At 46.0% G+C, this 142,920-nt stretch overlaps 4 protein-coding genes and 1 long non-coding RNA gene across 6 annotated transcripts; 2 read left to right on the plus strand and 3 right to left on the minus strand.

The window, feature by feature from the left end:
• Positions 1-9,812: 9,812 nt before the first annotated feature.
• IL17B (interleukin 17B) lies at positions 9,813-13,944 on the plus strand (the record flags this gene model as incomplete). Its single annotated transcript, XM_082835588.1, has 3 exons — positions 9,813-9,882; positions 12,171-12,460; positions 13,713-13,944. Exons 1-3 carry the CDS (start codon positions 9,862-9,864, stop codon positions 13,942-13,944), a joined length of 543 nt encoding a protein of 180 aa, XP_082691714.1. The 5' UTR covers positions 9,813-9,861.
• A 4,435-nt stretch (positions 13,945-18,379) lies between these two features.
• PCYOX1L (prenylcysteine oxidase 1 like) lies at positions 18,380-26,117 on the minus strand. Its single transcript, XM_082835893.1, is given in 7 exon segments — positions 18,380-19,267; positions 19,735-19,875; positions 22,075-22,286; positions 23,993-24,167; positions 25,863-25,866; positions 25,868-25,912; positions 26,017-26,117. Coding segments are annotated over 6 exon segments (1,236 nt in total). The 5' UTR covers positions 26,017-26,117; the 3' UTR covers positions 18,380-18,608.
• A 6,208-nt stretch (positions 26,118-32,325) lies between these two features.
• On the minus strand, positions 32,326-42,514 carry GRPEL2 (GrpE like 2, mitochondrial). Of its 2 annotated transcripts, XR_014326095.1 has the most exons (5): positions 42,405-42,490; positions 39,969-40,122; positions 38,937-39,018; positions 35,137-35,570; positions 32,326-34,590 (listed from the first exon to the last, which is right to left on the minus strand). XR_014326095.1 is itself a non-coding variant. In XM_082836259.1 (4 exons), the coding sequence occupies exons 1-4, from the start codon at positions 42,479-42,481 to the stop codon at positions 35,206-35,208; spliced, it is 678 nt and encodes a 225-aa protein (XP_082692385.1). In that variant the 5' UTR covers positions 42,482-42,514; the 3' UTR covers positions 32,326-35,205. The 2 variants fall into 2 exon arrangements, 1 of the variants encoding a protein (XP_082692385.1); XM_082836259.1 differs by having other exon boundaries at positions 32,326-35,570; positions 42,405-42,514.
• A 4,095-nt stretch (positions 42,515-46,609) lies between these two features.
• On the minus strand, positions 46,610-117,509 carry AFAP1L1 (actin filament associated protein 1 like 1; the record flags this gene model as incomplete). Its single annotated transcript, XM_082835894.1, is given in 20 exon segments — positions 46,610-46,820; positions 48,815-48,943; positions 50,964-51,142; positions 53,538-53,702; positions 70,570-70,681; positions 72,244-72,316; positions 72,990-73,135; positions 74,774-74,985; positions 76,102-76,254; positions 76,500-76,605; positions 79,686-79,820; positions 81,721-81,900; positions 83,809-84,020; positions 84,696-84,884; positions 88,700-88,808; positions 89,462-89,559; positions 90,361-90,444; positions 91,476-91,604; positions 117,217-117,296; positions 117,298-117,509. Coding segments are annotated over 20 exon segments (2,727 nt in total). The 3' UTR covers positions 46,610-46,796.
• On the plus strand, positions 99,797-109,078 carry LOC309959555. Its single transcript, XR_014326087.1, has 3 exons — positions 99,797-99,912; positions 100,043-100,179; positions 108,932-109,078. It is a non-coding gene; the product is annotated as an uncharacterized lncRNA (long non-coding RNA).
• Positions 117,510-142,920: the final 25,411 nt, after the last annotated feature.

Consider the following 142,920-nt stretch of genomic DNA (forward strand, 5'->3'; position numbering starts at 1 on the left):
TTGCTGTGTGACATTGTAGCAGTCCCTTTCCCTCTCTGGACTTGTGTTTCCCCATCTGTAAAAGAGAAGACATGATGAGACTTGCTTGTTCTAAATGTCTCTTCTAACTCTGACATTCTACAGTTTGATTTCTGTGTCTCTCTACCATAGGGTTGTATCTCAAGCCAGGATTCTTCTCCAGATTTGACCTTCCTTCCCTGGACTCCTCAGAAGGACTTGGTAATGTATCTTGAACTGGATAAATTGCTTGGTGTTGGCAAGACACATGGATGTATCCTTTTGTGCCTCAGCTCTGAACGCTTAGGGCCTCTCTCATGAGATAAAATGCATAAAAATAATGTGAAAATGACTTGCAGAAAAAAAAAGAACTCTTCGAAGGAATTCAAACTGGTCAACATGAGGAACAGTGGAAAGGAGCACTGTTCTGTCTGGAGATGGTAGGCATTATTAAGTTAACATAATACTATGTTAACATTATACATAATAACTGACATTTATTGAATTCTTTCTATGAACCAGACTCTGGGCTAAGGGTTTACATTCATCCTTTTGGTTAACCTCACAGAAAATCTGTGAGGTAGGTACTTTGTCATGATCTTCACTTTATAGATTAAAAAACTGACAGTCTTTTTAGATGAAAGAATTTGCCTGAAGGAAATGAGTGGTTGGAGCTAAGACTCCAGAACCCATGATTGACTGCTGTAAATCCACTGCCTACATACCTCTGATTCCATTATGGTGCTTGTGGAAGAAAGTATCGTGATAAAGCTTCTGTCATTCTGTGTCGCTAAGTGATTCTGATGAGCATAGCAGCCTACACAGGACTTGTAATATAGGTGAGAAAGACGCCTTTGCGGGCCTAAGCCTCCAAGAGGATTGTTTGTTAATGCAGCACAACTTGGCCCATCCTGACTGATACTACTTGTCATAGGCAAAGGGAGAAGCTTTGTTCTTTATATTCTCAAAAGGAAATTTGTCATCAGCAGATGGAAGGAGCAGGGAGGTAGACATTTAAAACAAGTAGAGACTAATAAGAACCTTGGGAGCATCTGATAGGGCTATCACTGAGACGCCAGCAAAATGATCTGTAGGGTCCCACTGAGCCTGTGATTCTAAGAATTGGTCTAAAAAACAAGATTTGTAAGTGATTCTGGAATGACAGAGTCAGAGCTGGCTCTGTGGTTGAGATAATGAGGTAGAATGCAAAGGAATCCCAATATGGAAGACAAAAAATTATGGACATAGCTATGTGATTGCTTGATTGAAGAGCCAAACAGTTCCAGTTTTTTCCAAGAGCACACTGCTGGTGGAGAGGGAGATTGGGGTCACCCCGACCCTTGAACTTTCTCCAGAGCTGACTCAGAAAACATATCCCTTGCGCACTGAGCCCTCTCGCCCTGAGCCCTCTCGCCAGACACATTTCCCTCTGATGTAAGTTTGTCCGTAGAGCACAGCCAGGCCATATCAGAAATGATTTGGTTGGCCTTTGGCTCTGTGTCCACTGCCTAATGACAGGGTGCCCACTTCTAACCACGGCCTACTTCCAATGCTCATTCCCTAACTGGGAAAAAGGTTAGGGTGGGGTTGGGGTCAAGAGTGGTCTCAGAGGCCCAGCCTTTCATCTCGAGCTCTGCCCCCTTTTCCTCACTATATGAATATGGGCAGGTTATTTCCCTTCCCTGGGCCTCAATTTTGTCTTCTGTGAAAATCTGATATTCACATGGGATTGATGCCGGGAGTAAATAAAGTCACGGATATAAATGTGCTTTGTAAACTGTAGAGTGCTATGAGTGTAAGAGGGATATCACTGTTAACACTAGGCAACTACTTGCAGCATCTGCCTGGGTCCTAGGGCTGGACCACCTCTGTCTCCCAGGGCCAGAAACCTTGACACTGTCTTCTAACAGTAGAACGATGATCGAGGCTTCTTTGTTGGGAACCAGACTTTGGAAATGGTCAGATTCCATGCTAGCCACTTCTTCCTCCTTCTCCACAAATATACAATATTTATGAGAACCGACCTTCCAATGGAAATTTGGCAAGATTTCACATTCTGGAGACATTGTACCTTCCTCCACATGCCCCGAGGGCTGAGGTCATGGGCTTCCCAGGAAATGAGGGAGTTCCCACGGATACAGGGGGTACAGGGGACTGAGAGGAGAGGGGCCCAGCAAGAGCCCTAAATCACAGGCTGGTCCTAAAATGTTGGTACTGTTACCTCCACCATCCTCTGTAAGAACGTGAGCTCAGAAACTGTTTTGTTTTTTTTAATTAAAAAAACACTTTTTAAAAAAAATTAACCTTTTTGGCTGCATTGGGTCTTCGTTGCTGCACGTGGACTTTCTCTAGTTGCGGTGAGCGTGGGCTACTCTTGGTTGCGGTGTGCGTGCTTCTCATTGCGGTGGCTCCTCCTGTTGCGGATCACGGGCCCTAAGCGCACGGGCTTCAGTAGTTGCGGCGCGTGGGCTCAGTAGTTGCAGCATGCAGGCTCTAGGGCGTACAGGCTTCAGTAGTTGTGGCTCGTGGGCTCTAGAGCGCAGGCTCAGTAGTTGTGGCGCACGGGCTTAGTTGCTCTGTGACATGTGGGATCTTAGTTCCCCGACCAGGGATTGAACCCATATCCCCTGCATTGGTAGGTGGCTTTGTAACCACTGGACCACCAGGGAAGTCCCTATATTTGATAAATGAAGGGAATAAACCCTTCTCGAGACCTCCCAAGGCTCTTCATTGCCCCTACCTTGAAGGCCACAGCTCCTACAAACTTACAGAGCCTCTCAGACAAGATATTTAAACCACCACCTGGGGCAGCTTCTCAATATTGTCTCCCAACAGGTTCAGGCCACAGAGACAAGCTTCTGCAGGGAGGCCTGGGTTGAGGTTCACTGCAGCTCTAAGAGCCTGTAAGTTTTTAAAGAGGCTGTTTTCCAGTGGGGGTGGCAGGGTGGGGATGGAGGCCTTGGCTGTGGCCATAAGGGCTCCTTGCTGACATGTGAGGTGATGCATCTTGGAGTCGCTGCCTGTCTCCCAAGTGGTGGGTAGTGAGTAGCCTCAGGGTTTCTCTGTTCTCTCCGCAGGTCCTGCTCTGGTCGCAGCGGGGGCCCAGGCTCCTGAGCCAGGCGCTGAGAAGCACGTGTGAATAAGGCATGTCCGCTGCCTGCAAGAAGCTTCCACCTGGTGACTCTTCAAAAAAAAAAAAACAGTAAAACAAAACATGCACGTGCAAGACCGTAGCCACAAATTCGCAGTCACGCAGATATACACCAAAACCAGCACAATAAAAACAGCGCTATCTGAGCCAATAGCTGAAGCCAATATGTAAGTCAGCCTTTGGTAAGTACCATCCGTTATTAGCTGTGTTGGGGGAGCAGGCCTTTGAACCCAAGCTGCAGGGGAAGTGTCCCGCCTCCCAGGACTCCTCTCCCATAAACAGCCAGGAGATACCACCCCCTTTTCCCCTCATCCTCCACAGCACAAGCTCTTCTTCCTCCGGGGTCTGGGCTCTGGGGGTCTGAAGAGAACATTTCTCATGTTGTACCCTTTTCCTGCTTCCGCTGGAGGACGGGGCTTCCCACCCAAAATAGATGCAGACCCACCCAGCAAGAGGAGGGGCTGACAGCTTGTGGGGGAAGATCAGAACTCTGGATCTTGTAAGTTCAGACGTCCTGTAAACTCTGACCAGAGTATAAACATCCCCCGGGACTGAGGGGAGGATGTGTTGGTGGGCAGGGGGCCCGGCGCCTCCATCTGCCCTGGGGACAGGCTGTTTATTCCACATCCCTCACGGGCCCCCTTGGGCTCCTTCCTGTCTAGGTCTGGGCAAGTAGAGGCAGGCAGGACAGCCCCACATGGGGCCTGAGGCCTTGGACGTAAGATTCGACCTCTCAGGGCTGGAAGGGAACTTTCGAAGCTCGCCAAGCTCAACTCTCTCTTCTTTTTGCATCTCCCTCACAGCTGGTCTTCTGGCCTCTGCTAAAACACCTTGGCTAATGGGGAGCTCAGGGCAGTCCATTCTATTACTGGCACTCTGGCAGCTGGAAAGTGTTCGAAAAAACTTGTTCTAGAATTGTTCAGTGTGAGCTGATTGAGCACAGCTAAGAATAATGTGTACAACGAGATAATAGCAGGGCCATTCCCTGAGCCCACACTGTGCCAGGTGCTTTATGTGCATTATCCCATTAAATTCTCCTTCCTCTCGAGGAGGACACATAGGCTCAGAAAGGTTAGGCCACCTGCCCAAGGTGACCCAGCAGTTTTGTGGAGGGGCTGGGGTTCAGTCGCTTTAGTTCAGAGTGTGTGCTTTAAATATTAGCCTATACTGGTTTTTCACAATCCAAAAGCAAAAATAGCACACGTAACACAAAAACACCGTACAACAAACACAGTCACACACAAACCAACCACATTACAATAAAAGCAGCCCAAACTGGCCAAATCTTAAGTACCCTTTGTTTGTTTTTGGTTTTTTTTTTTTTGCGGTGTGTGGGCCTCTCACTGCTGTGGCCTCTCCCGTTGCGGAGCACAGGCTCCGGACGCGCAGGCCCAGCGGCCACGGCTCAACGGGCCCAGCCGCTCCGCGGCACTTGGGATCTTCCCAGATCGGGGCCCGAACCCACGTCCCCTGCATCAGCAGGTGGACTCCCAACCACTGCGCCACCAGGGAAGCCCTTAAGTACCCTTTGTATGCCAGGCAAATCATAATTTTTATGATAAGGCCACTTTAACAACCCTAGGAGGAAACTGAGGCTCATTGAAGTTAGGAAGAATGGATGTGGCCACATTAGAAGGGGCAGAGCATGTGTCCAAGCATCATTTCTGAAGTCTGCAGTCTCCCTCTACACCATATTGCATGATAGGAGGGCACTGTAGCATAACGAAAGAGAAAGCTTTTATCATTATTATTATTATGTTCAACATCGAGAGCTTTAAAAAGCGGAATGTGCATCCTCAGAGATGAATGATCTCCCTACACTGGACGTGTCTCGCAAAGATGCTTTAGAAGAGGTTCCTACACAAGATATTCCCCAGCGTCAATCCGCGACCCAGAGACACAAACTTGGTGTTTTCGAGGCTGGACGCTGGGTGGCAGGGAGGCCTCGGACACCCAGCCCCAGAGCACAAGCCCACCCATTGCAGTCCTCCTCAACTCGCATTTCCTTGACTGCTCCCCTGGGGGAGGAGGTGTTGGCGCCTGGCCTGGGCAGAGGGTCATGTGGATGCGGCGGACCCTCTGCACATCCCAGTGGCCGCCCATTCACCCAGGCCTTGCCCTTTTTGAGAACTGGGAGCTCTCTGGCTGGGTCTGTTCCCACCAACAGCGTTCCCATCCAGGGAGCTTAAAATAGTGCCTCTTGGCTGGGGCTCTGGAGTGAGCAGTGAGGGAGGCATTTGTGCAAATATGGGCCTGGGAGAAGGACTCCTACCCCAAGGGGGTGGGGGTGGGGTGGGGTGGGCAGTGCGGCAGGAGAGCCAAGACCTCCGGTGGAGGATGCGCCCTCCTGGCCACAGCCCCCCTCCATCTTGCAGTAGAGGCGCCTGCTAGTCTCCTCCTGCCTCCCCGACCTTACTGGGTCCACTTGGGCAAATCTCTATACCGAATCCTGCAGGCCTTCCTGGCCCAGCCGAGGCTCCAGGGTGGGCCCACTGGGAACCGGGACCTCTACGTTCTTCTGCTGGTTCTATCCTTGTCCCCACCTCCTACCTAGGAACACTCTAGAAGCATCCTTTTGAAGGCCCAACTCAAAAGTTATTTTTAATACTCACAGTAACAATTGCAGCTGCCACTAATTGAGGGCTTACTTTTGTCAAGCGCTCTGCTAAGTGCTTTAACATGCATTGTCTTTGGTCCCAACGACCATCCACTGAGAGCCAAGTTACCATTATCTCCACTGTGCAGAAGAAAGTAAGGCTCAGAGAAGTCAAGTAACTTTCCCAAGGTCACACAGCTCTGAATTGGCAGAGGCAGGATTAAAACTCAGGTCTGTCAACCTCTGGAGTCTGAACTCTTACCTCCTGAGCTGCACCTCCTCCTCCAGGTCCCCGCTGCTCTGGGTTCCCATGCTCCATCCCAGCATTATCACCCTGTATCACATACATACGGCTGTTTTGATTCAATGCATCAAGTATTTAGTGAATGCCTACTGTGTGCCAGGAACATTGGTGGGTGCCATGCCCACACCCTGGGAGCTCTCAGATCCTCTTGGAGGACTCTAGTTTGGGCTTGGGCTCAGTGACCTCCCTGACATGCAGGATCTGGTTTGAAGATGTTAGGGTGAGGTTGAGGCAAGCACAGATCCTCCTTGATGATCAGCTGCCTCCTTCCTGGACATTCCTGCCTCCTTCCTGGCTGGGATGCTCCTCTCCTTCCCGCACAGCAGGGAACAGCACGTGCAGGAATCAGACAAACTTGCTTTGAATGCTCTGTGACTTTGGGCTCTCCGAGCCTCAGTTTCCCCATCCATGGATTCGGGATAAAATTAGGACCTCACCACAAGGTGGTTGGAAGAATTTAATAAAACAAGGCACATGAAGGACTTAGCACAGTGCCTGGTGGTCAGTAAGTAGAATTATACAGCAGCTATTATTGCTAATTGTTTCTTTCTGAAAATTATTGTGTCCAGGTGCCAGATGCTTAGGGCCTAGCACGTGGTGGGTGCTCCAAGTGAAGGGAATCACTGACATAGCTGCAGAAGCCCCCAACCCTCCCCACCTCTGCCCCCTCACTCTTGGCTGGTCGTGCTGTTCCTGATCTGATGTGGAAGGTGTCCCGGACACTGGTCCTCATCAACAGTAGGGTTACTTGGGCAGCCGGGGGCAGGCAAAGGACTTTTACTTACCTGGTTCCCTCGTTTTCAGCCCAGGGTCCATTCTAGGGAAAAGGGGTGGCTGGCACGGAAGTTCTGCCAGGGTTTGCCTGCTCCTTGGAGGTGTCTGGCTTTCTGGTGGCGCCACCTGGTGGTGAGTACAGAACTGCTCCTAGCTGGGCGGCAGCTAACTGACCTGGTGGCTCTGAGTACGACCATTCCCTGACACTCACCCTCCAGCCCATCCACCCCTTTCCTCATTCCCCTGTGTTGACCACCTTCTGTGAGAAAAGACCTAAGGACCCCAACTCTGCTGTGGAGCAGAGACCCCTGAAGCCCAAGTTCCTATGCCTCCCTCAGGCCTGGCTCTGACCTGAGGGGTAGGGTCTCTACTGGTTGGCCAGGGTTCACCCTCAGGATATCCTTCAGGGCTGATGACCTCTCAGTGGTTTCTATAAACCAGGGCTGGAAGAATGGGCCTCCTTCCTGGCCTGAGATGGCCCAGGAATGGGAAACCCAGTGATGGTCCCTGGGTCCATCCTTGACTCCCCACTGTACCTGCTTGGGTACACACAGATCCCCTTCCACATTGAGGGGGCTCTGGGACTCCCAGAGGGACTGGCCTGGCTCCTAGGTTCCCTCTTAAGCAGCCAAGAGGCCTAGCCCAGCCCAGAGCTGTATGTATAAAGTTTGGAGAAAACTAGTAAGAATCAGAAGACTGAATTATGCTCAGACCAGCCTTACCCCGCCTTGCACCCACATGCTGTGTGAGCTTGGGTAAGACCCGTCCCTCCCTGGGCCTTGGTCTCCTTGTGGTAGAATGGCGGTGGGGCAGGGAATGAGCTAGGGGATGGGTGAGGACCCCTATAGCTCCCAGACTGGGGCCTTGTTAAGGTGCAAATTCCTGGGCTCGCCCCATCAGAACTCTGGGCCCGGGACCCTGGAATCTACGTGAAGTTGGAAGCTGAGGCGGCCAAGTCCTGTCTTCGGGAGACGGAAGCCAGCAGTGTGTGTCGCCAGCAGGTAAGGAGAGTGTGATGCTTTCAGGGGTCCTGAGAAGCAGAGGAACCCCCTAGCAGCCCAATCCCCATCTTTTAATTTCTCCACCTTTCTGTGGATGCAGGGATGTGTCCCCCCCAGCTGCGTGTCTGTTGGACCCCACCGGCAGCAGCAGCAGAGGGACAGCAAGGAGGCTGCACAGGTTACAGCCAGGTTGCCCCCATCCTTCGCCCCCTCGTGCTGGCTGTTTCACTTGTTCAAAGGACAGTGGTGGTGGGGCTGGGACAGCCTGGGGTGGGACTGGGGGCCTTGTTACTTGAGGAAGTATTTTCAGAGTCCCCCGCCCTCTGGAGTTTCCAGTGGTAGAATAGAGCCCTGTCTAGCATTTGACCAAATATGGTGGTATCTCTCAAGAGCTCGAGCCTCAGCCAGCTTCTCAGTTATGCTGTGGAAACCTGCCCCGGACAGATTAATCTTGTGACATTCAGGAGCGCCTTGCACCCTGCGTTCTTCCCTCGGTGATTCCTGTAAATGGCCAAGAGTGGCCCTGAGTAGGACGGTGCAGTCCTGGATGCCTGTTCACCGTGTCCCTCCCCTGTCCTCTTCACACCCCCTTCCACCCCCTCCTCCATCCCCCGGATGCCGGCAGGGTGGGGGGGGACTTGCTCGCTCACATTCAGCTGGGCTGCTCACTCAAGGGGAGAGATCCAGACCAGCAGGGCTGGTCTGTTCAGCCCGTGGTTCCAGGATGTGTAGACCCTGGGGTCATCTGAGCTCATGAAATTGTGGCCAGAGCCTGTGAAGCCCAGAAGTCTCTCAGCCATGAGGGTGGGCCCGAGGGGGTAGAAAGGAGAGTTGGCTGAGCAATGAGAACCGTGCTTTGCTCTGATGCTAACGTTCCCAGTAACAATTATACAATTATTTTATAATGATAACATTCATAATAAACAGCTGTGTTTATTGAGCACATACTATGTGGCACTGTGCCAGTTGTTTAACATGGGTTCTTTCCCTTACTCCTTGTGGCAGCCCCGAGAGGTGGCTACTATGACATCCCCATCCTAGAGATGGGGGCACTGAGACTCAGAAAGATTTCAGGGAGAAATGGGCCAGGCCACTGGCGATTCCCGAGTACGACTCCCATTTTACAGGGAAGGAAACTGAGGCTGAGAGAGAATGGAAGTCACAAGCAGCCACACAGGGGCAGGCCCTTGGAGTGGAGACCTTCTCTACACGAGGGGGAGCGTTGCATCCGGAAGGCCAGGACAACCGACCGTGAAGTCCTCACGAACCCGTGACTTGGCCTGCGTGAGAGCACACAGATTCAGAAACATGTTCCTAGCAGGCCAGAATTGTGCAGAAAATATGCCAAGAATAACAGAGTGGGGTGGTGGATAAGCCCCACATGGGGACCAGATACGAACCCCAGCTCTGTCATCTCTCACTCATTGTATAATCCGAGACAAGTCCTTTCTTCACCCTGGCCCCAGTTTCCCCTCCTGTGAACTACCAGTGTACTGGGGCCACGGAGCTCACCTGAGGCTGGCTGAGGCCAGAGTGCCTGAGGCTGTTTCCCTGGGAGATGGGGCCTGTGTCCCACTCCTGGCTAGCTCTCTCTGAGAACATTTGATCTCCTGACCAACGGACAGCCTGTCCCTCCTCCACCCTTGCCCCCTTGCCATCCCCCAAACTAACGAAGCCGATTGTCTCAGGCGGCCCTGTGGGTGCTGGCTGGGCGGCCGGCCGCAGGCCACAGGCGGAGGTACCACCCGCCAGAGCCCCATCAGACACACAGGGCATTGTCCCTCAGTCAACAGCCCCTGGGCACCTCGTCCCAGCTCCTGGCCTGCCCCCACGCCCCTCACCGCCTGCCACTGCGCCAGGCCCAGCCAGCTGGGGGCCCAAGGCTCCCAGGCGATGATGAGCCCACCCACCCACTCCCCCGGCAACCCCCTGACGAGCTATAATTGCTTCGCGCCGTCCTGTTGCTGCCATTCTCCTGGCGGAGGCATCTGGGGTTCCAGGCGGGTGGCAGCTGCAGGCCGATCGCCTGGCTCGCAGGATGGACTGGCCACACAACCTGGTACGTGACGATTCACCACTCCACCCCCATCCCTTTTTAGGGCCTGAATGTTTCGTTACTTCTTCTCTATTGATTAATAGCAGCCTCTGTTTGGCTTGGAATCTGCAGAGGTGAGTTCTCCCTCTGTCCTCTCCCCCAGGACACGAAGGAAACAGAGACGGGTCTCAGAGGCTGCAGCCATGGCCAGTAGCTCGGCTCCTGAGCTGCGCTCAGCCCCATGACACTGAAGCCCTTTCAGGCCAAAGGCATCTGGGGAGATCTTGGCCATCTCCGTTATCGGGGTTTTTCCAAAGAGCCTCTGGGTCCTGAGATCCAGGCTGTGTGACCCTGGGCAAGTCCTTCTGTTTCTCTATTTCCCACCTATAAAGGGAGAGCCAGAGTTTAAGAACGCCATGTGAGAAGCTCCGATGAGAAAGCCTATTGTTAGGGAGACATTTTTCTGCAGCAGAATCTAGGACCAAAATGGAAGAATTCAGCCACTTGAATCTGTCATGGATTTTGTGCCAAGAAATGGTTCTGCCGAGAGGGGCTCTGCCGGAACTTGTTTCTAAGGGTCAAGACTGGCTGGGTAGATTGGCACGGGCTGTGTGGGTGGTAGGGTGAGGGATACAGGGCAGGTGGGAGCCTGGCTAGATTCAACGAGGAGATGAAATTCCCCCTAGAGGGTCCTCCCTTCTGCCAGCCCTGGCCCTCACCCAAGTCCTGGCCCTTCTCTCCCGGCTTCCTGAGGAGTCTGTGTTCTGCTGGGCTCCCAGGTCCTCTGCCATGTGAGTGAGAGGCTTTCCTGATGCTCCCAGATGTGGACGGTCGGGTGAGGGTGGACAAGGGGTCAGGCAGGCAGAGGGTCCGGGTGTGGACGAGGGGAGCAAAGCTGTCATGGAGGCCAACAGGGATCCTTGGCCATGACCTGCCCACCTCCCCAGCTGCATCTCCCAGCCTCTTCTTTCAGCCTCCTTTCAGCAAAGCTCTTAACCAACTGAAACTTCATTTCACACTTTCCTTCCCCCACCCCATACAATTTTTAGGCTCCCTCTGCCCATATCTGCCTCTGTCTTATCCTTCAAACCTCACCAGACACGCCCCCTCCCCAGAAAGTCTTTGCAAGACCACCCCACTGCCACAAGGCTAAGCGGGTGGCCCTGCTCTTCTCTAACCACACGCTGTGTGGTCCCATCCACACACTGCTGCTAGCGAGCCTTAGGTGCACGTTTTCTTGTTCGCCGTCTGTTTTCCTTGCCAGACTGTAAGCGACAGATGGGCAGGGATGGTGACAGGCATTCATTCACTCAGCAAATGTTTACTAAATACCTAAGTGCCCAGTACCGTGCAGACACAGGGGACGAGGCAGTGTGTGGGAACGGATACGATGCTGGCCCTCATGGAGCCTGTGCTTGGTGTGGGCCCAACATATGAAAGAATCACATGTATGCACCGTAAGGCTACAGTCACGCAAGAGGCATCAGGTGTTGAGAGCCCAAGAAGGTCCACAGAGGCCTCCCTAAGGAAGTGGCACTGGAGCCAAGACCTGAAGGGTGAGAGGCAGGACTCTGCAGGGAACAGCCTGGGCAAGGTCCTTGTGCAGAAAGGAGCATGGGGAGAGGAAGGTTTGCGAGAAGGCCCGAGGCTGAAGCACGGGTGTGAGGGGCAGCCAGGAGTGATTTGAGGGAGGAGAACTCAGCAGAGGTCTGGCCTGGGCAGGTGATGTTAATAGGTTTGCATTTCAAACACCCATCCTTGGCCAGGGTGTGGAGAATTGATTGGAAGGAGACAGGGGAGGATGTGGGGTACCAGGTAGGAGGCTGGTTGAGCTGTCCAAGAAGGGGAGGCTGGTGGTACAGATAGTGAAGTGGATGGCTGGGGAGATTTTTTTTTTTTGCGGTACGCGGGCCTCTCACTGTTGTGGCCTCTCCCGTTGCGGAGCACAGGCTCCAGACGCGCAGGCTCAGTGGCCATGGCTCACGGGCCCAGCCGCTCCGCGGCATGTGGGATCTTCCCGGACTGGGGCACGAACCCACGTCCCCTGCATTGGCAGGCGGACTCTCATCCACTGCGCCACCAGGGAAGCCCTGAGGAGATTCTTAAGAGGTGCATCAGGACTTAGCGATGAGCGTGGTGCATACATGCATCTTTACACATGTGGTGGGCTGGTGGGACTAGGCCAGGGCGTGACAGGTGAGGGTGGCCCCGCTAGAGGCCTTGCCTCTTCCTTTCCCCTTCCTTGGGCCCCAAATCTTAGCCCAGAGGGAGACCTGGCTCTCCCACCTTTGACCTGTGGCCTTCCTCCTCAGCTATTCCTTCTCACCATCTCCATCTTCCTGGGGCTGGGCCAGCCCAGGAACCCCAAAGGCAAGAGAAAGGGGCAAGGGCGGCCTGGGACCCTGGCCCCTGGGCCTCACCAGGTGCCGCTGGACCTCGTGTCCCAGGCAAAGCCATATGCCCGCATGGAGGAATATGAGAGGAACCTGGGGGAGATGGTGGCCCAGCTGAGGAACAGCTCTGAGCCGGCCAGGAGGAAGTGTGAGGTCAACCTGCAGCTGTGGCTGTCCAACAAGAGGAGCCTGTCGCCCTGGGGCTACAGGTAGGCCAGGCTGGGCAGCAGTGGGTAAGCTGTGTGTTGGGGGCTGGAGGGGATGCCTCGCCCACTCTCCCTGTCATTGTAGGAGCTAAGACCTTGGATTTGGAGGCCTGGGTTTGCATCCTGGCTCTGCCTTTTACTGGCTGTGTGGCTTTGGGCAAGTTGCTTAGCCTCTCTGAGCCTCAGATTCCTCAACTATAAGTGGAGGTGATAATAATATCTACTTCATAGGCTTGTTATTAAATGAGATATCCATGCAGGGCACTGCCGTTGTGTTCTCCAAGTCTCCAGTGAAGGGCCTGCAAGGCCTTCCCCAAATGTCACGTCCTCCAGCTCCGAGTGTCTTGTACACACCTCTAGTTACAGCACTTCCAGGCAGCACTGAGTTGGCTGCGTGCACATCTGTCTCTCACGCTAGACTGGGACCATCCCAGTGCCTGCATCAGAATCATCTAAGGATTCTCATGCCCCATTCAATCAAAATCTCCAGGGATGAGGCCCAGCAAGTGGCATTATCTACATCTCCACATGGTTAGGATACACAGCTGGGCTTGGGAATCAAGACCTGCTGCCCCTAGGGGACAGGAGTGCTGTCTTAACTTGGTTGTAGCTCCACTTCCCAGCACACCCCCTGGGCACACAGAAGGGGCCATGTGTATATGTGGAGAATAAATAATGAAGCAAAGGACTGACCCTGAAGGGTCCTCACTCACGAACCCAGGCCAAAGATGTTTAGCCACACACCTTATGTCCTGAGACTCTAGAAGAGCATGTTCAATAGAGCTTTCTGTGACAGTGTAAAGTCCAATATGGTAGCCACTAGCCTCATGGAACTACTAAGCACTTGGAATGTGGCTAGTGTGACTGGGGAGCTAATATTGATTATTTTAAGCTCAAACAGCCACATGTCGCTAGTGGCTCCCATACCTGGAATGTGGCAACTGGAAGGGTCCATAAAGCTCTTCCGAAGCTGGGCTTCTACTTTACTGTGCCCATGACTTTCTTGGGGATCTTAAGAGTATGCAGGTTCTGATTCAGGAGGTCTGGGGTAGGGAGAGATTCTGCATTTCTAACAAGCTCCCAGGTGATGCTGATGCTGCAGGTCTGCAAGCCCACTGCCTTTCCTCCAGCACGGCACGGTCTTGCTGTGCAATCAAAACCTGGGTTAGGAATGGCAGGGGCATCGGGGGTGGGCACTAATTTGTCTTTACCACAACCATCCTTCTGCCCTGTGCTCTCTCTTGCCTTCCCGCAGCATCAACCATGACCCTAGCCGCATTCCTGCAGACCTGCCGGAGGCGCGGTGCCTATGTCTGGGCTGCGTGAACCCCTTCACCATGCAGGAGGACCGCAGCATGGTGAGCGTGCCCGTGTTCAGCCAGGTGCCTGTGCGTCGTCGCCTCTGCCCGCTGCCGCCACGCACCGGGCCCTGCCGCCAGCGCGCAGTCATGGAGACCATCGCCGTGGGCTGCACCTGCATCTTCTGAGACAGCCCTCCCTGCACCCCTGTGCCGAGCAAGGCAATGAAAAGTAAAGGCTGTCTTTTGGAAAGCAAGACTTTGGGTTTGCTCCTTGTGGCTCTGAAGCCAAAACCGGGTGGGAGGTAGATTTCGATCAATGTGAAGGAGGATTTTTCTATCACCCAGTGTTCTCCAGCGCTGAGATGGGTTATTACAAAAATATTGCATTTCATGTCTACCATTTAGGATAGTTACTTTCTTTAATTTGGGTTTATAAGCCTATATTTCAGCCACGTTATTGGAGCTTGGTTGGTATAAACCTATCTAGGAATGAACAAGAGTTGATTCTCCCCAGTTAAGTCAAGGGCCATTGCAAAGAGGCCCTTTAGAAGCAGTGAGCTCCCTGTCTCTGGAACGGTCCAGCTAAGGCTGAGCCTCTCAAGAGTATTGTGGAGCGGATTCCTCCTTTGGGTAGGGTCGATGATGTACATAGTCTCTTTCAACTCAGATTCTCTGCATGTCAGAGTTAGATCCAGAGAAGAGCCTCCAGGTTGCCAAAGAGCAGGGGTTTTTAACCTGGGCCAGTGAGCACCTAAATTTTCACGTGGGTATGTCTTTCTGGGTTGGAGACTCCTGGCTTTGAACAAACACTCAAGAGTTGAGAACATTAATGAAGATCATTCTTTCATCCAGCCTTATCCACAAGGGGATCTGGTTAGACGGTTTGCTCTATCAGTGGTTCTCAAACTATAGCTAGCACTGGAATCCCCCGAAGGGCTTGTTTAAATACAGATTTCTGGGCCCCACACACAGCGGTTCTGAGTCAGTAGGTTGGAGGCGGGGGGCTGAGACTTCGCCTTTCTAACGCAGTGGTTCCCAGGTGATGCTGACGCTGCTGGTATGGGGACCACGCTTTGAGAACTACTGGCTTATACCAAGACCCTTTGCTGATCAAAAAGGCAGCGTGGACTGACTTGCCCTAAAGCCCCTGCTGGCTCCTGACCCCTGGATGCTAATTCCAACCCCCTCTCCCGTTAGCCCCTTGCAATTCAATCCTCCCCTGCCCTCCTAGCTCCTGCAGCAAATCCTAAGTCAGCTGTTCTAGGGGCTAAAAATACCTTCCCTCTCCGAAGACAGCTGAGGGGCTCCGGCTATTTTCTGGGGGTAAGGGCCAACAGCCAGCACAGGAATACTTTGCTCGCCTGCTCTAACTTCAGTGCCTGAAGCAGCTTTAGTTCTGAATGTTTTCAGGGTCTAATTTGTGAAAGGGCAGTGGTTTGGTATGTGCCTGTCTGGGCTGGCAAGTAACTTACCTTTTTTGGTATTGTTCTAGAGTGGATACTGGTTAAAATTACCCCAGGAAGCTTCGGCCTGGTTCCAGACACATGGAAAGTAGACTTCATGTGCCAGCGCGTGCGGATGCCTTCAGCAGCCGCTTCTCCTCCCTGGGGGGTTGCTCTTCTCTGAAGCCCCTGCAGCCTGCTCTCCAGGCCTTAAGACTTCAGCTGAACACAAGGGACCATGGCCTCCAAGGCCTTTTTGTGGGGTAAGGGCCTGGGAGCCCCCCGGGTGCCCAGGGCATAGGGATCGGGTGGGGAAGCTCCTCATCTGGGTGGTTCTGGCTGTCCTCCTCCTACCAGAGCATCAGACACACACAGATGCTCAACAAATGCCGGTTAGTTTTATGCGGATCTTGCCTTTTCCTCTTTCTGGGCTTCGGTTTTCTCATCTGTGAAACGAGCAGGTGGGATTTAGGGATCTCCAGTGTCTTTTCTGGTTTTATTATTCTGTGACTTAGGAGCTTGGCCTAGTGAGCTTGGGCTGGCAGCTGGCCCTTCCCAGTTCCGTGGTTTAAAGGCAGCAGCAGGGAGTTCAGGACCTTTGGACAGGCAGGTCTACACTACCCCAGAACCTCATTTGCTCTAAGTGGATTTCATGTTTTCCACTGTCTGGTGAGAACCTCCCACTCCGTGAGAACAGAGGCCTCGTTTAACTCCTTCAGTGTTGCACGTGCAACACCTAGCAAGTGCCCGGTGCAAAATAGGGGTGCAGGGCTTGGTGAATGAATGAATGCATACATGCACAGAAGCCTCTAGAGGGAGCCCACGCTCTGCCCTTAGCTTTCCCTGTGGCTGCTTCAAAGGTGGGTCAGGAGCAAGGCATTCCTCTCTCCCTCACTATTCCTCACCCACCTCAAACTCTACCCTCCACAGCCCTCCTCCCCACAAAGTGCTGAAATTTTGCTTGGCTCACCTGCTCTAGGTGTGGAGTCTAGGGGTGAAGCGTTAAAAGTCTACTGTGTTGCACCCGGGACTACTGAGGTGGTGTGGTCTCTTTCCTGTTTTGTTTGGCAGATCATAGAGCTCTCTCTGTCTTTGCAAGTGCTCTGTCTTCTCCCAGAGAGCTGTGGGCCCTTGGGGGCTTCTTTCCTGGCCTGAGAAGGCTAGGGTGGCCCTGGTGCCAAGGCTTCCTGCTGGTTCCCATGCTCCCTTCTGATGCCTTCAGGAATCTCTGGCCTTTCCTTGTAGGCAGAGAGGCGGTGGGATCCAGCTCTCAGGTTTGGGCTTGCGGAAGCAGGCAGCGTAGGCATTTTGGCCTGCTTTTGGTCTGAGCTGTTCAGGCCTGCCTACCCAGATAAAGGAAGTTTCTGAAGGACCAGCCAGCTCCACTGCAGCCAGGCTGAGGATCAAGTGTATCTGCCCTGGTTTGCCTCTTCTGTGCACACATCCTTAGGGATGCGAGGGACGGGTGTTATTAGGGACAAGTCTGGTACTGGCCTTGGTCCTCTGGCCCAATACCAGCGATCATCGGTTACAGCATGACAGCCCATAGCATCTTTATTTCAAACACAGGCCATGACATACTGTAAGAAGTCATTACATACTGATTTCATTGGACCTGAGAGGAAGGGGAGGGCACAGCCCCCTCCTGAATCTGGTTGTCAGTGTACCGCTCTCCAACACCCTTTCTACCCCTCTGATCTTAGAGTTTGGAGACCACCTCTGCCCCAGGGGTGAGACTTGACTGTTCTAAGCCAGTCGGTTTCATCTTATCGCCTGTGTCCCAGGTACTGGTGCAGTAGCTGAATCCTAAGCCAATCAGCATGTGGCATTCACTTGGCCACAGGAATTGGTTCAGTAGGGGCCCAATTTGGCCCAGAGCCCAGACTTTGCTTCAGGGGCCATGGGAGAAGACCCTTTGATGGCCATCTCTGACCATGAGAGAAGTGAAGGCCACGCTGGCATTCCACAGTGCTCGATGCCTGCCCTGTGCCTGGAGTTTTATGATAACCAATAAGACCCTTTTATCGCTTAAGCTAGTTTGAATTTGGTTTTCTACTACTGCAACCAAAAGCATTCTTACTGATGTGTCAGCCTCATATTTCCTGTGACCAATGAGTGCACACTACTTGCACTTCAAAGGTACCATCTCTTTTACTACCATCACTTCCGCATAGTAAAAACAACTTCAGGGGCAGTTTGGGCCTCTGCCTCCTTGAAGGGTATTTTGCCCCATATGGAATTCAATTAATTTTTGAGACATTCAAGATTTAATCTCCGTTCTATGAACTCATCCAGAGACTCTGGGCAAATTCTTTCCTCACTTTGGACTTTTTATCTCCATCTCTACCAAAAGAGAGAAGTTAGCTGGATGCCCGCTGGGGCTGTTCCTGCTGGGAATTCACAATGTCAATGTCATTTGGCAGTGTCCTGTCATCCTGGGGATCTGGGCCCTCCCCCGAGCCAGATTTAGCAGGTCTGGATGCGACTTGGGCATCCAACCTCCGAAGAACTCCATCTCAGCACCTTCTTTTCTCCCCTTCCTCTTCTGGGGTGAGTGCTTGGGGGTGAGGCACGACTGCCCTCCACCAGCTGGGAACTTGTTTTCTTATAAGACAGATCCACGTTATTACTCCTCAACTCTTGCTTAAGGGACAGAATGGTCACTTCTTCCAGGTGCCAAGGAAAAGCTTTCCTTTTCCTTTGGCCTGCTATGTTTCCCTTTTCCCACTGGTTACCAGGAAGCTTGGAGCTATACTGCCAGCTCTGCTGGGGTAACCGTTTCTTCCTTGTATCCTACCACAGTCATCTCCTCCAATATGCAGTGTTTTCTAGAGGCTTGGATGGTGTCTATTAAGTTCTTAACTAGGTACCTTGCATCTAGCAAGCCTACAGTTAAGTAGGAGCTTTAATCCTGTCTCATGTTTTCTCATCTTCCCTCTATTTGTAACCATCTGGTTACATATGTTTCATTGTAGGTGTTGCCTCAGATACATGTTGGGAGTAGGCAGGGGAAAACAATAAGGAAATTGGATTCAGAGTTCTCTGCCTTATATTCCCTCCCATAGTTATCACTGTCTCCTAGTTAGAAAACCAAGTCAGAAGCAGCTTAAGATGGATTTTTATTTCTTCTTAGAAAAAATAAATAAATGAATACATTGGCTTGAATGTCCTTCCCCCGCTCTTACTCTCCCCCTTCAAAAGAAGCAACACTGTGAAAATCCTTAAGATGGAGAGGCAGAGAGTTGGTCACCAGGACCCACAATGGAGAGAAAAGACGCTCCACACACGAGGGGTCAGAGAAGGGCTCTGTGGGTGAGTGTGGCTTGTAAAACCTTGGCCGCTGCGTGGTGGTGGTGGGGGGATCCGTCTTGAGCGGGGGCTGGACGTTTCCAGCTCTCCCCGGAGCCCTCACAGTTCCGTCTTTACCTTGTGCATCAAATCCTTCTGGTCAATCTTGTCTAGGTCCTGGTACCAGCGGTTGAAAGCCAGCAGGGCCACGTTCTTGGCAGCCACTGCTGTCACCTCCACGGAGCTGGCCGCCCACTCCAGGGCGTTGAGGAGGAAGAGCTGGTCGTGCAGCACGAACCGCGGGAGGGGGCTGCGGGGGCCGTGGACGGGGTGGGCCTGCCACTCGGCCGTCTGCACTGAGTAGTAGGAGCGAAAGAGGGTCTTCAGCTGAGAGCGAAGGAGGGGCTGGGGGGACCGGACTCGCCACACGGCGGCCTCCTGAGGCTGCTTCCGCCGGAAGCTGGCCGAGACGTTGACTGGACACATGTTGTCCAGGGCGCAGAAGAAGCTGGGGAAGTCTGTGGTGAGGATGCTGGCAAAGGGGAAAAGCTTAGGGTCGGGGAAGCCGAAGTAGGAAGAGTTGAGGTAGCCATGGACCAAGGAGATGACGGTGGGCTGGAAGGAGCCCTGGACGACATCGATGGGCGGGTCGAAGCCTTCAAAGGTGATGGTACTGCTGTTGTCCAGGTGCAGGGGGGTGGCGATGACCACTATGTCGTAGTAGTCAGAGCCTGTTCCCACCTCATTCTCATACTTGACATGGTACAAGGGTTTCCCCTCTAGGAGAGGGAAGAGAGCACAAAAGCCCGCTTCTTTCTCAGCTTCTCCCCACTTACCTGCCATCTGGGGCCCTGCACTGAGGAGACAAGACCCTCAATGGGTGCAGCTGGGCTTTCCAGCTGCTGGGTCCCAGTCTTTCCGTGCTGGTGTGGCTGCAGGGTGAGCCCTGGACTGGAGTCAGGAAACCCGAGCTCTTTCTCTGGCTCTGCCTCTGACTAGCTGGGGGAACGTGGGCCAGGCTGTGGCTCAAAGTCCTCAGTGGTCAAATGAATGGGACTAGATTAATGCAAGTCTCTGCTTTCTGGCCCTGACATTTGAATCGGGGCAACAGTGCCCTCTGGTGTCACTCGGCAGTGCTGGGAACCACTCCCCAGCAGGTCATAAACCAGGGCTTTAGGGACAGAGGAGGTGGAAGTGTTCACTGTTTAGGAATGGAGTGGACATGGCCCCTGCTCTGTCTTCTCACCTGTTTGCTGCAGGGTCACAGTGGTGACCGTGGCGTGGATCACGTTGGCCTTGGTGAGCTTCAGCAGACCGGAACAAACCAGCTTGTTGCCTCCCTCCACAGACCACAGGCTGCCTTGGGCCCCGGCTAGCGACATGGCTCCTGGGCAAAGGGGGAGGGAGGGCGGCCAGTGGGTTCTCAGAACCACTGCGCGGTGGGCTGGAGAGTCCAGCACCGTCCTACCGGGGCCTCTCTCCCAGGCCAAGACTCCTCCCAACCCTGGGCGCGGAGAGACGACACGCACAAATAACTGCAACAAAATTCACAATGTTGCGAAGTAAAAACATTAGGCTCAGTGCAAGAGCCACTATAAAAGACCACAGATTGTATGATTCTGCTTACACAGACTGCCCAGATTGAGCAAATCCATAGCAACACAGAGCAGATTCGTGGTTGCCTAGGGCTGGAAGGCTGGGGGATGTTGGGGAACTGATGGCTATAGGTGTGGGGTTTCTTTTGGGCACTGAAAATGTTCTACAATTGATTGTGGTAATGGAGGCACAACTCTGTGAATATACTGAAATCCACTGAATCCTACACTTTAAATGGGTGAACTATGTGGTATGTGAATTATATCTTGAAGGATACATACAGGATACCGGCAGAGTGAGCAGGGTAGTCTCGCTGAGGTGAAACTAGGCAGGACCTGAAGGGTGGGAAGGAGCTAGCAGTGCCAAGAGTCAGAGGAATAGTATCCTGGGCATATGGGAGGTGCTTGTTCATTATAAACCTTTTCATTCATTTATTCAGCAAAAATGGGCTGAGTGCCTATGATGGTCGGCACTATTGTAAGGATACGTCAGTAAACGAAGGAGACAGGTTCCCATTGGAAAGCCTGCCTTCAAGTGGGAGGAGATCAAATAAGTCGATCAAGCAGTCTGCTAGAAGATGATACCTGCAGGGCAGGAGGGGTAGGGGCAGCTTCAATGAAAAGGCAACATCTTTACAAAGACATGGGAGAGCGAGAGTCTACCATGATTGTGTCTCAGGGAAGAATGCTCCACGCAGAGGGCTGGCCACACAAAAACCTCAAGGTGTGAGTGCGCCTGGGACGTTGGAGACACGGCAGGGAGGCCAGAGTGGCTGGTCTGGGGTGAGGGAGTGGTGAGGTGGTCAGGCCTAGACCATGTAGGGCCCTGCAGGCCACTAGAAGGACTTTGGGTTTTCCTTGAAGGTATGTGGGAGCCATTACAGTTTTACATGCAGGCCTGTCAGGATCTGTCTTTTGTTTTAAAAGGATCATCTGGCTGATGCATTGAGCTTGAGGGGCCAGGGGGTGGGGGACATGGTAGGAGAGCTGCAGTAATCCTGCTGAGGGATGTTGGTGGCTTAGACCAAGGACGAGGCAGTAGTAGGAAGCTGTCAGATTCTGGGTATACGTGGAAGGTAGAGCAGATGGGATTTCCTGACATATGACATAAAGGATATGAGAGAAAGAAATGATTCAAGGTTTTGGCTGGAGCAATGGAAAGGAGTAATTACCAGCCAAGCTGGGCAGACGCTGGGAGGGGCAGGGGCTCGAGGGGAAAGATCAGAAGCTCAGGTTTGGACGTGCTGAGTCTGAGACGCCCATTAGCCCTTCCAGTGCAGACACAAGGGTGGCAGCTGACACATGAGCCTGCATTTTTGGAGAGAGGTCTGGGCTGGAGGTCGTATTTGGGAGTCAGGTGGGTGGAATTTAAAGTCTTGAAACTGGCTGAGCTCACCAAGGGAGGCTAAGTAGTTGAGAGCAGAAGAGGACAAAGGACCGAGCCTGGGCCTTCCATGTTAGGAGGGGGAGAGGAGGACATAGCCAAGCAGGCCACTGAGTGCCCGTGTAGCTCCTCAGCCTTGATTGCCCCTCTCTGCCCCTCCACCACCCCAGCCAAATCCTACAGCATCTTTCAAGGCCCAGAATGGTCATCATGCCTTGGGGAAGACATGCCCTGACGACTCTCGGGCAGATCTGTGGCCTGTGCTGGAAGATGGTGGGTGGTACATGTGCCCACCTGCCCCAGTAATAAGCTGGGAAGATGCAGTGCTCTAACAGATAAATACCCAGGGGCCCAGAGGCCTCAACGGGACAGCTCCTGAAACCGATCCAAACAGGAGTGGTAAAAACACACAGGACCTGAGAGCTGAGCCTCCCTTTCACCATCTGTGAAGTGGGATGAATACCATCTCCTGACAGCTTGGAGGATAGATGCCAGAATCAGAGGGGGCAGTGTTGGCTAGGCAACTGTACTGAGCCGGGTAAATGTGAGGTTATTACAGGGAGGGCCAGGGAAGGGCAGGTGGGCAGGCCGAGGGCAGGAGGCTCACCAGCAAAGGCGGGCATCGCTGCTGACTGGCCGTAGCTGGCCCGCAGGACAGCGGAGACGACATCATCGATAAAGCGCTGTGTGACGCCCACCTGGAGCAGGGACTCGGCCACAGAGCGCTGGGTCATGTTGACAAAGGCGGATTCCCCCAGCGAGTAGAGCAGTTCCTCCACACCCGAGAAGGCGTAACCGTGAGCCTGGTACTTATAGATCCTGGGAGACAAGTGGAGCCAGAGCCCTTGTGCAGAAAGGCCTTTCAGCTGACTACCTGCTGCTGGGTCACTGCACCTGGGGGGCCCCAGCAGGGACCCGCGCCTCCTCTCCATGCAGTGGGTGAGAGAGGAGGCTGGTAATGGCCTATTCGCTGGTTGTGGTCGGCCTGTCTCACTTAGAGGGACAGCCCAGAGGGAAGGGCAAATACTCTGGAATCCCACCAGACCTGGCTTCACATCGTGGCTCTGCTGAATGACAAACATGTCATCTCTCAAGCCACTCCCTGCCTGAGGTCACAGCCCTCTTCTCACTCAGCTGGGACTGCCAAGCAGTGGGCTATGCCCGCCCCCACTGACACATCCCCTCTCCAGCAACTTCGGCTCTGCCCGAAGTGGCTTCTAGGACCACATCGGACCCGATGGCAACTGCCTTATGTCAAAGCTGTCCGGCTCGGTCCAGCAGGCCTCCCACTCACCCCCTCGATAATGGCTTGTTCTCCCACAACTCCCCCCATCTCAGGGGCTGGCATTTGCCTGGAACAATCTGCTGATGGACTTTCGGACGGCTGGCCTTTGAAAAAGTTGCCTCTGCTTGGGCTGCTCTGTAAACCTGTTGAGTTTGGTTATGGACGTGACAGCCAGATGTCCACAAAGCAGTTAGAAACTGATTAGTTAGTGGGTCTGGAACTTAAGGGGAAACTGGGGGCCGACAGGTAGACGTTGTCTCCCATGAAAAGGAGAACTTGGCCCTGGGGGTTTAGATGAAATTGAAAAGGGAGAAAAATATAAGAAAGAGGAAAGAGGAGTGAAGACATGGCTTTGGGGACACCCAGAGAATATAAGGAAGAAGGGCCGTGAAAAGCATAGTTATAGGAGTGGGAAGGGCGGAGAAGCACCAGCAACCAGGAAGGAGGCCTAGAGACCACGACTGAGGGTCTGATGCTGCAGCCTCTGCACCTGGGCCAGGAAACAGGGAGAACCTTCAGGAAGGACTGTGGGGGAGAGCTGCGTACCCGCCTGGTGAGTGAGTGGATTATGAGAGGTGGACAGGGTGACAACAGCCCACTTGTCCTCGTTATTTGGAGTTGATGGAGAGGGGTCCAGGACCCAAGGAGGAGACAGGTGGTAAAGAAAGCTGTTTGTTCATGGTGGGACTGGGGGACAGAAGAGTTTGTAAATGGTGGCCCACAGGCTGCCTGTGGCTGACAGATATGTTTCATTTGCCTTATAAGATGAATTGGTTGTGCACACTGAAAAACTGGGAGATTTCACATATAACTGGATTTCCAGCTTCTTCTGAAACACTGGAAGATGGCATTCCCCCATGGCCACCAGTGGCTTGAGCAGAGAGCGGCCGCCCCTTCAGAGGGGGGCCTGGCTCTTCAGGGCCCCTCACCCCCTAGCCTTCCCTTCCACCCAACTGCTTCACTTATTCATACCCCAGGTGGGCCCTTGAAGGTCGCTGAGTTTGCAACCCATGCTTTTAGCTGAGGGAAAGAGGATGCCAGTGTGACAACGCGAGAGACCAACTACCGCTGCACTAAGCAAGCACCTTGCCGACGCCGCGCGTGCTCGGAGCCTGGGCGGAATTCTCACACCCGGCAAGTACCTTTTCCTTTTGGACAGTGTACAGTCACGTTGGTTCCTGCGGCACCTCTATTCCTCTCTCCTTCTAGAATGCCCTCCCCACGCCCCACCCAGCCCTACCTCATGAACTTCTCCATGACCTCCTCCACCCACATCTGCAGTCTCAGGAAGCTGATGCCGTAGTGCCACCAGAGGCGGAAGAGGTTCAGCAGGTACCAGTCAGTCTCCTCCAGCACAAAGTCCTCCCCATTGAAGATGGCACTCCTCCCTCCCACTTCGCGCCGGTGCCGCAGCCCTGAGGAGACAAGGAGGAGGCCCTCAGGTCCCCTTCGGAGGAGCCCCCGCCCCGGGGGAACCTAGCGATTCCTGAGGCTTAGATTCAGGGGCCATCCTGAAGGATGCACATGGATCGGCTCCATTAAAGGCAACATGAACACTACGGTTTGTGCATCTGTGCTGCTTGTCTAAGAACAGTACACAGTACACTGGGGAGATATCTGGCCTGGCTAGTCAACAAAGAAATGAAAATTAAACTAATGTACCATTTTTTATTTTTTTCCAACAGGGATCCACTCAGCCACGAGTGAGGGAAATTCAGACGTCATCCTGGACCGTCCAGGGGCTGACAGCCAACAGGGCCTGCTCTGAGATGGCAGCCCTGGGCACCAAGGCCACATGGAAGGAATCACAGCTCCTGGCAACTGCCTGCACTCTACAACTTACAGAGCACTGTGTCCTCGTATCTCACTTCATCTTCTCACAGCCTCGGGAGAGGCAGAACAGGTGTTAGCAACCCCAGGTAAAGATGTGGAAAGTGAGGCTGAGCGATTATAGGACCTGCCCTAAGTCACGGGTTTTTCTTTCTTTCCCTCCTATTCCTGTCCCAAAGCCACGAAGTTCCCCTACCCAGAGGCAACCAGTAAGTATATTCCTGCAGCATCCTTCTAGAGATATTTTGTGCAAACACTTATAAATGTGTACATATCTCTGAGTTATCCCTCCCCTCACCCCCACATACTATATACACTGGTCTGCACCTTATTGACATATGTATCTTGGAGACTGTTCTATACGTGGGCCTACAGGACTTCCTCACTCTGGCTGCTGAACAGTCGGCTGTGTACTTAAACAATACTTTGTTTAATCTCAGATCCCAGTGGGTGGGCGGGTGGGATATTTTCAACTTTTTGCTATTACAATGCTGTAATGAACAACCTTGTGTGCCTACCACTTTGAACATCTGCGGGTACACCTACAGGATCACTTCTGAGAAATGGAATTTCTGCATCCAACCGTATATGTATTTGGGTTTTTTTTTTAACTTAATTAATTAATTTAGTTTTGGCTGAGCTGGGTCTTTGTTGCTGTGCGTGGGCCTTCTCTAGTTGCAGCGTGTGGGCTTTTCTCTAGTTGCAGCGAGTGGAGGCTACTCTTCGTTGCGGGGTGCGGGCTTCTCATTGTGGTGGCTTCTCTTGTGGCGGAGCACGGGCTCTAGGCACGCAGGCTCCACTAGTTGTGGCTCGTGGGCTCTAGAGCACAGGCTCAGTAGTTGTGGCACACGGGCTTAGTTGCTCCGCGGCATGTGGGATCTTCCCGGACCAGGGATCGAACCCGTGTCCCCTGCATTGGCAGGTGGATTCTTAACCACTGCGCCACCAGGGAAGCCCCGTATTTGTGGTTTTGATAGATGCTGCTGCAGTTGAATCTCAGTTCTCTCACTTATTAGCTGCAGAGACTTAGCCGAGGTGTATATGCTTCCTGAGCCTGTTTCCTTGGGAGGAGATACAATACCCATCTTGCAGGCTGGTAGGGAGGATTGGAGGTAATGCCTATGTATCACCTAGAAGGATGCCAGGTACTTGGCAAGCATACACCATGTGGAAGCCATTATGATTATGATTATTGAGAAGCAGCAATTTGAAAGGGAAAGAAACTGGCCTGGGGGAGAGGTCAAACCTGAATTCTAATCCCGGCTCTGCAACTAACTCACTGTGTAACCTCAGGCAAGTTCCTTCCCCTCTCTGGTCTCAGCTGCTCCATCTGTAAAACGAGGAGATTGGGCTATATGACCTTCCGGCCTTGACCATCAGGGTAATCTGGGAAGGGCCCAAGGGCTGCCGCCAGCCCCAGGACGGCGCACTCACCCAGCTGCTTGACGAAGCCCTGCATGTGGAGGCTCAGGGAGTGGAAGGAGGCGGCGCCGCTCTCGTAGTGCTGCTTGTTGACCGAGATGGTGGCCAGGCGGCCGCCCACGGTCCCCTTCTCAAACACGTCGATCTGCACCCGGGGGCCGAAGTGCTGTTGGAGGAAATGGGCCACGGCAGAGCCCCCAATTCCGGCTCCAACCACGGCTGTCAGCAGGCCCGGGAGGCAGGCGTGGGGAGAGACAGAGCATGGGCGTGAGACTGCGGGTCACGCCTTCTCAGCCTCCTGGGCCGGTGGTTCCCAGGTATTTGCATCTCATAGGCTTTTAACATCTCAAAAAGGAAATCTGCAGCCTCCTGCCTTCCTGTTAGTTGCAAACTTAGTTCATATACCATCAATAGTCTCATCCAAGTCACTGAGAAAAGCGTTTCATTGGACAGGGCTCTGAGGTGCTGCTAGGAACCACTGACCAAACAGATAGTAATCATTCCATAGCACTGAGAGGACAGTAAAGCAGCTATGAAACTACTGAAAAGGATGGCCATGCTGCCCACAATTTTTGCCCACCACATATCTAAGACACAGCTTTCGTCTCATCTGACAGTCTTGTAACCTACTCAAAAAAGAATGAGATAAAGCTGGTGTGATTTGTCCTTACTAGACCCATGTTGGTCCCTAAGACCACAGGCTGCTGTCAAGAAGGCAAAAATACACGGTTCTTTATGATCTGGGCTCCATTTACTTATTCCATTCCCTGCCTCACCCTTGCAACACTCCACCTTCTTGTCTGTCTTGACTTCTTTTGCTGTGGAGCATGGGACTTTGCTCTCTCATGTCTGTGCCTTTGCCCTCACTGCTTCCTTTGTCAGAAATGCTCTGTCACCCTTTGCCTCACTGACCTCTGTGGCCCTTATATATAGTTTTTAGCTGGCTTGCCTGACCCACCTCAGACAAGTGTCCCTCCTGCATAGTCCCACAGCACTCTCCTTACCCTGGCCTAGTCCATGGCACACTATACTCAAATGATCTGTTAAGGTCTGAGGGCAGGTCCCTATGTCCCCAGATCCTGGCAGGCAGTAGAGCTCACTATTTGTTGCATCTTGAAAGAACAAACTACTTCCTTCTTCTCAGTGTTTACAAAGCCACTTCCAAGAATGCCCTTAACGTTTTAAACCAATGTGCTCCCTACCACTTCCATATTCAACCAAGCCCCAAATTACCCTTTTTTTCCCCCCCCAGAGAAACTGCTATCACAAGGCCTGGAAGCTGCCCAAGGACTACAGGGAAACAGAAGACCTCACCTCATTGAGAGTCAGCTCATTCAACACCCACAAACTGACACCCACTCTCTGGTCTGTGGTAAGATGTGCTGGACATAGGATGAATCAAACAGGGAGAGCTCCTGTCCCCCTGAGCATAGGCGGGGAGAGGGTAGACAGACACATGCACTATTAGCAATGACAACGTGTGACCAAGTGCAACAGCAGGATTCCAGAGAATCCTGAGGAAGCAGTGAATTCTGCCTGAGGGTGTGGGCCCCAGGCTTCACAGGGAAGCAACGACCCTGGAGCACAATAGGCTTTGCCAGTGAGCAGAAACACATTCTCTGCAGAGAGAACAGCATGGTCACATGTGGAACTATGGGGGAGTTTAAAGGGTCCAGTGTGGGCTTCCCTGGTGGCGCCGTGGTTAAGAATCCGCCTGCCAATGCAGGGGACACGGGTTCGAGCCCTGGTCCAGGAAGATCCCACATGCCGCGGAGCAACTAAGCCCATGCGCCACAACTACTGAGCCTGTGCTCTAGAGCCCATGTGCCACAACTACTGAAGCCCACGAGCCACAACTGCTGAAGCCCGCACGCCTAGAGCCTGTGCTCCACAACAAGAGAAGCCACAGAAATGAGAAGCCCGCGCATGGCAACGAAGAGTAGCCCCCGCTCGCTGCAACTAGAGAAAGCCCGTGCACAGCAATGAAGACCCAACACAGCCCAAAATAAATAAATAAATAAATAAATAAAATTAAAAGAAAAAGGGTCCAGTGCCACACCGAGGTGTTCAGATTTGATCATGCAGCAGCCTGAGGGTTAAGCCATCTTAACAGGAAGCTCCTTGTTCCCATTGTGGGTAGAGTCCAAACCACCACGGACAGACAGAGGCTCTTGTCAGACGGCTGAGGACAATCAGGAAAGCTACAGGACAGCATGGCATTGCCACGTAGCCTGCCTTGATGATGCCTGGGGTGAGGTGGGTAGGGCTGGCTGGAATGAGGAAGGCAGCAAGTTCTGCGTTGCCAGAAATGGTAGAGCTGTGAGGAGGCCCTGCCCCTTCTTCACTGTTCAGTGAGAAATGTCCTGCTCTGCTGCCCTTTCCCAAGAGATGGGGGAGGCCCTGCATCTCAAGACATTGCCTGCCTAATTCTTCCAGCTCCAAATCCACCTCCTCCATTAGGCCTTCTCTGGCCACTCCAGCTCTCAGGATTCTCTTTCCTCTGAAAACCCTAAATGTTCAGTCCCAAACTGATTTCTGGCACGCTTCAGCCTGTCTTAACCCTTTATGGCCTGAGCTGCGGTTTGGTAATCCAAACCTTAGCACTGCACTGGCCCTATTAAGTCCGTGGTGCTCCCATGGGGCATCCCTCCCTGCCACCTAGAGCGCACAGAGGGCAGCCTAGTGGATTAGGGACTCCTTCTCCTTCACACCAGAAGCTCAGCATCTCTTCCTATGGGAATTTTATATACGAGGGACTTGAAAAACTTTGATTCATGTAGAGTTAAAATGACAAATGTTAAGAGGTAAAAAGTGTAAACAAATATGGAATTCTAGTCAATTATATACATGATGAAGTATTTAGCAAAATGTCATGATGTCTGCAATTTATTTTGAAATGCATTAAAATGTAAGATGGATTAATGCACATGTGATAGGTATGTGATAAAGCAAATATAGTAGCAGTTCCTTAACGGCAGAATCTAGGTGCTGGGTATACAGGTGATCACTGTACAATTCTTTCAACTTTGGTCTATGTTTGAAAATTTCAAAAGAAAGCAAATAAGTAAGAAGACTGCTGTTGAAAATTCCCCACTTCGTCATTCAGCAAATCTATCCCCAGAGGACTTACCATGGGTTCTGTCTCCCCTAGAACTGCCTCCTACCCTCCATGAGGTTTTGGCTTAGATGTTACTTCTAGGAAGACCTCCCAGAGCCCACAAAGACTGGGGTGAAGCGCCCCTCCTCTGAATTCACAGTGCTTTCTCAGCCTTAGCACTAACTTCCTTGTATTGTGCAGTCTCTTCTCCTCCACACAGAACTGTGGAGCACTGTGCCTGCTACATAGACGACCCTCAATAAACCTGTGTGAATGACGTCAACCAGAGAGGCCAGAATCTCTGTCCTGGGGGCACCTGGCAAAGAGCCAGATCCACGGCAGATGCTCAGTGACCCTGGACCTTCCGGTAAGATCGGTGACCAGTCCTGCCCCAAGCCTCTTTTCCGCCCCAGGTAGCCCTGGACACAAGCCCACGCCATCAGCACCTTGCCTACTGCGGTCCCCTTCCTCGCCCAGTCGCAGTGCCTCGGCTCTTCTCCACCCAGCTCCTCTCCCGAGGACCCCTCCCTCGCCCGGCTGCCTTCCCCTTCCCCCATCCAGAGACTCCCGGCTCACAACCTTTTTCCCTCGCAGCCCTCCCCAGATCAGCACCCCACCCGGTCCTTCCCGCACCGATTTTGCTGGGCCGGGCATCGCCTGTAGCGGCAGCGGCAAGGAGGGCGGCCAGCGAGGCGAAGAGCCGGGCAGCGCGGGCCATGGCGGGCAGCGACTGGGGCAGCACGCCGGTACTCGGGCAGTCGCGGGTTGGCGCTGGGCTCTCCGCCCCAGCCCGGCGCCTCACTGGCTGTTCCGCCTTCCAGCCTCGCTGGTCGCAGCCTCTCATTGGACAATCAGCCTTCCCTCTCCGGCAGGAGGCCCTCATTAGCCGCATCTCTCTGGGGGCAGGCTCTGTCATTGGCAGCTTCTCCGTCCCGCCTCCTGGATTCGGTTTCCTGATTGGCTGGCTCGTCCTGCTCTGGCGCAGGTGTGCGCGTTTCGAGTGCTCGGCTTCAGGACCAGGGCCCAGCTCCGGGGGGATTGACGGCTGGGAAAGAATTGAAGCTTTGACGATCTCGGTTCCAATCCAACCTCTGAGCGTTAGTGGCTCTGTAGCGTGCCTTGTCTGTGTCTCGTTCTGTTTCCCTGCTCTGCCTTTCTAGGTGGTTGTGGCAATCACGTGAGATAGGGGATGTGAAATCACTTGGCAGTGTCTGCAAGTGCTGGAAATTGCTGACCAGTCATGCAGTCGGGATGGCTAGACGCTACTTGTTTCAGCGTATGCTGAAACAAGGCCAGATGCTTTCAAGACTGCTGTTAGTTACTACGTGTATTTGCAGTTCTGACATACAGTTTATGTCTCTGCCTTCTACTTAAAAACAAAAGGTAAGAGTTTCATCCACTCTCCTTTCATAGGGGAGGAAAGGTAGGAAGGAAGGGATAAGCTCCCATTTTCACCCTCTCAGAAAACAAGAGCAGCTCACTGTGGCTAGTTTACCACACTATGAAGGACAGATTTCCTCTAGCAGAAAATAAAATTGGGGATGAGTTTCAGGATAAAATAAGGAAAATTCATGTTTATTCAGTCAGATTATGGCTGAGAAGAAATGGAAGGGACTCGGAGAATAGTAAAAGGGCATAGATCTGAGTTTCCAACCAGCTCTGTGAGTCTTAACAGGGCCAATCTAGATTACTAGTAAAGCAGCAGATGAATAAACATGCATTTCTCATATTAAAAAGAAAACCTTTTTGGCAATATTTGTGTTAGAATGGAAAACCTTTTAAGTTCATTTCCAGCCTCAAGATATTCCCTTAAATTATCTTTTTAAAACAAGCATTCACCATCACTTTGTGCCATGTTCTCTTATGTGCTAACAATATAATTCTTGCAGTATTTTAATTGGGTAAAATCATATTAACTTTAAAACTCAACTTGACTCTCCTTTGCTTTTAATTTTAGGGTCTTCGGTAACTCTAGATTCTAGAGCTGTATTTTCTTCTGTTAGGAAGTTCTTCCAATCCTACAACACATCGATGATGTGTATCAAAGTTGTAGGACAAGTTCAAAAAGGCTGTTTAAGAGGAAAAGCAAGGAGGCATAATTCTGGTGGCCGAGGTGCAAAACTAGTAGTTTGACTGGGAGTGAGGTTGGGTGACTCAATCAGTTATTTATTGCTGCATAACAAACCACCCCAAAACTTAGTGGTTAAAAGTAACAATCATTTATTTTGCCCATAAATCTGCACTTTGGGCAGGGATCAGTGAGATCAGCTCATCTGTGTTCCATGTTATGTCAGGTGGGGCTGTTCCACTGGGGACTGGAGAGTCCACTTTCAAAGTGGCTCACTGAGGTGGCTGGCAGGATGCTGCTGGCTGTCAGTTGAAAGCTCAGCCATGGCCCTCAGTTCCACTCCACAGGCTACTTGAGCTCACTCTTTGGTTTGATGGCTGTATCAAGAGTGAGCATCCAGAGACAGGAAGGTTTGGGTCAGAAACCAGCAGTGTCACTTCCCTATATTCTATTGGTCCAGATTCAAGGAGATTTTGGAGTCGTGTTTTAAAACCTCCAGTGAATTTGAGAATGTGGACAAAGTCTGAGTGGACAGGAATAAGAATATACTTACAAGCTAGCACTGTGAGTATGAGGAACAATGCATTATGGAGCCAGGGTATGCAGACAAGACTGGATGAATGATGAAAATGCAAGGCCAAAACTACAGGAAAGGCTGGTTTCAAAGAGGGGCACTTAGCCAGGAGGCTGGGTATGTGGAAGCCAGTGGAGAAGCAGAGGTAAAGGAAAAGCCAGGCAAAGGTTGGGAAGGGCTTATGGAAGCAGTAAGCCACATGCCAGTAATCTGGTTGAGAGGATGGTCAGAAGTCCTGCAGTTCAAGTGAAAATGATTAAAGCAGGTAAGACAATTAGAACCAAGAAGCGAGCACAAGAAAAGGCAGTGCCAGAGAGGAAGGCAGAAACAGGAGTCCAGATCTAAGAAACACATAGAAATCAGAAGGAAGCAAGTCAAGGAGGCAGAACAGACAAGACTTCAACACCAAGGCAAGGTGTGGAATGCACACACTGCATCCACTTGGCTGGGCTGCTGGTACCTCCACTGAGTGTCAATAAGGTGGGTCAGCAATTAGTGAAGTGACCACGTCAATACACAATATGAATCTGGCAGACAAAGACACTAAACACGTGAAACACAGTTATTTCAATTAAGGTTTTATTAAAGTTGTTTCTGAAGATTATATTTCATCCTTAGCCTTCCTTATTTGATTTTGCTTTAGTGTTTAAGAACCCTTCTTCACTTATTAAATCCTTTGCCATGAAAGAGCACCACAAGCTTATATGAGTATCAAACTGAATAATTCCTTTATGGCAGTGAGGAAAATCCACAAAAGATTCGTAAAATCCGAGTACTAAAGCATCAAGATCCCTCTTCAAATGAGTCAAAGCTTCCTTACACCTATCATTGGCAAGCCAATGATGTCTTTTTACTTTACCATCAAGATGAAAACAATTAAGGGCACTGAAACAATTTTATTTCTCCAGTCTAAAAATGTAGATTTCCTTGTTATGGCTAAAACAGACAAACACAAAAAACAGAAGCTAAAAGGAAAATAAGTTCACTGTGGTTGATTAGCTTACCATTTTTTTTTATAGTCAAGCACCACTTAACCAGTCTTTCCCTTCCCCTAGACTTTAGGCAACTATAAAAACATACGAAAAACAATGTGTATAATAAAAGGCAATAAAAATAAATATTTGAGGGCCTACTGTAATAGGCAATTTGCACATTTCGCTTAATCCTCACAATATTTTGAGAATTATAACCATTTTACAAACGTGGAAGCAGGCTCAGAAGAGTGAAGTGACTAGGCTGGGAATTATGTTCAAGTTGATGCCTACTAAGCCTACTATGCTCTATTATGCTGCACTGGCTCGTGAAAGCCCTTCAGCATTTTGAGATTCTCACTGTTATAGCTCCATCTTCTAAATTTATACTTTTAAGTCTGCAAAACTACTGAATAGTAGAAGAATCTAAAATTATTCTCAGTCTACTTGCTAAAACAGGAGGTTGCAAGGAATAAAAACTCTTCAAGTAATCAGAACATTCCACACCTAAAATTATGGTTATTCTAATTCACTGGTAATGATAGCTAGTGATCCAAGAACACAAAGGAAATCATAATTGGCTCATTTTCTTGTCGTCACTATTTGTTAATCTCAAAGGAATGAAGGCAAAAAAAGACAAATTCCTATTGTGAAATCTGACTGCTCATTATATTTACAGTATGTACTTAGTGGAATGACAAAAGAGGTTCTGGTTTTAAAATCTCACCAACAGTCTTTTGCTTGCATCTTAGAAGCATGTATTTGTTTAAGTGTCTAAATCTGGTGGAGGTGGTAGGACCCATTGGGGGATGCTTTGTTGATACATGCTTGTGTAGTATGCTAGAACTATCTATGATGTCTAAGAGGATAACTTTCACCACCCCACAGAATGGGGTCATAGAGTTCTAGTAGGAATGGATTTATTTTATGGGTAAGTAACTTAAACCTGAACCTGGGCAATCTGGACACCTAACAACATTTAATTCTCTGCTGGGGACATATTTGCATGTTTGTTATAGAACTGTTGAATCTTAAATGACTGAAGTTAATATCTAGTTGTTTCTTACTTAAGTTCTCACTAAAATTTAGTTTACTAGTTTTAGAGATTTTTTTTTTCTTTGAGTCTAGTCCTAAAAGGACTATGTTTTCATACTTCAGAAGAAGCTGAAGGGGTGAGATTAGATCACCATGAAGGCTGCTTCTAACACTAAAATAACCATATGACCTCCTTTCTAATGTCCAATTGATATATATATAGATATATATATATCTATATATATATCATTCTTTCACTAACTCATTTATTGAATAAATTTTTTACAGAACACTATCTATAAGCAAGAGTGAAATAAAAAATATACACATAGGCTCATTAACTCTAGGAGGTCAATACATAAAAGGGGAGCTAGATGTTTACACATGTGACATAAGACAGACACAAAAACTAGGAAATAATGCTTGTCAATGTAAGAGAGGTAGTGAATTGTAAGTACCCCACCCCCCCAAAAAAACACCCCAAACCTAGCATAACTAATGAGGAATCATGGGAACCTAACATTTTTTTGTCCTGACCACCTCCCCACGTAATCTAATAAAGGATCATAAGGTAAATCTGACAAAGTGGCAGAGGATTTAAGGGCTGGTGGAAAGAGAAGTTGTGGGTAAATTACCTATATAGACCAATTTAGGTCTTTAGCTGTTGGTGCTGCCTCAATTTCCCTGAAATGATTATATACCTAGGGAGGAGGCTGAAAATAAATTGAAGATAACTCAACAAAGAAAGCACAAGGTTTCTTGGCCATACTTGCTTGAAAGGGACCTGGTATCTTGATTTCTTGCCAGTCTCTGCCTTCCAAGTCTTGCCTGGGCCATTAGCCTTGTAAATGGGATTTGAAAAGGGACAATGAGTGTGAATATGAAGTCTATCTGGCAGGAACTACAAGGACAAAAGATGGCTAAAAGAAAAATAAAATGAAAACGGAAGTCCTGAAAATCTACGTGCATAAAAATCAACCGAAATGATTTAAATTCATACAACTATAAAGCTTTATCATTTAAGTACCCAAATGTTAAACCAATCCCTACCATCTCCTTTTCCCACAAATACAAGATTCTATATAATTCCTTTTATAGGGACCATTAGTAAGGAACATTTAGTTGAAAATACATAAACATATACTCATTTCCACCTTTAAAAAAAATTTTGGATTGAAAGTCATCAGAGTACCAATTTAAAAATAATTTTCTTAAACGTATTTTGATAAGGCCACAGGAACACTTGTCACATTGTTCAAATGCCCAATGGCAAGACTTCTGATGAGACCAAACAGGTCACATTAAATCAAAAGAGTATCTTAGAAATAAAGCCAATATGACTAAATCCAAAACAGATCACATGAAGTACCTCATGTACAATACAAACCTAGTTTAATAAATAAAGGAATCACAGGTGACTGCACTCCGGGAGAACATTCAGTTCCTCTGGGCCCATTCATAGTCTTCTCTGAGACTCCACTGCCACTTCCACCTGGGCAAGTCTAATGGTGCGGCCATGAAGCTTGTAGCCATCCTGCCTTACTAATGCCACAGTGCCAGGCTGCACCCCAACACCAGCCGGCACATGACAGATGAGTTCATGCTCATGAGGGTCATATTTGTCACCAATGGGTGTCATCTTCTCCAGGCCATGTTTGGCAAACACGCTTTTCAGCTTTGTTTCTAAAAGTGACAAGCCTCGGAAGATCTTCTCCAGAGTGAGCTTCTGGTCTCCAGGCTCTGTTTCTTCAGAAATACACTCTGTAGTCTTCTCCAAAATGTCTGCCACCTCCACCAAATCCTTACAGAAACTCTGAATTCCTACAGAGAAACCAAATACTCTTACTGTTTGTGAGGAAACCCCTCTGCTCTTGAGGGTGCAGTTTGGGGAAGGCTCAGAGAGCTGGCTGGTATACTGGGTACCCCAGGAAACGCAAAGATTGCCACAAAGGATTCAGGGATCATCACCAATGATTACCCCTGAAACCCTACTGACGAGCCAGCATTTCTCTTGGAAGGCATATGACTAGGAAGTATTCTGGGAAACGGGGAAGATGGTTAGAACCCAAGAACTAGGTGAGACTATATACAAAAGGTTCAGAAACCTGTCCTTTAAAAACTTGACTTATATGCTTCTTGTATCTTTGTTGCTATTCACCTTTAGTACTAAGTTATGAATATTTTGAAAATTCCCGACTGTCTCATTTGTGGAAAGGCATACATTCTCAACAGGAACAAGACACTAGTATTTCATTGATGAGGGAATAATAAAAGAATAGTAGACAAGACTGTGCTAAGGAGGAGTCAAAGAGTGGTTTATTCTTGAGGATTAGCTAAATAGGAACAGGAAAAAAATATACTCCACAGATGAGGTAAGTCTCTTAATGCCTACTATGAAGTTATATACACTTGCTGAAGACAGGCCACCAAGCTTGTCTAATCTTTTTAGAGTCACATAAACTTTATAAAAGTGAACTCAGTTGCTGAGAAATCTCATTACTCCCAATGCTGCATTCTTCATTCTTCTTACAGAAATGATAAGGAACATCATCATCACAGATACCTATGGTAACACAAAGGCCCTGGTAGGAGCTGGTGAGGGGCGAAGGACTTTGTTGATCTAGCTTTGGTCCAGTGACAGGTTTAAGGCCCTGTGTCAAAGCAGGCAGCCAATAAAAGAGATGATGACAGAGGAGCGATTTCCCAGGTATGTACTGCCTGGATGGGAAGGAATGACTGACAGAGAGGCAAAAATTCTACCTTTAACTTCTGGGTAATAGAAATCCATTATAGCTTCTTGAGCAAAACAAGTGGAAGAGGAGTCAAATTGTCTAGTAACATACACAATTTATGTGGGGTGCTGGGGGCATCACAGATGGGTGAGAAGAAAAGATATCATAAGAAATGGAAGAGAGCCGACTGAAGTAATCTTGGTATAATATGGCCTGGAGTAGGAGAGGAGGCAATGGAGAGGAAAGAGTGAAAGCAGCAGGCCTTTTCAGAGAACTAGACTTGGTGAGTTCCACAAGATACCTCTCCCATCACTATGAGGGATGGGAGCCATATATATTAATGGCTGTTAATGACATCAGCTGAAAAGGTAGAAGAGATTAGCTAAAGCCTTGAAAAGTATACTGATAAAATTTGGAATTCCATCCAAGAGGAAAGACTGTCTGATAAAGATCAATCAGGGACATCAAAGGCTTTCCCTGGCTATACAAAGGAAGACAAATACTCAAATTGAATTTGAAAGCTGTAAGCTGCTGGACTGATTTGTACACTGCCATGGTACAAAAAGTTCTGGCTTCTAGTCAGTAAAGCTGTATGAATTTGGGTAAACAGAAGCCTAGGTTCTCTTGTCTGTACAGTGAGGGGTTCAGTCTCTGATCCTATTCCTATTACTGTGTTACTTCAATAGATGGTTGGTGCCCGCAACATTTCTTAGAGGGAAAAAAGGGATCTCTGTGACCTGTTTAAGAGAAAATGGGTTGCTGAGACAAGACTGTCCCTGGAGGGAGGATAGTCGTCACGCTATACTGTATGTTAATTTAATGACAATGAAAGCTTTCTTCTTTTTTTCTACTTCCATGCTCACTGAGCAATCTTCATGTTTTGCTTGACACATTTTTCTCTATAAATTAACAAATTAGATGACCAAATTCTTTTGAGTTTATATAATATGTATTTGTTCCTGAGAACCTTATTAATTCTTGAGGAAACTGACATAAGCCAGTTCCTAAAGCATCGAAGCTTGACTTGTGGTAAGCCAACTCACCCTGCTCCCCGCAAGCAGGCAGGAAGTCTTCCCCTTATCACGATTGTTCTATTTGCTACAAAAATTCCCTGTGGCTAGAGGTCAGCAGACTTTTTCTCTAAAGGGCCATATAGTACGTATTTTACGTTTTGTGGGACAAGAGGCAAAATCAAGCATCTTATGTAGGTGATTATTTAACAAAAGAGAAAATAAATTTCCACAAATTTTTTCTGATGAAATTCAGAACTGTATTTATGGACTAACAGGTGGCAGGCTTGGCCACTGAGCCCTGATAGCTGGAAATATGAGACTAAAACTTGGATGAAATATCAGGAACACAATTGGGGGGTCAGTATTTAGCTATTCAGGAATACAATTTGGGGGTTAGAATTTACTCAAAGTCTTGAAACATGATATCTACAGCACTGAACGAAAAGCAGAAGGCTAAGCCAAAGGACTAGGGTTGGACAGGACAGGGATGAAGTGAATCCCCTGTACAAATAGCGGATAAAATCCAGAGAACAGGAAGGAGTGTGATATAGGGGAAAGAATAATAGATTAGGGATCAGGAATCAATGGATTCATATCTACACCTGTTGTCAAATAACTTTTTCTAGCTTGCCTATAAGAGGAGACTGGACTAGATAGAATCCAAGGGCCCCTCAAGCTCTCCATTCTATGTGTAGTCAAAGTATAATGCTCCATATTAAATTGTGAGTACAGCAAGTAATCACAGATTTGCCCTTTACTCTTGAATCCGTTATTCAATTAACATTTTCGTGAACAGATTTGGAACAAGAAGTGGTGCATTTAGGAAAAAATTTCTGAACGACTTTGAAATGGACCAAAAAGATTATTCAATGCCATCAGTGAAAAAATAGATTCAATCTAGCACAGCTTTCAGGGTTATCTGATTCCATGTGGTCTGAACCTTCGAGTTATAACACAACAAGCTGTAGAACACTGACAGTAATGCAAATGATTTTTGTCTATAGTTGTGAAAACTGTCTGGTGGAGATACAGTTGATTATTGCACTATGGTTATGGACCAATTTTGCTTATGTGAAGCAAATCTCAGCATTTATGATTGCCTATGTGTCTGCTCTTTGGATTCTCTTCTGAACATCTTAATGATTCACTTGTTCATTAATGAGTTAAACCGAATTGCCTGTATAGGCACTAGAATGTTAACTGTACATGCTTGAAAAATAAAATAACAAATGTCAGGTGAAAATAAAGGCAAATATTACTTTAGCAAATGGTTCACTTGACAACATTCCCAATAAGCAGAGCAGAAAGCCTAGGGGGATAGAGGAAGGGCAGGGTATAGATTGGTTAAGGACTCAGATGTGCCTTTGCTAAGTTCAGTGTGCACAACTGCCAGTAAGTGCCCTTAAACTAAAAGGTATTTTTATTATTAATAAACCTCTCACCAAATATCTTGGCATCTTCTACACATCTCTGGGTTCGCCTTCTTATATTTTCACCATCAGCTATAGCTCTCTGGTATCTCACCTGAGCATCAAAAGCAAAGTCAAAACGATAAGAAAACAAATGCCTGCTGGTGGAAAAGAAACTTTTTGCTTACTTTACAAATTTCACCCTTGGTATAGATTTTTATTAAAACAACAACAACAACAACAACACGAGTTGTGTAGGAATCTTAGATCAGCTACTCCAAATTCCCAGTCATAGCAGGAATCTCTCTTTATAGCGGCCCTTATAGGCTGTCATTTAGGCTGCCAGTTTGAACACAGAACAACTGTTTTCAAGCTCATTATCTTGAGAAAAAGCTTTCTTTTTCACCTTCAGGCAACACTGCCACCCTTCAACTTTCTTTTGTTGAACTGAACTCTAGGATAGCCAGTAAGTTTTAAAAATATGTCATCAATTTAAGCCAATTATTTAGCCTCTTTAGTCTTTTCTTCTTTCATTTTCATAATCCCTGGTTCCTTTCATTCCTCTCACAAGACACACTTTCCAAACCCCTTACCATTTTTGGGTGGTCCTGCTTTGGAATTACTCTAATTATTTCTCTTTCTCAAAGTCTGTCAGTCTAGTACTGGCACAGTAAGCCAGAGGTAGTCTGATTGGCAGAATACAATGATAAATGACCTCACTCATTCAACAAATATTAATTGAGTGTGTACTACATGCCAGGCACTGTACCTCCTTTGAAGCTACCAAAATATCAGGTATCTAAGTACTGTGACACCAGGGAACTGAAAAGAGATGAGTATCCGTAGTCAGTAATGTTTTTGAACTAGTACAGATTATTTTGCCTAGTATATCTAGCAAGAGGGGTAAAGAGCTAATTAGAAGAAACAGTTTAAAAACTGACTTAAAAAACTTTACGTGGATATTTAAATCAGAGAAAAGATGTGAATATAGATAATATAAACAGATAATAGAAAATATGATATATGTTACAGAATATATGAACAGATAATATAAAATCTACCCACTGTTAAATCCTGGACTTCCTTCTCCAGTTTAACAGCTTTTAGCTTTAAGGCTCGTTCTGCCAGAGAGGGCCCAAGTTCATCAGGAGGGTCCTCAGAATTGCAGTCTTCACCAGCGGTTCTCTGGGTGGCAGTGCTGAAAGGATGCAGCCATCCCCTAAAGTGGGAGGGAGGTGGTGCATTATGAAGAAATGCCGTCACAAACAGCTGAAGTTATAACCAGGTTCAGAGGCTGGAATGTTTCCCAGATTGACTCTCTCTAGACAAAGTGCTTTCAGTCTCATTAACAATACAAACACTTATAATGTGCTTGCTAAATGCCAGACACAGTTGACAGGGTTTTACTTAAATCATCTTTTCATCTTACAACATGTGAGATAAATACTATCATCATCCCTATTTTATAGATGAGAAAACCGAAGCTCAGAGAGGCTTATGACTTGCTCAAGATTACATAGTATTGTTGAATCAGGATACTGAGCATCAGGCAGTAGAAATAGCTGGAAGTGGGAACACAAAAGTCAGCAAGAGAAAATATAATACCTAGAACCAGCAGGGCAATATCAGAAGCGAGAATTCAAAACAAAAAGCCGTACAGTTCAGGTTCAATCCCTCATTTTATAGGTGGGGAAAATCAAGCCCAGTAAAGGTACCTTATCGAATTGGAGTGAGGCCTGGAATTCTAAAGCCATCTTGATCACAAGCTCTAAGTAAAAGCAAGGCTTTTATGGAAGAGAACCTACACTAAGAGAAAATGAGTTGGGAGCTCACCTATATGTAAAATCAAGTCAATCAAAAACTTATAAAACATTTACTATATGTTGTGGACTGTGAACTATATACAGGTGAATAAAACAGATCATATAGACATATAGTTCAGTTCACATAAAAAGTTTAGAGTGGGGCTAGTTTGCAGATCTTGGATTGTAGCAGTTCTGAGACCCCTGTTCAAGGAAGTTTCCATTACACCTCCTGGATCATCATAACTTAATATGAAGTAAAACCATCAAGAAATCTGTGAGCGCAAAAGGTCTTTAAAACAAATAGTTTATTTATTTAAACTGGTATATATTGAAAAGTGGCCACTGAGGTGAAATCTAAGCAAAGGCTTAAAGGGGGTAAAGGAGTTTACTTCAAGAAAGGGAAGAGGGAACCATCAGTATAAGGGTGTGGGCAAGATTACTTTTATCTTCCAGGCCAGTCCTGAATTCGGTTATTATGACATCAGTGACATCTGACATCAGTGTCAGATTACACAAGATTACACATTTTTATTTCAAAAATTGGTCACCACAGATCTGGGACACATCACACAGGGTGAAACAGATCCTTCCTCCTAAATTGCTAACAAACTACACTTATCCAATTGAAAGGAGGTCAAGATATCCTCAGGGCCAGTTGAAAGGGCACACGGCCAGGGCCCAAGTCGTGAGAAAGAGGGAGTTGCGGTGCACCCATTCAATTGCTACTGTTTCAGAACTGGAGTCGGGGAAATTTTATTAGAAGGGAACATTTTCCTTCTGATCACTTCCCTACACCACAAACTGTCAAAAAGACTAGGAAAGAAAAAGAAAAAGCTTGAAACCCGGAATTCAACCTCTCACCCCAGTGCTGGGTCAGGTGTGTTAAAAAGGTGACAGATAGTTATGCAAAATTTCTGGATTTCACCGTAATTTAATTTACTTTTCAGAGATCCAACCTGACCCATCCCCCTACTCAGCAATTTTTATTCTTTCCGATAAATAAACTGTCAACGGGGAATAGTCTCTAAGAATAAGTAACATTGGTCACTAATTTTAAAGGGCCGATTCTACAGCCCTGACTGGTTTCCGGTCTGGGTTCCACCACTTCATGAGTATTTAAGTTTGGAGACGTTACTCAACTTTTCTAAACCTCAGTTTCCTCAGTTAAACGGAAGAATAAAAAGAACTACCCATAGTTCTGCAATTGGCATGATAAATGATCAGTAAAAGTCGCAACTGATGGATAAAAGTAGCAACCGGAACTTCAAACTCCCGAAGGCAGGTGGAAGGGCCGTTTGTAAAGACCAAGTCCAACGGCCTCCTTTTACCGATAGGTAAAGTGAAGCTCAGATACGATCACACAGGGTGTTGGGAGAGAATCCCAAATTATCCGCAGACACCGAAGCTGTCGAGAAGGGGATGGGAAGGGTACATCCCCAATTCAATCGACGCTCGGGCTGAATAACAGTTCTCACCTCCGAGGGCGTGACCTCGGATCTTTCCACCTTCCTCGGCCCGGCAAGAAGGCAAGGCTGTAGACCTCAGTTTCCCTCTCTGTAAGATGGGGCCGTGAGCGCCCAGTCGTAGCGGCCGAGAGGCTTGGTAGGTCCTCTCGCCCTCCAGCCTAAAATCGCCCCTCCGGATCGCTTCTCCTGCATCGTCCTCACGTCCCGGATCCCCGGCCTGCCTCGCTTACCTGCCATCTGACGCGCCACTCGAGGCCAGGAGGGGCTGCATCCGCCGCCGGACCGCCCACAAGAACCTCACGGCCATGTTCCCCACCTCGGCTGACTAAGGCTGCGCACGCGCACTTGCCCCAAGTGACGCGATACGCTCGCTTCAAAAACCACGCTTCCCGGCAGCCTTCGCGGGAAGGCTTTCTCTCTCAGGGCCCCGGATGGGAACGCTGTTAGTCGGGTTGTCCCTGCGCCGTTTCCTACCCGGTCTTCAGACGAAACGCAACCCTTCCGGCCCCCTGCGTATTCGGCGAGTAGGTTGGTTTCCTGTCACAAGGGAGTGGGCTCCGTGCTACGCGCGGAATTCGCGGCGACCAAAGGGAATAACAGCTGTACCCTCAAGGAGCTAACATGAAGTTATGCACAACAAACAATTGCTAACGCCCTATAAAGTCAAAATATGACCGGTGTTTAAAGGTGAGGGGCTTGGTGCTGCGGAAGCGTAGAGTACGATATGGCCGAGTGTGGGGCGTTTTCCCAAAGGAAATAGCTTTTGAACTGAAAGCGGAATAATGAGTAGATGAAAAGAAGAGGCAGCTGGTTCAGGTAGAGGGAAACAGCATCTGCAAAGTCAAGAGGGGTATTGCGAGTAAGGCACTGAAGTACTTGAGGAAGCGGGGGAGCAGCACAAGACGGTGGTTAGGCAGGGCCAGAGCACTTGAGGAATTAAAAAAGTCGAAGCCTGACTCTCATCTCCCATCACTCTTCCCTGCTTTTTTTTTCTCCAGTTCCCCCTTTCCCCCCGACTTACTGTGTTTTAAAATGTGTATTTTCTCATTTCCCCTCACTAATGTGTCAGTTGCATTAGGGCAGAGATTTTTTTTTTGTCTGTTCATGCTTAATGAACAGAGTGGAACAGTGCCCTAATGTAGGTCAAGTTTTTTTTTTTTTTGTCTAATGAACTTGAGTTTTACTCTGACTGCAAGGGGAACATGTTACGATGCCTTTACGTGTTTAATGGGTCACTGACTGCTGTGAGAAGATTGGGTCCCAGAGGTGGGGAGACAAGCTGTTGGGACTGGTGCGTGCACAGAAGGGTTGTATTCTGTCCTGGGGTCTTCTCACAGGAGAGACCTTTGTAACCACTTTATCTAAAGTCGCTACTGTTTTAGTTATCTTCAGCACTTTTGCTGGATTTTGTTCGTTTTCTCAACTAGGGTATGAGCTTCATGAGAGTTTCTGTGTTGTTCACAGCAGTGATTTCTGACATCGAGTACAGTAGGTACACATGGTAGATGTTCCAACATTTGTTGAATGAATTAATGAAGTTGGATGGTGCCAGTGGAGATAGGAAGAAGTGGATGAATTTTAGAGAGATTTAGTATGGAAAACTGACAGGTTGTGAGAACGGACTGGTGATTGGGGTTGAGGGCACTTGGAGCTGCCAGACTAGTCACTGGATGGTCCCTAATGTCAAAAAAAATTTTTTTAAGGGATGGGAAGTGTGCCTTCAACATTCTGAATCTTCACCACAGGATGGCTTACTTGTACGGTAGCTATTTGGGTCATATTTTTTCTCTGCCTGTCCGTGAGTTCCATAAGGACAAAGCTAGCGTCTTCTGCATCCTTATATTCTATCCAGGGCCTAGCTCAAATGTGTTGTAACCAGCAACCTTCTGTTTCCTTTTGGCCCCAGGAAAAGAACAGCATGGTTTAAGGAGGGATTATGATCCTCTTTTACATATGAGAAAACTAAGGCCCAGAGAGGTTGGTGAACCTGTTCAAAGACCCCCACTGAGGATCCAGTGATACTAGAAATCTGATAGTCCAAACACTTTGCAGTGTTGGGGAGGATGGAACTTCAAGTCCACTTTAGAACCATGACCCTACACTTTGAAAAAACAACCAAACCAGAACTGGCATCCATGTTTTAGCCATTTTGTTAACACTTCTCTTAGCTAAGTTACACCAAATGTGCTGCATCCACTTATTCATCTATTAGGTGACTGTGTGCTTCTGAATACTGCAGTGCAAGAGGAGGGGGAGACATGAGTGAAATAGAGCCTTGGAACTAAGAGGAGGGGAGTTTTAGGGTCAGACTTCATGTATTCAGGTGCCGGCTCTCCCACTTCCTAATTGTGGGCTTTAGCAAGTTACCTAACCTCTCTGGGCTTCCATTTCCTGAACTATGAAAACTGGGTTAATAGAACCTATCTCACAGGGTTTTAGTAAAGATTAAAGGGATAATACCTAGAAAAGTAATTAGTTAGCACCAGGATTGGCTGCATAAAAGGCAGAAGGAAAGTGTGGAGCCCCTTGTTCGAAATTACTGAGAGAGTAACAGCAGAGCAATAAACCAAGCACAGGGCCCTGCTAGGTGTGGGGCTGGCTGCACAGGTTGTATGCCTGTGTAGCCAGTCATGGCTAACAGCGTCTGATGTGTGGTGAGTGCTCAATAAATGTTAATTATTAATTTCCTAGGGTGCCCCCTCTCAAAGAGCCGAGATGTATTGATGGCAAAAGGCACTTAACCTCAAAATAACTGCATAAGAAAGAATGTGACACACACTGCGGACACAGTTGGATTGTTGGGTGCCATTCCAGGACCCACATTTTTAAAAAAGAACATTGACAATTCAGATTATGTGAACTCCTTTGTTACTGAAGACGCTCAGGTGGCATCTGGATGAAAGCTGTTAGTTATAGACTGGTTGCCTTTTAGCTTTTGGTGGTCGTAATAACCACATGAAAGTCATTTCTTCTTCAGTGGAAAGGACACGGGATTTTGAGTCAGGCGTTTCTTATCTAGCTAATAAGAAGAACCACTATGGCTGAACATTTCCTATTTCTTGGATGCTGTACAAGATGTTTCCTGTGTATCAACTCATTGAATTCCCCCAGTAGTCTTGGGAGGAAAGTATAGTTTTTAACCTGGTTTTCCCCCAGTATTCTCGGGAGAAGAGTACAATTGTTAACATGGTTTTCACAGGTAAGGAAAGCAATCAGAGAGGTCAAAGTCACAGCTGGTACGTGGCAGAGGCAGGGCTCAAGCAGCCTTGTCTGGATCCAGGCTCATTAGTCCTAAGTCTTACGTTCTGCCACTGGCAGCCAGGTGCTTTTGGTCAGGTTATTTTACTTGCTTTGGTCTCTAGCTACCTCAGAGGGTGATAAAGTTTGGGTGAGGCTCAAGTATGTAAAGTCTTAGCTAAGAAAAGTGTGTGTAGCCTCTAGCAAAGTGTCCAGAGGTTATTCTGGGATTTCTCTTCTTTCCTCTTGAGCTAACCTCTAAGCTTATACAGTTAAATGGTTTTATCTTTATTGGAGGGAAAGGTGGTAAAGACCTATAAAGTGCCTACAGTGTTGAGAAAGTAGTGAGTGGCGCAGTTAGGAGACTGCCTGGGACTTGAGGTCCTTGCTCCCCTATAAAACTCTCAAGTGTCTGTAAAAAGTTTAGCACCCCTGTGGCAGAAATGAGCCACCATCCTCTTGATTCTCCATGATAGTTTTACTTGATAGCAGGTATGAAAGGGCAGACTGGTGGGCCTCCAAGTGCAAGGTAAGGTTAAAGACAAGGAGTGTCACCTGGATTTCTAGCCATAGCTCCCAGAGCCTGAGTGCCATATAAATTAGGTAGGGGACTTGATTGATAGCAAATGACCCCATCCTACAATGCCTGCAATATCCTGTGGACATTAGAAATCCATGCTCTTGTCACTGAGTAGCACTGTGGGCTTAAACTATGTCAGCTGCTGAACCCCTCTTTGCCAGATCTCTGATTTGTAAACACTCAAATCAGGGATTCTAGTTTCTGCATCATGAGGGTTCTATAATCATGAGGAATGATTGTAGAATTTACATGATCTCTGTAGTTTTTGTTCACTTTATGCAAGTTAGGGATAACTGTATCGGTTTTTCAGCCTATTTATCTTGCCCAGAGGTTGTCAGTAATGCCCAGTATGAATCCATGTGTCACAAGCAGGATCAGATGATCAAGTCCTGTCCCTTTATACTGTACCACCGATGCCTCAGCACTGCCTTCCTTTTTCCTGAGGACTGGGAATGGGATGCTGAGAATGGGATGGAATGGCTTATTCACATGTGCTTTCATTTCTTCTTTAGAAGGGAAGGCAAAGACATTTAACAAAACCTTTACGACTGTGCAGATTTCTGTCTCCCTCCACCCCTATTTCCACCCTCTGTAAAGTTATAAGGATGCCCTCCATTTCCCTCTTCTCTCCTCCTTCTTCCCTCCCCATGTCCCCTATAATCATGCAGACAGTAAAGGCTGGTCTTTTGGGTGCCCCAGAGAGTGTGGGCTACTTCCAGTCTTCTGATGTCTCTTTGTGAAAAAAGCATTTCTGCCTTGGATGGACAAGGTGTTATCTCCTTTGGATGAAATCCTCATCCTCTTTCTAGGTCTTCTTCATTTCCCATTCCTGAAGTACAGAAAGACAGGAAGTATCAGTTTGTTAAATATTCTAGTGTAACCTGCAGGATAAAAACATACCAGTGCACCTAATTATATAAAGATCTCCATGGCCAGATCACAGAGTCATGGGTCCTAGTCCCACTCCCTTTCTTTGGCCTTGGGTAAGTCATTTCTCCATGCTGGGTCTCATCTCTAAGGGGGTTCAAACACTACAGTTTGTCTTTCTCAGACAAGAAAACTGGGGCCCAGAAGAAGTTGGGGAGTGGGGACTGCATCAGTGCTTTTCCATAGCACCTTGGTTGGGGTAGGAGACTGATGGGAGACAGGCCAAAGCAGCTTGGTAAGGAAGGGTGAGGGCAGGCAACCCACAGGGCTCTGTTCGTTCTCCCGGGGCTGTCTAGGAGTTCACCTGAGATGAATACTGAAGTCAGGGCCAGCAGTGAATGGCTTTTTACCTATTAAAAAATCCGTGGCATTTCCAGCCAGCCCTGGAGGGGATGGGGTGAACCAGGGCAGAAGATGGTGGTTAGAAAATTCTTGGTGGGAGGATTCTCCATTCCCAACCTGCCCCTCTCACGTCTTCACCACCTTGACTGCAGTTGCTCAGGGCAGTGACCTAGGGGTCATCCTTGATTTCTTTCTTTTCCTCATCCTCCACATCCTCATCAGCAAATCCTTCTGCTCTACCTCCAAAGCCAGCTAGTTACTATCACCTCCACTAAACCTTTCTAATCTCTCATCAAGGTTACTTCTTCTAACTGATCTTTCTTACCCCCTCATCCATTCTCAACATAGTAGTCAGAATGATCTTTTAAAAATGTAATTCATATCTAAAAATTCCTTGGTCAGAATTTGCCAGTGACTTTCCATTATGTTAGAACAAAATCCAAAGTTCTTCCAATGGCCTACAAGGATCAAGGAGAAGCAAACTATGGCTCATGGGCCAAATCTGGCTCACTACATGTTTCTGTATGACCCACCAGCTATGACTTTTCAGATTTTAAATGTGTTTTTTTTTTTAAAAAAGAATAGTTTTTTATGACACCTGAAATTTATATGAAATTCAAATCTCAGTGTCCATGAACAAAGTTTTATTGGGACACAGCCATGTTAGTCATTCATTTACTATTGTCTGTGGCTACTTTCTTGCTATGATGGCAGAGGTGACTTGTGAAAGAGACCATGTGTCCACAAAGCTGCAAATATTTACTGTCTGGCCCTTTCCAGAAAAAGTTTGCTGATGTCTGATCTAGATGATCTGGCCTTTGGCTGGTTACTTCTCTAATCTCATGTCCTAATGCTCAGGTATTTGTTTTTCAGGTCTACACTTTCTTATCTGTAATTCTGAAATCCAGAGAGCTCTGAAACCAAAACATTTTTTAAGTGTTTTGGCACAAACTCATTTAGTGGCAAAACCTGACCTGAACTGATATGAGGCTGTTTGTAACCTATTTATTCAATGTGATGTGAATATTCATGTGTCTTGCTATAGAATTATCAACGTGTTTGCTTACAGAGTACCTCCTGAGAACTTGGGGTTTTTCATCATATATAGTATATGCACCATATTACCTTTCTAAAATTCAAGAAGTTCTGAAACACAAGTTTCAGAGATAGTACTGTGGACCAGTATCATGGAGTGAGCTGTGGACTTGGAAGAGATGGCTTTGCATCCCAGCTCTCTCATTGATGCCCTGCATAACCTTGGGCAAGTCCCTTCACTTAGTTTCCTCACTTACAAAATGGGGCCTTTCACGTCTCAAAACATATTGTAGGCTCAGAAACCAAAGCTTGTTAGAACTATGTGTTAAGAAAGAATAAGTAGGTTCTGAAGGAGATTTGAAGGTCTTGCCCTCTGAGCAAAGTTCATGAGTTTTACTGCATGGATATATTGGCAGTTCTCTGCCTTTCTCACTAGCTGACTTTTTAGTTCTTGGTGGGGTTCCATAGAAAGGAAGCTTCCAGATCTCTGAATTTTGATTAGCTGATCTATGGCTGTACCTTGGCTTTTTGTAGCACTCTTCCTTGGTTGGAGGTTACGATGGATGGGCTCCTCTTCCGCAGTTCAGAAACACAATTGACAGGGAGAGGTTGCTCTGGGGCATTGTTCTGGGGTTTATTTACAGTTTCCTGTTGATGACAAGAAATAGTTACATAGGTGAGGTCTAGTGCTCACTACTTACACTCAGCCTGCCAAGAAGGCACTGTGCAAACATGTCAGCATCAAACAGGGTGAGGGGTAAAAGATACTTGAGGGCCTTGGAATAAAGATAATGACTAAAATTACTAAAATTAAAATTACTGAACCCTCACTATGGACCAGGTTAGCTCATCTAGCCTTTTCAATCCTATAAAGCAGGTACTATTATTATGTTGTCCCATTTTACAGATAAGGAAAATGAGAAGGTCAAGTCACTGCTCAAGGCCATAAGGCTGGTGAGTGAGACAGTTGGGATTCAAATCCCACAGTCCTGTCTCAACCTCTCTCCTGTATTCCTTCACATTTTCTACACTGCCTTTACTCATATTTTCTAGGTGATTGCTTAGTACCTTGCTGGATGTAGTTCCTTGAGTGTGACATACTAATGGCTGAGCCTCTAGGGAATTTAGAGAAGACTCTCTGTCTCCAAAGGCCATCACAAGGATCAAAAGTGGAGAGAAAAGCCCTGTGGAATGTGAACATCAGGGCATGCTGGTAGGAGGAAGCAGCTGGGATGAGGGAACCACTTCTACTCCTCCACCAGCTCTCTGTGACTCTGGGAAGTTGTTTTGTCCCTAGCCCCTAAGCCATTCTTCTGTAAATGAGGTTGGAAATGCCCCTGGGAGTAGAAGTGTAGGAGTGGAAGAAACTGCTCTGGCTTTAGAGTCATGAGGTGTGGCCTGACCTAGGACAGCAATAGGAATACTGTTCCCAATGACAACTCACACTTATCAGACCAGTTATTTTCATCTCTCTGAGCCTCCATTTCCTTGTGTAAAAGCAGGTATAACGTTTATTCATTTGACAAACATTTATTGTACTTCTACTATTTTTCAGATTCTGAAGGACTAGAGCTATAATGATAAACAAAACAGACATAGTCCAGTTCTTAACAAAAATACAATCTAGTGGGGGAGACAGAATGTAAGGACATGAATATACTATATATACATGTATACATATACATATATTCACACACAAATTGTGGTTAAGTGCTGTGAGGCAGAATAACAGATGGGACTGTTAGGTTAGACCAGTGGTTCCCAAATGGGGGCAATTTTGTCCTCCCAGGGGACATTTGGCAATTTCTGGAGACATTTTTGGTCGTCATAACTGGGCATGGAGCTACTGGCATCAAGTGGGTAGAGGCTAGGGATGCTACTAAATATCTTACAATGCACATGACAGTCCTGCAAATAATTATTGGCAGTAATGCTGAGGTTGAGACACTGATACAGACTGAGGTCCGTGAAGTTCTCCCTGAGGACATCCCATTCAAGGTGATGGTTGCTGGGAGCATTAGAGATAATGGATTCAAAGCCCTGAGTACAGGGACTGGTACACTGGGGATCCTAGGAGAGGGCATGTGCCTGGTGGCTAAAGCAAGGCTCTGGAGTCAGACTTCCTGGGTTTGGGATCCTGTCTCCCACTTAACTGAGTGACCTTGAGCACATAATGCAACATCTGAACCTTAGTTTCCTTGTCTGTCATATGGGGTGAATACACATACTACTACCTCATAGGACTGCTGCGAAGATTGTGTGACATCATACAGGTTAAGATGCTGTACTGGCCTATGGTACAATCGGCCAGTACAGCATCTTAACCTGTACTTGAATAAGAATAACAAACTTGGGGCTTCCCTGGTGGCGCAGTGGTTGAGAGTCCGCCTGGCGATGCAGGTCTGGGAGGATCCCACATGCCGCGGAGCGGCTGGGCCCGTGAGCCATGGCTGCTGAGCCTGTGCGTCCGGAGCCTGTGCTCCGCAATGGGAAAGACCACAACAGTGAGAGGCCTGTGCCACTTATGGCATGTTTCCTCTCTTAGGGCCTCAGCTTTCTCATTTGTAAATAAGCATAACTCCTACCCCCAAAGAATGATCATGAAGATCTGTAGCTTATGAGGGTATTGAGGAGCAGCTGCCCCTGGTGCAAAAGGGACTAGACTCACCCCGCTCTTGTTCTTGCTGTTCACGCAGAGTCCCAGGGCTGGGCCGCCTGCCAGGGACTGCTGCAAGCGCTCCTTCACAGCCACCAGCCGCAGCTCCAGGTCGATACGGCCCTCTTCCTTCGCCCGACACTGAGCTTCCAGGGTGGCCAAGGCCTCTTCCAGACCTTTTAACTTTGCCCCTGTGTCCAAAGACATCTATGAGAAATAGCTGAGCCTGGTTTGGCCAGAAGCATCAGGGAGTTTGGCAGGGCCTCAGGCCCTAGTCTGCCTTCCCAGAGGGCCTTTCCAGGCCTCACTCCTTGTTAAGGGATGGACTTTGGACCTGGGATTCCAGCTCCATGCAGGGGTGTGTGGTTTTTATCTGCCCGATACCCATTTCCCCATTCTCCTCTCATTCCCTGTAGTTTGGCTGGGGCTGACTTCACTCCTAGTTCAGGGGATTGGCACATAACTTAGACCTGGCCCATAATTATATCTCATTTTTTGGTCACAGTGGTTGGTTGAGGGATCAAAGCTGGTTCAATCAAAGTGAATCCCGAGGTGTTTATGGGGGCTATTGGGAAGAGAAGCCTCTCTGCTGGAGTGGCTGCACGGATTCGATGATGGCTAGAGCTGTGTAGCCTTTATACCACCATGAGGGGCAGAGAATGAAACCAATGTAGGGGAAGGCAGAAGCAAGAATTAGAGAAATATGTTTCCTGGTGACATCATTTAAGTCCCTGGACCTTGGTATATCTGATCACTTAAGTTTCCAATTACATTTTTCTTTTCATTTCTAAGCCAGTTTCACTTTGGTTTCTCTTACTTGTAACCAAGAATCATAAGACAGGCTTTACATTGATCACAAGTTCCTGCTAGGATTTTGCTGCTTATTCAGTTTAAGCCAACAAACCTATATTAGGACCTTCTTTGTGCCAAGAGCTGTTTTGGATCTTACCATGTTTAAATACTAGTTCCATTGTTTGTCCTGAGGAGGCTGCACTGGAGGGTTTTCTAGTAATTGTTGTTCTTTTCATTCATTTGTTCATTCGTTCATTCATTCATTCAGTAAATAGTTATTGAGTGCTTGCAAGGTACTGGGCACAGTTCTGTGCCCTTGGGATATATCAGTGAACAAAACAGGAAAAGATCTTTGCCCTTATTGAACTTACAATTGTGTGTGTGTGTGTGTGTGAGAGAGAGACAGAGAGAGAGGGAGGGAGAGAAAACAATATAATAAATATAATAAATAATCTAAGATGTCAAAAACTGATATGCTATAGAAAAAAACTGAGCAGGACAAGTTTGGACAGTCAAGTTGACCTGCTCCAAACCCTATTCTGACTCTTAGAAAGTTCTTTATATTGAAACCAAACTGCCTTTTTTTTTTTAATAATTAAAAAAGATTGTATTTTATCTATTTTTGGCTGCGTTGGGTCTTCATAGCTGTGCACAGACTTTCTCTAGTTGTGACGAGCGGGGGCTACTCTTTATTGTGGTGCGCAGTCTTCTCATTGCAATGACTTCTCTTGTTGTGGAGCATGGGCTCTAGGTGCACAGGCTTCAGTAGTTGTGGCACGCGGGCTCAGTAGTTATGGCGCGCAGGCTCAGTAATCGTGGCACACGGGCTTAGTTGCTCCACGGCATGCGGGATCTTCCCAGACCAGGGCTCGAACCCGTGTCCCCTGCATTGGCAGGTGGATTCTTAATCACTGAGCCACCGGGGAAGCCCAGAAACCAAACTGCCTTTATGTGCCTTCTTCCCATTGATTCTGGTTCCTAGCCACACAGAACAAGTCTTTAAGCCAGAACTTCTCAACCTGAGGCTCGTGGACTCCTAGGCAATCTATGACTCTGGGGGCACAGGAGCTCCTGATATTATTTGCAACATTGTGATCTGTGGGGGTTTTCTCTGTTAGGAAAGGGTCCATAGGTTCCATCAGATTCTCATGGGGCTATGCGACCTTGGATGTATTCTTTATAAGGACAGGACCTCTGTTCCCTCCAGCATGTTCAGAAACCTCAGTCTGAAAGTGTGCTGAACTGCAGCTATAGCGAGAATTCAACAGAAACACAGCAGAAAGTGGGGTGCAGAGGAGCCCAGGGCATGCAGAGCCTGCAGAGGCCACGGTCCTGGATTTCAGAAGAAGATCCTGGTAAAGTGTCACCATCCATTATTCCCAGTATGTGAACCAATGTATCACACATTTGGGTGCTCACTGCATATCTGTGAATGAATGAGTTAATGTGAGGTTCAGAATATCTCGTCCATGATTCTAAGGCACACTCTGTTTTTCACATTTTAGCATGTCTAAAATCAGATCTCATTTTACCACTTTAAGTGTACACATTTGTACGCTTTTTCATCTTCTCACTCTAAAAGCAGTTATTAAATCAGTGGCACTTCCATTAGTCAGGAGAGATGATGAGGAGGAGGAGGAGGGGGAGGAGGAGGGAAGAGGAGGGGGAGGGGAGGGAGGAGGAGAAAGGGGAGGAGAAGCCCACCTGTTCCTGGTAAGAAACCAGGTGGCAGATGCCAGGGGAGGTGTCAAGGATGAGACCCCCTTGTGCTCAGGACCACACCCACATAGATACCTGGGCTGTTCCGAATGGCTTCCTTTAGTTCCCTCTTTTCCTGCCGCAGTGTCATCAGCTCTGTCCGGATTGTCTCTTTCTCTTTCTCCAGCTTTTCTTTTTCTACCAGGTACCTCCTGGCATCCTCCTCAGCTCGGTTCTTACCGTACTTATATTGATGGGCACCTGCAGAGATGAGGCAGGAAAAGGCCCTCAATTCTGAGCTCTGGTGAGAGTACTTGGGTGGTGTTAGCTTCTCTCTCAGCCTCAGTCTGTCTGTCTATAAAATGGGAATATTTAGGTCTATACCCCCTGGATATATTTAATGTGAAGGAGAGGAAACAAGGAGCCAAAGGGAGGCAGTAGTGCAAAGGGATGAGGAGTAAGGGCTTTAGGACCGGACAAATCAAGGTCTGTGTTTTCTTTTGCCCTTTACTGGTTGTGTGACATCAGGCAAAGTGAATGTGGTGTTTTTGTGCCTTCCCCCTAGGCTTTACTTTCCTCACTTGTAAATGTGGGTATCAATCAAATTTACCTCTTGGCATTGTGATAAGGTTTAAAAGAGGTAACTCATGAAAAGTACTTAGTATAGTACCTGGCAAATAGATAATAATATAAAACAAATTTTGTGATGCATACACACTTCGGTTTTAGAATTTTTTTAAAATAAATTTATTTTATTTTTGGCTGCATTGGGTCTTCGTTGCTGTGCGTGGGCTTTATTTGTGGTGAACAGGGGCTACTCTTTGTTGCAGTGCTCTGGCTTCTCATCGCGGTGGCTTCTCTTGTTGCAGAGCATGGGCTCTAGGTGTGTGGGCTTCAGTAGTTGTGGCTCGTGGGCTCTAGACCGCAGGCTCAGTAGTTGTGGCGCATGGGCTTAGTTGCTCCACGGCATGTGGGATCTTCCTGGACCAGGGCTCGAACCATGTCCCCTGCATTGGCAGGCGGATTCTTAACCACTGCGCCACCAGGGAAGTCCCACACTTTGGTTTTAAAAGGGCATTTTTATAGTTAACTCTTGGTACATATAAGATAAAGAAACAGCTACGTGTAACTCATCTACAGAGAATTGAGAACTGCAGCTAAAGTCAGGCATTGCCCATTTTATTACTGAGAAATGGGTGGGGGGAGAGAGGGACCTCATAGTCTACTGTAGGCTCTACACTATGGTGGACAATAGCTACAAATTATTATGGCAAAAATTTATTGACCATTTACTATATACTATGCTATTTATATGCATTTGTATTTAATCCTCACAAAACTCACTATTATTAGCTCTACTTTATTGTTGGGAAACTGAGGCACAAAGAGGTTAGGTCTCACTGCTAATTATGGAAGAGCCCAGGTTTGAACTCATGTCTGTCTAACTCCAGGGTCCATGCTATGCAATACTACCTTAGCTTGGGCAAGGTCATAGTCCAACCTCTCAGTGAAAGTTTTATTTATATTTTTATGCTACAGACAGCCACACATAGTCCTTTGTAGGTGGGGTGTGGAGCGATTCCCATGGTTTGCTGATAATTGGGGGTCTTGTCTCTCCAGCTCTGTAGGGATTGCAGTGGTCACCCATGACCTATGCAAAAATCAGTTCCTCCTACAACTACCCTGCAATTCAAGCCTCATTATAAATAAAGCATGGAGGACACAGAAGGGGATGCATGGCTCCCCATATTTCCCAGTTACACAATGGCATCCCAAGGGAGTTGGCTCTCAGACTTTTGGATTTTATAGACTGGTAAAATAAATAGGGATACCAACAAAGGGTTGTCACCATTATGTTGTATCAGGTAAGGACCTTAAAACTACCAATATTGTTATTCCCACTATTTTCTATTTATTTTCTGTGTTAAAATAATATTTTAACATCCTGAGTTGGACACAAATGTACAATAAAGTAGTTGTTTATACTGAATACCATTAACTTTATGAAAAACTTTATGCACTGTGCTTATTTTTCTCATTTCATTGCAGATGAGTAAAAACTTCCTTAGGGACAAAACCAGCAAGTAGACTCAGCTTTGGGAGCCATCACCCTGGTCCACCTTGATGTGTCAGCACCACAGAAAGCAGCTTACTTCATACCCAACCCTGTAATGCTTGAGTCACTCAAATGGTGGTAAAGAGGCAAACTAGATTGTTTCTAATCGGTAAGTTTTAAGGAGCTACAATTCTGTGGGTCTTATAATATTAGTGATAAAACAGAACTGCCCAAGCACCTTCCAGAAAAATCTGGGCCTCCATAATGAAGGAAAAAAGGAATATTTAGTGTCCAAGTTAGTAATGTAACTAATACATAAATGTTGTAGTATGTATCAGTACTTCATTCCTTTTTATTGGTGAATAATAGTCCAGGTGATGTTAGGGGCAAACCTTCCATTGTGTCTGATGAGAAGTCAGCTATTAATGTTATTGGGATCCTTTGTAAGTGATCAGTTGATTTTGTCTTCTGCTTTCAAGATTTTCTTCTTGTCTTTGGCTTTAGCATTTTGAGCATGATGTGTCTTTCTTGGATCTCTTTGCCTTTATCCTACTGGAACTTCACTGAGCTCCCTGGATATATAAATTGATGATTTCAATAAATTTGGCAACTTTTCAGCCATTATTTCTTTTAATACTTTTTATGCTCCTTTCTCTTTCTTTTCTCCTTCTAATGCTCCCTTTATGCATATGTTAGTGCACTTAATGGTGCCTCATATTTCTTTGAGGCTCTGTTCATTTTTCTTTGTTCTCTTTTCTCTCTGTTATTTGGAATGCATAATCTCTGTCGATCTATCTTCAGGTTTACTGATTCTTTGGCCAGTTCAAATGTACCCTTGAGCCATTTGATAGGACATTGTCATCTTCCTTTCCTTTCCTTTTTTTTTAACTAAAGTTCATTAGATTTACTTAGATTTTACCTAATGTCCTTTTTCTGTTGCAGAGCTACTACATTACATTTAGTCATTGTATTTCCTTAGGCTCCTCTTGGCGGTGACATTTCTCAGATTTTTTTTTCTCTCAGTTTTATTGAAATCATAATTGACATATAGCACTATGTAAGTTTACTGCATAATGATTTGACCTACATACATCATAAAATGATTACCACAGTAAGTTTAGTGAACATCCATTATCTTGTATAGATGCAAAATTAAAGAAATAGAAAAAAAATTTTTTCCTTGTGATGAGAACTCGTAGAATTTACTCTTTTCACTTTCATATATTATGTACAACAGTGTTAATTATATTTGTCATGTTGTGTATTGCATCCCTGGTATTTATCTTGTAACTGGAAGATTGTACCCTTTGACTACCTTCATCCAGTTTCCCTCTCTGTAACCCCTGCCTCTGGTAACCACAAATCTGATCTCTCTTCCTATAAGTTTGTTTTTGAACTGTATTTGACCTACCATATTATATGTTAGTTCCTGGTATACCTCATAGTGATTTGATATTTCTGTACATTTAAAAATGATTGCCATGGGCTTCCCTGGTGGCGCAGTGGTTGAGAGTCCGTCTGCCGATGCAGGGGACATGGGTTCGTGCCCCGGTCTGGGAAGATCCCACATGCCGCAGAGCGGCTGGGCCCATGAGTCATGGCCGCTGAGCCTGCATGTCCGGAGCCTGTGCTCCGCAACGGGAGAGGCCACGACAGTGAGAGGCCCGCGTACTGCAAAAAAAAAAAAAAAAAAAAAAAAAAAAAAAGATCACCATGATAAGTATAGTTACTATCTGTCACCATACAAAGATATTATATAATTATTGACTGTATTTCCTGCACTAATTTCATACCCATGAGTCATTTATTTTATAGCAGGAAGTTTGTGCCTCTTAATCTCTCTCATCTTTCTCCTCCCCCCATTTTCCTCCCCTTTGACAACCACCTGTTTGTTCTCTGTATCTCTGACTCTGTTTCTGTTATGTTTGTTTGTTTTGTTTTTTATATTCCACATACAAGTGAAATCATATGTATTTGTCTTTCTCTCTCTTATTTCACTTAGCATAATACCCTCTAAGGCCATCCATGTTGTTGCAGATGGCAGATTTCATTCTTTTTAATGGCTGAGTAATATTCCACAGTATATGTATATGTCATATCTTTTTATCCATTCATTTTTGTTTGTTTATTTTTAAATTTTATTGGGGTATATTTGATTTACAATGTTGTATTAGTTTCAGGTGTATGGCAAAGTCATTCAGTTATACATATACATATATTAATTCTTTTTCAGATTCTTTTCTCATATAGATTATCACAGAATATTGAGTAGAGTTCCCTGTGCTGTACAGTAGGTCCTTGTTGGTTATCTGTCTTATATATAGTAGTGTGTCTATGTTAATCCCAAGCTCCTGATTCCCCCCCACCTCGCCCACCACATTTTCCCTTTGGTAACCATAAGTTTGCTTTTTGTTATCTGTAAGTCTGTTTCTGTTTTGTAGATAAGTTCATTTGTATCATTTTTAAAAAATTAGATTCCACATATGAGTGATATCATATGATATTTGTCTTTCTCTGTCTGACTTAATTCACCCAGTATGACAATCTCTAGATCCATCCATGTTGCTGCAAATGGCATTATTTCATTCTTTTTTATGGCCAAGTAATATTCCATTGTGTATATGTACTGCATCTTTTGTATCCATTCCTCTGTCAATGGACATTTAGGTTGCTTCCATGTCTTGGCTGTTGTAAATAGTGCTGCACTGAACATTGGGGTGCATGTATCTTTTTTTTTTTTTTTTTTTGCGGTACATGGGCCTCTCACTGCTGTGGCTTCTCCGGTTGCGGAGCACAGGCTCCAGACACGCAGGCTCAGCAGCCATGGCTCATGGGCCCAGCCGCTCCACGGCATGTGGGATCTTCCCGGACTGGGGCATGAACCCGCGTGCCCTGCATCGGCAGGCGGACTCTCAACCACTGTGCCACCAGGGAAGCCCCATGTATCTTTTTGAATTATGGTTTTCTCCAGATATATACCCAGAAGTGGGATTGCTGGATTACATGGTAGTTCTATATGTCATTTTTTAAGGAAACTCCATACTGTTCTTCATAGTGGCTGTACCAATTTACATTCCCCGCAACAGTGTATGAGGGTTCCCTTTTCTCCACACCCTCTCCAATATTTATTGTTTGTAGACATTTTGATGATGGCCATTCTGACCGGTGTGAGGTGATACCTCATTGTAGTTTTGATTTGCATTTCTCTAATAATTAGCAATGTTGAGCATAATTTCATGTGCCTCTTGGCCACCTGTATATCTTCTTTGGAGAAATGTCTCTTTAGGTCATTTTGCCCATTTTTTTAAAAACATTTTTATTGGAGTATAATTGATTTACATTGTTGTGTTAGTTGATGCTCTATAACAAAGTGAATCAGCTGTACATATACATATATCCCCATATCTCCTCCCTCTTGCGTCTCCCTCTCACCCTCCCTATCCCACCCTCCCTATCCCACCCCTCTAGGTGGTCACAAAGCACCGAGCTGATCTCCCTGTGCCATGTGGCTGCTTCCCACTAGCTATCTATTTTACATTTGGTAGTGTATATATGTCAATGCCACTCTCTCACTTCATCTCAGCTTACCCTTCTCCCTCCCCATGTCCTCAAGTCCATTCTCTATGTCTGCATCTTTATTCCTGTCCTGCCCCTAGGTTCTTCAGAGCCATTTTTTTTTTTTTTAGATTCCATATATATATGTGTTAGCATATGGTATTTTTCTCTTTCTGACTTACTTCACTCTGTATGACAGACTCTGGGTCCATCCACCTCACTATAAATAACTCACTTTTGTTTCTTTTTATGGCTGAGTAATATTCCATTGTGTATATGTGCCACATCTTCTTTATCCATTCATCTGTTGATGGACACTTAGGTTGCTTCAGTGTCCTGGCTATTGTAAATAGTGCTGCAATGAACATTGTGGTACATGACTCTTTGTGGGAGTCATGGGGGATTGCTGGGTCATATGGTAGTTCTATTTTTAGTTTTTTAAGGACCCTCCATACTGTTCTGCATAGTGGCTGTATCAGTTTACATTCCCACCAACAGTGCAAGAGGGTGCCCTTTTCTCCACACCCTCTCCAGCATTTATTGTTTGTAGGTTTTTTGATGATGGCCATTTTTTGATGATGGCCATTCTGGCCACACCAGGTGACTGGTGTGAGGTGATAACTCATTGTAGTTTTGATTTGCATTTCTCTAATGATTAGTGATGTTGAGCATCCTTTCATGTGTTTGTTGGCAATCTGTATATCTTCTTTGGAGAAATGTCTATTTAGGCCTTCTGCCCAGTTTTGGATAGGGATGTTTGTTTTTTTGATATTGAGCCACATGAGCTGTTTGTAAATTTTGGAGACTAATCCCTTGTCGGTCACATTGTTTGCAAATATTTTCTCCCACTCTGTGGGTTGTCTTTTTGTTTCGTTTATGGTTTCCTTTGCTGTGCAAAAGCTTTTAAGTTTATTTAAGTCCTATTTGTATATTTTTGTTTTTATTTTCATTACTCTAGGAGGTGGATCCAAAAAGATATTGCTGCGATTTATGTCATAGAGTGTTCTGCCTATGTTTTCCTCTAAGAGTTTTATAGTATCTAGTCTTACATTTAGGTCTTTAATCCAATTTGAGTTTAATTTTGTGTGTGTTGTTAAAGAATGTTCTAATTTCATTTTTTTACATGTAGCTGTGCAGTTTTCCCAGCACCATTTATTGAAGAGACCGTCTTTCCTCCATTTTATAGTCTTGCTTCCTTTGTCATAGATTAGTTGGCCATAGATGCGTGGGATTATTTCTGGGCTTTCTACCCTGTTCCATTAATCTATATTTCTGTTTTTGTGCCAGTACCATACCGTTTTGATGACTGTAGCTTTGTAGCATAGTCTGAAGTCAGGGAGTGTGAGTCCTCCAGGTCTGTTTTTCTAGCTCGGTTTTGGCTATTCGGGGTCTTTTGTGCTTCCATACTAATTAAAAAAAATTTTTTTTCTAGTTCTGTGAAAAATGCCATTGGTAATTTGATAGGGATTGCATTGAGTCTGTAGATTGCCTTGGGTAATATAGTCATTTTGACATTATTGATTCTTCGAATACAAGAACATGGTATATCTTTCCAACTGTTTGTGTCATCTTTGATTTCTTTCATCAGCATCTCATAGTTTTCAGAGTACAGGTCTTTTGTCTCCTTAGGTAGGTTTATTCCTAGTTATTTTATTCTTTTTGATGTGATGGTAAATGGGATCGTTTCCTTAATTTCTCTTTCTGATATTTCATTGTTAGTGTATAGAAACGCAAGAGATTTCTGTGTATTAATTTTGTATCCCACAACTTTACCAAATTCATTGGTGAGCTCTAGTAGTTTTCCGGTAGCATCTTTAGGGTTTTCTGGGTATAGTATCGTGTCATCTGCAAACAGTGACAGTTTTACTTCTTCTTTTCCAATTTGGATTCCTTTTATTTCTTTTTCTTCTCTGATTGCCATGGTTAGGACTTCCAAAACTATGTTGAAGAAAAGTGGCGAGAGTGGACATCCTTGCCTTGTTCCTGATCTTAGAGGGAATGCTTTCAGCTTTTCACCATTGAGGATGATGTTAGCTGTGGGCTTGTCATATATGGCCTTTATTATGTTGAGGTAAGTTCCCTCTACGCCTACTTTCTGGAGGGTGTTTATCATAAACGGGTGTTGGATTTTTGTCAAAAGCTCTTTCTGCATCTATTGAGATGATCATATGGTTTTTATTCTTCAGTTTGTTAATGTGGTGTATCACATTGATTGACTTGTGGATATTGAAGAACGCTTGCATGCCTGTGATAAATTCCACTTGATCATGGTGTATGATCCTTTTTTTTAAAAAAATAAATTTATTTATCTTTTTATTTTTGGCTGTGTTGGGTCTTCATTGCTGCACACGGGCCCTGTCCAGTTATGGCGAGCAGGGGCTTGTGGCCTCTCTTGTTGAGGAGCACGGGCTCCAGGTGTGCAGGCTTCATTAGTTGTGGCATGTGGGCTCAGTAGTTGCGGCTTGCGGGCTCTAGAGTGTAGGCTCAGTAGTTGTGGCACATGGGCTTAGTTGCTGCACGGCATGTGGGATCTTCCCAGACCAAGGCTCAAACCCATGTCCCCTGCATTGGCAGGCGGATTCTTAACCACTGCACCACCAGGAAAGTCCAGATCATGGTGTATGATCCTTTTAATCTATTGTTGAATTCGGTTTGCCAGTTTTGTTGAGTATTTTTGCGTCTCAGTTCATCAGTGGTATTAGCCTGTAATTTTCTTTTTTTTGTGGTATCTTTGTGTGGTTTTGGTATCAGGGTGATGGTGGCCTCATAGAATGAGCTTGGGAGTGTTCCTTCCTCTGCAATTTTTGGGAATAGTTTTAGAAGGATAGGTGGTAACTCTTCTCTAAATGTTTGATAGAATTCACCTGTAAAGTCTGGTCCTGGGCTTTTGTTTGTTGTATGTTTTTAAATCACAGGTTCGATTTCAATACTTGTGATTGGTCTGTTCATATTTTCTGCTTCTTCCTGGTTCAGTCTTGGAAGCTTATATCTTTCTAAGAATTTGTCCATTTCTTCTAGGTTGTCCATTTTATTGGCATGTAGTTGTTTTTGGTAGTCTTTTATGATCCTTTTTATTTCTGTTGTGTCAGTTGTAACTTCTTTTTCATTTCTAATTTTATTGATTTGAGTCTTCTCCCTTTTTTTCTTGATGAGTCTGGCTAAAGCTTTATCAATTTTGTTTATCTTTTTTTTTGGCTGCACCACGCAGCTTGTGGGACCTTAGTTTCCCAATCAGGGATCAAAGTCAGGCCACGGCAGTGAAAGCAGTGAGTGCTAACCACTGGACTGCCAGGAAATTCCCAATATTTTTTCTTTGTCTTTAATTTTTGTCAGTTTGATTATATGTGTCTTAGCATGCTCCTCCTTGAGTTTATCTTGTATGGGAGTCTCTGTGCTTCCTGGACTTAGTGGGTTGTTCCTTTCACTTTAGGTAAGTTTTCAGCTATAATCTCTTCAATTATTTCCTCAGGCCCTTTCTCTCTCTCTTCTCTTTCTGGGACCCCTGTAATGTGAATGTTCATGCATTTAATGTTGTCCCAGAGATCTCTGAGACTGTCCTCATTCCTTTTCATTCTTTTTTCTTTATTTTGTTCCACAGCAGTGATTTCCACCATTCTGTCTCCCAGCTCACTTATTCGTTCTTCTGCCTCAATTATTCTGCTATTGATTCCTTCTACTGTATTTTTCATTCCAGTTATTGTATTGTTCATCTCTGTTTGTTCATTATTTTTTATTTTTATTTTTTAAAATATTTATTTATGTATTTGGTTGCACAGGGTCTTAGTTGCGGCAGGTGGGCTCCTTAGTTGTGGCATGCGGGCTCCTTAGTTGTGGCATGTGAACTCTTAGTTGCTGCATGCATGTGGGATCTAGTTCCCTGACCAGGGATTGAACCCGGGACCCCTGCATTGGGAGCAAGGAGTCTTATCCGCTGTGCCACCAGGGAAGTCCCTGTTTGTTCTTTAAATTTCTAGCTCTTTGTTGAACATCTCTTGTATCTTCTCAGTCTGTGCCTCCATTCTTTTTCTGAGATCTTGGATTATCTTTACTATCATTACTTTAAGTTCTTTTTCAGATAGGTTGCCTATCTCCACTTCACTTAGTTTTTCTTCTTTTTTTAAAATATTTATTATTTATTTATTCATTTATTGGCTGTGTTGGGTCTTAGCTGTGGCACGTGGGATCTTTTGTTGCAGCTCACAGGCTTCTTTCTAGTTGTGGCACACAGGCTTCTCTCTAGTTGTGGTGCACAGGCTCCAGAGTGTGTGGGCTCTGTAGTTGCGACACATGGGCTCTCTTGTTGTGGCATGAGGGCTTAGTTGCCCTGCAGCATGTAGGATCTTAGTTCCCCAACCAGGGATCAAACCAGCATCCCCTGCGTTGCAAGATGGATTCTTAACCACTGGACCCCCAGGGAAGTCCCTCTTTTGGGTTTTTATCTTGTTCCTTTGTCTGGAACATATTTCTCTGCCATCTCATTTTTTTCTGACTTTCTGGGTTTGTGGTCTCCTTTCCACTAGCTGCAGGAGCATAGATCCTCTTGCTTCTGGTGTCTGCCCGTGGCCGGTGACCTGGGTCCTGAGGCTTGTACAGGCTTCCTGGTGGGAAGGACTGGTTCCTGCCCACTTGTTGGTGGAGATGGGTCTTGTCCCTCTGGTGGGCATGGCCATGTCAAGGGATGTGTTTAGAGGTGGCTGTGAGCTCAGTATGGCTTTAGGCAGCCTGTGTGCTGATGGGTGTTCCTATCCTGCTGTGTGCTGTGTTCCTATCCTGCTGGTTGTTTGGGCTGAGGCATTCCAGCACTGGAGCCTGTAGGCTGTTAGGTAGGGCCAGGTCTTGATGCTAAAATGGCGACCTCTGGGAGGGCTCAAGCCAAAATATTCTCTGGGTCCTCTGCCACCAGTGTCCTTGCGCCCTCATTGATCTACAGCCGACCCCTGCCTCCCTGGGAGACCCTCCAACACTCGTAGGTAGGTCCAGCCGCAGCTCTTATGGAGTTACTGCTTTGTTCTTTGTCCCAGTGTATGAGAAACCTTGTGTGTGCTCCAAGAGTGGAGCCTCTGTTTCCCCCAGTCCTGTGGCACTCCGGCACTCAAGCCTCGCTGGCCTTCAAAGCCAAATGCTCTGGGGATTCCTCCTCCCGATGCCAGACCCTCAGGCTGGGGAGGCAGACGTGGGGCTCACGACTCTCACTCTTGTGGGAGAACCTCTGCGATATAAATATCGTCCAGTTTGTGGGTCGCCCACCTGGTGGGTATGGGATTTGATTATGTCATGAAAGCGCCACTCCTACCATCTCACTGTGGCTTCTTCTTTGTCTTTGGATGTAAAATATGCTTTTTGATAGGTTCCAATCTTTTTTGTTGATGGTTGTTCAGCAGTTAGTTGTGATTTTGGTGTTTTTGTGAGAGGAGGTGAGCTCAAGTCCCTCTACTCCGCAATCTTTTCCGGAATCGAGGGGCTGCTTTTAGTTTGTATGCTTGCTGCCTCTTTCCTCAGCATGTGCTGGCAGTTATCACTTTGATATGGTGTATGCAGGTACCGTGGCCTTTGCACTCTCCTGGGATAGCAGGGGCAGGTCTCTTACAGGCTGCTGTCCATGCATTCCCAGGACAGTGGGGGCAGGGCTTGGCATCTGCTCATAGGTATCCTAGGGGTGGCTGTTATCCACGCATTCCTGGGACAATGGGGGCAGGGCTTCTATCCATTCATTTTTGATGGGCATTTAAGTTCCTTCCATATCTTGGTTGTTGTAAATAATGCTGCAATAAACATAGGAGGGCATATATCTTTTCTAATTGGTGTTTTCATTTTCTTTGGATACATACTCAGAAGTAGAATTGCTGGATCATATGTCAGTTCTATTTTTAATCTTTTGAGGAACCTCCATACTGTTTTCCATAGGGGCTGCACCAATTTGCATTCCCATCAACAGTGCACAAGAGTTCCCTTTTCTCCATATCCTCACCAACACTTGTTATTTGTTGTCTTTTTGATAATAGCAGTTCTGACAGGTGTGAGGTGATATCTCATTGTGATTTTGAATTGTATTTCCCTGATGATTAGTGATGTTGAGCATCTTTTCATGTGCCTTTTGGCCATCTGTATGACTTCTTTGGAAAAATGTCTATAGTCCTATACCTATTTTTTAATTAGATTGTTTATTTTTTTGATGTTGAATTGTATGAGTTCTTTGTATATTTTGTATATTAATCTGTTATTGGATATACTATTTGCAAATATTTTATCTTATTCAGTCAGTGGCCTTTTTGTTTTGTTGATAGTTTCCTTCACTGTGCAAAAGCTTTTTAGTTTGATGTAGTCCTGTTTGTTTATTTTTGCTTTTGTTTCCCTCACCTAAGGAGACATATCCAAAAATATTGCTAAGACCAATGTCAAAGAGTGAGTGCTTATGTCTTCAAATAGAAGTTTTATGGTTTGAGGTCTTACATTTAAGTCTTTAATGCATTTTGAGTTTATTTTTGTATATGGTTTGAGAAAGTTGTCCAGTTTGATTCTTTCACATGTGATTTTCAGGTTTTCCCAACACTGTTTATTGAAGACACTGTCTTTTCCCCATTGTATTTCCTTCTCCCCTTTGCCATAGATTAATTGCCCATATAAGTGTGGGTTCATTTCTAGGCTCTCTGTTCTGTTTCGTTGATCTCTATGTCTGTTTTTGTGCCATTCCCATGCTGTTTTGATTGCTGTAGCTTTATAGTATAGTTTGAAATCAGATAGCATGATATCTCCAGCTTTGTTCTTCTTCCTCAAGATTGTTTTGGTTCTTTGGCATCTTTGTGTTTTCATACAAATTTTAGAATTATTTTTTCTAGTTCTGTGAAAAATGCAATTGATATTTTAATAGGGATTGCATTGAATCTGTAGATTGTCTTGGGTAATATGGTCATTTTAACAAAATTAATTCTTCTAGTCCATGAGCCTGGTATATCTTTTCATCTCTTTGTGTTGTCTTCAGTTTCTTTCAACAGTGTCTTATAGTTTTCTGAGTATAGGTCTTTATCTCCTTAATTAGATTTATTCTGGGAGATCGCTGGTGGTCTAGTGGTTAGGATTCTTGGCTTTCACTGCTGCAGCCTGGGTTCAATCCCTGGTTGGGGAACTGAGATCCCACAAACCACATGGTATGGCCAAAAAAAAACCCCCAAAAACCTATCTAAGTTTAAAAAAAGAGATTTATTCCTAGGTATTTTATTCTTTTTAAATGTGATTGTAAATGGGATTTTTATTCTTAATTTCTCTCTCTGATAGTTGTATGTTAGCGTATAGAAGTGCAACAGATTCCTCTATATTAATTTTGTATCTTGCAACTTTACCAAATTCACTGATGTGCTCTAGAAGTTTTTTGGTGGTGTCTTGTTATCTGCAAACAGTGACAGTTTTACTTTGTACTCTCCAATTTCTTCCTTTACTTCTTTTTTTGTTAATAAATTTATTTATTTTTATTTATTTTTGGCTGCGTTGGGTCTTTGTTGCTGTGCACGGGCTTTCTCTAGTTGCGGCGAGAGGGGACTACTCTTTGTTGCGGTGCGTGGGCTTCTCATTGTGGTGGCTTCTCTTGTTGTGGAGCACAGGCTCTAGGAGCACGGGCTTCAGTAGTTGTAGCACATGGGCTCAGCAGTTGTGGCTTGCAGGCTCTAGAGCACAGGCTCAGTAGTTGTGGCGCACAGGCTTAGTTGCTCCATGGCATGTGGGATCTTCCTGGACCAGGGCTCAAACCTGTGTCCCCTGCATTGGCAGGCAGATTCTTAACCACTGTGCCACCAGGGAAGCCCCCTTTACTTCTTTAAGCATGGTTTCCCTTAGTTCTTTGAACATATTTACAAAGGACGCTTTGAAATCTTTGTTAAATTCCACATGTGTGTTCTCTCATAGACAGTTTCTGTTGCCTGCCTTTTTCCCTCTGTATGGGTCACACTTTCCTGTTTCTTTGCATGTTTCATAATTTTTTTTGAAAATTGGACATTTTATATAATATATTGTAGCATCTCTAGGTATACTGACCCCTACCCCCCACCAGATTGTTTATTTGTTTAGTGACTTAGTTGGCTCTTTTAGTGAAGTACATTTCTCCCTGCAGCATGAAGCCTCTGATGTTGATCCTGAATGGGTACAGCCTTAGGGATCACACCCAGCTGTTAGGCTCCACTAATTTTCAGCTGATTGCTCTATTTTTTAAAAAATATTTATTTAATTTATTTATTTTCCTTTTTTTTTTTTTTTGCTGCATCAGGTCTTAGTTGCAGCACATGGGGTCTTCGTTGAGGCATGTGGGATCTTTTTGTTACAGTGAGCGGTCTCTTTGTTGTGGTGCTTGGGCTTCTCTCTAGTTGTGGTGTGCGGGTTTTCTTTCTCTATTTATGGTGCGAGGGCTCCAGAGCGCGTGGGCTCTGTAGTTTGCGGCATGTGGGCTCTCTTGTTGAGGCATGCGAGCTCAATAGTTGTGGTGCACGGGCTTAGTTGCCCTGCGGCATGTGGAAACTTAGTTCACCGACCAGGGATCGAACCCGCATCCCCCGCATTGGAAGGAGGATTCTTTACCACTGGACCACCAGGGAAGTCCCTGCTTTATTGTTTTTGACAATGCTCTGTATCATCATTTGCTCCACACTCTGTTTCCACTAAAGTCAGTTCTTTTGAAGGGGAGCTTTGGAGTTCACTGTTTTTATGACCTGCCTTTCACCTTGGGCAAAATCTCTGAGTCACTCTTCTGAATCTAGGGGTGGGAACAGTGGCCTGCTTCTCTTTGAGTGACATCTCTGTTTTGTGAGCAGGGTGCTGGGTAGCGACTGTAACCTCTGGTCTTCTTAGCTTTCCTCTCCTAGTGTGGAACCCCTGCATTATGAGTGAGCTGGGGTGAGGGCAGTCAGGGCCCCCACATCTTTGGCCTGCCCAAACTGCAGTAGAGCCTCTGCTCTATGAGTGGGGTCTGGGTAGAGAAAGGGAGCACCCTACTTCTGGGCTGCACTCACTTGGGATCTAGTGTCTGTAGCACATAGCTAGGGGTGATGAGAAATGCTCGTTACCTGCTCTTATTGGGGAGATACTGCAGCTCTTGACTGGGAGCTAGAGGAGAGAGAGCCTTTTTTTCTTGTCCACATCTGGAGATTTTGTTACACTGAGCTGGGAAAAGGGTAAAGGAGAAGGTGGTGGCTCAGATGCCACAAACTCTTACTGATTTTACTGAGATTTAGTAAATTTTCTAGACTAAATCTTCATTTGCCATATGCCCTTAGGACAATTTCTAGAGACGTCAGATGATTGATTTAGCAATCTTTTTTTAAAAATTAATTAATTAATTTATTTATGGCAGTGTTGTGTCTTTGTTGCTGCACACGGGCTTTCTCTAGTTGCGGTGAGCGGGGGCTACTGTTCCTTGCAGTGCGTGGGCTTCATATTTTGGTGGCTTCTCTTGTTGCAGAGCACGGGCTCTAGGCACGCGGGCTTCAGTAGTTGTGGCACGTGGGCTCAGTAGTTGTGGCTCGCGGGCTCTAGAGTGCAGGCTCAGTAGTTGTGGTGCACGGGCTTAGTTGCTCCGTGGCATGTGGGATCTTCCCAGACCAGGGCTTGAACCGGTGTTCCCTGCATTGGCAGGCGGATTCTTAACCACTGCATCACCAGGGAAGCCCTGATTTAGCAATCTTTACCAGTTTTGGTTGTTTTCTTGGGAACGGGTCTGTGGAGCTTCTCATGGCACCATTTTTCTCAGTAATGCCCTTAGTTCCCAGGATTTTTGTTTTCTCATATTTGTGGCCTTTTGCAGTCCCTTCCCACACTAGATAGGCTGACGTGTGTAACCATTAGGATATGGCAGAAATTATCACAAAAGCTAGTTCACAAAAACATTGCAGCTTCTGCCCTGTACCTCCTTCCTGGGTCACTTGCTCTGGGGGAAGCCAGCTGTCTTGTCATGAGGACAAGCAGCCCAGTGGTGGGGTCCTCATGGCAAGGAACTGAGGCCTCCTTCCAAAAGCCAGCCCAAACTTGCCAGGCATACAAATCAACCATCTTGGGAGCAGATCCTCCAGTGTGCCAAGCCTTCAGATGACTTCAAATGACCAGCTGACGTCTTGACTGTGACCTCACAAGAGACCCCAATCCAGAACTACCTAACTAAGCTGCCCCGGGATTCCTGACCCACAGAACACTGACATAACACACACTTAGGTTTTGAGCTATGAAATTTTGGGTAATTTGTTATGTAGCAGTAGGTAGTTAATACATGATCTTGGGTAAGACCCTTCTCTTATGTTCTTCAGTTCCTTCATCTGAAAAACATTTTTGAACTAGATCCATAGTTTCCAACTGTCTGCAAGGAGCCCTATGATTTCATAGTGATGGGTAACAGGCTACCATGTGGGGCAAAGGAGAGGCCAAGTGGGCCTCCGGACTCCAGGCAAAGCAGCTCCACTTTTCTCTCTCTCTTATAAACTGGGCTTCAATGTAAGATTTAATTTGAAGAAAGAGTCTGTTTTTTGTTATCTTCGCTTTTGGTTTTTTTTTTAATGTTTTATGATTTCTTCAATCTTACATGCTTATTTCAATTTAGTTTCCCATCTTGAAATGGGCATTTCATAAGGCCCTCTATTTCTAGTGTCTCTGATCATACAGTATAAGGAATGCTACACAACAAACCTCTAATTGCTCAGAGGGGAAACTCTCTGGAGAGGGGAGGGGACTTTTCCAAAGTTACACAGTAATTTAGTGACCAAGTGAGGAATGGGGTATAGGTCTCCTGACTCCCAGAAGAGATTATCTACGCTAATGAAATGGAGCTATCATAAAGAAAAATATTTTAAAAAATAAATCTTCAAAAAGCAAAGACTAGAACTTGACTTTGTTCAAGTACGAGAGAAGAAAGTAAAAACAACAAATAAAAGACTCAGGACATGCTGTCCTACAGGAAGCTGGCTTGCTCATAAAGATAAATTATACAGGAGTAGAGATTAATGTTGGGAATCATAGAGAACTTACATAGAGTTGTCTGGCATAGTTAGTCATTATTGTGCAGTGTGGCGATCAGGCAATTCAGCAAGCTCCTATGGGGTGCTAGGCAGAGCTTGGGCTGGGACACAGACGTAAGCCATATATATATGGCTTTATGTAGTGTTAAAAGTTTTCAATAGTTGCTTATATTAAAAAATAAGTAGATTTCTGGTCTCTTTTGAATAATTGGCAAATCTGGGCTGGCATTGCTGCATGGGGGCCTTGGCTGGAGCTAAGTAGTAGCTGCCCCTAGAGCTGGGGTCTGAGCACTGCAGTTTCCTTCAGTCTCCCCCAACCCATTCTCTGTTGTTTCCCCTCTGAGGCCACCTGCTAGCTGCCCTTTATCACTCTGCTTGTGTTGTTATTTTTCTTAGAGTATTTTCTTATACCTCTCTTCACTTATTTACCCACGTGACCCCAGCAAGGATCTGATTTTGAGACACCCCCCCCCCGACCCCGCCCCTGTCCCGGACTATTTCCCTCCCTTCTTCCCTTGCACACAGAACTCACTGGAGGCGTGGCGCTTGACTTTGACCTGTGGGTCTGCCCGATGGGACTTCTCACTGCAGGTGGAGGCATGGCGCTTGATCTGGGCTCCAGAGGGACGCTCAGGCTCCTCGTCCTGGGTGAGAGATGGAAGGAGAAGGTAAAGTGTGGGTGGGCTCAGAATCCTCAGTGTAGGTGCTTTCTGGTGCGCGCTCAGTGGCTGAGTACTACATGACCTCTGAGATCTTGGCCTTACAGATTTAGATGTGTGCAGCCCTCAACAGTTTATAAACCACTTGCACTAGCAGTGTATTACTTGATCCTCATACCTTCCTGTGGGGGGCAGCAGAAGGCAACCCTAAACTGGAATTTCTGCTGAGAGGAAAATTAGGAAGTCTCAAAAGACCGTGGGTGACCATATTTGATTTATCATAGATATTTTTGTCCTCATATCATTTGGACGTATCCTTCAAGTTTTCCAAATTGCTAATATAAAGTCTTAGGTTAAAAAAAAAGTCATAGATGAGATCAGCCAATGGTAGAACTGACATAACTTAATAGACTGGCTATAATTTTTGCATGAAGAGTCGTGAGAACACTCAAAATCTTGTCAAAGCTCAGGAAACCATGAGTGGAATATGATAATAATGTCATACAATACTGCTGTTGATAAAAACAGTACTATATAAGACCTTCCAATGTCCAGGTACTGTGCTAAGTTTTTTCCATAAAGCATTTCATTTAGTTTTTGCAATAGTCCTATCAGGTAGCTTTTATCATATTTATGTGGAGCCAGGAAGTGAGGACCAGAGAAATGAAGCCCAAGGTAACTTGGACTCAGCCCTGAGTGCAAGGTTCATGTCCTTAAGCACTAAGCTGTCTTGCTACTAAACTCTGCAGCTGAGAACAGTCTCAAGCTGCATCTACTGGTTCATATGAGTCTGAAGAAAGACCATATAGACAGAAGGATGGCTGGAGAAGTTTTTAGTAGCAAAGGGAGTCCTAGAGGTGAGAGCTCAGAGTGTCATCCAGCACTGTCCAAGGCAGGGGTCCTGGCCCGCAAACACATCTGCTTTCCTTGGAAGCTTGATTCCCTCTCTCTCTCCTCTAGCTGTGAGGCCTGACCCACCAACCACTGTCTGATCAGAATGTCATCATGTCATCCTCTGGCTCTCCCATGGCAGGAGAAGCCACAGGGCGTGCTGCGGAGCAGTATGGGTCAAGTGATGGCTACAGAGGCCTCACTGTAAATTAATAAGCTGGCATCTCCTTGGTTTAGTGAGCAAGACAGGGAGAGTGTCCTGGGAGCTGAAGCCTAGACTGTGGTTGCCACCAGGTAAAGGCCTCTGGGGGCAGCCACCCAGTTATCATCCCCCTGAGACACTACTGAATCAGTCAATTCACAGAGCAGTAAACAGGGGTGGACAGTCCAACACCTTGCTCAGACTGGAGCAGTGCTTTGTAGATGCAGAGCGCTTTCTTCCTGGTCAGGGTATCTTTCCACTGCACTGCTCAGTCTCCTGTTCCAGAGATTCTTTCCCCTGGGCCATGGTCTGTCGTAAGAAGGTCCCCTCTCCCCTGCCTTCTAGCTGCTGGTTAAACGAAAATGATCTCTCTGAGGCAAAGGAAAAAAGGAGTAGTGAGGGAGAGCTAATAAGTGGCTTTTGCCATGTTCCCCGAAGTCCCAAGGGACCGTACCTGCATCTTTTCATAAGGAACATCATCATAGACTCGGGGCTCAGGCCACTGATCCTGGCAGGATCTTGCATATCTAGAAAATACAAGGGATGATGATGATGATGGTGACAATGATACTTATGCAGCTTACAGTGCTTTCCTGTACATTCTCTCATTTGGTTCTGGCAGCACCTTTTAATGGAGGTCAGAAAGTTAGTGATAGCAACCGTGCCAGGCAGCACTAGGACATTGATGTGTTAAGAGCTTCATAGGCAGGGACCCATGGGATTCTCATAACAACTCAGGAAGCAGGTGATTCATCACCTCCATTTTATAAGCAAGAAAACAGAGGATCCAGGCTGGCAAGCAACCAGCCCAAGCTGTTGGTCGTGATAGAGCCGTGACTTGAATATGGTACTTTTAATGCCAAACTCTGCACACCAGCCCTGTGCCCGCCCAGAAGCTCAGGGGTATGGGGACACTAAGTTTCCATGGCATGAGAGCAGAGCGCAGGCCACTGTACAAAAAAGGTTCTCCTTTCTGGCTCATTCCGTCCACAGTGTCCCCTGACCCTGGGCTACCTCCTTTAACCAGCTCACTCCTGCCTGCTAGAAGAGGAAGGCACCCACTCTGACTTCCCAAGGAAGCAGCCTTTCTCAGCCCTTCCTCCCTCCCCTCCCATTCCCAAAGCTGGACTCCGCCTCTGAGAGGGAGCTGAGATAGGAAAGGTTGCGGGTGGCTGTGGGCCATGGGGTGCCGGCCCTCACAGGAAGGAGTTGCGCCCTGCACTGACGATGCTGGTTAAGGTCTCCACGTCCACGTAGTCATAATGCAGCGCTTCGGGAGTGACTTTGGAGCCCATCTCCACCAGCAGCAGCCCGAGCCAGCGGCCCATGTCCTCGGAGCAGCTTGCCTGAGGGAGAGGAGGCACAAGCTGGGTTCACTTTGGCACCATCAGAGCCTCTGGCTACCTGCTCACTTCAGCCAAACCCATATTCATATAGTATCTGTTACGTACCCAATACTTAGGGATCCAAGAGGAGCAAGACTAGAACACACATCCAGAAACCCAAGTGGCTCCACCTTCCCTCTATTCAGGTCTTTGCTCTAAGGCTACCTCCTCAGAGAAGCCCTCCCTGACTACCTCTCTAAGACATATAACTTCACTCATTATCCTCAGAGCCTTTCTGACCATTTAGATATGAAAACAAAATTAAGGTGTTCTCTGAATTTTTTTTTAATATTTGCTTTTTATTAAATGAGGCTATTTATCACATAACCCAGTCAAATTTTTTTCTTGTATTATAAATGCCAATTATATATAGTACTGTATACAGGAAAATCTCCAAGAAGTTGCTGGTCAACTAAACATATACTTATGTTCTTATTTAAAGAGCATGATTATAAAATCAAGTTAGCACACAAATACTGAACTTGAATTTAAAAAGCACACTTTTTGCCAGAAAGCTCTTTGTTTAACTGAAGAGAAATAAGAGACCCATCTCAAACTATCAAAAGTAGAAGTGACTTACAGAGTCAATATTTCCTGAAATTTAAGAACTGACACAGGCAGTGGGTACTGGGCAAAGAAAACAAGACCAAGAGGCTGGTTCTTAGTTCTAGGAAAAGACTAGAGGCCATTGATCCTCTGTGGAGCTTTGGATGAGGCACATGCCTACCCTGGCCTCAGTTTTCTTATCTGTAATGTGAGGGGGTAGTTGTTTAAGTTTTCCTCCCAGTTAATATTTTAAATTCTAAATAGCTGAAGGATTGACATGTAAAAAGAGAGTCAGCATATTCTGGGTGACCCCTGAGAGGAGGGCTGGTGCCGGTGGGTAGGTATGAAAAATGAATGGGTGAAATGAAATCGCACTGTCATTCAGCCATTTGTTCAACAGCTCTTAATTGAGCCCTTAGTATGTGCTGGACATCATGGTGGGTTCTGGAAAAACAAAAGTATGCAGAACAGGTGTGGTCACTGCCTTCACAGAGTTTAGGATTGCAACTCAATATGGAGAAAATCTTCGTAAAAATTTAGTTGCTTGGTGGGAGGAGCAAGCTACTTTGAAGGGCAGTGGTTTATCTGAGGCGAACAGTCACTGGTGGGAAGTAAATTTTAGAGAGGATTCCAGAATCAGATTGGAGTTAGATCAGACTAAATGCCTTTCAGGTTTGGGATTATATTTCTAAGGCAGAATAAACAAACCTTGGGTCTAGGGTTGCCAGATTTAACAAATAAAAATGCAGAATTCTCTGTTAAATTCGAGATTCAGATAAACAGTGAATCATTTTTTAGTATAGGTATGTCCCAAATATGGGATGTACTTCTATTAAAAAGAATTATTTGTTGTTTATCTGAAATTCAAATTTAAGTGGGTGTTCTATAGTTTAACCAGCAACTCTGTGGTTACTTGGCAACAGTTGGCTTACTTTCCCTCTTCTTTAGTCCCTATAATGTCAGTAGCAAGGTACTGTGGACAAAAGCCAAAGTCCAGGCCAGAGCTCCTCTCACCTCCTACCACCAAGGCCCACCTGAATTTTCTCCTCTCACCTCCAAGATGGCGACCTCCTGCCGGTTGCGCAGGATCCTGAAGGCAAATGGGTGTCTGGGCCCAAAGCTTGGGGCCACCTCACAACCGTGGAGGGTGATAGCATTCACGTGGGTCCGCAGGTCCGTGCGGTCCTTATGGAAATACAAGGTGTTGCACTTTAGGCGGCACCAGCGTTCCTTCCAGCCATGGTTCACCAGCACATTCAGGTAACCTGGGAGGGGGAGACCAGTGGTGTGACCTCCTAACAGCCCTGGGGGATACAAGTCAGGGTGTGTGGGTCTACACCCCGGGGACAGAGCACTTGGATAACCCTTGTCCTCTAGCTGGAAAGAAGGCCTTCTGGGTCCCGGATCAGCTCACTCGTGGTCTGTGACCTCAGGCATCCTCTTCTGTCTCTGAGTTTCAGTTTGTTATCTATGAAATGGGGACTGATAATCATATTTGTACATACACGCACAGCCTTTAGACTATACCAAGCTTGATGAAAAGGACAGAACTACCATACAGAATGAATAAAAGATACAACTCTTCCTCTTGCCTTTCCTCCTAAAATGTCAAAACTCTTATTGAAGACAGAAAATAATGGGTGATGCTGACACCTGGTGGCAGCATGTGGGAACAAAAACATCTAGCCAAGATAAAGAATTATAAAACTTGTAAGGGACAGGCTGATGGCTGACGAGTTTAGAATTCCCTCAACGTTTTAGATTTTAACTTATTTTTTACCATAACATGTCCTGATCCACTTACAAAATATTTCTTTATAGCCATGTGCTTTTATAATATTCTTTCCAGGTCAGCGGAATATTACTGTTTATCTAAAATACATGATTTTCTATTGGATTCCGGTACATGGAAAACTGCATTTAGATAGACAATATGTTTTTTTCCTTCCAAACTCCTTTTAACTCACACTGAATGCATTTCTAATGAAAAGTACTTAAAAATTTTTAAGCAAGAAATATCCTTGTAAGACTGGGCCGTAACTTAAATACCTGGCATATTATGTACTGGGAAGTAAGATACTCTCCTCTTGTCATAGTAGAGGAAGCTGAGGCCCAGAGGTGGGGAGTGATTGACACTAAGGTCACAGGGAGAATAGAAATAGAGCCAGTTGGCTTTTCCTTCTGTTAGGCGTCGGGGCTTCATGGAGGAGAAGTGATGGAAGGGCATGGATTATTGATGGAGTGGGGGTTAGCCTCCCAGTAGGAGGATTCTGTCCTCTGCCTTGGGAGTGAGGTAGGTTAGGCCTGGAGGGTCTCCTGGCTTGGCCCCAGGAGCCCTCATCAACAGGGTCTGAATTCACCTCCCCATGCCCGGTACCCACCACAGCATGGAACCTCCTCCTCGGTAGAGGATGTCTGCAGGTCATCGGCCAGTGCCTTCTTCTTAGAGAAGCTGATGATACGGGTGATCTTGCGGCCCGCAACCCTGCTCATTGAACCCTTCAGCTCTGACAGGCTGCTCTTCTTCCCTTTGCCTGTTGCCATGGAGGTGGGTTAGGGGAAGGGAGGGAGCCCCAAGTCCCAGATCCACCCGCCCCTAGCCCTTCCCCCCAACCTTTCAGCCTGCACAGAGGGCTTGGCCTACAGCTCCAGGTATGGATAGGCCAGGTCACATCACCTAGGTCTCCAGAGTGGTCAGGACCTGCTCTGCACTGTGTGCTTGTGGCAAGGCCTCTCCCAGCTCTAGCATTTTCCCGCCTGAGCCCCCAGAGGCTCCTACCATGTTCGCGGCCAAGGGTGGAACAGTTGTCGCTCAGGCCCATGCTGTCGGAATCCGAGGTCTGCTTCTCTTGGGATAGCCTCTGGGGAGGGACACAGACAGCCCCCTATCAGAGGGCACACTTAGAAAGTTCTCCTTTGTTGGTTCAGTCTCCCCCTGACCCCTGTACGTGAGGATTCGCTAACAAATATTTGTCAGCAACTGTCATGTGCTTGATACTGTACTGGTACGAGGAGGACAACGATGACTTAGGATGGTTGTGTCTTCCAGTTACTCACAGTCTATTTGGGGAGTGAGGAATTCAATATAACGGAGTGAGATTAATGTCCTAGGAGTTTGGACTACATTTGGTAGATGGGGAGCTGAGAAGGTATTTAAGTGGGACACTAATGGAGTTGGTTTTGGAAGCTGCCCCCAGCGGCATCATGGGGGTGGATAAGAGGGGGGCAAGACTGGAAGCAAAAGAGGCACTTAGAGTGTCATCCTGGGCAAGCTGAGACTTGATAGGGGGATGAACCAAGCGACAGTGAGGATGGAGAAAAAGACATGAGTTGGCATTTTCAAAATAGTTATGACAGGACTTGGTGACCAGTAAATGTGAGTGGTGATGAGAAAGGAGTCCATTACAATTCTAGCTTGGATGAGAGGATGGTAAAGACGCACATACACAGCATGGTAACAACTTCATTGTCAGCCAACATTAATTTTTACTCATTATGCCAACTCTGGACCAGTCATTCATTCATTCCTATTAGGGAGTGGTGCAGAGTAGTCAGATGGACCTTGGAAGAAATGAAGTCTCTACCTAGCTGTGGGAATGTGGGAAAATCCTTTCATCTCCCCAAGGCTTCTCACTTGAATTACAACCCTTTCAGTGGGCTGCTGTGAGGTACCAAGGAACTGGCCCAAGTGAAACTGTGAGGCCAACAGACTGTATCATTTCTAACACCTGTGTGGTATGCGGCCATCTCACTTTAAGAAGCTAAATTATGCCAGCCAGACTCAGGACAAGACTAAAATGACACCCATCAACTTAAAAAGGTGGACTTACAGAGCTCTGAGGCCCCTAAACCTTTCCTGCCAAGGATACCCCAGACCAGGCTCAGGGATGCTTTGCTGTAAGCATAGTACTAGAAAGCAGGGGGAGATAAGAGAGGCCATGTACTCCCCCCAATTTCCAAAGACTGGAAAAATGGCAACTGTCAGAAATTGGTTAGAACTGTCAAGTATAAAGAATCACCCCTGTAAATTGTGAGACAGAAGTTATGGTTCTATTCTGTGATGGTGTACAGATGGTAAGTTTTTCATCAAGATAGAAAGCAAATACAAAGAAACACTGTGAGCACTTTGTAATTGACTTAATGATGATGACACCTCAATCACAGGAGTCCATGGAGAGACAGAGCCACCTATACCACGTCCTCACTCCCACTCTTCTCCAACAATACCACGCTAAACATTTTAGCTACCCTCCCCCTGTACACTCAGCCACAGGAGAGCCCATCTCTACAGGCTTGCCTCTTCCTCCCCTCTACCCACCCTCTGAACTGCACCACAGCATGCAGCTGCAGGTGTGTGTACACACACACTCTCTCTTTCACACTCACACACACATTCTTTCACACACACACACACACACACTCTTTCACACTCATACACGCACACGCACGTCCTCAACACTGCTTTCCTTCAGCCTCCACTAATGGCAAAGGCCGAGTGAGCCCTCCACCCTTCCTCTCCTAATGACTCTGCTGACCCCACCTTTGCTTCTGCTGCTCCCTTCCCTTGCAGCCCCTGTCCCTTGGTCCACCTCTGCCCCAGTGGGGCAGAGTCTTGCCCATTCTTTAAGGCTCAACATAGGTGCCCAACCTCCCTAACCCCTCTTGCCCCTCCAGCCAGCATGAGCCCTTTTCCCCTCACTACGTCTTTCCAGGACAGTCGAATAGAGTTGACACGTTCCCCTTCTCTCCGAACCCATCCACACTGGCCTCTTTCCGTCCATGCTTCTTCCTCCTCCAGGGCCTGTTCTCCCTGCTTGGAATGCCTTTTCCCTCCCCCTCCTCACTAATTTTTCACCCTTCTCTGAATTGTGCTCCCTCAGGAAAGCATTTCTTGACCCTGAGACAAGATCAGCCCCTGTCATGTGCTCCCAGGGTACCTGGTACTTTTCCTCCCTGGCGCTTACACAGCTTGGCATTTCTAAGTCTATGTGATTGGATTCATGTCTGAACCCCTTGCTGGGAGGGCAGGGGGTGTGTCTGTTACTGTTAGGACTGCACCCAGTGCCTAGCACAGTACCCAATGCACGGCAGATGCTAACTACTCGTCTAGTGGAGCTCAGGAAGCTCCCCTTGAGAGGCAGGCTGGCGGTGTGTAAATCAGTTAGCTCTGTTCCTTATTAACTATATGTGACTTTGGGCAAACCTCTCTGTGCCTTGGCTTCCTCTTCTGAAAATGTAGTTTATCAGAGTTGCTGTAGAAATTAAATTAGGTAATGCACGTAAAGCATTTAGGACAGTCCTGGCCACACAGTCATATTTTCTATAATGCTAGCCTTTATTATGTCATGTGAGACCCATGTATGGGAGTCTTTTTTTTTTTTTTTTTTTTTTGCGGTACGCGGGCCTCTCACTGCTGTGGCCTCTCCGGTTGCGGAGCACAGGCTCCGGACGCGCAGGCTCAGCAGCCATGGCTCACGGGCCCATGGGCACGAACCCGTGTCCCCTGCATCGGCAGGCGGACTCTCAACCACTGTGCCACCAGGGAAGCCCTGTATGGGAGTCTTAACTCTCTCCTTAGGATTTGGGGTGGAGTCCCTTGATCACCCACAGCACCTGGTGAAGCATAGGCATTAGCATATGTTTGCCATTGGCCTGACAGACTATGAAACAACCCTTTCACTTATGTGCCAGTGGGGCACACTCCTTCTCTGACTAATTTCAATTTAGTTTGCATGGCTCAGTTCCAACGTGACCTCTTCCTGTCCTGGCAGGGTAGTCGCTCCCTCCTCAGGCTTGTACTGCACCTTGGACACGGGCATTCATTCATTCATGAATTCAGTAGACATTTATTGAATGCCTACTGTCAATGCCTGGCTTTACCACCAGCCTGCGAGTCCCCTGGGGCAGAGCCCGTGTGGAATCCCCACTGCCTGGCCCAGAGGGAACCTTGAGAAGATAGAGGTACCTTGTCCAGGTCCACCTTGCACAGGAGGACTGGGGATCTGGGCACATCTGCCCCCTCAGCACCCCCAACGGACTTGCTGACCTCTCGGATGACCTGTGGAGAGGACACACATCTGTGAGCAGGTGGGCAGGGACTCTGTGGGGGCAAAAGCAAGAATGGGGTCTGTTGGTCAGGGCCATCAGGCAGAGCAGCTGGGACCACTGGGCGGAAGAGATGGGTTGATGTGGCCTCCTGCCCCATTTGTGGGGCACGTCAGGATCTGAACAGGCTTTCTTCTTTGTCTGTCCCTTGAATTGGGCCCAGAGGCTTGGCTTTTAGACCTGGTGCCATTACTAATTAGTTGCGTGGCCTTGGGAAAGCCATTTCCCTGCTCTGGGCCTTAGTTTCCCCATCTGTAACATGGGGATATTAGTGGTCCTCTGCTTATTACGTCCTTGGGTGTGTGAGGACCAGTGAGATGATGGGTGTGAAGGGCCATGTGAACCAGGATGCCCTGCACAGGCATGAGGACTCGCTTCTGTGACATGTTGGAACTTTACAACAACCTGCAGGGCAGCCAGGGTTATTCTCTCCATTTCAAAGATGTGGAAACTGAGACTCCAAGGCATTCACCTGAGGCCATGCAGCACAAGCATCCAGACCATGAAACAATAACGGACCACTTGCTGCTCATCTGTCAGGTGGCTTTGCGTGGATGATCCCATTGTATCCCCACAGCAGCCTTGTGGGGCAGGGGCACCTTGATCCCCAAATTACAGATTAGGATGATGAGGCTCTGAGAGGCGAAGCCATGGCTGCCTGCCCTATCCTCTGGGCTAACTGGCATGCCAAGGCAGGCCTCCTAACTCTAGGTCTAGGGCTGCTTCTTCTGACCCAACCAGCCCCTTGAGGACAGAGCACTCTCCCCCACCCCCACCCCAGCATGCAGGTTCTCTCTCTTCCTTCCCCTCCTGAGACAAAGGCAGTAATGAGAAACAGTAAACATCCCAGTGGGAGAGCTGGTTATCACAGGAAGGAAGGGAGGATGGGGAGGGAGGGAAGGAGGGGTTTGGTTTCTTTGTTCCAGCAGGAAGATCAGAGGAGGGGAGAGCTGCTGTAAGGGCCTGGGGGTGAGGGCTTCACCATCACTGCAGAGTAGTCACTGGCAGTTACTCAGGACTTACTGACTGGCAGGCCCTATATCAAGTACTCTCTAGAATCCTTACAAGAACCATTTTATAGAGGAAGAAACTGAGGCACAGGGAAGCAAAGTCCTTTGCAGAAGATCACACAGCCAGTAAATGCCACTTAGGTCTGGGACTTGAACTCAAGTCTGTGTGGCACCCAAGTCCTCCCTTGTCATCAGTATGCCACCCTGCCTGTCGCTTTTGGAGTAGGTTTCCTTATTTGCTTCTAATCCTTGCCCGAACCACTTGGTGGTTGACCTTGGGTGAGTCACAGAAGCTCTTTGTGCCTCAGTTTCCTCATCTGTAAAATGGGAACAATATTAGTCCCACTGTGAATAGTAAATGAAGTCATGTGTATAAAGCTCTTAGCACAATGCATGGCACAAAGTAAGTGCTCAGTACATGGTAACTCAAATTGTTGTGTAGCTGCAAGATGCAGAGGCTGGGTCATAGGTGGATGTGATAAGTATGCACATTTCACCTAAGGTAAGAAAGAATTTCTCCATTATTAAAAGAAGAAAAAGGATTAGCTTGTCTAATGATAAAATCAACTTCCTTTGTAGGTATTAAGCTCCTCATTCCTGGAGATGTACAGTTGCAGGTAGGATAAACCCACAGTAGGCGTGTTAGAAAGGGGATTCAAATAACTAGAAGGAACACAGGTCTCCAGCCTGAGGTCTGTCTCCTGGAGATGTCCGAAGCCCATTTCCACATAAAGCCCTAGCTTTATGTGAAGGACACTGACCCCCTCTCCCCTGAGCAAGGCCTGTTCTTCCAGTGACAGGGGCCCACTCCATTGAGGGCTGGGTCCGGGGAAGAGAGGAAGGAAGGAGGGAGTGGGGGTAGGCGAAGGCACAGCCCCCCTGTACCTTCAGCCACTCCTCGGCCTGCTCCCGGCTCTGCAGTGCCAGCACCAGGACTTCGGTAGCCCCCTGGGAGAAGCGCAGCTCGTGCCTCTTGTGCCGGCTGTCCTTGGGCACGTAGATGACATTGCAGACATCCAGCGCTAGCCTCAGATGTGGCTGCCGGTCCTTGGAGCTTTTGTAACACTGGACAGGAATAGAAGGGGTTAGGGCCTCCTGGAGCGGAGAGTAGAGGGAGGAGACAGGGAAACTCAACCTACCCCACAGAGACCTCCCCACCCAGTCCAGCTGTGGGCACTGCATGAAGACAGGGGCTGTTCACCACAGAGAGGAGAAGCCTGGGAGGGGCATCTTTGGGCAATCTCCAGATCTCAAGGGCCACTGAGCGGTCCCAGGGGTCACAACTACCTATTTAGGAAGAGGCAGATTTTAGCACAATACTAGGAAGACCGTTTTAGTCTAAAGAACCAGAGAAGAAACAGGCTGTCTTGGGAGGAAGCCAGCTCCCTGCTATTAATGGGCTACATGACAGAAATGTGGGGGAGAGAATTCTAGCAGAGATGGAGGGTTGGGCTTGGGAAGTCAATAGTTTATCAATAATGATTCTCACTTCCCAATTCTTATCATGAGGCTAACATTACCTTGATACCAGCACCTGACAATGACATTACAAAAAAGGAAATCATAGGCTAATCTCTCTCATAACATAGTTGTAAAAACTAAAACAAAATATTAGCATATAGAATCCAGACACACCTAAAAACGTATTGCATAGAGACCAAGTGGGGTTTATTCTAGGAGTGCAAGAGTGGGTTATCATTCAAAAACTAACTGTATAATTTATCATATTAACAGAAAAAAGGAGAAAAATCATATATCCTAATAGAAGCAGAAAAAATATTTGATAAAATTCTGCACCCGGGCTTCCCTGGTGGCGCAGTGGTTGAGAGTCCGCCTGCCGATGCAGGGGACACGGGTTCATGCCCCAGTCCGGGAAGATCCCACATGCTGCGGAGCAGCTAGGCCCGTGAGCCATGGTCGCTGAGCCTGCGCATCCGGAGCCTGTGCTCCGCAACGGGAGAGGCCACAACAGTGAGAAGCCCACATACCGCAAAAAAAAAAAAAAAAAAAAAAAAAAATTCTGCATCCATTTGTAACATAAACTCTTCGCAGACTCTTAGAGGAGAACTTGCTTAATGTGATAATAAGGAACACCTACAAAAAACCCATGGCAAACATCAGCTTTGATGTTGAACTTTCCTTCAAGATCTGGATTGAGACAAGAATGCCTGCTCTCACCACTTCTATTTACATTGTACTGGAGGTCCTAGGCAGTACACTAAGTCAAGAAAAAGATAGAAGGCATAAGGTGTGGAAAGAAGTAAGTCATGATTCTTGGCCTGGTTCTGGCCTGGGATGAGCTTTTCACTGCTGCAGTGTGAGAAAAGGTCATGTTTCAAATGTATGTATGTTTGGTAAGACTTGCCAATAGGTAAACAACCTATCTCATTTTTTTTTTCCTGAAATTATGTTCATCCTTATACTTTGGAAGTAAAGGTAGATTTCTTTTATGAAATGCTAGTGATGAGAGATGATGAATTAAAAAAAAGTTTAAAAAAGCAAGTTATATAATAACAAGTATTACATGGGCTCAGTTTTAGAAAAGACAGATGTATGGAAATGAGGGTGGAAGTTTATACATCAAAATCTAACTGTGGTTAGCTCTTGGTCAATAGGGTTAGGTGGGTTTTTTTAAAAAAATCATTTTTTATTTTCTTCTGGCTTTATAAATAAATACATTTACTTGCATAATGAAAAATGATAAACATTGTTTTAAAGTGATAAAAAATTCATGTCTGGCAAAACAAAACTTGATAAAGTCTTTATCAGGTCTTCAGGTTTTGTTTTGTTTTTTAATTCTTCTCGGGTGGGAGAGCCCTGATCTCAGACGCACCAGGCTTTGAGCCTCTGTGCACAAAGCAAACCTAGAGGAACCGAGGCAGACATGCCTGAATGCACACAGATACACAGACACACGCACAGGCACATGCAAGTCCACGTGAGGCCGAGAGGCACTCGTCTGTGGCCACTCACCAGGAGCTGGTCCTCCTTGATGACGGTCAGCTGCTTGGCCCACTGCCCGAAGCGCTTTTTCCGCAGCAGGAAGGCACATATCCTGCAGTCCCTCACCAGGTGCATGGAGGCCTCCTCTGAAGGCCAGTGGTGTGTGGGCTGCGGCCCTTTCCCTTCCTCCTCCTCCTCATCATAGGACTCGTAGGAGCTGCTCATGGCGTCAGAGTCATTGTCTGCAGGAGCCACAGGAAAGGACCTGTCCCTGTGCCGTCACCGGGTGGGGGGGCACCTTCTTACCCCTCTGCAGGCATCCCTGCTCTGGGGCCCCGGGGCTGTGAAGGGGTAGGTGTGAGGTGTGATGTTGGTAATGACTAAGCCCCCGCATGGGCACTGTGTCTTACAGATTTACTACTTGCTTTGTGTTCTCAGTGACTTCATCTCTCAGAGCTTCAGTTTCCTCATCAATAATAATGAATAATACCTACCTCACTGGGCTATTGTGAACAGCAACAAATACAGAGTGTTTAGCCGAGTGTCTGGCACTCAGTGAGGGCTCAGTAAACATCAGCTTTTGTCTTTACCCATCATCTTTGCATCCAGTCTCAGGTCATTTTCATGGCACCCAGCAAGTCCCCATTTTATACAGAGGAATCTGGAGGCTCAGAGAGAATAAATCACTCACCTAAGGTCAGTCACCAAGAGTCAGGGCAAGGGCTTGGTCTGGGGCTCCTGACTCCCATGCCAGCAGTCTTCCCACTGATTCCCAGGGTCTCTGAGAACAAGGGCTTTGAGGCCTCCGTGGCGACCCCAGGGAGGTGACGGGGTGGTAGGCACGGGCATGCCAAGGTCAGGTCAAGGCCTGCTCTTCGTGAGGACGGAATTGGACTGAACATCCACCTGGTACTTACAAGAGTTCTTCAGCTCCCCATTCATCCTGGTCGCGGGGTAGCTGCTGTCTGCATCCTCGTAGTAGCTGTCCACAATCGAGTGGGCTGGGCTGCAGTCGTCTGTGGGGTTGGCAGAAAGAGCAGTACTTGGAGAAATGCAGGCAGACTCCAGGCGCCAGGGCTGGGGAAGATCGTGGACACCATGCCCTCCTCAGGGAAGAGGGAGGGAAGAGGGAGTAGAGCTTCTTGTCGTCACTCCCCGGCCAGGGTGTGGGGCCTGCATCTCATCTGCTCTAGCGCCACACCTGCCCCCTGTGCTCCTGTCACCAAGAACTGCCTTGCTGGGCCCTGTCACACTTCCAGGCTTATGTTCATGCTATTCTCTGTGCCCTCTTAGCAACTGCTAGAGCATTCCTCACCCTCTAAAACCCAGCTCGAAGATCTTTCCTTTGACCTTCCCAGGCAGAGAGTGGTCAGCCCCTCTCCTCTGAGCCCAGAGCATTGGTGTGTGTGGGTGTGTGTCTCAGTCACAGTTCTGGTCCCTGCACTGCAGGGAGTGGTGTCCCAGCACCTGGGCCCAGACCCCCTTTCTATTCTGCCTTTGTCTCATCTTCTTCCACTTCAGCCCCTCCGCTCACTTCTTAATACATCCACCCCCTTCTCTCCTTCTAAATTTCTGTGACTACAGAGGAGGAACTGGACTAGAGGAGATAATAATAACACATAAAATGGTGAATACATACAATAACACAACAGCTGCTGATGCTGAACTTTCACTTTCCCATTCATGGGAATGTGCAGTATAGGAGTGAGGTTATCCCAAATTGTATTCTGTATCACAATTACCGGGGGTCTTTTTATTTATTTATTTTTCTTTTCCATTATAGTTTATTACAAGATATTGATTATAGTTCCCTATGCTATACAGTAGGGCCTTGCTGGTTGTCTATTTTGTATATAGTAGCTTGTATCTGTTAATCCCAAACTCCTAATTTATCCCCCCCCACCTTTCCCCTTTGGTAACCATAGGTTTGTTTTCTATGTCTGAGTCTGTATCTGTTTTGTAAATAAGTTCATTTGTATCACATTTTAGATGCCACATATAAGTGAAATCATATGGTATTTGTTTTTCTCTGACTTCACTTAGTATGATAATCTCTAGGCCCATCCACGTTGCTGCAAATGGCATTATTTCATTCTTTTTATGGCTAATATTTCATTGTGTGTATATATACAGATCTATCTATCTATCTGTCTCTCTATCTCACATCTTCATTACCCGTTCATCCGTTGATGGACGTTTAGGTTGCTTCCATGTCTTGGCTATTGTAAATAGTGCTGCTATGAACATTGGGGGTACATGTTATCTTTTCGAATCAGAGTTTTCTCCAGATATATGCCCAAGAGTGGGATTGCTAGATCATATGGTAACTCTATTTTTAGTTTTTTGAGGAACCTCCATATTTTTTCCATAGTGGCTGCACCAATTTACATTCACTGGGGGTCTTTTTAAAATGCAGATCCCTGGACTGTATCCCCAGAGATTGGGATTCACTGATGTGGGCTGAGCTGAGGAATCTGCACGAAGGAAAAAAACTATTTAATAGCATAGTTCTAAACATATGTAAAAAGAGAAAATATATGGAACTCCAAGGAATCAGACTTTTTAAAAACAAGATTATTTTCATACAGATGGTCTCTGGAGCATACTTTGAAGCTCAGTGGATTAAGGGCATGTGCTTTGGGGTTAATCAGATTTGAGTTCAAATCTATCTCCATCATTTACTGAGTGACCTTGGAAAGAAAACAGTTTCTCTGCGTTTCAGATTCTTTACCTATAAATCGACATGAACAGTTCTGACCTTGGATTAGTGATATGATGCATATGAACTCTCAGCACAATGCCTGGCACACAGAACATCCTAGGCAAATACTAGATATCATTATATTTATCATCTCTTTTGATTCCCACAATGCAGGGAGGTGTGTATCAGACCCACGTCACAGATGAAGAAACTGAAGCCACACATTTTGCTAGTGATAGAGCCTGGATCCGAACTGAGGTTGCCAGCTCAGGGGACAGGTGCACATCCTCTCCTCCAGGAAGGCTTCCTCCTTTCAGACCAACTTGCTCTCACACCACCTGTTCCTCAGACCGCTGCTCTGGGCTCTCAGCCCATGCTGTCCATCTGTTTCTTGAGGATGGCAGCACTCAAATTCCCAGTGACTGGGACACCCAATTGTATCTCCCAAGTGAGGCTCAGAGCTTGCTTTTCCCAGGAGGCATTCTGAGGTCTCAGATGCTGGTGACATCCCTGTGAGGTGGCCTGGGGGTGCTCAGGCCAGAGGTGGGGGTGGGGAAGGAGGAGGTGCGAGGGGGAAGAGGGAGGGAGCACCAGGGTCATAGCACTTGGACACCTGGTAGGCTGGACCCTGTGCGAGAGGAAGGATATTTCCTGTCGGGCTTGGTGCCCTCTCCCTGGATAAGGTCCCTGGCCTTTCCTGAGGCACTCCCTACCCTCCTGCCCCAGGATCCCTGCTGCTCCAGGAGGCAGCTTCTCTGCCCCATCTGAGCTCTCTGGGGAGGGGGAGGAGCCTCGCTCAGCTGAGGGGCTGGTCCTGGGATTCAGGGCCCAGCAGCACTTCATCCCCTCCTTCTTCCCCGTCCTCAAGTGGATAAAATAAAGTCACCTGCTTCACATAAACAGCTGCTGGCAGTGACATAGACCCAAGACTATCAAGGCTGAAGGAGGGGCATTGATCACCTGGTCCAACCCCACCATTTCAGTAGTTTTGTTTGAACTAGTTTATTAATCATAAAAATAATATACCATAATAGCCTAAAGGTGGAAACACCCAAATGTCCATCAGCTGACAGATGATAAACAAAATGTGGTATATCCATACTATGGAATATTATTTGTCCATAAAAAGGAAGTACTGATACATGCAATGACATGGATGAACCTTGAAAACACTATGCTAAATAAAATAATCCAGACATAAAAGGCCACATATTGTGTGATTCTATTTAAATGAAATATTCAGATTAGGCAAATCCATAGAGACAGAAAATAGATTGGTTGAGAGAGGAACAGAAAGTGACTGCTTATTGGGTATGGGGTTTCCTTCTGGAGTGATGAAAATGTTTGGGAACTAGATAGTGGTGATAGCCGCACAGTACTGTGAATGCAGTAAATGCCACTGACTGGACACTTTAAAATGGTTGGAGTGGTCAATTTTATGTTATGTGTATTTACCACAACATGGTGAAAAGCACAATCAGTACAGAAGAGTATGAAGGGGAAAATAAGTTCCCTTTCACCCAGATTTCTATTCATTTCCTATAGGAAAATACTGTTAAGAGTTTCTTGCATATCCTAGAAGAACTGTTAAATGCATGTGCATGTGAGTACCCTATTTAAAAACAAATGTGATCTTGTTATATGCAGTATTCTCTTTGATTTTTTTCCAATATATATCTTGGGATTCATTTCTGATCAGCACAGACAGACCTATCTTATGTATTTTTTGGTGGTTGGAGAATATTCCACTGTGCTGCTGAATTATAGGAATAACAACACACAAACATCTTATAGGTTCAACTACACATGCTGCGTCATCCAAAAACCATAATAGAGTTTCTTGTATGTAATGTTAAGTCCCTATACTCAAGCCAGGAGCACTCACCTGTGGACTTCCGTCCTAGTGCATTTATATGTGTGTATCTAGCCTCTCTTTCTTATTTTAAGGGTAGGGGAACAGAGGCCCAGAGAGGGGAAGGGGGTTGTCCAAGGTCACGTAGAACTGGGACTAGAACCCAAGCCCCTAACCCCCAGGCCATGCCTACCGGCCCACCCAGGCTGTCACTGGAGAAGCCAGGTGCTCTGGTAGCTCCTCCTCAGTAGGTGGGGCATGGCTGAATGGTGCCAGGCTTGGAGCTGCAGCCCCAGCAGGACACACAGGAGCTTCAGGAGATGAGCCTTCTCCTCCGCACGCCCCAGCCCTCAGTGACAAGAACTTACTGTGGGAGCTGATATACTCGGGGGACTTGCCAGGCCCCAGGGGAAGGGCCTCCTCATAGTATTCCTCAGGTGGAGGCCTTTTGGGGAGCGGTGGAGGCAAGTCGGCTGCCTGAAGGAGGACAAAGGAGGTGTGTGAAACCCAGAAGGCCAGGAGAGCAGAGGGGAGCAGGCAGAGTGACAGGGAAGAGGCTGGGGGACAGGGAGCTCCTAGAAGGCAGGATGCAGTTTTTGAATATGAAAGGACGTAATGAGTGGTCAACAATTGGTACCATTTACGGTGATGATGATAGTGAATTATGCAGTTGACAGACAATGTTTGATGTGATTTGGGCCCCTTGTCCTAATTCCATGGCACCAAAGGGTAGGAACCCTAGATATGATCCAGACCTTCATTTTTGTAGCTGGAAAACTCAGGCTCAGAGACAGGAAGTGATATGCCACACAGCAGAAGGGAGGAGGGCAGAGGCCACCCATCTTGTGACCCAGAGCTTTCCCCATTACTCTTCCTGTGGTACTGAAATCGGAGGTTGGGGTGGGGACGTCCTTTGGGCCTGAAGGGACAGGTCAGTGTACCGCATTATCCCTGCTTGGCACGGGCACAGTGAGCATGTCATGAGTCATTGAAATGTTCTCACAGTGCTTTTTCTGCCCTTGGCCACCACACTGAAGAGAGAGACCCCCAGGAGGGTCCCCAGCATTAGCAGGGAGAGCTTCCCTTACCTCCTCTGGAGGAACAGAGGGCCTGAGAGTGTAAGAACTCACGTGTCTCAGAGGTGGGCTCTTGGCTGGCTCAGGGGTGGCTTCTTTGCAGGACTCCCCGTCGTCCTCTGTCATGTCTCGAAGGTCGCTCAGGTCACAGTCTATGAAGGGTCAGGCCATTGGGACAGAGAAAGTGGAGGATGAACATGGCAGAGTGAGAAGAGGGCTAGATTTGGGGTCAGGAAGCTCCACCACCTCCTCCATTAGTGACCCTGGTCAAGCGACTTCATCCCTCTTATCTGTAAAGTGGTCACAATGATCCCTGCCTTGTCTAGCTCCCAGTGTTTTGAGAGGATCGAATGGGATAATACTGTTTGGTACAGTGCTTTGGAAACTTTCAAGGGTTATGTAATGAAAGCATAGTGTTTTCCCAAAGTCTGTCAGTCTGTAAGTCCTCTCATCTGACCCATAGCTTTCTCCCTGTGTTGAACAGTGCTGTCTTCCCTCAGGACAGATCCGGGATCACACACACCCTGCGCGCAGCACTGCTCAGCTGCTCCCACACCCTTGGCGCCTCTGCTAGTCCTCACAGCTCCATTTACTGCTGAGCTGTGGGACCACTCAACTCACAGACCAGGTAGCTACTAAGATGGGTGTTAGCAGCAGACGAGACAACGCCCTATGTGCCAGCCTTCTTTGGACTGCACATTCATCCCTACCTTTCCTCAAATCTCAGGGATGATCTCCCATAACTGTATGGATTTGTCTAGATTTTCAGACCTGGCAGGGCCCAGAAAGGCGAAGGGACTTTCCCAAAGTGACTCAATGTTGTAATGTTAGAGCCAGGCCCAGATGCAGGTATTTTCCCGCCCAGTCCCGGGACCGTTCCAGAGACTGGGGCAGTGGATACGCATGTGGGGGAAAGGACGGCTTCCAGCAGAGGTCAGGAGAGGGCTGCTTACCAAATTCTTCAAAGAGGGACTCCACAAAGCTGGGCCCGGAATGGAGGTCCGCTGTGTTCACATACAGGTAGGAGACTTCTTTGGCTGTGAGGAAGGAGGAGAGCAGGCCCTCAGTGAGGAGGGAGGGGGCCCGGGGCCGCTGCTGATGCTGAGGACGGCCAGCTCACCCTGCCCACTTGGACTTCTATCCCACACAGGACACAGCACTCAGGTTGCGAAGCATGTGCATAGCCTAAATCATTTCCCTGCTTTCAAACTTTGTTTCCCTTTTTACATTGTTATTGAGGATCTCCTTCTCCAAGTGAAAGGATGCCCAGAACCCAGTATAGAGAACAGATTAGAGGGGCTTCTTTGGGGACAGTCGGCAAACTGCTGCCCCTTTCATCCTCCAACAGTCCTGTGAGGGTGGCCGATGACATTGACCCCTTTTGTCGCTGGGAAGTGAGGCTCAGTGTCACCCAGTGGTGACTTCCCCCCACGTCACTCAGACCCCTTCAACCCTGCGGGACACGATACAGCTCATTAGAGTTTCCTGAGCTCTTGATGTACACATATCATTTCCTGGGCTCACTTGAGGTTGGGGAAAAGGCTGGAGCAGATGAGGAGGCTTTGCTGCTGAGCACACAGTGAGGCAGAGAGGCTGTGGGGAATAGAGGGAGAGGCATGAGTAGAGATGGGGGGCAGGTACGCAGCTTATAAAAATGAGGGAGTGTGTGAGTGTGCATCTCAGTGTAGGAGTGTGTGATGTGTATGTGATGAGTATGTGAGTGTGTTGCATGTGAGAGAGCGTGTGGGGTGTGTTGTGTGTGATGTGTGTTTGTTACTATGTGAGGTCTACGTGAGAGCATGTTTTTTGTGTGTGAGTGTGGTAGTAGTGTATACACGAGTGTGCGTGGCATGTGTGTTGTGTGAGTTTGTAGAGGGCTGGGGATGGGGGAGGACAAAGAGCACAGTCAGGGCTGTGGTGGAGAAGGGCTGGAGTGGATGGGGACGCTGGCTAAACCATGAAGAGAGGTGAATGCCATGCTGTGCAGTTTAGGCTTCCTCCTGCCAGCAGGCCATGGGGAGTTACTGAGGGCTCTGGAGGAGCTCTGTGCGGAGTGCTGATGGCTGACCTGGTAGGGGCTGCAGGCTCTGCAGGATGGAGGCCACAGCCATCTTCTTCTCCAGGGTGGTGTCACTGAGGTACTCATGGTCCAGGAGGCTGAGCAGCCCTGTGAGCTCGGGGAGCAGCTGCTCCAGCACTGAGGAGGAAGGCCCATGGAGCATGGTCATGGCTCTGTGTCCAGGATCTGGGCCCGCCCCCACCCTCCAGGACCCAGAGGATGGGGCCCAGGGCAACAGGGAGACCTCAGAGGCCCTCACACAGCTGTCCCAGCACTGGCCACCAGCCTCCCTGGGGAGAGCTCTGCTCAGTTAACTGTGACGTTTTTCCGGCCTCCCCACTCTGCCTCAGACCTCATTCTGGGCTTGGCCTGAGGACTGAACTTCCCAGGTAGCCTGAGCGGAGGCACTTAGCCCTCTCTTTGTCCCAGCCTGCCCTCTGCTTTGCAGGCCTAGGGGTCCTTCCTCACTGCAGCTCGAGGGTCAGTGCAGGTCCCAGGCAGGAGCCCTGGCTGTCCAGGACACAAGGCAGGAAGGAAGCCTTCCTGTCCCATCAGTCCATACCCTTCAATCTCTGGAACCTTCTGTTTCCGGTGGCTTGACAGGAGCCAAACTAAACATTAACCCTTCCCACCCCTGGCCAAAAACTCTTGTTGCTCTTCTTTTTTCCATGCTACACCAGTGTTTCTCAAACTTAAGTGTATATAGGAATTACCAGGGGATCTTGTCAAAATGCAGATTCTGACTCAGGAGGTCTGGTGTGGGGCCTGAGATTCTGCATTGCTGACAAGCTCCCAGCTAAAACTGATGATGCTGGTCTGAGACCACACAGAGCTGCAAAATCTTAGAGCACAGAGTCCTTTAAAAAGACTGGAGCATGCCAAGACCATGATGTCATCAATGTCTCCCTGTCCCAAAGCAGTATCTTGGGACTTGGTTTGCCTTAGAGCTGAAGACCAACTTCTTTACAGTAGTAGTATTGTCCTCCTTTGCAACTTGCCAATCACTTGTGCCTAATAATATGAGCTGACGTGTGTTGAATAAGTATTGCGAGCTGTGCTAAGTCCTTTCATACTTATTGTCTTATTTAAATCTCATAGCGTACATTTTATTATCTCCATTATATGGAGGATACAGCTACGGCTCAGAGAGTTTAAACAGCTTCTCCAGCGCCACACAGCCAGCAAAGCTTCAACTGAATCTGGTTCCCTCACTCTATACTTTAAACCATGGCACTAGATCGCTTTGCAGTATTTTATAGGATCCTACCAAGTTTTGAGATTGGTCCGATGATCATGCCCATTTTTTAGGTGAAGAAATGGAGGTTCAGAGAAGATAAGTAATTGGCTTGAAGTTACACAGACAAGCGGAAGAGCCAAGATTTAAGCCCCAGTCTCTTGACTCCCATGTCCACGTGCTTCTCCCCACCAGGGCCCCCCTGAGGAAATGGTGAGACTCTGACTTGCAGCTACAGGTCTGGATGTGTAAGAGGGGCTGTAACATGGTGCATAAGAGAATCAGTCCTGGAGCCAGATTTCCTGGGTTCACGTTCAGGCTCCATTATTCATCAGCTGTGGACCTTTGGCAAGTTACTTAACCTATGACTCAGTTTCCCTCTCTGTAAGGGAATGAAATAACAGCACCGCCTCATAGGGTTGCTGTGAGGATTAATATTGCCATGTGTGGAAACTGCCTTGCCCCGAACATAGTAAATCTTACCGCAAGTCAGCTATGATTACTGTCATTATAGTATCTGCCATGCTGATCTGTGCTGTAAGATGTGAATATCTGTCTCCCTCAGGAAGAGGGAGAGGCCGTGAGGCTCTGGCAAGTGTGAATGGTACTATGAATCTCAGCTTTCTTAGCATCTAGTATGGGGCCTGCTCAGAGTGGGTGCTCTATGTATGTTAGGTGAGAGAGGGAATGGAGATGACCACACTAGGACTTTTTTAAAAAATAGAAATTTTATGTACAGAGAGTGGCACTTGTTGGAAAGATGTGATGTCGTGATGTCGTAATCTCTCTGTGCCATTTCCAACATCACCTCAAATTTGTTGGAAATGAGCTCAAGGCTGATACTGACAGCTACCAACTCGTGGGCTCTCTCTACCTCTGGGCCCTGAGGTATGGGCTTTCCACACCATGTTTCATCTCATCCCCTCTACACGCCTGTGAATAGGTCCTACTGGGACACCTGTTTTCTAGGAGATGACTTTGAGGCTGAGGGAAGCCGTGGGACAGTTGCACAGCTTGAAAGAGGAGGAGCCAGGCTGATCCCAAGTTTGTGTGATTCCTGGAGCTGCTGTGTTGTACACCTCTAGGCCTCACTCCAGAGCCCACGTGAGGGGCCTCGAGGCCCTGCTCCCTCCAGGGTCAGAGCTCCTGCAGTGCCACTGGGCGAGGGTTCTGGAGGGACAGAGCTCTCTCTTTGAAGTAGGAAATCATTTAAAATCATTTTAGCCAAGTTTTATCTGTTTTGGAGGAAATCTTTTCAAATGGAAACACAAACCTCTCTGGCACCAACAGACACACCAAAAGTCAGTTAACTGTATTCCAAAATATGTCCTGATTTACTCTAATTATGTGCCAGTCTGGCCACTTGGGGGAATTAGAAAATGAGTAAGATATTGTTCCAGTGGCATTCTCTCTCTCGCTCTCTCTCTCTCTCTCTCTCTCGTAATTACTCACCAGGGAGGCTGTGGAAAATGCTATTAAGGAAGGCACCAGAGGGTAACCATGGGAGCTTTCTTGTGGCCTGCAGCCATGGTTCATGTTTGAAAATCCATGACGCTGCCCTGCTATCATTTACAAGTGTCAAGGCTATAGGATGCAGTGGCCATTTATCTCTCTAACCAGTGGCTCTGAAACTTTCTGGCCTCAGAATTCCTTTACACTTTTAACAATTATTGAAGACCCCCAAAGAGCTTTTGTTTTGTGGGGGTTATATCTATCAGTATTGAGTTTATTAACACTTAAAACTGAGAAAAACTTAAAACACAAAAGTATATAGTCACACATTCCATTAACCTTCAGAGCTACCACATCATCACACATCATATAACCTTTGGAAAACTCTACTGTGTACCCATAAGACAATGAGAGTGAAGAGGGCACATAAGGTCTTAGTACCATATAAAAGTAGGTTTGACCTTGGGGACCCCCCAAAGCATCCCTATCCCCAGCCACACCTTTCTGAGAATTGCTGTCCTTCAATAAATGACCTCAGATTGCTAAGCTTTTTGTATTCCTTACATCAGTCAGTCTGTCTGTCTGTCTGTCTTTCCCTCCCTCCCTCCCTGCTGCCCTTCCTTTATTTCTTTTCTTTGGCTGTGAGGTTCCAAGGATTTCTTGCTGCTATCAGCAAGTGCCTTGTGGGCAACATTGTGGCTTCTAAAAGCTCTCCTGCTTCTGAAGTAAGAACAATTAGTTTCTGATTGAGTTCTCTGCATTTAAAAACATGAGTCTTAGTACCCAAGCTTTGTAACACCTTTCTTTGTTGTTGTTTTTCCTGGTCCTTGGTGGGATTCCTGACATGGGCCCTTGACTTCTAAGTGTTTTTCATTTAACCGAGTTGTGATCACAAAAGTCCAAACAGAGCAAAGGAGGGAGCTGAGTAATCTGGGAGAAGCACATGGGGAGTCAGGAGCTGCCTGGTCCTAGTGGCACTGGTTTCTGCAGCCTGGGAACTGGCAGGCAGCAGGTGGCGGCAGGAGAGTTACATAGCGATTCTAAAGTACAGTTGGCAGAGGGAGTGTGAGCCCTGGGAGAAAGCTCAGCTTGTAGCATTAATGGGCGAGAATGCTTCCTTGAGCTGAGCAGTTACCATTGTGCTGGGCAGTTAATGCACATTATCTCATTTAATCCTCACAAACCACACAAGTCTCTCTATCTGTGTTCTAAGCGGGAGGAAACGGAGGCTTAGAGAAGTGAGGTCACCCAGCCAGTAAGCTGTAAGGCCAGGCTCTCTGACTTCAAAGCTTGCACCCCTGTGCCTGAATCCTCCACCAGAGGACTTGGGCTCAGAGAAGGGGAGGCCAGGTGGAACAGGGAGGAGGCGGGTGGTCCCTCAAAGCCTGCCTGCTGAGCTGGGTCATGACTTCACTGGGGCTCCTGACCTGGAGGTCCTCTCACTGGATAGATTAGAGACCCTTATTGTGGGGCTGAAATCCTGCTCAGTGGGCCTTTCTCCACTGGGCCCATTGAATTTTAGAGCCCTAAGTGTGTAGATCTCAGAGAAGAAAAACAAGTGACTCAAAGCTTATACCCGACTTACCAGCGGAATGTCATCCCAGGGAGAAACTTATACATCATGGTTAAAAGAAAGCTTCCAGCCAGCGCTCCACTCTTTAAAGACAATACAGAACTCTCCAGCTAGCTTTCAGGTGTGGTGAATACAGATGTGCCTTTGATGGCTTCTTCGTCTTTAACACCAGAGAATTCAAACCACAGGGATTTAAACCATCAAAGAATTTAATTTGGAGAGAAATCATATGCATATAATGATGTAATGCTTATGACAAATGGTCATACCCTCTCCCAGGGGGTTTGCTGGAAGTGCAGATTCCTGGACCTCCTATCTGAGAGTCTGATTCAGTAGGCCCTGTACTGGGACCCAGGTATCTGCATTTTAATGAGTCCTCCAGGTGATTCCAAGGTTCAACCTCTGAAAAATACTCCACCAGAAAACATACTAGAGGGCATGTCTGTGAACATAAAGAATGTGGGAAGACCTCCCTCATTCCTTAAAAAATTATCATTAGCTATCCCCTTCTGAAATAACTGAGAGTCAAGGTGGGAATAAGAGCCCCTACAGAAGATTGCAACTAGCTGGAACATGGAGTCTTGCTTAGAAGAGCACAGTGATTAGGACTTTGGGGTGAGACCTCTGTGAATTGGAATTCTTGTGCTGCCATTTCCGAGCTATACAAAGATGGGGACATTAGAGAAGTCTGAGCCATGGTTTTCTCATCTGTAAAGTGAGAATAGGATCCCAATCTCCTAGGCTGGGAGAACTAGGTAAGGTCATGCTTTTAAAGCACTCTGTTTGGTGCTGTGCCTGGAGCCAGCACTCATCAATGAGGCCGTATTATTGTTGTTGCTGCTTCCTAATATTCCCCAGAACTATGCAAACTCCGGAGTATTGACCAGATAGTATTTAGCGACAGATTTGCTATAGTTGTTGTAACAGACTTTATGAGGGCATGTCTTAATCTGTGTTTCAATCATTGTAGATGCCCAACAAGCATCTATTCGTTGAACACAGTATTTTGATGACCTAGTCCAACCCTCTAATTTTAAAGATGTGGAAAGTGAGGGTTCAAGAGGTTATTTGACTTAGCGACGGTCACGCAACTAATTGAAAATGAGTATCTAGTGTTAAATTTACCCTAGGCTTGATGCTTAGATAAGTCACAGAAGAGTGGCTGAGAGCACAGGCTGTGCACAATCCGGGTCCCCCTCCCAGCTCTGCCATTTTCCGCTGTGGGGAAATATCTTAACTTTCCTTAGTGTCCAGTTCTTCATCTGTAAACAGTGGGGGTAAAAGAGTAGCTGCTGCACATGGTCACTGGAGAGATGAAATAAAAAGATACGTATGGTGCTCAGCGCACTCAACCGTGTTCCTTTCGTTTGTATGTAATCCCCCAGCAGATTCAGGTGTGGTGCTAGGCACAAGGGAGGGGGTTCCTGGGGCAAGAGGACATTGTGGGACTCTATAAGCCCCACCACGTGGACTGTTCACAGCCCTGGGCCTGACACTGAGCACAGGTGGTTATGGTGGTTGGAGGTGGTAGGACCCTCTTCCTCAGAGTGCTCCCATCCCAGGGGCCCCCTCCATGCCACGTGGAGGGACAGCATCTTTCAGTTGGAGGGGCAATCATGCAACCAGAATCCTGCCCCTGCCGTCCCCAGTCAGGAAAAATCTCCTTCACCAATTCCTACCCCACCCCCCTCCCACCTTTGCTCCTGGTCCAGGTCATCTCTGCTCTCTGCGGGCAGATAAGGGCATCAGGACAGGGCTGCCTGTTATGACTAGATTTTATTTAGAACCATGAATACATTTCACGGATCTTGTTTAGTTTAGTTGAGCCTTAGGGAGGTACAGTGAATTCCAGTGAGGAAAAACCAGGAAGAAATGGTCTAATCACTGTTTATAAGTCTTCACTCTTTTACCAACTGGGATAGACAGAAACCCAAGCGGGGTGATAGTTGTTCTCTGGGATGCAAAAAAGTTTGCCAAATAAAATTAGAAACCTACTTAAAAATATATCTAAGATTAGATCACTCTGTGCGTATTGTTCCTGGTGAATACCCAGCTTAAGACCAAGATCAGTTTTCTCTCTGCTCCTCCACCCTCCCCACCTAAGTGAAATCAACATGAGGTGGTAGAGAGCAGAAATTTAAGCCACAAAAAGCACTGCCACTTGTTCTCAGGATCGCATCCCTGGTGCCGCCTAAGTGAAACCTTTAAGCAAAAGGCCTTCATCACAGCCAGTATGGGTTCTAGTGCAGGGAAGGTCAGATTTATTTAGAGATCTCAAAGGTAATAAGTCTAATTTCCATGACAAAAGTCAAGTGAATAATTCATCTTCAGCAAACCACAAGAATAATAAACCCTGTTTGGGCTCCTACCAAGCTAGCCTGTGGGCACTTTGACTTGTGATCTCATTCCTGGGCACCTTTTAGTCTCTGGAATTCACAAAAATTCTTGGAAACAGCTTGCAAGTTACAATTTTTTTTTTTGCGGTACACGGGCCTCTCACTGTTGTGGCCTCTCCCATTGCGGAGCACAGGCTCATCGGCCATGGCTCACGGGCCCAGCTGCTCCACGGCATGTGGGATCTTCCCGGACCAGGGCACGAACCCGTGTCCCCTGCATTGGCAGGCGGACTTTCAACCGCTGCGCCACCAGGGAAGCCCGCAAGTTACAATTTCATTAAATGCAAAGCAGTAGGAGGAAACCAATTTCTCTTTTCTCCATTTCACTACTTGACAAGCCTCTTTAGGACAAAGATAACTCATCCTTCTTTGTTATCAAAGCCAGAGAAAATGCAACCAGCATGATTTAAAAATGGAAATAGGAAGAGTTGTCAGAATATGGTTTTATGAAGGATATGCAATTTTTCTTTTGGTTCACTCAAATTTCCTTTCTCATTTCCCAACCGCAAAATAACCCCGTTTCCATCTCATAAGGGCTCCTTACCTGGAGAAAGAACCAGTGCATTACTTAAAAAATTTTTGATAATGATTTTAGAGATGACTTTTAGTATACTGTTTAAACAAGCTAGCACATTAATGAGGTATGACCTATTATAGCACTGGGGCGGTAACTCACCTTGGAAAGGAAAGCAGTGTGTGGTCTCAATAGTTGGGTAAGAGGAAGGAAGGAAAGAGGAGCCTTTTCTGTGGCTTCCAACCCTGCAGGCCCTTCCAGACAGACCTCCCTCCAGGCTGCTTTATGCTATGTTCCTCAGCCTCTTAACCCCAGGTCTTTGCATATGCTGTTCCCTCTTCCTGTCAGAATTCCCTTCTGCTAACCAGTAATGGCCCCCTTCAGTCCTCTACTCACTCGTGACTTCCTCATGGAAACCTTCCCTGTCCTCTTGACCACATTCCTTCTATTTTATGTTGACATAGCATCACTCTCCCTGTGGTACTTATCATGGTGAAATGTCATACTTTTCACTGGTCCTCCGGATCCCTGGATGCAAAACCCATGGATGCAGGACCCATGGGACTGACTGTGAGGGACTTGAGCATCCCAGGATTTTGGTAGCTGCGAGAGTCCTGGAACCAGTTCCCTGCAGATACCAAAGGATGGCTGTATTTAAGTATGTATTTCTCTGATTAACGTCAGTTTCTGCCACTTGAGCCTTAACTCCTTGAGGGTAGGAATAGTGCCAGTGTTTTCTGGTGGCTGACACAGAATAAGTGCTTAAGTATTTGTGGAATGAGTGAATTCTTGAAGCAAAGTTTTCCGAAGACTTGATAAAGTCTAACAGCTAGTTAATGTGATTTTAAAACCATGTCTGTCCTCATAGTGACTCAGGATAGTAAGAAGATGCTCGAAAAAAACCAAAAAAACCCACAGGTAACAAAAAGCCCCAGGGCACAAAAGGGAGCAGAAGCCCAATTTCTCACGTGGCTAAGCTCCTCAAACCCTATTTGGTTGAACTTGTATCCCTTGTGTGAATATGGCTGCCAGTTGGTTTACTGATGGGTATTTTGTAATTGGTGGATTTTAACCCTAACAAATAAATGATAATAATTAACATTAATATATGAACTACTTGAGTTCAAGTCTTGTTCCCCATTTTCTAGGTGTGCACCTTTGGGACACGTATATAACCACCCGATGCACATCATTGGTGACCTACGAGCATATCTACCTCAGCAGTGGGAATGGGCCCTAGTACGTGAGAATGTGCCTTAAACAGTGTCTGGCACATAGTAAGTACTGAATAAATATTAGGTATTTGCATTACTCTTCCTTTACTATTATATGTCATACCTTGCTTTAAGAGATTTACATGTGTTATTTACATAATTTAATTATTAATGAAATCCATAATTCTTACAGGTGTGGGAACTGAGGAATGCAGAATGGGAAGACTACTGAGGCTACTTAGAGATGCCTCTCCCAGTGCTCCTTCAGGATGCTGCTTCATCTATGTTAAGCCCTGGGTTAACTCTGCAGAGAGGCCCCCAGTCACACAGGTGAGGCTGGTGGAATTGCCCCTTCACTTCGTGGGTACAGAAATCTCTCCTTCGCCTGCCCACAGTCTCTTCCAAGTTACTGCAGATCTACCCATCTGGGGCCATGGAGATATTTCACTTCCTTCCTCTGAATTTACAAGCACTTCTCTGAGTCCAAATGAAGGCCAAACAGTGGGCAGGACGTTGGAGGGGACCTCACTGGTTGGACTAGCATTGTTGATCACTAAAACAAACACTTCCTGTTGTCCCAGAGCATACAGGGAAGACCATGGTTCATGTGGGCTGGAAAAGAATGAAAAAGGAGCAGCAAAGAAACCCAGCTGCAAAGCCACTGCCTTGTGCTGACTGCTTTCCAGGAGTTAAATATAGCTCCTGTGTGAGGGAGGCAGAGGGGGTGGCGAGGTCACCTTGAAAGGCTTTTGTGTGTGTTAATTACAGCTTATGCAGGAAACTGAATATCGTTCATGCTGAAGAAAATAGTACAGTTTGACTCCCCGGGAGAGAAACCCAAATCCTGAGGGAAGTGGTAAAGAAGAGTGGAAGATTTGGGATTTGGTAGGAGAGTATCTGGTTTGGGTTCTGACTCCTCCTACTTGCTAGTGTGGAATCTGGGGTAAGTCAGCCCCTCTGAGCATCATTTTCCTCTTCTGTTAAGAAGGGATTTAGAATCCCCACGTGCAGGTGTGTGGGAGGGGAAACGGGGAATGGTGGGGTAAGAGTTTGTAAACCGTAGGGATTTTTACTGGGGATGGACATGTTCCTCTGTAGCACAATTCTCTGATGTACTCGTTTCAGGAAGACAGGGAGGCAAGAGGTCAGGGAGGTTGCAGGTCAGTGGGGAAGCAGGTTGTGGGGATGTTTTGGGGTGACTCACTTCCTGGGAGTCAGGCCAGGGTGACAGGCTCAGGGAAACACCCTGCATCTTAATGGCCTTTTGAGCAGCAGCTCTGCCCAGGTCTTGTCATCCACCAGGACACCTCTCGTTCTGGACCCCTTGTTTCTCAGCCCTGGGCGGCCAGGGAAGCGGTAGCTCCCTCTCATCAAGACATTTCCAGACAGGAGGGGGTGGGGCAAGCCACCGACTTCCGAGGAAGTAACTTTTGGCTGTGGGACTGGGCTCTCCCAGAATTGTTCCTTTGTGTGCAGATTCCTCCCTGTTTAGCTCACAAAGGAAATGGTTCCAGGAGGAAGTGGAAAACTGTGACACACATGCTCAGGCCTCACACACAAGATGGCAGCTGTTTCCATTTGCGGCAGTCCCTATCATCTCCTTCACTAAAAGGAGTGGCCTGGGATACCCAACGATAAAGGCAGGTCGTGTTTTTGAGCTCTTAAGTGATGTTCCAGATGTTATGCTAAGCATTTTGCATGGACTGCCTCATTTAATTCTCATAATGGCCCTGTGAGGTAGTTGCTGTTCTTCACCCTCTGTTTTACACATGCACCAAATGAAGCTCAGAGAGGCACAGTTGTTTGTCTAAAGGCACATGGCAAGCAGAACCAAGATTCAAACCTAGACCTAAGTCTAAGGCCTAAACGTCCAGTTGCTGCATCATAATTCCTTCTTGCCGCCTTCTTCTAACAGAGGTTCCCTACCTCCAAAGCTTGATGGAACCAGCAGTGAGTCCCTCACAACCATTCCCCACTGGTGCCCATTCCTAGGATGGGTGCCTGGTCTGAAGCCTAGATGGGGCTGGGCTTTCTGCTTCTGAGAAGTTTGAGTTTGAGGACCCATCTCACCAATAGCCTGGGACAGACATTGAAGATGTCTGGCTAGGGGTTTGCGAATAATGCACATAATAATAAAGATATCCAAGGATGGCAGTGAACATTTATTGAACACTTCTTACAATCTGGGCTCTGGGCCTACCACTTTTATTTCTTTTTATAAATTAGGACTTCATGTGGACAAAACTTGGGTTAATCCTAATCCTTGCTTCATGAGACACTCATCATTGGTCCATGCATGCTCCACTTTTATTTAGTTATTTATTTATGTAATCAGTTATTTTTGCTAATGTAGTAAGTACCCACAAATCTACCATGCAAAGCAAAAGCCTGAATCCAGATGATATCATACATCTAACTATGATCCCATGCTTCTGCTTCCCCCTCCAACCTAACTGCCATCCTGAATGCTGTATTCAACACATCCTTGCTTTCCCTTGTAGATTGCAACTAGATATACCCATACAAAATTTTAGTTGCTTTAAACTTTATTAAAAGGGCATAATGCTGTAGGTAATCTTTTGTGACTTTTTTCTTTACCATGATACTGCTAAGGTTTATCCATAGCATTGCCTATCACTGTGTTCATTCATTGTGCTTTATGATATTCCACTGCGGGAAGATTCTCCATGACTAACACTCTGTGCCTATTACGTCATTTAATCTTTGCAACAACCCCACGTGGTAGGAGCTCTTCTTATCACAGTTTTACTGACAAGAAACTCTGAGCCCTAGAGAGTCTAAAGAACTTGCTGGAGGTCATAGGTGCCAGGTTTGCATCTTTCTGGCCCCCACTGTATGCTGTGTTTTGGTGTAGAGGAGAAAGCACAGGAACTAGAGCCAAAAGCCCTGGGCTCAAGGTCCAGCTCCACACTTACTGGCTGTGTGGCCTTGGGCAAGTTGCCTCATGCCTCTGAGCCTCAATTTCCTCAACATTGAAGTGGGGTGATGGTAACTGCCCTATCTACCTCTCAGGCCTGTTGTGAGACTCAAATCTTACAATGTCTGTGAAAAGTGACAGCACTCTGTAAACTGAAGTTTTGTAAATCAGTACATTGTGATTAATGATCTATGTGCCATCTGCTCCCCTCCCCACCAGTCAAACAAAAATAACCTGTGTAGGATTCAAGAGATGAGACTGAACAGCATCCCTATTCAGAAAGGCAAGGATTAGGTTGACAATCAGCCCACAGAAGTCTTAGTGTGATTCAAGAATCAGAAAATCGTCAGTAGAGGCCTCAGGCTGCACTAATGGGAACGGAGTATGTATTTATCTTTGTTCTGTTCAATAGAGTTTAAAAAAATATTACTTTTTTTAAAAATTTTTTTATTTTTTTATTTTTTATACTATTTCTTACCTATTTTCGATATCTGAGGCCCTACCCCATTACTCTTTGCTTGTGGTGTTTCCTCTGCATGGCTTGTTCTCCAGCCACTATCCCCTATTAGCTGTGTGTCCCTGGGCAAATTACTTCACTTCTCTCTGTCACCTCATCTGCATAATGGGGATAATAACAATACCTACACCTTACAGGGCTGCCATGAAGATCCAGTGAGGTGTTATATGGACTGTTTAGAACAGTTCCTGACACATACAGAATTGACTATTGTTATTATTTAAAATCTCCCCTACTCCCCCGAGAGTGCCCACTTATGTTTTGACAATTGGTTTAGAGGCCACTTCCTCCAGGAGGCCCGTCCTGCCTTCCTGCACAGGTAAGGTCACCCTGTTATAGCCTCCAGAGCAGACAATTTGTTCATCTTCCTCCATTAAAGTGTGAACAGTGAGAGTAGAGATGATGCCTGATTTAATATCTGCCACCGCTGCCCAGTGCCCAGTACCGTAATGGGCACACAGCAGGTGCACTGCAGAGGGATTAACTAACAGCCTGAATTCAGAGGAACAACCACAGATGAAGGAGGGGGCTATTAATCCTGTCTCTGACAACCATCTCCAAGAGCAGAAGGGCTCATGGGGATGGGGGAAGAGGGAAGGTGGGGCAGACTTGTTCTCTGGGGCTCTGGAGGGCGGTCCTGGAACAGTGGTGGCCGCTTAAGACCATATTATTAGGTTCACTGTATATAGGAACTCTCCAGAATTCTGAACTAAGAAGAGAGCCAGGTGGGCTGAGCCCAGGTGGACGGTGCCTTGGCAGGAATTTGGGGGTGTGTTAGTCGGTGGGTAACTGTGACACTGGGTGACTGGGGTGAGAAACATGCAGAATCACACCTGGGATTTGTCCTCCCTAGCCCAGCGACCCGAGGCAGGTGACGTCAGTTTTCTCATCTGTGAAGCAGAGGTAAGGAGAGCAGTCATGTCAGAAGGTTGTGGTGAGCAGAAAGGGAGATAATGTATGAAAAGTGTTAAGCTCTGTGCCAAGCACATATGAAACCTTTTGCAAAGGTTGGTTATTACTATTAATGTTGTTGCTGTTGCTAGTAATCACAGGGGATTCAGGCATTACCCAGAGGTTAGTCTAGACATTCTAGATGGGAGGCTAAATGTTAGGCTCAGAATGGCCACCCTGACTGCTGCCCAGGTGGAAGGTCCACCCTCTTCCCTCTCTTCCTTCCTTCGCCTTGCCTGCAAAAGCCTTCCAGTGGTAACCTTGGATTATGTTCTGGGCCAGGTCCCTGTGAATGCAGCCCACAGAGAGCCCAGCCACCCCGGGCAGGCTTTGGGAGATGCCTAGGGTGATTCCTGCCTCTAGGGCTGGGGGTGGGATCAAGAAAATGATGGTTGAAGGTCCTGGGAAAGAATGTCTTGAGTCTTAAAGAACCCCAGACAGATGTCTCCTTTGCTCTCCCATTAGATCAACAGTTCTATACACTTAACTCTATTTGAAAATGGACAGAGTGTGAAGTTTTATGTTTCCCTGTTCTTAACTTAAACTTGAAGGTGAGTTAATCTTACACAATTTGCTGCTCACCTGCAGTATTTGCTGTAGTTCCTAACTGGTCTCTTCTCTTGAATCTCTCCCTTTCTACTCTGATGTGAGCTTTCATTGCCCCCAAATGGCAACACAGCATAACCCCCTCCTGCTTGTACCTTGTCAATAGCTCCCCAGGGCCCAGACACCAGTTTCCTTTGTGACTCAGATGATGAAAGATCTTCACATGCTCCCTGTACTCGCTGTGGTTTATCATCATTCCCTCTGTAATTCCATCCCTTCCCAGGATGGGCAGGCAAGAAGTGAAAGGGAAAGCATCAGAGAGAGAACTTGGAATCCATTCTGATTTTTTAAGAAAGGCGATCATTTGTAGACCTGTAGTTTAAGCATTAACTTTTTTTTTTTAATTGTATGCTTCCTGCATGCTGAGTGCTTTTCTTGCACAAATCCAATTATTCCCCATAGTAGACAGGAGATTGTTATCTCCATTTTTAGTTGAAGAAACTGAGACTTGGGATTAAGTGGAAGAAGTAGAGCTGGGATTCAAACCCTGGCAACCTGACACTGCAGCCAGTGCACTCAGCTCCCACATTATGCTGCCTCTATTATTAGTTACCAATCACACTCTCAGTTATGGACCTGGATGATAAGGCCCTACTTGAGGCTCCATTTTACCTCTACCTGCTTCTCTGGGCTGTAAGCATGCTGACCATTTTGTGCCCTGAGCATGGCTTCTGTGCCTCTCTTCTTTCTACTCTGCCATTTTCTCCACCTGGAATGCTGTTCCCCCAGTGTTTCTGAGGTTCCTGGCTAGAAAGTGTCCCTTGAGTCTTCTGGGCCTTTATTTCTTCTGTTTGATGGACACTGGCCAGATATGACCTCATGTCACAGGAATTGGTGACAGTCTTAGTTTCTCTGCCTCACTAGGAGATTTGGAGGTGCAGGGACCCTATGCTTCCCCTCTGTTACTCCTTAGAGCTACAGCTGATTGCTGGCTGGAGGTGAGGAAATGCGATTGGTCCCTCCAGCTTCCCAGCACACTCCTAGATCATTTTTCTTCTTGGTTCAAGTAAAGCTAAAATAAAATCCCCCTTGGTTTCATATCAGCTGGATCTGCTCTTTGCAAACCCTTCAACAAGAATGGGCAGGAAGAATAAATATTTATTCTACAAATGAATAAATCTGATTCCATCTTCAAAAGAAAGCCTAGTATAAATTATCATAATTTCTCCGTTCTAAGATTTCACTGATTTAAAGATATTTTATCTGCTAAATAATAGCTTTTTGAAAAAAAAATCAGAAAAATGAACAAATTAATATATCAAATTTAAGATACGTTCTGATTTAAAAAATATGTCTTGGTATCAATGAAATATTTTTTAAAATATGATCCAATTCAATTTTGATTTTTTTCTTTTGATTCTGGTGGTCTCAAAAAGAAGGCTCCAAGCCTTGACTAAATCACTGTGAAGCATGGGCAGGTGTCAGCCATGTCCCAGCCCTGAACCCCTGGGGGTTGCTGGGTCAACAAGGGCATGGCAGACCAATCATACACCAATGGCAGCCCTGAGGCCCCCAAGGCCAGTAGACAGGTTTTCTCCCCAGCAGATCTATGTCCATGCTCTGCTGACACCTCATGACCATGTTAGTGGTTCTGGGGAAAGCTGACTAGGAGTCCATCATGTGATCTTAGGCAAGACACCGCCGCTTGAGCCTCAGTTTTCCCAGTTGTAAAGTGAGAGGCATAAGGTTAGATAGGCGGTTTTCAAATGTTCTTCAGATGGAGCTTTGGGATCTGGGAGGCTTCTTTAGGGGCTGCCTTGGGAGTAGGAAGATGGAATGGACTGTACTCAGTATTTTCATTCCCACTTCCCCCAGAGCAAGTCTTTGCTTAAGATTTTGTTTGCAAAAAGTAGTTTGAAGAACACTGGTAAATGGCATTCTGGGGTCTTTCCAACATTAGTCTTGAATATATACTCTTGTATGATCTAAGGGCAGTGCTTCATTTCTCAGCCTGGACACACCCTCAGAATCCTTCTCACCACAGACACTCCCAGACTCACTGCAGTTTAATCAAGGGGTTGGCAAGCTTTTTGTGTAAAGGACCAGATAGTAGCTACTTTAGGCTTTTCAGGCCACATGTGGGCGGGGCCTCTGTTGCACTCAATAGCAAGAAAGCAGCCATAGACAATACATAAGGAATGCCCATGGCTGTGTGCCAATAAAACTTTATTTAAAAAAGACGTGGTGGACTGGATTTGGTCTACCAGCTGAGGTGTGCTGATACCTGGGCTATAATAAATACTTCAGCCTGACAGGTGAAGAAATTGAAGCCCAAGGAGGGGATTCAAGGAACTGGATTTGGTTGGAACCCCCGTCCCCCAGACAGCGAGCATGCTTCCACCACTCCACACTGCTCACTTAGCCATGACCCTTACCCTGATTTGGATTGTGGGCATCTGAGATTACATGGTTGAGGGAATGGTGCCTGGAAAAGACATGTGCCCCACTTCTCCCTCTCAGGATATCAGTTTTCTCCTAGGTTCTTAGAGGGCTATAAAAAGCCTCTGAGCTTGCCTCCTGTGGGACGTGCTGTCGGTAAATTCCCCAGAGCTGGAATGACTGCAATGTGGTGCCACATTCTGCCCCCTCTGCAGCCTGACAGCTGTGCAGGGAGAAGAATCAGGCCTGGCAGGCTCTGCCTCTCCACTCCCACTTGGGGTGTGGCTGGGATTCCCCAAGTGGAATTTTAGATGGAGGACAAACCCTGCCTGGGCCCTCCTGGGGCAGGCTCTTTGCCAGTTCCAGGAGGATGAGTGTTTCTTGAATTCTAAACACCAAAACTCCAAGGGCCACAGTGGGAAGAGTGTAAAGGGTAAGAAACAAAAATCTCACACCAGCTGCCTGGCCATACCATTCATTGATGGAGGGTGTCTATCCTGGAATTGTTTAGATCCCCTTTCCCTCCCATGCTTCCCACCTTGAAATCTTTACCTAGTAAGTCCTTGTGGCTTATTTGGCAAGTCCTTCACATAATTGACCTGGGAATGCCCCTCTCCACTGGAGAAGCAATGGTAAAGAATTTATGTTTGGAGGTGGGCAGGGCTGAGTGAATAAATCGACCTAAGCCTCAGTTTCTTCATCTGTAAAATGGCGATATTTTAAAAAATACATATACAACACATTTTAAAGTAGGTGCTGAAAATAAATTACAGTAAATAAACTTAAAATGCATCAGATGTCAAAGTCATGATGAATATTCCCATCGAATTCTGTTGGGAGGTGGTGGTGGTGAGACTGCAGGGCTCAGGGAAGATAAATATCACAAATGTATCCAAAACTTCAAATTACCTATGCATTCACACACTGACATGGGCCACAAACATGCCTTCACAAGAACTGTACTTATTAGTCTATCACAGAACCAGATTTTGCCATAAACTACAAAATTTTTAATACCAAGTTGTATTTATATCTTTATAATTGATATACATGTCCTAGCCGTGATTTTAGAAAATAAAAGCTGTACTCTGTACAGACACTGTCCACTCACAACTGCTGGCAACATTTTTGGATGGCATTTCTCCCCCAGTAAAATTAATGGCATATTTTATGTACATGAAAGTCAAACTGCACCAACTTCATGATTGTTGAGAGAATTAAATGGCTCAATGTCCATATGTAAACTGCCTGACTCATGGTGAGCGCTCAGTTGGCTATTATTAAACATCTTCTATGTGCTAGACACTGGAACTGAGATGTAGAGACAGTCTCAGAGCACAGGTTCATATACACACAGAGGAGGCATTTAAGTTAGTACAATACAGTCTTCTGAAAGCTGAGACTGAGGAGCGTGGTGCTAACCCAAAGTCAGTGGGAAGGTCGAGGGAGGATGTGGCAGGTAGTTTTCATGGAGATGATGCTGAGTGGTCTCTTTCAGGGAGAGGGAATAGCAGAGTCATCTTTTTGAACCTCAGTTTTTACATCTGTCCAATGGGGAGAACGTCTCAGCTGACCCCTTCACAAGGCTTTTGCCAGAGTTAAGAAAAGAAGAGAAACTCAAGGCTGAAAGGGTTCCAGAGAAAGGATTTTAGTGGTCAATTCTCTGTTTGAATATCCCTGCTATTACACAGGTTCCTTCTGGCCCAGAGTGACCCCCCTGTGGACGACTGCCGAGTGAGAGCATGCATGATTACCAGAGGTTGCCCAAGCTCCAAAGGAAGAACTCCGTGATCAACACCCCTGACACTACGTGGAAATGGACACGACTGATGAATGTGAAAAGGTTTCTAGAACTTAAAAGCTTTATAAAAATGTATGTACTGATATTGCAGAAGTGAGTGGCTGAGCCAGCGCTAGGATGTGGGATTTCTGCTTCTGTGTCCAGATCCATTCCCCAGCTGGCCCTGTGTGCTGGCACATTTATTGGAGGTTTGTCTTCTCAGGCTAGAGTTCACAGACCCTGGGAGTCCATGGCAGAGGGCAGGGTGGGGTTAGGGAAGAAACCCCGAGAAAAATACAGTGTGTCTCTGGAAGTCCACTGCACAAAGATTTTTTGGGGGTGTTTGTTCAGTTATGTTATGGACGATAATAGAAATTTGTTTGACTTTAGATCAAATGAGACATTTCAAGCTTTTGGAAGACACTTTGGGTAACAGACCCAAACCCTAGAGTTTCACTTGGTTGAAAAGTGTGAAAGGCAGTGCTAGAGCAAGTAATGGCATCAAGCAAGGTGTTTGAGCAAGGACAAGGGTTATGATAAACCAGTGCACCAGAACAGTGAGCATATCAGACTCACCTGAAGCTTTGCAAGAAGTACACATTCCCAAACCTCACTCCAGACCCACTGATCAGACCTCTGGGGGTATAGTTTCAGTAGGCTCCCTAGGAGATGATTCTGGGCCCAGCTGGATTCGAGAACCACTGCTTTAGACAATAGAGAGTGGTCCTGAAGGGAGGTTGGACATGCAAGAGTAGAAACAGGAAGCTCCTGTAGGAGATGACAGGATATAGGAGAAGAAGCCATCCAGAATACGTTTTTCAGTAACAGTCCACAGAATTAGGGGTGTGATTGCAAAAACGATGAAAGCAAAGGAAACGATGAATAATGACGAAGTCTGTGTTTCTGTCCCCAAAATAGGAATCATTGAAATGGAAAATCCTGGAGCTGAAAGTGGCCGTATCCAGCTCTACTCTGTGAATTTTGTATTTTTTCTTTTATTTATTCATCATCTCAACAGACATGTTTTGCGAATATACTACATGCAAATTACTACATTGGGTGCTAGGAAAAGAACTGTGAACGAGGTAAGAAGGACCCTGCCCTCACAGAGCTCACATTAACAGCTAATTCATTCCCATAATTAATCATAACTGCAAAGATGGTAACCAATGAGATGTACAGAGTGCTAGGGTTACCTGTAATGGGGGATGTAGCTTGGGAGACAGGGAAAGATTGTCTTGAGGAAGTAATGTTTGAGCAGATCACTAAGGATGAGCAGGAAGGAGTTAACCTGGTGAAGGTACAAAGGCCAGTGTGAGGAGAGCCCATAGTAAGAGATGGGCAGGGGCCCAAAGTGAGTTGGTGACAGGCAGGGTGGGTCCTTGAGGGCCACCACCAGGACTGTAGTCTATATCTTAAGAACAATGAGAAACCGTTAAAGAGGTTAAGTACAATCAGATCTACAGCTTTAAGTAACTGTCTTTAATTGCATCCTCTTCTTCCCAAATTCTATCCACAAGCATAGATAATTCGTAAGTCCCATTAAAAGCTATGATATATTGCACATTTGAATAAAAGATGAATGCTTCAGGGCTTCCCTGGTGGCGTAGTGGTTGAGAGTCCGCCTGCCGATGCAGGGCACATGGGTTCGTGCCCCGGTCCGGGAAGATCCCACATGCCGCGAAGCGGCTGGGCCCGTGAGCCATGGCCGCTGAGCCTGCGCGTCCGGAGCCTGTGCTCCGCAACGGGAGAGGCCACAACAGTGAGAGGCCCGCGTACCGCAAAAAAAAAAAAAGATGAATGCTTCAGGTTGAAGTATATACTCCTACAAGTCCTGTTCTCTATAGTTTGCAAAAGGGTCATGCCTATAGAAACCTCTTGAATTGAGTGACAGTTGTTTTAACTTATATATTACTGTGATCCCTATTACTGTGATAGGAGCCACTCTGGGGCTCCCTGATCTGTGGCCACTCAGCCTCTGCTTCATTATGTTCCTGGGCACCTCCTACTCTGTCATTGAATAGCTCTTTTCATTTGTATGCTTCTCCCAGATTGTGCCCCAGTTGGTCTGTGTTTAACCTCTTGTATAGCCTTCTGGAGAGTCTTTCTATTACCTCTTCTACAGGACAGCTAGTTTGAGAACTGATCTCATGTACCCCCTTCAAATTTAGTCTTATTCACAAACAGCCCCATTTCCTTCAGTAGCTCCTCACGTGATTGTGTTGTTAACAGAAAAAGAGAAACAGGAAGGGTGATCTGATTTGGTGGTGAATAAGATGAGTTCAAAATTGGGTCACTTGGAGGTTGAGTTGACTTCCAAATGGAAACTTCCACAGGCAGGAGCCAGTGCAGGAGAGTGGAGCTCAACTCATGGCTGAAAATGGACATTAAGAGTAGACGTCATAATGGGGCTTGGTTGTCTACAGATGTGAGTTTAGAGAGAGGGCTGAGGTGGTGGAGAGAGATGGGCAAGAGCCATCAAAGAAGAAAAAGTGAGCTAGAGAAAAGATGGGAAATAACAGTTAGTAAGCACTTATCATGGGCCAGGTGCTGGGTGCTGGGCAAATATTACCACATTGCAGTCTCCCAATTTTGGGTGTCATTATTCCTGCTTTTCAGACTAGCAGAATAAGACTTAGTTGGGTCACTTGCCTTAGGGCAAGAGAAGCCCAGAGGCTATGAGCACCTATAGCAGTGGGATTGGAGGTGGGAGAAGGAGAGGCAGAAAAGCCTTCTGGCAGAGGGATGGAGCAGTGGTTAACCTAGGTTTATCAGATTGCAAAATTCATGCTTTCTCCATCTTTGCAAATAGGAGAATCCATTTAGAAAAGCGTAGAGGGTCAGAGCTACAGAGAGGCCCAGAAGATGGGACTGGGAAGGGTGAAAAATTAGACAAAATGGAAGCCGTTTGTGACCCTTAGATGTGGGCTTTCAGCAGAAGGTGTGACTGGAAGTGAGACTGCAGGGAGGGAAAGAAGTGTGTGGGAAGAAACAGGAAGCTGCTGTTGGTGTGTATGGTAGTGGGGTTTTATTTTTCTGTTCAATTGCAAGGTTTTTGCAGAAGGGTAAGAAGGGTATGAGAAGCTAATGGTATCCAAAAACAGGGTTGTTTTTCCGAACCAAAGATCAGAATGAAATAATGATAGGCTCTTGGCAGAGAGTGGAGAGGGAAGAACTTACTCGGCAGGGTACTCACCCATGTGAGAAGTGGGGTTTGAAACTGATAGTTGAGGGAGAGGCAGAATAAACCCTGTGTGGGACAAGGCAGTGGAAGTGATGTCTAGTGCCAGCAGAAGCCTCTTCAGGGAAGAGAGTAAGGTTAAATCCTATACATACAACCATTGCAGAGTGTGGCTAAAATCCAAGTAATTATATTTGATAAATGTAACGTCTATCATCTACTGAATGTTTCCTAAGTGCTACCTTACATGCATTATCTTTTCCCATGACACTCCAAATGAAATGAAACTGACATTCAGAGAAATTAAGTAATTTATCCAATTCATACAAGATCATACAGCTAGGAAGTCGTGGTCGAAGCCTAAATTTGTCCATTCTCTGAATGACTCAGCTCTACTGAGTCTCCAGGCCGACAAAGATGACCTTATGGAACATGTTTGGAGGGAAAACATGAATATGGGTGCATGTTCCTTTTGGAAGAACAGTAATTGATAGGAGTAGAGAATGAACTCAGATGTCAGGGAAGAGGTATGGGAATTCACAGCCTTGGGGACAGATGTTGGGCAATGAGTCATGGATGGGAGCTCATCATAGGAATGGCTATGGGCTACTTGGCCAATGGAAGCCACAGATAGGGAAGATGTGGCTTCCGTAATATAGATTTCAAAGCTGGTCCAACAAAGGCAAGACACGAGTAGGTTCTTCTAGCATCTCTTAAATAATAAAAATATCACTTAATGAAAAGCAGAGCTTCAGATTATGTCTTGAGTTGCCCAGGAGACAATATGATCTCCCAGAGAATATAATTCAGCAGAAGAAACTCCCATCTTGGGTTGAATGCAACTAGTTGAAAAAGAACTAGTTGTAAAGTAGAAAGGAAAGGAAATTTGGGGAAATTGATTGTTTCATATGAGCTAGGCATATCAGATACAACCTTGGATATTAAGAAGGTGTATTAAAAATTAGAGAAAATTTAGACCAAAGGCTTTAAAGCGAAGAACTCGAGAAGACTAGAAAGTTCACAAAAGCAAAAAGACACAACCATAGTCAGCAGGCAGGAATAAATAGAATAAATAAGAGAAAATAGACACATTGGCCTTATATATTAATATTTTGTCAGTCACTCAGAAACTCTCATCAAATGGTTCAGTTATTGCATGTCAGAGATGGATTTCCGAGAGACACGCACCATGAAGGAGCTCCACGGATACAGAAATTATGACATGGTCCCTGTCTTTGAGTTGTATACAAAGTTGTCTAGCCCAGTTCTTAAAAAGGAGTAGGGACTCAAAAAGTGTCCTCAGAGTCAGACCAGCTTGGGGCCAATAGAATTTTATTATGTTGAATCTGATTAACAAAAGACTGTAATTATTACAATAGCCAGCATTTATTGTTGGTTCTCATATGCTAGGCATTATTTGAAGTATTTTCCATATACTTAATATTTATAACAACCCCAAGAAGTAGACATCATCAGTGTCCATATTTTATCCTCATTAGAAGATAAAGAGTTAAGTTACTGGTCCTGTAGAAGGTGGTGGCCATAATCATTAGTCTGTAGTGAAGGTGGTATCTTCACCAATGGCTGATTCTCTTTGAATGATATTCATGAATTGGGAAGTCCTGCTGGAAGGAATTTCATTATAATGTAAGTGGTTTCTGTGTCTGTTACTATATGAATCCTGCTTTACTCATGGGAAGACACATATCCTGTTAGACTAGAAATCCTACTTCCCAGGTTTGTTTTCATTCTCAAGTCAGTTGACTTTGATGACGAGCTTCTATGCTGTAATTGCTACTGAAGATCTGAACAGTATAGTTGTGGTGTAATGGAGGTGCCTGGACCTGCAGCAGGAAGATTTGGCATCCAAGCCCTACTCTAGAGGCAGCCAGCAGCAAGCTTAAGATCAGGACTTTGGTTCAAACCCAGCTCTGTCTCTCACATGGCAAGTGACTGTATAAGTTAAAGTCAGTGATCTAATCCTGCTGTTACGGACTGAATTGTGTCCCCCACCCCCCCACCCCAATCCATACATTGAAGCCCTAACCCCCAGTGTGACTGCATTTGGAGATAGGACCTTTAAGGAGGTAATTAAGGTTAAATGAGGTCATAAAGGTGGGCCCTAATCTAACAGGACTGATGCCCTTCCAAGAAGAGGAAGAGACACCAGAGATCTCTCTCTCTTTTTCTCTCTCTCTGTGCACAGGGAAGAGGCCATGTGAGGACACAGTGAGAAGGCAGCCATATACAAGCCTAGAAGAGAGGCTTCACCAGAAATCAACCCAGATGGCACCTTGATCTTGGACTTCTAGCTTCCTGAACTGTAAGGATATAATTTGTTGTTTGAGCCACCCAGTCTGTGGTATTTTGTTATGGCAGCCCTAGCTGACTAATACACTGCCAAGCCTGCTTTCCTGTGAGGTAGGGATTAATGACAGTACCTAGTCATAGCCCCATCCCATCGCTTTTTCCAAGAGAAGCCATGTAAAAAGCTGAGCATGTTGCCTGGCTCATGATAAGACCTTGATGATTTCAGTTGTTACTGTTATTAATAGTGAAGTGTGGTTTCCTTCCCTGGGCATGACAGTCCCACTCCCCACGTGGTCAGTATGGGGCTGAAATGAGACCTGTGCTTCTTAAAATTTCCCTGGCAAAAGAAGAGAGTGCTCACACCCTCCTGGGGATATGGGCACAAGAAGGAATTTCCACTGGAATGATCTGTGAAGTCTCTCACATTTTATCTTAAAAACCCACACAGATTTTGCATTATAGTTCATATATAGTTTTAATTCATACAGTGTTTGCAGTAGTTTCTCAGGGTAGACAGCTGAGGATCTAGACACATGACCTGGTCCTGTGTGCCTCATCCACTTCACTCGCATTTGCGCAGGCCTTTGCAAGTCACAAAGAATTGTTCTGATGTGAGGATTTTGTGGTATGTATTTTTAAAAATCAGCATTACAATTAATCAACTTGGGATACACTATAAAGTGTGTTTCATATTACTAATGAACTACTTGAACCACTGTTAGTGAGCTCCTACTGTGTGCCAGGCATTGGTGTCAGCAGGGTGACTACTCAGATCCACTCCCAACCTTCCGGAAGCTTACATTCTGGCAGGGTAGGTCGACACCAAACACATAGTCGGATAACTAACTCTTAGAGTAATGGCACATCGTGACAAGGGCTATGAAGGAGAAGGAAAGTAGGCTAGGAAAGCCCGTAGCGGGGAGAAGGTCAGAGCCCTAGAGCATTCTGAGTACTAATAGATTCCCGGGAAGTCTGGCTTCCTAGGAAGAGTGGTCTGGAAGCAGCCTTCTTGAGTGAGGCATCAGTTATTAAGCATTTTAAACTGAGTGAATTATTATCACTCATGGTCTGTCAAAGCTCTGGGTGGTCTGTTTTCCACAGCTCCAGGTAGGCTAGTTATGGGGATTTTGTACTGGGGACAGGGTGGTATTTGGCAACTTTTGGGGTGTGATGGGGTGAAGGGCAGTGCTCTTTGCTTTAAATGTACAATGTGGGAAATGGGGATGGGGGACTGAGGAATATTAGCGGTGCCTCTTCTCTCTTTTCTTTTTCCTCCCTGGCGAGTGCGTCTGCTCTTTGCAGACTTGTCCAGGAGTCAGTTAACAGGTGAGAACTGCTTTACAAATCACAGCCTTGGTCCCCAAAGAGCCAAACAGAAGCCCCCCTCCATTTTTTGCCTGCCCTTCCAGCTCCTAATAGAGGGTGGATGCAGCATTTTGTGTGTTGGAGATGGGGTGGGTGGGGAAGTTGTCCCCAGCACCTTGACCTGGAAGTCTGGGGTCCCCTGTAGCCCTCTGAACTCTGGCTTTACCCATAACAGGGGTGCAGGGAGGGTACCCCGACACCTGCTCTTCTTCTCATCCCTGCCCCCACTGCCCTTCCTAATTGCTTCCACACCCCTGGCCACTCCTTTTTTTCCCCTTGGAGGCCTTAGCACAGCAAACAGGCAGATGGAGGAAGGGTGTAAGATTATTGTAGGGAAGGGGAGGAATTTTCCATTAATAATAATAATAATAACAAGAATAATAATGCTTCTCATGTTGGCACAGCACTCCAGTTTACCAAGTGCATTCACACCTGTGATCTCCTTGGATTCCAGAGGTGGGAAGTTATGACACTGGTGTTCTGGTTGTCAGCCTTTGACACTGCCCCCATGTTCAAGCAGGCCACCTTTTTTACAGACATGAGCCCATTGAGGTGTCCAGGCCTTTACTTAAGCACAGGCCCCAATGAATGCCCCCCATAAATGCCCTCTCTTTGCTCCTGTCAATTGCAGTTTCAACAAGCCCCCACCATGTCTGTGAAACTTTATCAAATACTCTCGTCTCCTGAAAAAGAGTCCAAGCAAAAAAGGGTCTCAGAGACCATGTGGTCTAACCTCGTCACTAGCCCAGAGAGAAAAAGGGTAGGTTAAGGTCACGCAGCTTGTCAGGAACAGAGCCAGGGCTCGGACACCCATGTGCCACCCACACACACTCCTGCAGCTCCTCCTCCCGATACCCTGGGTAGCTGCACACTTCGTCTCCTGGGGCTTCTCAGCGTGCGAACAGTAGGGGCTTCACATGTCCGGCGGTTTTCAAGAGTGTGACTCGTTAGCCCTATTTTACTTTCGGTGGGGGTTGGGGGGAGGTGGGATGGGGTCAGAGGAGCTCGCCGTCCTCAGGAATCCTGTGGGGCATTCTTTTATGAAGTTAAGACTCCAAGTGTATGAAAACGTTGGTTTCACAAACAGGAGGCGACTCAGCTCCGGGACGAGTCCCTAACACACGAGTCCCTAACAGACCCCTAGCTGCCCTGGCCCAGGAGGCACCTGTACCCACAGCGCCCGGCCTTCGACCCCCCCCTACCCGCTCCACGCGCCCACGCGCCCACGCTTCTCACCCCGGCTCCACCGCCCGTCTCTCCCTTCTCCTCTCTGGCCTCTAGATCGTTCGGTTTTCCCCTCCCCACCAAGCAACAAGTGTGGGCACCACTTTTCTTCTTACCGCGGCTTCGGTCCATGGCGCCGGCGATCGATCGCGCGGAGCAGGGCGCGGTGCCTCCGGCGGGGCCGGCGGCTGCGGGCGTGCGGCGCTCTCCAGTCCCGCCCGCTGGAGCGCCCTCCGCGCGTCCCCTCCCCCGACAGGATGCTCGCCCAGCGCCTCCGCCCGCCCTCGCCTGCCCCTGCACGCCGCTCCCGCTCCCGGAATAGACCCGGAGCCCGCCTCGCCCCCTGGGCCGCGGTGTCCCTGGTCCCGCACACGCTCCGCGCCACGCCCTGCCTTTCGCAAGTCCTCATGCCCCTCCGTGAGGGGCTAGAGGACCCACATCCCAGTTCACACGCTTTCTTTCGTACCCGCGCCCGTGCTTCCCACCCCCGTCCAGACCAAGGCGTTGTTCAGCTCTGCTTGCATTACGCTAGTGACGAGGGGCTTACTACTGCACTTCCCAGCCCGGTCCATTTTCAGATTGTACAGACTGTTAGAACCTGTTTTTCAACAGTGGAATCAAAATCTCTTTGCCTGCAGCTGCCACCCATTTCCTGGCTTTTGGTTTATCTTCTCCATTAAACAGGTCTTTCCTGGGCACCTTCTAGCGCGAGACAGTGGACCAAACTCTATGCTGGTACAGTGTCAATAATGGTGTAAGAGAGGAGTGAAGTAATAAAGATCTTTAAAAAATAAAACCACCTAGGAAAAGGAGAGAAAGAGAGGATTGCTAAAAGGTGGACAATGGCTTGGGACACATCCAACTTTCGAGGTTCCCTGTGCACTAAAACGTGAAGAATGCCAACACGGAGTGATAAAAATTGTGGAAATGAACACTTTTTTAGCATACAAATGCAGTGCAATGTTACGTGTGCTCTTCCCAAAATAATTACAGGATGTAGAAAAAATATTGCTATGGCCAGTGTGGTCAGGAATGGGATTTAAGTTTAAAGTTGTATGAAGAATGTCAACATCTTTCATCCTATTAGTGTGTCTCTGTGAAAGTAGGTCCGAACCGTTTATAGATAATATGAAATGTCTAAATTTAAGACCCTTCATAAAGTGAAGTCCAGGCCTAGTTCTCCTTCTAGACACTCCTCCACCCCAAGATAGGCCAGGTCACAGTTTGAAGTTTTGGCTAGGCCACTCCTTTACTTAGAACATTCTGGCATTGGGACCATCTTGTGCAAAGGCACAAGGGAGGACTTGGGAAAAAGCATCCTGCGTTTTCCTGGCCTGGGACTATTTCCTCCATTGCTTTGATGGGCAAGTTGAAATTAGCCCTGGCTTCGCCAGATTGCATCAGTAGTTTGTTTAGTATATCTGTGTATGAGCACAGAGGAAATACGGTGTAGTGAAAAAACAGCGGGATTGGAGTCTGAAAACTTGTGTGTGATCTCTTGCTCTTCTAATTACTAAGTGTACAACTTTAAGCCTTTGAGGTTTGCTTGCTCATCTGTGCTGTGGGAAACCTCATACTGACCTCATAAGGCTGTTAGGAGGGCAAATGAAATGATGGTACAAACCCACTTTGTAATCCTTAAATAGCTGTGAGCCGTTATTGTTTGCCAATTCCTCTTTGTTCCTGCCCACTTTTCCAATTTGAAAAGGTCAGTTTAAATTCTAAAGCAGACAACCAACGATTTACAAGTGGGTTAACTTCTAAAAGTTCACTGTTTGAATTCTGAAACACTTGGAAACAAGGCTATAAATTGTAGTCAAGTTTCCAGGCTAGCCCATTTATACTTTAAAAAGCATAATATTTCACTTGAAGTAAATTTTAAAAATATGTAAAACATAACTGTTGCAAGAACAGATGGAGGCTTAGAACTTTTAGAAACTTTAAGAAACTTTCAGACTCTGGATGTTTAGAAGAGAATTGGAACAGAAAAATCAAAAAAGCTAAAGGGAATTTATATGCACCTATGGAAGAATTTTTGGAGTGGAATTAACTGAGCTGTGGTCTAGGAAAGATGTAAAAATGGGATTAACTGAGCTGTGGTCTAGGAAAGATGTAAAAATGGGAGAACACAGTCTGTGCACAGTTTTCCTAAGGATTAACAAAAAGAAGTCACTCTGAAGGTGTAGTGGTTCTGGTTTAATAATTACCCATAATGCCCACTAGGTGGCACTGTTGACTAAATTGACTACAGCTTGGTTGCTGTTAGGAAACTGGGTGAGGTGGATGAGGAGGCTGTGGGTTTGGGACAAGGAATAACTATATATTTTTTTCTGTACTTTTCCTTTACTTAGGCGTATAGTCACCATAAAAACTATCCCCACTTTTCATCAGTCCACTTAGGAACATTTGTTACATTCTGTGCCAATTTCTATTGGGAGAACTAATGCTAAGTAGAAATGATCTCCATCCTTAAGGAACCTACAATCTAGTAGAGGAGATAAATATGTACAAAATAATTTAATTAAAAATTATTATGTGAAAAGTGCCAGAGGAGAGATAAAGTGTTCTTGGAATTCATTCAGAGAAAGCAAGAATATCTTACTGATCATGGAGACAGTAATGGATGACAGACACTTGGGTGAGCCTGCAATGAGAAGATAACGTTACAGGCAGAGAAAACAGTGAGAGCAAAGACATAGAGATAGAAAACTGCAGGATGTGTCTGTAAAGAAGTTTGGTCTGGTTAGATTGTAGGGTATCAGGTGGGAAGTGCTGGAATGAGAATGGGGATGGAAGTTGTGGATGCCAATGCCTGGTTTCTCCTCCCTTTTCCACTTCCCTGTATGAATGCAATTCTCTGGAAAGGATTTTTAGGATCTGCCTCATATCTTCCCTTTTCTTATTGTTGTACTAAGTTTTCTAGGTTTGCCCGGTACTTGTCTAAAGGAGTCTGTGCGGAGAGCTCCAGCTCTGTAAAAAGATATCAAATTTGGTCCCAGTGAACAATTCCAGGAAAAAAGCTTTCAGCTCCCACATGCTCCTAGTCTTGTGAAAACAAATGATACTCCCCAGTCTCATTCTTAGCTTATCAGGTGCAACTGGGAAGCCCTGGGAAAGAAAAATTTGGAGGCTAAATGTTCTTTGTCTGAGTGAGAGAAGCATACTTTAGCCTTCTTACTTGTCACTTTGCCTCCAGGTCTGCTTCCATCGTGGCTGCTACAGTGACGGTTCCATGGTTCCAATCAGATCCCTCTTAAAAATACTTGATGGCTCTCCTTTGCCCTCAATGTAGAGTTCAAATTCCTTACTATAGTATTTGGGGTGCCTTCCTCACTAAGCTCCAACCCGCCATTCCTCAGAGCAGACAAGCAGTGATCTCAGGAGACCCTGGGAAGAGTAAGAAAAAACATCGATTGGGGACTCAGATCTGGGTTCTTGAACTGACTCTGTTACTGTGTCACTCTCAGTTCTTCCACTGGGTCATCAATGTATAATTTCCTACTTAGGTCTCTCCTTACCTCTTCATGGCCCCCCAGATTGCAAGTACTATGAGAGTGGGTGCTGTGTCTTACTTGTTGCGAGGTCCCTAGGGCCTAGCACAGTGCCCGGAACCTAGTAAGTAGTAGCAAGTATTGTGGGGTGAGTCAGTGAATAAATGCTCAAGGACTCAACGAGGTTTCTATTAATGCAGGTATTTTTGGGGTGGTCTCCTTTATCCTCTGGGATTGTTTATTTGCTTATCTATTTGCAGAGGAAAATGAGATTGCAATGATGTGTTCTGGGAGCAATGCCTCTGTGTTTCCCAGCCCCACTGCCTGCTGCTGCGGACATGCAGCCCAACCCATGGGGCTTCTTCTTGGCTCAGGGCCCTGCTCCCAAACTCCTTTGTGCAGGGTGAGCCCCAGAGCCCCTTGCTCGAGTGTCTGCCCAATGCTGGTCGCTGGATGAAAACCTCTCTTTTTCCACTCAGCACAATGTCCCCATTATAGCCCCTATCCAGGGAAATGACACATGCCTGCTGGTCCACCCTGGGCCCCGGAAAGCAGATAGAGATCTGAGTGGCGGCTGCTGGGAGAAGGAGAGTTTCATGGCTGGATGAAAACCTCTCCTTTTGTTGTACCTTCAGGTTTCGGTTCCAAGGCACCTGGCTCCTACCTGCACCCAGGCCACAGGTTCACCTTCAACTGTCACAGAGCCCGGAGCACTGTTGTGTCTGGAGGAAAAGGAGCTTTTATTCTTGTGCCCCAATGCTGCACATCCCTTCCCCTCAGGTCCTTCCTCAAGAAAAGAGCACTCTTGGCTCCTTAAGTGAGGCTCACAGGCCGAAGTGCCCACAGGACCAGTCAGGGGAGGTCTTTGTGTGAGCTGACCACCTGGCAAAGCAGAGCACTCTTGTTCCAGCTGAAAGGCCAGGAGCCAGCAACTCAGGGAAGTGTGGCCAGGGGGAATATGGGCCTGGAGTGGCCAGATCTTAAGACTTTTCAGAACAACCCGGGAGTCCAGATTTCAGCTTTTGATTTTAAAATGTTGGTAACTAAGTTCAACTGTTTTAAAACATTGCAGGTGCCAACTAAAATACCCCTGTGGGCTTAAGCTGGCATACAGCCTATGCCTTTGGAACCCTGAGAAAAACTGTGGGTCCATGAAGACTTCTAGAGAGTCTGTCCAGCTGGGTGCCTCTACCTGGGAGCCAAGGTGATACCCAACCCTTAACACTGCAGCAGGGACTAACTCTCTTTTGTCTTTTTTTTTTTTACGATACACGGACCTCTCACTGTTGTGGCCTCTCCTGTTGCGGAGCACAGGCTCCAGACGCGCAGACCCAGCGACCATGGCTCATGGGCCCAGCCGCTCCGCGGCATGTGGGATCTTCCCGGACCGGGGCACGAACCCGTGTCCCCTGCATCGGCAGGCGGACTCTCAACCACTGTGCCACTAGGGAAGCCCCCAAGGGACGAACTCTCTTTTGAAAGGCTGTGCTGCATTCTCCCTGTTCATTTCTAGGCTGCAGGCTGACGCCAGGGTGCAGAGTCCAAAGCGAATTTCTTAAACCTGGAACTAGAAAAACTTTAGAGCTGAGAGGAGCCTGAGAGATAAGCCAGTCTGATTGCTTCGTTTGTCCGATGAGGAAACTGAGGCCAAGAGAGGGGAAGAAAGCTTGCCTGAAATCACACAAGATCTTAGAGACAGAACCGGGAGTGGTGTCCAGGGCGCTAGACTTGATGTCAGGTTCTGCCACATACAGCTGTGAAACCTTGAATGAATTACTTATCAAAGGCTCAACCATGAATGAATTACTTATCAAGGGCTCAATTTCCTCATCTGTAAAATGAGGATGAAAGTTGTACCCAGAGGATTAAGTGAGATCTGTAAAGTGCTCAGTGTAAAAATGCAAGTTATTGTAATCAAGTGGGTTTCCTCTGGAGACATTGTCAGATGCTTATGGAAATACTAAGGAACACTGAAATCTCAGCCACACATCCAGGCTGCCCCCTGCAGGGAGTTTTGTGTAAACCAGACCATTGGAAATGTGATAGATTCTGCCAGCTTCCTCCTTCCCTGTAGGAAAATCTGATACCCTTAGATACGAGGACTATGGAGCTTCTAGCTCCTGTTACCCACAGAGCCTGAGAAGGGGTGGCATTTTGTAGGTATATTTTAAAAAATTAAGTAGTGCTGTTATTTTGTCAGAAGGACAAATTGACAGTTTCTCCTGATTCAGGTGGGCAAGACCCTCTGTGCTAGGCAGTCCCATTTCTCTTGTATGACAATGAATTCTTTATCTACAAGAGAGCTTTGGGAGCAAACAAGGCTTTTGGTGCAGGCCCTACAAGCACTTTCTATGACTGACCGAGGCACATTTTGACCTCTTCACATGTGCTCACTAGGCTTCCCTAGTGAGTCCCATGGCCCGTCGGTGGCTCTGGCGGGGACAGATGCCTGCACTACTAAAACTGGGATCGCGTGATCTCCCTCACACAGAGAACAAAGCTGAAAATATTAATTCACCCTGGGGGCCACTGTGTTTGTCACAGCTGTCTTAGTGGCAAGTGACATAATCACAACTCAAACCAGCTAAAACCAAAAAGGCAATTTATTAGCTCAGAAGGTAACCGGGGATTTGAAGGGTGAAGTTGGATTTAAGGTAAGCTTAGATCCAGGAACACAAACAGAGTGGTTACTTTCTTTCCATCTCCTGACTCCACCCTCCTCTGTTTAGTCTTCAGGTGGTGTCTCAATCTGTAGCAAGGAAGACCACAAGGCTCCAGGCCTGCACACCTTTACTGGTGGAAATTAAGGTGAGAAAGGCTTGCCTTTCATCCTGTAGTTCCAGCACCAGCCCAGAGGGGGCACTGATTGGGTGAAGCACCTGATCTAAGAATGGGGGACATGATGAGCAAACACACCTCCCCTGCAGCCAGGTGCTCTGCCTGAAGCACATCATTCAGTCCTTACCAGCTAATGAAATAAGTGCTGTTATTCCTGTTTGCAAGTCTAATTTCATGTGGTGTATTACTTTGCTAGGGTTGTTGTAACAAAATACCACAGACTGGACTTCCCTGGTGGTGCAGTGGTTAAGAATCTGCCTGCCAATGCAGGGGGCATGGGTTCGATTCCTGGTCCAGGAAGATCCCACATGCCACGGAGCATCTAAGCCCGTGCACCACAACTACTGAGCCTGCGCTCTAGAGCTTGCAAGCCACAACTACTGAAGCCCGCGCACCTAGAGCCCGTGCTCTGCAACAAGAGAAGCCACTGCAATGAGAAGCCTGTGCACCACAGTGAAGGGTAGCCCCCACTCGCCGCAACTAGAGAAAGCCTGCACACAGCAACGAAGACCCAATGCAGCCAAAAATAAAACAAACAAAAAAACCCCAAAAAAACATATTAGTACCACAGACTGGGTGGCTTAAACAATGGAAATTTATTTTCTCCTGGTTCTAGAGACTGGAAGTCCACAAGCCAGGTGTTAGCAGAGTTGGTTTCCTCTGTGGCTTCTGTCTTTGGCTTGCAGTTGGTAGCCTTCCTGCTGCCTCATCACCTGGTCTTTCCTCAGTGCACCTACATCCCTGGCATCTCTCCCTGTGTCCTACTCTCCTCTTCTTATAAGGATATCAGTCAAATTGGAATAGGGCTCATCCTCACAGCCTCATTTTAACTTATCACCTCTTTAAAGGCCCTGTCTCAAATACAGCCACATTCTGAGGAAATGGGGGTTAGGGCTTCAACATATGAATTTGGGGGGGACACAGTTTAGCCCATAACCCTCCCTAGTAAATGGTGAGGCTGAGATTTGTACTCAGAGAGGCTGAGTCTAGCCATGGTGCTGTCATGTTTCTGCCACAGCTCAGGGTAGTGCCCACATAGGCAAAGTGTTTACAACCCAGACCAGCAGCGGGAGGGATGGTATTCAATGAAAACCTTAGCAAACAGGAAGTCCCTGGTGGAATATGAGTGTTTTGGCTCCCTGGGTTGGCTGGGGCTGACCAGGTCCTGCCTGATTGTCAAAGTACTTGTGTTTTCTTTTCCCTGAAGCATCTTCAGTTTGTTTTCCTTTAGCTTCCCGAAGACCAGTCCTCATGAAGAAAGTGAGGGAATACTCATCCTTACTTCCCTCCCACTTCTGTCAGAGGGAACAATATTTCCCAAAGTGTGGAATTCAGACTAGTGCTGAATATGTAAGGTAAGTGTAGATGTGACTCAGGCCAACATATTTGAAGAGTTATGAATTTATTTGAATTTGCATTAACAGCATAAAATCGGTCCTTATTTGATATTGATAAACAGAAGAGTTAGGGACGAGTCAATTGAAAGAAAAGTATCACATAAATAGCATTATGTAAATAAATAATCTGATGAAACTTGTGGAGGTGGTGTTTGAGTGACTGAAATTTGGGAAACACTAGGATAGTTTACCCCCGAGGAGGAAACCCTTTTGGTCATGGGCATAGATGTCCACCTTACTTTTTTTTTTTTTTTTTGTGGTACGCAGGCCTCTCACTGTTGTGGCCTCTCCCGTTGCGGAGCACAGGCTCCGGATGTGCAGCTCAGCGACCATGGCTCACGGGTCCAGCCACTCCGCGGCATGTGGGATCTTCCCAGACCGGGGCACGAACCCGTGTCCCCTGCATCGGCAGGCGGACTCTTAACCACTGCGCCACCAGGGAAGCCCCACCTTACTTTTTTGACCTGATTTATCTGTACACTTGGCCCTTATTTGCCCTGAGGACTAGCCATGGGGGCAACTGCAGGCCTTTGGTGTCTCTGCCCGTGCACCTGTGCCAATCACATTGGAGGCCAGGTGAAGAGGCAAGTGGACGCTTGGGTGATAGTGAGACGCCAGCCCTTGTCGTCATGGCTTCTGGGTTTTATTTATTTAGAGTCTTGCTCTAGGGCTTCTGAATAGCTTGGCAGTGGCCCACAGCTCTGTATGTAAAAGCAGGTATTTATCACTGTGAGATCAAGAGTTTTGGCAACTTGAAGTCTGATGTGGAATAAAGTATTTAAAGTTTAATTACACATGGGGCATTAACAGAATTGGCATAACTCTGCAAACTCAATTCATAATCTCTGAATTTTAGCCGTGCTTTGTTACCCTTAAATTCCAAGCCCTTCTACTCTACATTTGGCTCTGTTCAGTGGCCAGCTGCAGCTGCTGACACCGTCCACAGCCAGATCCCATGTTTCCACACCAGGTGCCTTGTGAGGACGAGCAGCTCTGGATGCAGGAGAACTGGCTGCTTGTCCTGATCTGCTCAAATGCTCAGTGGGCCTGTTCTGTGGCTGCAAAATGCAACCATTGTATTGGCTTTAAGCTCTAACCTTCTGTGATTTCTGTGGCCCCCCAGGTTGTATTCTGCTTTATTAACATAAGGTTGCCCTCCAGTGTCCAGAGAGGTCATGTGCACAGGTAAAGGGATCCCTTCTAGAACTTCAGAAAGTCAGACACAAAATGTTGTTATGTCTGTCCAAAAAAAGAAAGATGGTTTATAGCAGCAATTCTCAAACTTCACTGTGTGTGTGAATCACCTGGGAGTCTTATTAAAATATGGGTTCGGGGCTTCCCTGGTGGCGCAGTGGTTGAGAGTCCGCCTGCCGATGCAGGGGACATGGGTTCGTGCCCCAGTCCGGGAAGATCCCACATGCCGCAGAGCGGCTGGGCCCGTGAGCCATGGCCGCTGAGCCTGCACGTCCGGAGCCTGTGCTCCGCAACGGGAGAGGCCACAACAGTGAGAGGCCCGCGTACCGCAAAAAAAAAAAGAAAAAAAGAAAATGGGTTCAGACTGAGTAGGTTGAGAGGGGGCCTGAGATTCTACATTCCTCACAAGCTCCCTGGTGACTCCAGTGCTGCTGGTTGGGGACCACACTTTGAGTGGCTAGACTTAGAGCAATTCTCCCTGCTTCTGGTAGGTTAACAACCATAGTGCGAGCCAGACAGTCTCCACGAAGCCTGCATGAATGAGAGGTGTCCTCCCATTCTCTCTGCATGTTCTGGTCTCTGCCTGCCTTCCCACCTCTTGTGATGTCAGTCTCCCCTTCCTTTGCTTTGCCCCAATGTATTTTAGTTCCTCAGGTACATCAAGCTTTTACTCATCTCAGTGCCTTTGCATACGCTGTTCTCTGTGCCCAGAATGCTCCCATCCCCACTTTTCCCTTGGTACTTTGTTGTCATCCTTCAGTAAGGGCATGAAGTGAGTTTCTTTCTGCTCCTCTTTTTTGGTGCCCTATTTGTGTCTCTGTGGCAGTTAACTTTGTGAGCCATCTCTTTTTCTGTTTACTTATTTACAATCTGTTTCCTCTTTTAGACCAGAGCTACATGAGAGCTCACACCTGCCTTGCACACAGAGTTGTATCCTCAGTGCTCCTGCTTCACAGCAGGTGCTCAATAAGTAAATATTTGCTGGGCCTGTGTGTAGCCAGGGAGCAACGGAACATTCTTGAGTCTACTTTTGCAAATTTGAGCCACCTGTTTCAAGGGGCTGTGGTGGGGATGATACTTAGAAGAATCATAGAATGAAAGGTCAGAAAAGGAGCTCCCTTTAAGCCACATCTCATCATCAGAGATGTCAAAATGTGAAAAAAGTATATATCTTAGAATGGATGAAATAAAGTAAGTGTAACGTTTCTTAAACAGTTATGTCAAAATTTGCAACATTAAATTAAACAAAGAACTTCATAGGACTTTTGGCAATGTGCTTGTGATTCTCTGAGGGGAGAGACAGTGGCTGTGGCCAAGACTCTGATTCATTTACCCAGTGGCCATTCCCTGTCTGCCCCATTTCTCTTCTTTGCCAATGGGGCACCTGCCTCCAACTATCGAGGCTGAAAATGCCAATTACTCAATTTCCCATCTCTTTTTGTAGCAAGGGCATGAGCCTCTTCCGCAGTTCTGCCAGCAGAACCTGCAGAGAAGCCTACTGAGGACTTCTGGGAAGGTTTTTCTGCTTAAAAGAGACACTCAAAGGGAAATTTCTTTCCTGTTTTTGGATGTGATTGTGTGAGGACATGATGCCTAGAGCCACAGCAGGCTCTTGTAAACCTGAGGAGTCACACCTGAGAATGGTGGAGGGGAGCAATGGAAAGAACCTGGGCAAGGATGGAATAAAGAGGTGCCAAGAATCTGGGCTCCCGACAGCATCACTGAGCTGCTGAATCACTGAGCTGCTGAATCGACTAGCCCTGCACCTTGGACCTCTCTCTGGTTGTGGAAGATGATATGTATTCTCCTTGTTTAAGCCACTTTTTTTTTTTTTTTTTTTTTGCGTTACACGGGCCTCTCACTGGCGTGGCCTCTCCCATTGTGGAGCACAGGCTCCGGACGCGCAGACTCAGCGGCCATGGCCCACGGGCCCAGCCGCTCCGCGGCATGTGGTATCTTCCCGGACCGGGGCACAAACCCGTGTCCCCTGCATCGGCAGGCGGACTCTCAACCACTGTGCCACCAGGGAAGCCCTAAGACACTTTTTTTTTTTTTTGCGGTACGCGGGCCTCTCACTGTTGTGGCCTCTCCCGTTGCGGAGCACAGGCTCCGGACGCGCAGGCTCAGCGGCCATGGCCCACGGGCCCAGCCGCTCCGCGGCATGTGGGATCTTCCCGGACCGGGGCACAAACCCGTGTCCCCTCCATCGGCAGGCGGACACTCAACCACTGCGCCACCAGGGAAGCCCCTAAGCCACTTTTAAGAGGCACTCTTTACTTGCAGCTGAAAGCATCCTGACGGATAAGAGTGGTTTAACTGGTTTCTTCAGTCAGTGAGGAGGGAATTGGCTCCTGGCTCCACCACAGGAATTATATGCCCTCTTCAAAGCTGCTTCCTCCTCTGAGACGCAGGTAAGAAGAATGGCTACCTCTTGGGTTGTTACAGAGACTTAAACGAGATGATGGGTGGAAAATTCTCAGCACAGAACTTGGCACATTGTCGGTACTTAATAATGAGGAACGGTTATTATTACTATTATTTTAAAATTGAAGTATAGTTGGTTTACAATTCTGTGTTAGTTTTGGGTATACAGCAAAGTGATTCAGTTACATATATATGTATTATTTTTTATTCAGATTATTTTTCATTATAGGTTATTACAAGATATTGAATATTGTTCCCTGTGTCATACAGTAAATCTTTGTTGCTTATCTATTTTGTATAGAATAGTGTGTGTCTGTTAATCCCAAACTCCTAATTTATCCTTCCCCCCGACTCCCTTTCCGTTTTGGTAACCATAAGCTTGTTTTTTATGTCTGTGACTCTGTTTCTGATTTGTAAACAGGTTCATTTGTATTATTTTCTATATTCCATATATAAGTGATATCATATAATATTTGCTTTCTCTGTCTGACTTCACTTATTGTGATATTCTCTAGGTCCATCCATGTTGCTGCAAATGGGCAATATTTCATTCTTTTTTATAACTGAGTAATATTCCATTGTATATATATACCACATCTTCTTTATCCATTCATCTGTTGATGGACATTTAAAGTTGTTTCCATGTCTTGACTATTGTTCATAATGCTGCAGTGAACATTGGGGTGCATGTATCTTTTCGAATTAGGAGTTAGGGTTTTGTGTTTTTTGCATGTATGCCCAGAAGTGGGATTGCTGGATCATATGGTAGCTCTATTTTTAATTTTTTTTCTACTTTTAGTTTTTTAAGGAACCTTCATACTGTTTGTTCTCCATAGTGACTGCACCAATTTACATTCCCACCAACAGCGAAGGAGGGTTCCCTTTTTTCCACATCCTGTCCAACATTTATTATTTACAGACATTAAAAAAATGTTTTTAAATTTATTCATTTATTTTGGCCACACCATGTGGCATGCAGGATCCTAGCTCCCCAACCAGGGACTGAACCTGCGTCCCCTGCAGTGGAAGTTCAGAGTCCCAACCACTGAACTGCCAGGGAAGTACTATTTGCAGACTTTTTGATGATAGCCATCCTGACTTGTGTAAGGTGATACCTCATTGTGGTTTTTATTTGCATTTTTCTAATAATTAGCAATGTTGAGCATCCTTTCATGTGCCTGTTGGCTGTCTTTATGTCTTCTTTGGAGAAATGTCTATTTAGGTCTTCTGCCTGTCTTTTGATTGAGTTGTTTTTTTTATATTGAATTGTATGAGCTGTTTGTATATTTTGGAAATTAACCCCTTGTTGGTTGCATCATTTGCAAACGTTTTCTCCCATTCCATAAGGTTGTCTTTTTGTTTTGTGGAAAAGCTTTTAGGCTTGATTAGGTCCCATTTGTTTATTTTTGCTTTTATTTCTTTTCCTTTGGGTGATTGATCTAAGAAAATATTCTACGATTTATGTCAGAGACTGTATTGCCTGTGTTCTCTTCTAGGAATTTTATGATGTCATGTCTTATATTTAAGTGTTTAAACCATTTTGAGTTTATTTTTGTATATGGCTTGAGGACATGTTCTAATTTCATTGATTTACATGAGGCTGTCCAGCTTTCCCAACACCACTTGATGAAGAGACTTTTTCCCATTTTATATTCTTGCCTCCTTTGTCAAAGATGAGTTGACTGTAGGTGTGTAGGTTTATTTCTGGGCTCTCTAGTCTGTTCCGTCGATCTGTATGTCTGTTTTTGTACCAATACCACACTGTTTTGATTATGGGAGCTTTGTAGTATTGTCTGAAGTCTGGGAAGGTTCAGTAGTTTCAGCACATGGGCTTAGTTGCTCCATTGCATGTGGGATCTTCCCAGACCAGGGCTCGAACCCGTGTCCCCTGCATTGGCAGGCGGATTCTTAACCACTGCTCCACCAGGGAAGCCCTTTCTGCCCATTTTTTGATTGGGTTATTTTGTTTTTGTTGAGTTGTATGAGCTGTTTGTATATTTTGGAGATTAAGCCCTTGTCAGCCACATCATTTGCAAATATTTTCTACCATTCCATAGCTTGTCTTTTTGTTTTGTTTCTGGTTTCCTTTGCTGTGCAAAAGCTTGTAAGTTTGATTAGGTCCCATTTGTTTATTTTTGTTTCTGTTTCTATTACCTTGGGAGACAGACCTAAGAAAACATTGGTATGATTTATGTCAGAGAATGTTTTGCCTGTGCTCTCTTCTAGGAATTTTATGGTGTCATGTCTTATGTTTTAAGTCTTTAAGCCATTTTGAGTTTATTTTTGTGCATGGTGTGAGGCTGTGTTCTGACTTCATTGATTTACATGCAGCTGTCCAGCTTTCCTAGCACCACTTGCTGAAGAGACTTTTTCCCATTTTATATTCTTGCCCCCTTTGTCAAAGATTAATTGACTATAGGTGTGTGGGTTTATTTCTGGGCTCTCTAGTCTGTTCCATTGATCCGTATGTCTGTTTTTGTACCAATACCACACTGTTTCGATTATAGGAAATTTGTAGTATTGTCTAAAGTCTGGGAAGGTTATGCCTCCTGCTTTTTTTCTTCCCTCAGGATTGCTTTCACAATTATGGGTCTTATATGGTTCCATATAAATTTTAGGGTTGTTATAGTTCTGTGAAAAATGTCATGAGTAATTTGATACAGATCACATTAAATCTGTAGATTGCTTTGGACAGTATTGCCATTTTAACAATACTAATTCTTCTAATCCAAGAGCATGGCATGTCTTTCCATTTCTTTGAGTCATCTTTAATTTCCTTTATTAATGTTTTATAGTTCTCAGTGTATAAGTCTTTCACCTCCTTGGTCAGGTTTATTCCTAGGTACTTTCTTTGGTGTGATTTTACAAGATACGGGTTTTTTTTTTTTTTACATTACCTTACTGATATTTCATTGTTAGTGTAAAGAAATGCAGTCCATTTCTGAGTGTTAATCTTGTATCCTGATACTTTGCTGAATTCATTTATCAGTTCTAGTAGTTTTTGTGTGGAGTCTTTAGGGTTTTCTATATATAGTATCATATCATCTGCATATAGTGACAATTTTACCTTCCAATTTGGATATATTTCATTTCTTTTTCTTGTCTGATTGCTGTTGCTAGGACTTCCAATACTGGGTTGAATAGAAGTGGTGCAAGTCGGCATCCTTATCTTGATCCAGAATTTAGTTTTTCACCATTGAGTATATTATGTTGGCTGTGGGTTTGTCATAAATGGCTTTTATTATGTTGAGATATGTTCCCTCTGTACCCACTTTGCTAAGAGTTTTTATCATGAATGGATGCTAAATTTTATCAAATGCTTTCTCTGGATCTATTGAGATGATCATGTGGTTTTTGTTTTTTCTTCTGTTAATGTGGTGTATCACAGTGGTTGAACCATCCTTGTGAACTTGGGATGAAACCCCACTTGGTTGTGGTGTATGATCTTTTTTATGTGTTGTTGGAGTCAGTTTGCTAATATTTTGTTGAGAATTTTTGCATCTATATTCATCAAAGATATTGGCCTGTAATTTTCTTTTTTGGTGATATCTTTGTCTGGTTTTGATATCAGGGTGATGATGGCTTCATAGGATGTCTTTGGGAGTGTTCCCTCCTCTTCAGTCTTTCGGAAGGATTTGAGAAGGATTGGTATAAGTTCTTTGTATGTTTGGTAGAATCTTCCTGTGAAGCCATCTGTTACTAGACTTTCATTTGTAGGGAGTTTTTTGTTTTTTTTAAATTTTATTACAGATTCTATTTCACTTCTAGTGATTAGTTTGTTCAAATTATCTATTTCTTGATTCAGTTTTGGTGGACTGTATGTTTCTAGAATGTTGTCCATTTCTTCTAGGTTGTCAAATTTGTTGGCATATAATTGTTCATATTATAGTATTATTTTATGATTTTTTGCACTTATGTGGTATTGAGATTTCTCCTTTCTTATTTTGTTGATTTGGGTTCTCTTTTCTTCTTGGTGAGCCTAACTACAGGTTTGTCAATTTTGTTTACCCTTTCAAACAACCAGCTCTTGGTTTTATTGACTATTTTTCTATCTTTTAAATCTCTATTTTATTTATTTCCTCTCTGAGCTTTATTATGTCCTTCCTTCTGCTGACTTTAGGTTTTGTTTGTCCTTCTTTTTCTGATTCTTTTAGGAGGTAGGTTAGGTTGTTTACTTGAGACTTTTCTTGTTTTTTGAGGAAGGCCTGTATCACTGTGAACTTCCCTCTAAGATCTGCTCTTGCTGAATCCCATAGATTTTGTATGGCTGTGTTTTCATTGTAATTTGTCTCAAGGTATTTTTTATTTTCCTTTGTGATTTCCTTGTCTCGACCCATTGGTTTTTTAGTAGCATGTTGTTTAGTCTCCATGTAATCGATTTTTTTTCTCATTTCTTTTCCTGTGGTTGATTTCTAGTTTCATGCCATTGTGGTCAGAGAATATGCTTGAAATAATTTCTGTACTCTTGAATTTGTTGAGGTTTGTTTTGTGCCCTAGTATGTGGTCATTCCTAGAGAATCTTCCATGTGCACTTGAAAAGAATGTGTATTCTGGGTTTTTTTGGATGTAATATCCTGGAAATATAAATTAAGTCTAACTGTTCTATTGTATCATTTAGGACCTCTGTTGCCTTATTGATTTTCTGTCTGGAAGATCTGTCCATTGATGTGAGTGAGGTGATAAAGTCTCCTACTATTACTGTATTCCCATCAATTTCTCCCTTTATGTCTGTTAGTATTTGTTTTATGTATTTGGGTGCTCCTATATTGGGTGCATATATGTTGATGAGTGTAAAATCCTCTTCTTTTATTGAGCGTTTTATCATTATATAGTGTCCTTCTTTGTCTTCCTTTATGGCCTTTGTTTTAAAGTTTATTTTGTCTGGTATGAGTATTGCGACTCCTGCTTTCTTGTCATTTCCGCTTGCCTGAAATATATTTTTCCATTCCCTCACTTTCAATCTATGTGTATCCTTTGCTGTAAAGTGAGTCTCTCGTAGGCAGCATATTGTAGGCTCTTGTTTTTTAATCCAGTCTGCCACTCTATGTCTTTTGATTAGAGCATTTAGTCCATTGACATTGAAGGTAATTACATCTTTTACATCTTCATGTTTATCCTTTTGCTGTTCCTGTGTTTATCATCACTTTCCAAATAGGTTTTTTTTTTCTTTTTGATCTGTATACTGGCTTATTTAAGTGATTTACTTTCCAATTGTAATTTTCTCTTTCCTATGTCTTCTTGCTTCTTTTCTATTTAGAGAAGACCTTTCAGTATTTCTTTTAGGATAGGTTTAGTATTGCTGTATTCTTTTAGTTTTTGCTTGTCTGAGAAATTATTTATCTCTCCTATTTAATTTTTATTTTTTAAAGATTTTTTTGATGTGGACCATTTTTAAAGTCTTTATTGAATTTGTTAGAGTATTGCTGTTTTTTGTTTTGGTTTTTTGGCCACGAGGCATGTGGGATCTTGGCTCCCTGACCAGGCATCAAACCTGCACCCCCTGCATTGGAAGGCGAAGTCTTAACCACTGGACCCCTAGGGAAGTCCCTCTCCTTCTATTATTTTTTTAAAATTAATTAATTAATTATTTTGGCTACATTGGGTCTTTGTTGCTGTGTGTGGGCTTTCTCTAGTTGCGGCGAGTGGGGGCTACTCTTCGTTGCAGTATGCAGGCTTCTCACCGCGGTGGCTTCTCTTGCTGCAGAGCATGGGCTCTAGGTGCGCGGGCTTCGATAGCCGTGGCATGCGGGCTCAGTAGTTTTGACTCACAGGCTCTAGAGTGCAGGCTCAGTAGTTGTGGCACATGGGCTTAGTTGCTCCACAGCATGTGGGATCTTCCCGGACCAGGGCTCAAACGCATGTCCCCTGCATTGGCAAGTGGATTCTTAACCACTGTGCCACCAGGGAAGTCCCTCCTCCTATTTTGAATGATAATCTTGCTGGGTAGAATATTGTAGGTTGCAGATTTTTCCCTTTCAAGACTTTGAATAATATTTTGCCACTCCCTTCTGGCCTGCATCGTTTCTGTAGAGAAATCAGCCTATGGGGGTTCCCTTTTAATTAACTCTTTGTTTTTTTCTTGCTGCTTTTAGAATCCCTCTTTAACTTTTGCCATTTTTATTATAATATTTCTTGGTGTAGGTCTGCTTGTTCATCTTGTTTGGGACCCTCTGTGCTTCTTGTATCTGGATATCTATTTCCTTCTTTAGGTTTGGGAAGTTTTCAGCCATAATTTCTTCACATACATTTTCAATCCCCTTTTCTCTTTCATCTCCTTCTGGAATCCCTATTATGCGTGGATTGGCACACTTTGGTAGTGTAGACCTATATGTCTACGCTACGGTAGTGTGGTCTACACTACTATGCTAGGCCCATAGGCCTCTTACATTGCTTTCTTTTTTGTTTCATTTGGCTTTCTGTCTGCTGTTCTGATTGGGTAATTTCTATTATTCTCTCTTCCAGATCACTTTTTCTTTCTTCTCCATTATTCGTTCTGCTGTACATTACCTTTTCAGCTTTCGTCTTGGCAAATGAATTTTCTAATTTTTCTTGGCTGCTCCTCATAGTTTCTAGTTCCTTTTTACAGTAATCTACATTTCTGTCAATTGCCTTTCTTAATTCCTGCAGTATTTTCATTACCTCCTTTTTTTTAAAACAAATTTTTAAAAAACTAATTAATTAATTTAGTTTTGGCTGCACTGGGTCTTTGTTGCTGCACCTGGGCTTTCTCTAGTTGTGGCGAGCGGGAGCTACTCTTCGTTGTGGTGTGTGGATTTCTCATTGCAGTGGCTTCTCTTGTTGCAGAGCATGGGTTCTAGGCATGTAGGCTCAATAGTTGTGGCTCATGGGCTTAGTTGTTCCGCGGCATGTGGGATCTTCCCAGACCAGGGCTCGAACCCATGTCCCCTGCATTGGCAGGCGGATTCTTAACCATCGTGCCACCAGGGAAGTGCCGTTACCTCCTTTTTGAATTCGGTGTCTATTAGCTTGAAGAGGTCTGTTTCATTGTTTCTTCCTTCAGGGGAAATCTCTTGGTCTTTTAACTGGGAGTGGTTTCTCTGCTTCTTCATTTTACTTATATTTCTCTTACTCTGTGAGTTTAGGAGAAACAGTTATCTATTATAGTCTTAGAGGACTATTTATATGTGGGAGTGTCCCTGTGTAGCTTGTGTGGGTTTCATAATTTTTTGGCATGAGGGCTGCTTTCATTGGATGCTTGCCATCTCTTTCCTCAGTGTGTGCTGGCCGTTATCCCCTTGATAGGGGGTGTGTAGGTGCGTGGTCTATATGTGCTCCCAGGAAGGCGGGGGCAGTGATCGGCACCTGGTTGTGGGACTCTCATCGGCAGTGGCCAAAAAGCACTCCCAGGAAGTTGGGTGCAGCGATTGGCGCCTGCTCATAGGACTCTTGGCGGCAGCAGTGGCCCACACCCACCTTTGGAGCCTGAGATGGCAGTGGTGCCTCCCGCCTGCCCCCAGAGCGCGTGTAGGCGGTGTCCTGTTGCCTGAGAGCGTGTGTGCAGAGAAGAAAGCTCCTATGGTGGTCCTGCCCCTCTCCTTGCCTGCCCCCCAACAATGGTACCTTGTCTTTCTAGCAGGCCCAGGCTATTTCCTGTACACCCTCTGTTATGGTGTACAACATCCTAGCCCTTTCAGGGGGCTCCTCCTTGCAGCCAGTTCCAGTCTTCTCCCCCGGTCTGATGTCCGAAGCCCAAGCCTCAGCACCCAAACCCCTCCCGCACCAGCAGACCAGCATCTCAAGCTGGGGAGTGCAGGGCAGTGACTGTCTGTGCATGTCTCTCTCTGCTTTGCCTTCTGTATACTAGTTGCTGCACTCTCCTCCAAGGCTCCGAAGCTCCACCCTCTCCCTGCTGATCTCCCCACCAGCGAGGGGACTTCCCAGTGTGTCAGGACCTTTACTCTTTCACAGCTCCCTCCCAGTGGCACAGGTCCCATCCGTATTCCTTTCTCTCTCTCTTTTTTTTTTTTTTGTCCTATCCAGTTACCTGGAGATTTTTTTGCCCTTTTGAGAGTCTGAGGTCTTCTGACAGCATTCAGTAGATGTTCTGTGAGAACTGTTCCACATTTATTTTTGATGTATTTATGGGAGGATGGGAGCTCCATGTCCTACTCCTTAGATCTTGATCCGATCTCCTAACAAAGTTTTATAGTTCTTAGGGTCTAGGTCTTCCATCTCTTTGGCTAGGTTTTTTCCTAGGTATTTTTTTTTGGAAGCAATTTTAAACAGGATTGTTTGTTTTTTTACTCTCTTTTTCTATTTTATTGTTAGTGAAAAGAAATGCAACAGATTTCTGTATGTTAATCTTGTATCCTGCTACTTGGCTGAATTCATTTATTCTAATACTTTTTGTGTGGAGGGTTTTCTATATAGAGTATCATATCATTTGCAGGTAATGACAGTTCTACCTTTTCCCTTCCAATTTGTATACCTTTTATTTCTTTTTCTTGTCTGATTGCTGTCGCTAGGAATTCCAATACTATGTTGAATAGAAGTGGTGAGAGTGGGCATCCTGTCTTGATCCAGAATTTAGCAGGAAGGCTTTCAGCTTTTCACCATTGAGTATTATGTTGGCTGTGGGTTTGTCATAAATAGCTTTTATTATGTTGAGATAAGTTCCCTCTGTACCCACTCTCGTGAGTTTTTTTATTTATTTTTTTATCATGAATGGATGCTGAATTTTTTTCTGCATCTTTTGAGATGATCATGTGGTTTTTGTTTTTTCTTTTGTTAATGTGGCGTATCACATTGATTTATTTGCATATGTTGAACCATCCTTGTGACCCTGAATGAATTCAACTTGATCATGGTGTATGATCCTTTTCATATATTGTTGGGTTAGGTTTGCTAATGCTTTGTTGAGGATTTCTGCATCTATATTCATCAAAAATATTGGTCTGTAATTTTTCTATAGTGTCCTTGGTTTTGGTATCAGGGTGATGGTGGCTTCATAGAATTACTTGGGGAGTATTCCCTCCTCTTCAGTCTTCTGAAATATTTTGAGAAGGCTAGGTATAACTTCTTTGATGTTTGTAGTTGATTGAATCCCCCAGTGAAGCCATCTGGCCCTGGACTTTTGTTTGTAGGGAATTTTTAAATTATAGGTTCTATTCCACTTTTAGTGATCAGTCTCTTCAAATTATCTGTTTCTTCTTCACTCAGTTTTGGAAGGCTGTATGTTTCTGGAAACTTGTCCATTTCTTCTAGGTTGTCCAATTTGTTGGCATATAACTGTTCATAGCATTTTCTTAAATTTTTTTCCTGCGGTATGGGTTGTTATTTGTCCTCTTTCATTTCTTATTTTGCTTATTTGGGTCCTCTTTATTTCTTCTTGGTGAGCCTGGCTAGAGATTTGTCAATTTTGTTTATCCTTTCAAAAAACCAGCTCTTGGTTTATTGATCTTTTCTATGGTTTTTTTTGATCTCTATTTTATTTATTTCCTTTCTGATATTTTTTATTTCCTTCTGCTGACTTTAGATTTTGTTTGTTCTTCTTTTTCTAATTCTTTTAGGTGGTAGGTTAGGTTGTTTATTTGAGGTTTTTCTTGTTTCTTAGGGAAGACCTGTATTGCTATGAACTTTGCTCTTAGAACTGCTTTTGCTACATCCCATGGATTGTGTATGGTTGTTTTTTTGCATTATCATTTCTCGTGAGGTATTTTCTGGTTTCCTCTTTGATTTCATCATTGACTCATTGGTTTTTTTAGTAGCATATTGTTTAGTCTCCATGTGACAGTTTTTTTTCCATTTTCCTTTCTGTGGTTGATTTCTAGTTTCATACTGTGGTCAGAAAAGATGCTTGAAATAATTTCTATCCTATTAAATTGTTGTGGTTTGTTTTGTGTGTTAGTGTGTGGTCTATCCTAGAGACTGTTCCTTGTACACTTCAGAAGAAAGTGCATTCTGGTTTTTTTTTTTTTTTTGGATGTAGTGTCCTATAGATATCAATTAAATCCAGCTGCTGTTGCGTCATTTAGTATCTCTGTTGCCTTATTGATTTTCTGCCTGGAAGATGTGTCCATTGATCTTGTTGAAGTCTCCTACTATTATTGTATTCCTGTCAGCTTCTCCCTTTATCTCTCTTAGTATTTGTTTTGTATATTTAGGTGCTCCTATATTAGGTGCATATATTTTAACGAGTGTAATGTCCTCCTCCTGTATTGATCCCTTTATCATTATATAATGTCCTTCTTTGTCTTTCTTTATGGACTTGGTTTTCAAGTTTATTTTGTCTGATATGGGTATTACTATCCCTGCTTTCTTCTCATTTCCGTTTGTGAAGTATCTTTTGTATCCCCTCACTTTCAATCTGTGTATGTCTTCTGCCCTAAAGTGAGTCTCTTGTGGGCAGCACATTGTAGGGTATTGTTTTTTTAATCCAATCTGCCACGCTATGTTTTTTGACTGGAGCAGTTAGTCCATTGACATTTAAAGTAATTGTTTCATTTATTTATTTTTTAACATCTTTATTGGAGTATACTTGCTTTACAATGGTGTGTTAGTTTCTGCTTTATAACAAAGTGAATCAGCTATACATATACATACATCCCCATATCTCCTCCCTCTTGCGTCTCCCTCCCACCCTCCCTATTCCACCCCTCTAGGTGGTCACAAAGCACTGAGCTGATCTCCCTGTGCTATGCGGCTGCTTCCCACTAGCTATCTATTTTACATTTGGTAGTATATATATATATGCATGCCACTCTCTCACTTCGTCCCAGCTTACCTTTCCCCCTCCCTGTGTCCTCAAGTCCAATCTCTACGTCTGCATCTTTATTCCTGTCATGCCCCTAGGTTCTTCATAACCTTTTTTTTTTTTTTTTTAGATTCCATATATATGTGTTAGCATATGGTATTTCATTTTCTCTTTCTGACTTACTTCACTCTGTAAGACAGACTCTAGGCCCATCTGCCTCACTACAAATAACTCAACTTTGTTTCTTTTTATGGCTGAGTAATATTCCATTGTATATATGTGCTACATCTTCTTTATCCATTCATCTGTTGATGGACACTTAGGTTGCTTCCATGTCCTGGCTATTGTAAATAGTGCTGCATTGAACATTGTGGTACATGACTCTTCTTTTTTTTAACATCTTTATTGGGGTATAATTGCTTTACAATGGTGTGTTAGTTTCTGCTTTATAACAAAGTGAATCAGTTATACATATATATATGTTCCCATATCTCTTTCCTCTTGCGTCTCCCTCCCTCCCTCCCTCCCTATGCCACCCCTCCAGGCGGTCACAAAGCACTGAGCCGATATCCCTGTGCCATGCGGCTGCTTCCCACTAGCTATCTACCTTACGTTTGTTAGTGTGTATATGTCCATGACTCTCTCTCGCCCTGTCACAGCTCATCCTTCCCCCTCCCCATATCCTCAAGTCTGTTCTCCAGTAGGTCTTTGTTTTTATTCCTGTCTTACCCTTAGGTTCTTCATGACATTTTTTTTCCTTAAATTCCATATATATGGAATACCGTTAGCATACGGTATTTGTCTTTTTCTTTCTGACTTACTTCACTCTGTATGGCAGACTCTAGGTCTATCCACCTCATTGCAAATAGCTCAATTTCGTTTCTTTTTATGGCTGAGTAATATTCCATTGTATATATGTGCCACATCTTCTTTATCCATTCATCCGGTGATGGGCACTTAGGTTGTTTCCATCTCCTGGCTATTGTAAATAGAGCTGCAATGAACATTTTGGTACATAACTCTTTTTGAATTTTGGTTTTCTCAGGGTATATGCCCAGTAGTGGGATTGCTGGGTCGTATGGTAGTTCTATTTTTATTTTTTTAAGGAACCTCCATACTCTTCTCCATAGTGGCTGTATCAATTTACATTCCCACCAACAGTGCAAGAGGGTTCCCTTTTCTCCACATCCTCTCCAGCATATATAGTTTGTAGATTTTTTGATGATGGCCATTCTGAGTGGTGTGAGGTGATACCTCATTGTAGTTTTGATTTGAATTTCTGTAATGACTAGTGATGTTGAGCATTCTTTCATGTGTTTGTTGGCAATCTGTATGTTTTCTTTGGAGAAATGTCTGTTTAGGTCTTCTGCCCATTTTTGGATTGGATTGTTTTTTTGATATTGAGCTGCATGAACTGCTTGTAAATTTTGGAGATCAGTCCTTTGTCAGTTGCTTCATTTGCAAATATTTTCTCCCATTCTGAGGGTTGTCTTTTGGTCTTGTTTATGGTTTCCTTTGCTGGGCAAAAGCTTTGAAGTTTCATTAGGTGCCATTTGTTTATTTTTGTTTTTATTTCCATTTCTCTAGGAGGTGGGTCAAAAAGGATCTTGCTGTGATTTATGTCATAGAGTGTTCTGCCTATGTTTTCCTCTAAGAGTTTTATAGTGTCTGGTGTTACATTTAGGTCTTTAATCCATTTTGAGTTTATTTTTGTGTATGGTGTTAGGGAGTGTTCTAATTTCATTCTTTTATATGTAGCTGTCCAGTTTTCCCAGCACCACTTATTGAAGGGGCTGTCTTTTCTCCATTGTATATTCTTGCCTCCTTTATCAAAAATAAGGTGACCATATGTGTGTGGGTTTACCTCTGGGCTTTCTATCCTGTTCCCTTGATCTATGTTTCTGTTTTTGTGCCAGTACCATACTGTCTTGATTACTGTAGCTTTGTAGTATAGTCTGAAGTCTGGGAGCCTGATTCCTCCAGCTGCGTTTTTCTTTCTCAAGATTGCTTTGGCTATTTGGGGTCTTTAGTGTTTCCATACAAATTGTGAAATTTTTTGTTCTAGTTCTGTGAAAAATGCCATTGGTAGTTTGATAGGGATTGCACTGAATCTGTAGATTGCTTTGGGTAGTATAGTCATTTTCACACTATTGATTCTTCCAATCCAAGAACATGGTATATCTCTCCATCTGTTCATATCGTCTTTAATTTCTTTCATCAGTGTCTTATAGTTTTCTGCATATAGGTCTTTTGTCTCCCTCGGTAGGTTTATTCCTAGGTATTTTATTCTTTTTGTTGCAATGGTAAATGGGAGTGTTTCCTTAATTTCTCTTTCAGATTTTTCATCATTAGTGTATAGGAATTCAAGAGATTTCTGTGCATTAATTTTGTATCCTGCTACTTTACCAAATTCATTGATTAGCTCTAGTAGTTTTCTGGTAGTGTCTTTAGGATTCTCTTTGTATAGTATCGTGTCATCTGCAAACAGTGACAGCTCTACTTCTTCTTTTCCAACTTGGATTCCTTTTATTTCTTTTTCTTCTCTGATTGCTTGGCTAAAACTTCCAAAACTATGTTGAATATTAGTGGTGAGAGTGGGCAGCCTTGTCTTGTTCCTGATCTTAGTGGAAATGGTTTCAGTTTTTCACCATTGAGAACGGTGTTGGCTGTGGGTTTGTCATATATGGCCTTTATTATGTTGAGGTAAGTTCGCTCTATGCCTACTTTCTGGAGGGTTTTTATCATAAATCGGTGTTGAATTTTGTCGAAAGCTTTTTCTGCATCTATCGAGATGATCATATGGTGTTTCTCCTTCAATTTGTTAATATGGTGTATCACATTGGTTGATTTGCGTATATTGAAGAATCCTTGCATTCCTGGGATAAGGCCCACTTGATCATGGTGTATGATCCTTTTTTTTTTTTTTTTAAATTTTTTATTTATTATTTTTATATTTGGCTGTGTTGGGTCTTCGTTTCTGTGCGAGGGCTTTCTCTAGTTGCGGCGAGCGGGGGCCACTCTTCATTGCGGTGCGCGGGCCTTTCACTGTCGCGGCCTCTCTTGTTGCGGGGCACAGGCTCCAGACACGCAGGCTCAGTAGTTGTGGCTCATGGGCCTAGTTGCTCTGCGGCATGTGGGATCTTCCCAGACCAGGGTTCGAACCCTTGTCCCCTGCATTGGCAGGCAGATTCTCAACCACTGCGCCACCAGGGAAGCCCGGCGTATGATCCTTTTAATGTGCTGTTGGATTCTGTTCGCTAGTATTTTGTTGAGGATTTTTGCCTCTATGTTCATCAGTGATATTGGCCTGTAGTTTTCTTTCTTTGCGACATCTTTGGTTTTGGTATCAGGGTGACGGTAGCCTCATAGAATGAGTTTGGGAGTGTTCCTTCCTCTGCTATATTTTGGAAGAGTTTGAGAAGGATAGGAGTTGGCTCTTCTCTAAATGTTTGATAGAATTCGCCTGTGAAGCCATCTGGTCCTGGGCATTTGTTTGTTGGAATATTTTTAATCACAGTCTCAATTTCAGTGCTTGTGATTGGTCTGTTTATATTTTCTATGTCTTCCTGGTTCAGTCTCAGAAGGTTGTGCATTTCTAAGAATGTGTCCGTTTCTTCCAGGTTGTCCATTTTATTGGCATATAGTTGCTTGTAGTAATCTCTCATGATCCTTTGTATTTCTGCAATGTCAGTTGTCACTTCTCCTTTTTCATTTCTAATTCTGTTGATTTGAGTCTTCTCCCTTTTTTTTCTTGATAAGTCT

Source organism: Leucopleurus acutus (genome assembly GCF_964270905.1).
Source record: "Leucopleurus acutus genome assembly, chromosome: 3".
In the NCBI taxonomy this organism is placed as follows: Eukaryota; Metazoa; Chordata; class Mammalia; order Artiodactyla; family Delphinidae; genus Leucopleurus; species Leucopleurus acutus.

Bases quoted from the DNA above. Each gene is read 5' to 3' on its own strand.
- GRPEL2 (XM_082836259.1), bottom strand. From the start codon at position 42,481: ATGGCCGTGAGGTTCTTGTGGGCGGTCCGGCGGCGGATGCAGCCCCTC. The intron at 39,019-39,968 runs GTGGGTAGATTT...TTTGATGCTCAG, and splicing joins AGGAAGTCCAGGATTTAACA to GTGAGATACCAGAGAGCTAT. The intron at 35,571-38,936 runs GTGAGAGGTTTA...GTTTCTCTGTAG, and splicing joins AGAAGATGCCAAGATATTTG to GAATTCAGAGTTTCTGTAAG.